This window comes from Cornus florida, unplaced genomic scaffold, assembly GCF_030987335.1.
Source record: "Cornus florida cultivar Cherokee Brave unplaced genomic scaffold, ASM3098733v1 CherokeeBrave_3.0.0_Hap2_Chr03, whole genome shotgun sequence".
In the NCBI taxonomy this organism is placed as follows: domain Eukaryota; kingdom Viridiplantae; phylum Streptophyta; class Magnoliopsida; order Cornales; family Cornaceae; genus Cornus; species Cornus florida.
Genome location: NW_026775573.1, coordinates 7,222,050 through 7,355,023, shown reverse-complemented (window position 1 = coordinate 7,355,023; position 132,974 = coordinate 7,222,050). Strand labels below are relative to the sequence as shown.

The 132,974-nt window shown below is 36.4% G+C and overlaps 14 protein-coding genes and 2 pseudogenes across 19 annotated transcripts; 10 read left to right on the top strand and 6 right to left on the bottom strand.

The window, feature by feature from the left end:
• The first annotated feature begins 21,465 nt into the window (after positions 1–21,465).
• Positions 21,466–33,208, top strand: LOC132301022 (putative disease resistance RPP13-like protein 1). The gene is made up of 6 exons (XM_059798318.1): positions 21,466–21,841; positions 30,547–30,955; positions 31,043–31,142; positions 31,662–32,201; positions 32,334–33,063; positions 33,174–33,208. The coding sequence occupies exons 1-6, from the start codon at positions 21,466–21,468 to the stop codon at positions 33,206–33,208; spliced, it is 2,190 nt and encodes a 729-aa protein (XP_059654301.1).
• Positions 33,209–33,550: 342 nt separating this feature from the next.
• On the top strand, positions 33,551–37,700 carry LOC132301021 (protein PHLOEM PROTEIN 2-LIKE A1-like; annotated as a pseudogene).
• Positions 37,701–39,026: 1,326 nt separating this feature from the next.
• LOC132299264 (chromo domain protein LHP1) lies at positions 39,027–43,490 on the bottom strand. Its single transcript, XM_059795779.1, has 6 exons — positions 42,671–43,490; positions 42,497–42,522; positions 42,196–42,282; positions 41,321–42,073; positions 39,480–39,540; positions 39,027–39,348 (listed from the first exon to the last, which is right to left on the bottom strand). Exons 1-6 carry the CDS (start codon positions 43,193–43,195, stop codon positions 39,304–39,306), a joined length of 1,497 nt encoding a protein of 498 aa, XP_059651762.1. The 5' UTR covers positions 43,196–43,490; the 3' UTR covers positions 39,027–39,303.
• A 2,330-nt stretch (positions 43,491–45,820) lies between these two features.
• Positions 45,821–54,463, bottom strand: LOC132299263 (RNA polymerase sigma factor sigB). The gene is made up of 7 exons (XM_059795778.1): positions 54,160–54,463; positions 51,841–52,031; positions 49,833–50,441; positions 47,062–47,292; positions 46,788–46,928; positions 46,418–46,618; positions 45,821–46,312 (listed from the first exon to the last, which is right to left on the bottom strand). Exons 1-7 carry the CDS (start codon positions 54,245–54,247, stop codon positions 46,031–46,033), a joined length of 1,743 nt encoding a protein of 580 aa, XP_059651761.1. The 5' UTR covers positions 54,248–54,463; the 3' UTR covers positions 45,821–46,030.
• A 4,074-nt stretch (positions 54,464–58,537) lies between these two features.
• LOC132299262 (upstream activation factor subunit spp27-like) lies at positions 58,538–62,326 on the top strand. Its single transcript, XM_059795777.1, has 2 exons — positions 58,538–58,920; positions 61,985–62,326. Exons 1-2 carry the CDS (start codon positions 58,615–58,617, stop codon positions 62,108–62,110), a joined length of 432 nt encoding a protein of 143 aa, XP_059651760.1. The 5' UTR covers positions 58,538–58,614; the 3' UTR covers positions 62,111–62,326.
• A 1,256-nt stretch (positions 62,327–63,582) lies between these two features.
• LOC132299261 (uncharacterized) lies at positions 63,583–72,316 on the bottom strand. The gene is made up of 7 exons (XM_059795776.1): positions 72,044–72,316; positions 71,231–71,403; positions 71,068–71,120; positions 66,195–66,309; positions 65,939–66,061; positions 63,974–64,145; positions 63,583–63,785 (listed from the first exon to the last, which is right to left on the bottom strand). The coding sequence occupies exons 1-7, from the start codon at positions 72,218–72,220 to the stop codon at positions 63,600–63,602; spliced, it is 999 nt and encodes a 332-aa protein (XP_059651759.1). The 5' UTR covers positions 72,221–72,316; the 3' UTR covers positions 63,583–63,599.
• A 5,346-nt stretch (positions 72,317–77,662) lies between these two features.
• Positions 77,663–81,546, top strand: LOC132299260 (glycine-rich protein A3). Its single transcript, XM_059795775.1, has 3 exons — positions 77,663–77,872; positions 79,850–80,242; positions 81,003–81,546. The coding sequence occupies exons 2-3, from the start codon at positions 79,879–79,881 to the stop codon at positions 81,224–81,226; spliced, it is 588 nt and encodes a 195-aa protein (XP_059651758.1). The 5' UTR covers positions 77,663–77,872; positions 79,850–79,878; the 3' UTR covers positions 81,227–81,546.
• A 3,554-nt stretch (positions 81,547–85,100) lies between these two features.
• On the top strand, positions 85,101–89,850 carry LOC132299259 (uncharacterized). Of its 6 annotated transcripts, none has more exons than XM_059795772.1 (5): positions 85,106–85,341; positions 85,434–85,494; positions 85,683–85,764; positions 87,681–88,344; positions 89,000–89,850. In XM_059795772.1, the coding sequence occupies exons 4-5, from the start codon at positions 87,740–87,742 to the stop codon at positions 89,679–89,681; spliced, it is 1,287 nt and encodes a 428-aa protein (XP_059651755.1). In that variant the 5' UTR covers positions 85,106–85,341; positions 85,434–85,494; positions 85,683–85,764; positions 87,681–87,739; the 3' UTR covers positions 89,682–89,850. The 6 variants fall into 6 exon arrangements, 5 of the variants coding, with proteins under 5 accessions (XP_059651755.1, XP_059651753.1, XP_059651754.1 ...); XM_059795770.1 differs by having other exon boundaries at positions 87,547–88,344; XM_059795771.1 differs by having other exon boundaries at positions 85,673–85,764.
• A 3,950-nt stretch (positions 89,851–93,800) lies between these two features.
• On the top strand, positions 93,801–98,358 carry LOC132299257 (protein NUCLEAR FUSION DEFECTIVE 4-like). The gene is made up of 3 exons (XM_059795767.1): positions 93,801–94,312; positions 96,528–97,426; positions 97,562–98,358. The coding sequence occupies exons 1-3, from the start codon at positions 94,001–94,003 to the stop codon at positions 98,034–98,036; spliced, it is 1,686 nt and encodes a 561-aa protein (XP_059651750.1). The 5' UTR covers positions 93,801–94,000; the 3' UTR covers positions 98,037–98,358.
• A 1,221-nt stretch (positions 98,359–99,579) lies between these two features.
• LOC132299258 (xylulose 5-phosphate/phosphate translocator, chloroplastic) lies at positions 99,580–101,172 on the bottom strand. The gene has a single exon (XM_059795768.1). It carries the CDS (start codon positions 101,002–101,004, stop codon positions 99,700–99,702), a length of 1,305 nt encoding a protein of 434 aa, XP_059651751.1. The 5' UTR covers positions 101,005–101,172; the 3' UTR covers positions 99,580–99,699.
• Positions 101,173–103,731: 2,559 nt separating this feature from the next.
• LOC132299256 (AUGMIN subunit 7) lies at positions 103,732–114,254 on the top strand. The gene is made up of 9 exons (XM_059795766.1): positions 103,732–104,028; positions 104,130–104,215; positions 104,777–104,838; positions 105,496–105,587; positions 105,736–105,861; positions 109,885–109,975; positions 112,562–112,669; positions 112,934–113,032; positions 113,792–114,254. Exons 1-9 carry the CDS (start codon positions 103,895–103,897, stop codon positions 113,987–113,989), a joined length of 996 nt encoding a protein of 331 aa, XP_059651749.1. The 5' UTR covers positions 103,732–103,894; the 3' UTR covers positions 113,990–114,254.
• A 1,242-nt stretch (positions 114,255–115,496) lies between these two features.
• On the top strand, positions 115,497–116,822 carry LOC132301020 (aspartic proteinase CDR1-like). The gene has a single exon (XM_059798317.1). It carries the CDS (start codon positions 115,497–115,499, stop codon positions 116,820–116,822), a length of 1,326 nt encoding a protein of 441 aa, XP_059654300.1.
• A 2,588-nt stretch (positions 116,823–119,410) lies between these two features.
• LOC132301019 (aspartic proteinase CDR1-like) lies at positions 119,411–120,715 on the top strand. Its single transcript, XM_059798316.1, has one exon. The coding sequence runs from the start codon at positions 119,411–119,413 to the stop codon at positions 120,713–120,715; it is 1,305 nt and encodes a 434-aa protein (XP_059654299.1).
• Positions 120,716–121,924: 1,209 nt separating this feature from the next.
• LOC132301018 (aspartic proteinase CDR1-like) lies at positions 121,925–123,372 on the top strand. Its single transcript, XM_059798315.1, has 4 exons — positions 121,925–122,095; positions 122,297–122,604; positions 122,691–122,918; positions 123,063–123,372. Exons 1-4 carry the CDS (start codon positions 121,925–121,927, stop codon positions 123,370–123,372), a joined length of 1,017 nt encoding a protein of 338 aa, XP_059654298.1.
• An 828-nt stretch (positions 123,373–124,200) lies between these two features.
• Positions 124,201–124,795, bottom strand: LOC132301017 (probable glutathione S-transferase; annotated as a pseudogene).
• Positions 124,796–126,204: 1,409 nt separating this feature from the next.
• Positions 126,205–127,311, bottom strand: LOC132298630 (glutathione transferase GST 23-like). The gene is made up of 2 exons (XM_059795031.1): positions 126,887–127,311; positions 126,205–126,567 (listed from the first exon to the last, which is right to left on the bottom strand). Exons 1-2 carry the CDS (start codon positions 127,199–127,201, stop codon positions 126,205–126,207), a joined length of 678 nt encoding a protein of 225 aa, XP_059651014.1. The 5' UTR covers positions 127,202–127,311.
• Between the last annotated feature and the right edge of the window lie 5,663 nt (positions 127,312–132,974).

The window sequence follows — 132,974 nt, the reverse complement described above, 5'->3', positions numbered from 1 at the left end:
TCTTTAGACACTCTAAAAAGTCCTTGCTACAAACAAGGCATAAAAGAACCTTACTGGGAGTTCTTACTAGTCTCTCTCCCACACAATCGCCTGAGAGTCAGCCATCGGAAAAAAGGATAGGCTGGTGTTCAATTACATATTTTGGGTATTTTGTACAAATACTCTGGCACGCCCGCGAAGAGTCCATCAACCGGCGTAGGGAACAAAAACCGCGCGAACACGTTTTGGCACGCCCGGTGGGACCACTACTAGAGTGTTATAAAAGAGGCAAATATGCCACGGCCCACAAAAAATTCTAAAGCCGTGGCTACTGATGAAGATTTGGAGGAAGGCGATCAGCTAGTACAGGCTGAGAACTCTGCAGCAGGTCCTACTGATGAGTTAGCCGTACTTCAAGCACAGGTTAGCTCCTTGGTAGATACAATGGGAAGGATGGGAGCACGCTACAACGATTTGCATGAAAATATGTCCCAACTCTCAGCCTTTATTTTGAACAAGCCGACTCAAGCTAGCAGCTCCAACAATCAGGAATTGGCTTCTCAGCCGAATCTATCATAAGCTGCTCGGCCAGAGAGGGCCGTTGAAACATCACAGCCATGGCCGCCAGTAGTGACACTCCAACCAGGTGCAACATCAAGTCAGCCGGTTCATACGCTACTCACCTGGGCAGAAAGCTATCCTCAGCCTACGTTGGCAGGTTCTAATCAGCCACCAATTGCAGGTTCGCGGCCACAGGTAATTCCACCAAACCCTCCTCGGATGCCTTTGAACTCGGGGGGCAATCAGATCAAGTGGAGGCCACCGAACCCACTGTATACTCATGTGCCACCACAGGTAGGGCTCGGGGGGCAGAATATGGCTAATCAGCCACATGATTGGCCGAATTGCTATCAACCAGCGGCTAATCAGCCGCCAGTTTTTAATCAGGTACCACCAATATTAAATCAGCCACCTCAAGTCATGTTAGATAGAAGACAATTAGCTGATTTACTCACAGAAGAATATGGCCTGGAACTTAGAGGTGCCGGCCGACCAATTTATAGAACTCCTTATCCAGAAGTGGTAGACCAAGTTGAGTTCCCTAGAGGATATAAAGTCCCTGACTTTGTAAGCTTTAGTGGAGAGGGGAATCAATCGACCGTGGAACACATTGGCCGATTCACGGTTCAATGTGGAGAGGCCAGTGTTAGCCCGTGGTTGAAATTGAGACTTTTTCCTAACTCTTTGACAAAGGAAGCTTTTTCATGGTATATTCGTCTACCTTCTAACTCTGTTTTTAATTGGCCACAGATGGAGGAATTATTCCACAATCAGTTCTACCGTACGGAGACAGAACCTACTCTGGCCGATTTATCCAGGCTAAGTCAATTGCCTAGTGAATCGGTCGAGACATTCATTGCAAGATTCAGGAGAGCAAGATTAAGATGTCGTGTACCTCTTCCAGAATAGGAGTACATTCGTTTGGCTTTGAACGGCCTTGATTTTGAACTTCGGAAGAGGTTTGAAGGAGTTCCATTTCGTGACATGTATGACCTGGCCGAGAAAGCTACCAGGTATGAGTTGGTTCTCAAAGAGGAGAAAGAACGAAAAAATTCCTCTAAAGGTACGTACTATAGGGACCCCAACTATGAAGTTTATTCAACTGATGTGGTTGAAAAGGAAGATTTTGAAGCTAATTTAGCCGAAGTCATTCTAAAGAAACCTTATGTATGTGACGCTTTAACAAAACCAAATGTATCCATCAGTGGGACTCAGCCATCGACTTCATCAGCCAGGAAGGGTACGGCTGATACTGGTAAGGTTTATACGTTTGATCTGGCCAAAACAGAACAAATTTTTGATCATTTGTTGGCCGACAAACAAATCGTTTTGCCAAAAGGACACAATATACCATCGACCAATGATTTAAAAGGAAGAGAGTTCTGCAAATTTCATAATTCATGGAATCATACTACTAATAATTGTTATGTATTTAGAAATGTATTGCAGAAATCTATCGATGAAGGTGTATTAAAATTCCCTGAAAAGAAGCCAGATGTAATGAGGGTCGATGGCGATCCATTTCCTAATATTGTTAGTACCAATGTAATCAGCCTGGCAACTGAAAAAGCCGTTGATAATGGTAGACAGGAAAGATTACCAAAAGTTCTTGGTAGTTCATCGGCCAGTAATGATGAGCAGAAAGTTAAGGACTTGGAAATTCAGTTAAGAGAAGCTCAAATTGCCCTCATCAACCATGGTTGTTGTCCAAATTGCAAAGGCCGAAGGAATGACTCAGACAAGAGGGGCTATTTCCAATCAACCAGAAAGCGCAGTGTCCATGAAAGGTTAGGCCATCAGCCTAAACAGAATCACGAAGAAATCAATCGATCAATATTTAGAGAAAATGGGCCGAGGGCAGTGAGAATCATTCGGTCATCGGTGGCCGATAGAGTCCTGCCAGAACAACATTTTTATCCTAATTTCAAAAGGAAACCAACAATTCAGTCAGAAATATGGGTTCAAAAAGGAGAAGAATCTAGCCGTGTAAGAACGGTTAGACCTCCTTTGGTTGACCATGGCAGATGGACTCGAGTAAGTCACCCAAAGTTTCCTAAGCAGCCTCCTACACGTACCCAAAAAAAGGAGGATGCAAAGGAAAAATGCAGAACTCAAAAGGAAAGAAGACAAGATCGACCATGATCAACTAGAAAGGAAAAATGAACCAGTGGTGGCTGAAGATATGGAGGTCGCTACATCATTTGAGAATAAGGCATGCTTTTATGAAGAAAAAGATGATCAGCCCGACCAGGATCCAAAGCATGCGGCCAAGTACAGAATTCGTTTTGGTTTTCTCCCGGATAAGGTAAATTGTAACATGGTATTTGTTTTGCCTTCTGTGTTTGAAGCAAGGATAGAACCAACGATAAACAGGGAAACAGGGATGTTGAGTCAGCCAAGCAGGAAGAAAAGGCTGAATCTTCAGAAATTAAGAACGATTCGACAAGTTCATCGGCCGGGATAGGATTGATCTCTCAGGATCAGCCATCTAAGGTCGATAAAATCATTTTCGAAAAACTACCTTTGTCCATGACACAACAGTTGAGGCCGTTGTATGTTAAAGTATAGGTTGAGGGTCAGCCAATCAATAGGGTTTTGGTTGACAATGGTTCGGTGGTGAATGTCATTCCATCAACTACTTTGAAGAAATTGGGTAAAACCATGGACGATGTAGTTCCAACCGACGTGGCCATCAGTGGTTTTAATGGAGGATCTAGTAACACCAAAGGTATTCTACCTTTGGAAATTACTATTGGCGGTAAGACATCCTTTACGGCTTTCTTTATCATTGATTCAACTGCGGCCTATAATCTCCTTTTAGGCCGAGATTGGATTCATCCTAACATGTGCATCCCATCAACCTTGCATCAAATGTTGATTTTTTGGGATGGAAATGAGGTAAAAATTGTTGAGGCCGATAACAAACCCTTTATAGCTAGGGTGTATTCGGTTGAGGCTGCACTTTATGATGAAACTATTGTACCTATCAAATTTGTTGGCATTAACAGGATGGGACGACCAGCAGCGGCAACAATGAAGAAGAATTTAATTAATGCTAATATTAAAGAATTATTGTCAGAAGCAGCTCGGCCGAAAATTGATATTTTCAGGTCGACCATCAAGGACATTGAAGATGTTATTGATGGATCACAAAACCAATGAAGAAAAGAAGCGGCAAGCTTTCAGGGCCGCTTGCATAAGACTGAAAGCATATCTGGCTGAGAAGAGACTGGCTAGAGAAGAACAACTATATGAAGAAGTATCAGCCAGCACGGCCGATATAATTGAAGAAGGTTTCGAAAAACTGGATGCAATCCAACTTGAAGATTTGGAGTCAGCCCCTTCCAGGATGGAAGATAATAAAGCAGAGGTGCAAGATCCTTTATTGGAAATAAATGTTGGTACCAAAAAAGATAATCGGCCATTATTTGTTAGTGCTTTGCTTGAGCCTAAATTTCAGGCCGATTTGATTAAATTATTAAATGAATATAAGGATTGCTTTGCTTGGAGTTATGAAGAGATGCCTGGCCTGTCTAGAAAATTGGTAGAACATAGATTACCGATCAAGAAAGATTTCCAGCCATATAAACAACCACCAAGAAGGATGTCTTCGGAAGTAATGCTCAAAATTAAAGAAGAAATTGAGAGACTTCTTAAGGCAGGATTTATTCGAACAGTTAGGTATGTTGAAAGGCTCTCTAATGTTGTTCCGGTAATGAAGAAGAATGGCAAACTTAGAGTTTGTGTGGATTTTCGCAATTTAAATAATGCCACTCCAAAAGATGAATATCCAATGCCTGTGGCCGATCAACTTATTGATTCGGCCGCTAAGCATGAAATATTGTCTTTTATGGACGGCCATTCAGGTTATAATCAAATCTATTTAGCCGAGGAAGATGTTCATAAAACGGCTTTTAGATATCCTGGGTCAATTGGTACTTTTGAGTGGATTGTGATGCCATTTGGCCTAAAAAATGCTGGGGCTACTTATCAAAGGGCAATGAATTCTATCTTTCATGATATGATTGGCCGATTCATGGAAATTTATATAGATGATGTAGTTGTGAAATCATCGGCCAAGAGACAGCATTTGGAACACTTGAAAAGGGCCTTTGAAAGGATGAGGGTCCACAAATTGAAAATGAACCCATTGAAGTGTGCATTTGGAGTTTCAGCCGGGAATTTCTTGGGGTTCTTGGTACACAAACGAGGTATTGAAGTTGATCAGAGCAAGGTCAAAGCTATTATAAATGCTAGGGCCCCAGCTAATAAAAAAACAAGTGCAAAGGTTCCTCGGCCAGGTAGGTTTTCTTAGAAGATTCATTTCTAACCATGCTGGCCGAGTGCATGTCTTTTCGACTTTAGTAAAATTAAAGTCACATGAGAAATTTCATTGGGACGGATCCCATCAGAAGGCCTTTGACAAAATAAAAGAGTATTTAGCAAACCCCCCGGTTGTAATGCCTCCAAGAAAGAAGTGGTCGTTAAAGCTTTATTTATCGGCCGCAGAAGAATCAATTGGTAGTATGCTCGCACAAGACAATGAACATGGAAAGGAGCAGGCTGTCTATTACCTGAGTAGAGTACTAACTGATGTAGAATGCAGATATTCCTCAATTGAGAAGCTTTGTTTATCTTTGTACTATTCGGCCATAAAGTTGAGAGTATACATGCGACCTGTTGATGTTTACATTCTTTGTCAGACTAACGTGATCAAGTATATGCTATCAAGGCCATTGATCACTGGCCGAATAGGTAAGTGGGCTTTGGCTTTGATGGAATTCAATTTTATCTACGTCCCACAAAAATCAGTAAAAGGAAGGGTTCTGGCTGATTTTTTGGCCGATCATCCTTCAACTGATATTGATCCATGGGTTTATGATGAATTGGAGTCATCAGCTATATTCTTAACTCCTTGGATCTTGATGTTTGATGGATCAAGCACGGTTGATGGAGCAGGAGCAGGTATTGTTATTATTTCGCCAGCTGGCAGAAAGGCTTCATTCTCTTTCTTTTTAGATTTTAAATGTTCGAATAATCAGGCCGAATATGAAGCGCTTATAATCGGCCTGGAGATTTTAATTGAAATGGCTTTTAGAGATGTAAAGATTTTGGGAGATTCAAACTTAGTCCTTAGCCAAATTTCTGAAGATTTTAAGTGCCTAAGTTGGCAATTAAGGCCGTTTCATTCTCTGGCCACTTCATTAATCAATCAATTTGATAATGTTCAACTTAAGTTCTGGCCGAGAGGGCAGAATAAGGAGGCCAACAGCATGGCCCAAGCAGCCTCTGGAATAAGAGTACCAGCCGGAATAGAAGATCAGTTAATAAAGATAACACGAAGATCTTTGCCATCGGCCGAATTGAGAAATACTATGTTGTTTGATACTTGGACAATTGATGTAGAAGATTTGGCCAATGATGACTGGAGGATACCATTTATAATGTTTCTTCGAAATCCAAACATCAAGGCTGATAGAAGTATTAAAAGAAAAGCGATCAACTTTGTGCTTCTAGATGGGGATCTATACAGAAAAGGGTTAGAAGATAGGCTCCTACTACGATGCATAAGCAAGGAGGAATCACTTCAGGTTATGGCCGAGGTACATGAGGGCAGCTGTGGGGCTCACCAAGCTGGGATTAAAATGAGATGGCTGATTCGCAGGTATGGATATTATTGGCCGAGAATGAGAAAAGATTACGTAGATTACTCAAAAGGTTGTCAAGCTTGTCAAAGACACGGGCCGATTCAAAATGTACCAGCAAAAGAATTACAGCCAATAATCAAACTTTGGCCATTCAGAGGTTGGGGCCTTGACCTTATTGGTAAAATTAATCCACCATCAAGCGAAGGCCATCACTGGGTGATTGTTGCCACAGATTATTTTACTAAATGGGTTGAGGCCAAGGCTTGCAAAGCGGTTGATCAGCAAACAGTGATTAATTTCATGGAACAAAACATCATCCACAGATTTGGGATTCCAGAAACATTTGTTTCAGACAATGCAACAGTATTTAGGGCAACTGATGTACTACAATTCGGCCACAACATGAATATTCATATGTCAGCCTCTACGCCATACTATGCTCAAACAAATGGCCAAGCCGAATCTTCAAACAAAATTTTAATAGAGATCATTGAAAAAATGATCAAAGAGAAGCCAAGAAGGTGGCATGAGACTTTGTCTGAAGCTTTATGGGCCTATAGGAACTCAAAAAGAACAGGCACAGGAGTTACACCATACATGTTAACTTATGGTCATGATGCTGTTCTGCCTATGGAGATGAAGGTTAAATCAGCCAGAGTTGCTTTTCAAAATAATCTAACTCCAGCTGATTATACTCAAGCAATGTTGGTAGAATTGGAAAATTTGGATGAAGTTAGAAGGGATGCCTTGGATCATATCATAGCTCTCAAGAAGAAGGTGATGAGGATCTACAACAAGAGGGTAAAACCTAAGTCTTTTGCTGAAGAAGATTTGGTTTGGAAAGTTGTTTTGCCTGTGGGTAAAATCGATAGGAAATATGGGAAGTGGTCCCAAAAATGGGAAGGGCCATACTTAGTCCATCAAGTCTTAAGTGGAGGAGCATATAGGCTGAAGTATTTCAGTGGCCGATTACATGACTACCCCATTAATGGCAAGTACCTCAAGAGGTACGTACCGGCAATTTTTGAAAGGGAAAATTAGTGTTAGCCAGTACTTATGGCTGACCATGTGTACCTTTATGTAATAAAATTCGGCCTATTTTTCTAGGCTGATTTGGCTATTTTAATAAATTTTTTCTTGCTAAAATGTTGATACTTGTTTGGAGTAACAAAAGAGGCCATTTATTCATTAAAGTGTAAAAGATTACATCATTTAAAGATCATACACTAAGATGGCCACAAAAGGAAGCTAATATAAAAAGATTCATATGCTTGCAAATTTTTCCTTGAAATCGGCCCAAATAACTAAGGACCGATTGAAGGCCACCATGGCCTGCCTCTTTGACTCTTCCAATTGAGGTAATTCTCCACGAAGATTTGCATGCTCGTGAGCAAGGTCTTGAGCTTCAAACTACAATGTGGCAGCTTCAGCAGACAAAATGGCCTTACGAGCATGGATCTGGTCGATCTCTTTCTGAAGGACATGTTCTCTTTCTTCAAGGCCGATGAACTCTGTATTCACTCTTTCAAAGGAGGAAGCTTGAATTAACAATTGGTTAGTAAGGGTATCCTTCCTGTTTTTACTCTTGTTGAATTGGTTGATTGCTTCATTGGCCTGGAAAATATCATCGGTCAGAGTTGGTAGTTGGCCTTTAAAGGTAGCAATAGTGGCTTGAAGATCAACCGGAAAGTCTGGGTACTAGCTGAGTGTAGAAAGCACTGCTGTGAGCTCACTTTCAAAATTAGGAAGATCAGCAGCATCTCTTTTCAAGATCTCAAGTAAAGATTTTTTGGTCTCTTCTAAGGATTGTATAGGGATATTGGCTGAAGTGACTGGAGTGGCTCCAGAAGATTCACTTTCTTTCTCTTCGGTCACTGAAGCCACTACATCCTTAAAGAAATTGCTCAAGGCCAGTAGAGATGAAGCAGGAGCTTTTTGTGGAGGAAATAAAGGAACAATTTGAGTTTTCTCATACACAACCTGACAAAATGAGGAAAGATTAAATCTTAAAATTTTTTGGGGATATGAGATAGTCAATACCTTGGATGATTCGGCCATGTCTGTCACTAAGAGTGGCTGATGACTAGTTTCTGGAGGAGGAAATTCTGGCTGAACCGCTGTGCTATCTCCCTGGGATGAAGTTTTAACAGGAGTGACTTGAACATTGAAGGGCACCTCAATGGGATCATGAAAATCCTTCAGAGGGCTGAAATTTCTAACTGGGCTATAGACCAAGTCAAGAAGAGGAGATTGCTGCAAAAGAGAAGAAATTAAGGACCATATTAATTGGAAAGTTTGGAAATTTCAAGTACAGTTATCTTTACCTCTTTTTCATCTGAGGAATGATCAGAAGGATTGTCAGCCACATTAATCACGGGATCATCGGCCACGTCTTCTGTAGGATGAGGGCTTTCTAGATTTTCTTCTACTTCATGTTTCTTACGTTTGCTCAATCTTGTCTTTTTTAAAGTGCCATGAGCAGTTGTTTTCTTTCTTTTTCCCTGGAGATGGAAGCTTTATTAAAGTTTGTCTCGACCAATAATAGTTGTGGCCGAGAATTAGAAATCAATATTGGCCAAATATTTTAACAATTGGGCCGATATGATTATCTTCGTATGTTAATAGATAAAAACTTTTACCTTTGGAGGAATTGGAGGAACATCAGGGATGATGGCTGATTCAGTTATTGAGGGCTGAGGAGGTTGGCTGGATGAAATTTCATCATCTTGGGGCTCAACGTTTTCTGGATTAGGCGAGGCTGATAAAGTTCCACTGTCCGAATCTGCGAAAAAAAAAAAAAAAGGGGGTAAGAGAAATTCAATTAAAAGTTTTTTTTAAAATATATATATATGTAAGAAAAGGAAGATCGTACCTTTGAGAAGGCTGGTAGTGGCTTTGGCCTTAGCTTTTCTCTCTTTATTGGTCCTTGTTGGAGCATCTGCTGGCTGAGAGAAAGGGAGTTTCTTGACCGTTTGTTTTTTACCTTTGGGAGGATCTTTTTGAGGCATCTTCTTTGGGGTAACGGCCCGGGAAATTACGAATGCCCCTTCAAAGGCCACAGATATGAACTTGAAAGATTCCAATATTTTAACAACAAGTGACTGGCTATCAGCCGTCCTTGGAGAAGTAATGTAAGAAGACCACCATTGATCAAAACTAGAATCTGAGGCAGGGTTCTTGATGAAGGGTTGGAATTGGAATCCGGCTTGCAGATTTGAGAACCGGGAGGACACGTTCTTTACATAGGAGTCATCTGGAAATACCATACGCCTATGGAAGTTTTTGTTGAAAGAGAAATAAGGGGGCATGGGGATCATTTGAGTCAGACCAAATTACCTAGCAAGTTGGTTTGGATTGTAGAACTCAACTCCAACTTTTGAGTTTACTGTGCCTAGAGGGCCAGTGTTGAAGTGAAGGTCTCTTGAAAGTAAGAAACTAGCCCACATGGCCGAATGTTTATCAGCTGATTTTTTGGTAAACACTCCTTGAGGAGGAGTCAGCCATCGAGGTGCTTGTGAGCAATGAGAAAATGGAAGGAATTGGCTGATAGTCCTCTGTTCACAACCGGAGTAAAAGAAATTGAAACAATCTCCAAACGAATGGGATTTAGGTACGGCTGATGCGTAACTTACAGAAAGTAATGGGTCATTGGCCGAAGGCCTCACCACAGGTCCGAGCTCAGGAAAGTACACTTGAAGCCAAATTTGAAATAACCAGAGGGGACCACCATAGCGTCCGAAGTTGGAGGTAAGCAAGTCATAAATCCCTCTATATAAATGAGAAAGCACCAAGGGAGCTAGAGCAAGGTGTTTACCTCTTGAAAGGGCAACGGCCACATGAATGAAATCCTTTGTGACTTAAAAGGCCGGTACACATAAAAGAAACTTGTTCAGCCAGGCCAACAAGAAGGCAATATGTTCAGCATCATTCACAGGGACGCGAGGATCCATGGTGGAAGTTAAGTACTTGCCATAAGAGGATTCAGATGACTTGGTTCCAGTTTGCTTTGAAGGGAAGATGAAAGGAGAATCCTCTTCTACCAATAAGGTACTTACATCAATCCCAAAGGGTTTGAGTCCGGTTAGATAACACACGTCTTGAATGGTTGGAGTCATCATGCCACACTTCAAGTGTAAGGAGTTGGCGGTGGTCGACCAATTAAACATGGCTGCTATCATTATGGCTCTGTCTTGGGCGATGTTAGTTTTACTTAGCTGAATGGCATCATATATGCCACAATCCTTCCATACTTCTCCCTTCACAGCTCCAACCCGGTCGACCCAATTGATCCAAGCATCATTTGGACTATGCCATGTTCTAAAATGAAAGTGTGGCAAACTGCCATTTTCATTAGGAGGGAAGGTTTGAAGGAATGGAAGAACGTCGGCCGAAGGATAGAAAGGTGAGATTGATGAAGGAGCTTCGTCAAGGAAAGCAGGACCTAAGCCTTTGGAGTCAGTACGAAGATCGATAAGGGTATTGAGACAGTACTTGTAAGGAGATAGAGTTTTTAGGGATTTTTCTATGATGTTGCCATGAGTTGAAGGATCGGAAGGTTGAGGGATAGAGGTGGAATCAGTTGATTTAGTTTTCTTAGGAGCCATAGAAGACGTCAGGAACGATTTTGCCGAGAAAGAATTTCAGAGATAGAAAGTTTAAGGGAAGAAGAATGATTTTAGGGATTAGAGGACATCAAGCTAAATACTTGCTGGATGTAATAGCGGATTAGTGTAGCCACCGCTTTAATTGGGAAAGATAACCATTAAAGCAGGTGGTTGGAAAAAGAATTTATTTCCAAAATTTGAATTACAATTTTAGGCCGATTTAAATTCCAAACGCTTCGTATCATAAGTGATAAAAGCATTTGAAATTCAGGGGGCATTTGCTGGCACCAAAACTTGGCAGCCACCTCAGTGGTGACATGGACTAGTGATGGGCCGACACTTGTTTAGTATGGTTTCAAGAAAAGTCGGCCAATTGAGAAATAAGAGGAGAAAATCTTGGAATTTAGCCACCTTATCCAATAAGGTTGTTGCTGAAATTTGGTAATTAATATTTGAGTTAATTCAAATATATTATTTCAGTTTGGATAGAAGAGATTTAGTTGGAATGAGATTCCTATGAAATAGGAATTTCGTTGCAAAGGAATATGGAATTAAAAGGAGAGGCCGTCACGTGAGGGATAATTTGGGCAAAAGTTATGAATGGTCTTCCAGCCATTTAAGGGAAGGTTTCAGCCTAACTTAAGGAAAGGAGTTGCTAAAAGTTAGCAACTTTCCAGCAACTTTTCAGCATATTTCTCGACAACTTGCATTTGACTGAATCAATGAGAGATTTCAGCAAGGACTTTCCTATCGAAGCACGAAGAGAAGAGAAGCAAAAGACTACTGGAACGTGTTTTAGTTTGAGTAATAAAGTGAAGAAAATCAAGGAGCAAAGAGATTTTCTAGCAAGTAATTAGGAAAATAAGTTGAGATAGAACTTCTATAAATAGAAGTATTGTATTCCTATTCCAATTCGTCCAGCACCACCACAAAACATGCATTTCATCTAAAAATGTTTTCAATTGACTCTACGTCATTTTCCTATCAATTTCTTTATTTCAATTTAATGGCAATTGATTAGATCCTCGTCAACTATTTCGATTCAGCCATTTACTTTCTTTCAATTTCAATTATGCCAATTTTAATTACGCAATTTTAGTTAGGTTTTCAATTCAATGGCAATTGATTAAATTCTTGCCATTGAATCGTAGTGACAATTGATTAAATTCTTGTCATTACTTGGCTGATGGCAATTGATTAAATTCTTGCTATCACGTTTCAGTGGCGATCGATTAAATTCTTGCCATTGTGTTTGGCTGATGGCGATTGATTAAGTTCTCGCCATCACGTTCGGCCGGCGATCGATTAAGTTCTTGCCGCCTATCTTCACTCGGCCATTCCATCCATTCAAACATTCATCAGCCGTTGCATTTCTTTAGACACTCCAAAAAGTCCTTGCTACAAACAAGGCATAAAAGAACCTTGCTGGGAGTTCTTACTAGTCTCTCTCCCACACAATCGCCTGAGAGTCAGCCATTGGAAAAAGGGATAGGCTGGTGTTCAATTACATATTTTGGGTATTTTGTACAAATACTCTGGCACGCCCGCGAAGAGTCCATCGACCGGCGTAGGGAACAAAAATCTCGCGAACAGAATTTTCGATCAAAATTTTAACTATATAATTCTCATTTAGTTCTCTTTTAAATAATTAAATTCGTACATCAATATTTATATATAATCATGACGAAAAAAAGAGAACCCGTGACATTACTCTTATAATATTTGTGTTATTTATAGGTGTACTAGTATATTTTAATTTAAAGAACAGATAGATCTCAAAATTATTGTAATAGTAAATTATACTTGTATGATCAACAAAACATAAAACTTTTAACTCTTTATAGACTTTCTTAAATAAACATGATTAGAGTGCCTTTAAACTAAGGGACCAATCAATAACAACTGGGATTATTTTATTTATACAAGTTGATAAGTTCAAAAGTTGAAGCGCTCTTTAACCAATTACAAAGGAAACAGAGAAGAAATCTCTGTTTTCACTTTCAGCCGCCCAAATGGAAATTTTCTTACTCACGAAGAAATCAACCAAACCTGTTTGCACCATAAAAATAATTTTTTTAATTTAGACACATGGTGTTGTTTGATTGAAGGAGAAGATATGTACCGCGTTATTAAATAGGGCTCCTATATAAAATTAGAGTCTAAAGTCAATAAATTGCCTGCGTCAATTTTATTCCACAAATACGATTTATTTGGATAAATTTAAGACAAAAGGCAAAAGGTGGATAAGATTAAGACAATTGTAGTTTTTATAATTCAAATGATAATGGATAAGATTAAGACAAGGGTAGTTTTTATAATTCAAATGAGATTTGAATTTAAAAAGAAAACTGCTGCTACAAGGTTTCTCTATAAATAGAGACAGGGGGAGTCTGTGCAAAAGATCCCCGACCAACACAACGCATTTTCTTACAATGAAGTATTTTCTTTATCGATGTTTTTCATTCTGTGCAATTTCATACAGCTCTTTAATTGTATTTTACTTCTGTTCATAGGAGTAGCCTCTAGTGTTAGAATCCCACTTCTTGTACTCTGTATAAGAATTTTACTTATGAAATAAAAGTCGACGCTTGACATTAATCCCCTCTACTTTTATTTTTCTAAGTCTCTTATAATAGATAAATGTTCGTGTAATTTGTTTTACTCCCTTCATCCATTTTACTTATAGTACTGAAAGTCCACTTTATTGAAACATTAAAGAACCTGAAGGAAAGGGTTATCCTTACTTTCCAACAATTGTCTGATTCAGATTTTATATTCGGTCAGTACTAAGGATAGTTTGGCCATCCCCCCTCCCCAGGAAGAGCCAAACACAACCAACCAATGGAAATTTTCTTACTCACGAAGAAACCCAACTAACCAAGAAAATTTCCATTTGGGCGGCTGAAAGTAAAAACAGAGATTTCTTCTCTGTTTCCTTTGTAATTGGTTAAAGACGCGTTTCTATATGTATGTGTATGTATGTTAATTGTGAACCCAATTCATTTCAGCTCCATCTTTATACAATGAAGAACAAGAAGAAGGCAGATCTCAGTCAAAACATCAGCAACAACAAAAATAGTGAAACATTTCTTGAACACAAGAAAAAGGTTCCTCTTTTCAGTCTCTACACATACACAAACACACACATCAAAATTGAGTCTTAGATTCTAATGAATGACTACTGTGTTCTGAACTAGGTTGGGTTATCAGTTGTTTTTTTCGTCATAGCAATAATAGCATGAAGAACTCAAAATATATCATTTCTTATCTTACCATATCATTCTTAACGGTTGCAGTTTGGCAGAAAAGATTAAATTGTTTTTCTTGACGCGGATAAATTATTATTCCACTTGCTTTATCTTTTCAGTTGACCAAAGATCTATAACTTCTTTTTTTTTGTTTTTTGTGTATTGATCAGCAACACAGGTGCAATATGAGTATTAGGACAATGTGACTTAATAAATATGACTAACTGAGATCATTGCTTTCCCTTTTCCCATCTCTATGCAGAAAAAATGGGTAGATAACAAGTCTGGCTGTTATTGCTTCGTGTGCTGTGCTGGCTAGATGTGAGAGGAAAGATTAAGATGACTAATCCATCCCCCGGAGTTGTTTATGAAATAACAGATGAAGTTGTTATGAAATAAAGATCGAATAGGAGTTTATGAGAATAAGAAAAAAATAAATGACAAGAAGATAAATAGGCACATACATAAACGAGATAAAGATTTATACGTAGTTCACTCTCACAAATAGGGTTACGTCCACATGCAATGATGATTTATATCACTATAAAAAAGAAGATTACAAACTTAAGAACGTTTTGGTTCTTCCCCACAAGAATCCCTCCTCACACCACTAGGTTGTTGTGTAACAAGTGCATAATGGCCACTGGAACGTCCATGGATTTTATCATCAACTTGATGAATTCATTTCAAGATATAAGGCATTCCTATTAGAACAGGTTGTTCAAAAGGATCCCCCGTTCTTCCATCAAATATTCTGCTTTTTCCTGGATACTCGGGTTCAAATACCCATGGATTCGCTGTTTGCTTACTGGCTTCATATAATTCAGAAAACACTAGTTTTCTTGAAGCTTCTTGTTCATATCTCTCATCAAAAGGTGCTATTCGATAATGTCTGTCTAGCAGACCCCCCACTAACCCGAGTGAACATTCAAATATCTGCCCTACATTCATGCTCACCAACAAAGAAGATTCATAGATCACTCTCAAAAAATACCCCAAATAGTATATGGTTAATTTACACAAAGAGAAATTCCACCCAAATACAAGCTTCAAGTGTTACTTAAAGATTGCACACACAAAAGAATTTTCTCACACACAAAAAATCGATATACTCTCTTGATTCGAATATTGTCTCTCTGTCTCTCTCTTGTTCGGATGTCTCTCAGATGCTTTTAATCGAATGAGTGCAAGGCTATTTATAGCCAAAAAAATACTTCGTGTCCAAGTATATTACAAAGCTTCCTTTGAAAGCCAAATGGCACTTTTTGCCCAAGAATTTCAAAGGTTCGAAGCTTCACTATCACACTTTTGTAGTCAATAAACTTTTGCCATGTCATAAATAAATTTTAGGCAAATTAATTTCTAACAGAAGTTAAGTTGATGAATGGGGCATTCGGGTGGGAATACCCAATTACACTTGCACTATCCTTCTCAAATGGAAAAGTTCAGGAACGCCCTATGCGCCTTTTCGAGAAGCCCAGAGGACAGTGGATAATGCTTAATGTAGGCAACTTCTTGGCTGAAGAGGGATAGAGAAGTGTGCTTTGATCTTTATTGACACGGAGGACTCTGGTAATCAGGACTTACCATCAAGGCTGCCATTCTCAAGCCAAAAACCTGACTAGCTTTATGATTGACTGAACAGAAGCTCATTGTGCTCTGTAGTGTGTACTTAATATGTCATGTAATGACACTGGGCCTTCTGGGATTTAACTACCTGTATAAGATGATACATTGATATGTATTTTCTCCATTGTTCGGAGCTATTTCCTCCTTATGAAAGTGATTTGCCATTCGTTTTTCACATAATCCAAAATGGTTGTAAAGAATCCTGTAAGAGATGTAATACTGTGTATGTGAATGATGGTTGACTAGTTATTGTCTTAGGATGGATTTCTCAAAATATGATCTTTTCCTAATGATGAGATGAAAATGAACCTGTATTCAGATTCAGGATTCCAACTTTCAAAATTGGGGTGGTAAGGAGTTTACCTGCCGTGTGTTTAGTAATTAAAATATTACATCCACTAATTCACAAAACAAAAAAACTCATATTTGTATACCCTTCATTTGTTGGTCATATGGCATTACCCGGTGCCTAGCTTTTAGAGCATCTATTGCTGTGCTACAAACATTTAATTTATCTACTTTTAAAAATAAAGTGTCACATCAGTTTTATTTTAATAAAAGGTGATAATGTCTAATGTGGTACTCTATTTTTTGTTATCCAATATTATCCATAGTGTGGAACCTAATTATCCCATTTTCTATTTATTACTTTTTTATTATTTTATTAATTTAATTTAAAAATTAAAAAAAAAAATTGAGAGATTGGTTGAAATAGAGTTAAAAGAATGGAGGTGGAAGATCCATGGAGATGAATGTTACAAGAAATATTGAGAGAGAGATTTGTTGAAAATGAGAATTGTTAATAGAGTTGAATTAGTATTTATACAGTGTTTTTTTATAAATAAAAAAAATAAAAGAGCCGTTTGAGTGAAAAAAAAGCTATTGAATGATAAAAGTGCCGTTGAAATAAAATAACCGTTGAGGAATGAAAACGGATCACCGAAAAATTGAAAAACTAGAGAGAGGGTTGTTTAGGCAAAGGGTATAGCGGCAATTGTGCAAAGGGTTGTTTAGGCAAAGGGAAGAGACTAGATAAGAGCACATAAAATATTCTAACAAATGAATAGATAATATCCATGTGATTCTTTAAATATAGAGAATAGATAGATAATAGCATGTGGGGATCACTAATTTCATACTCTAATTTTTGTCCATACCATCCCCTCTCTCTACTTTACAGAAATATTATCTACTTTCATCCGCACCCTAGATGCTCTTAGGGCACCCAACTTCCCAACAAGTGTGTTCGTGTTCGAATCCTCCATCCTCTAGTTTGCCAGGTTAAAAAAAAAAAAAAATTATTGGTCATGTGAATTTAACAATTTTTTTAGTCCTTTCTCAAGTTTTCAAGTGAAAATTTGGACTGATGAGTTGAACTTTTAAGCATTTTTTGATAATTTTCTGAATAATTCTTCACCTAAAATTCCAGCCATGCACCTTCTGTAACCAAAAATCAATTCTTGCATGGATCGCAATGTATGACAAGTATTATATATATATATATATATATATATATATATATATATATATATATATATTCAGATGAAACAAAGGCAAGAATTGTAATGAGTGTCTGTCATAGCTCTCTCTGGATCGATGGATGATATCCCTCCCTTCAAAATTTTTGCATCAATGTTTCTTTCTCTGATGAAACTGGTTGTCTAATTAGGTATACTAGATGTAGTACAAATTAACTGGTAAACTAATTGGCTAATTCGGTCACTTGATGAAGTACAAATTAACAAGTGAAAGTGCACTACGATACTATTGCTACTACTCACGGCGGAGTCACAAAAGCTACATTATTGCAGTGGGCCGGAGCGTGCAGTGACCATAGAATCTCAGCCATGATGGTGGCTTCATCGTCACCGAGGTTGTGGTGAGCAAACTTTTCTTTTTAATTGTTGATCCAAGACGCGAAAAGACAATTTTTTTTGTTTTTAAGGTAATGAAAAATTAATTACCTTGCTTGAACTCTTAAATGATTTACAAAGTCTTAATATATGGAAAAATCTCTATTACGACTTCTCACGCGGAGTTACAAAAGCTACATTATGTCATTATTACAAGGGTAAAGGGCAATAAACCCTCTGAACTTTCAACCAAAAGCACAAAACCTCCCTGAACTAAGTAATGCCCCCTGAACTATTTTAAAAGTATAATTTGAGGACAAAATCTAAATTTGCCGGCGCCTGAGCTAACTGAAAATGTTGAATTACAAAATTGCCCTTTAGTAACAACAAATGATATTGTGACAGCACAAATACCTTATCACCATTATTTTTGGACAAAAATATCCACATCATGTACTGCCACATCATTGATAATAGGGACATTTAAGTAATCTCATAATCCCAATCTCCTAATCTTCTCTCTACCAACCACCGTCTTTCCTTTGAACCAGTCGTGGCGGCACCACCACCATCACCACCAGCGCAGATGCGGAGGTATCATTCCAACTATCCCTATAACCACCACCATCTCTACCTTCATAACGCCAGCGAGAATCACGGCCAACTCTTGATATTTTATCTCGGACTTGACTTGGCAAATTAAACCATAATAATCACGAAATCAACGTCTGCGTGTCTTTTCCTAGCAGCCATAGCAATTGTTGTTGTATGAATCTTCGGAATCCTACGTCGCCATGAAGAGGAGGGATCTCGCAACCCTTTATCACGCTCACTTTCTCTTTCTGTCTGATGCAAAGTATTATTATTATTATTATTATTATTATTTTATGGCATGTGGGTCACAATTGTCTTCAATCACTGAGAAGGCGTGTTCAAAGTATAACCCACAACTTTGGTATATATAGAGAGAGAATGGGAGGGTTTCGACTGGTCGGCGGGGAGACGGCAAGGATTGGCCGGTTATGGAGTAGCGGCAGATGCGGTGATGGACAGTGATGAGCTCTGGTGAGACAGACTTGGGATGATTCGCGGCAGCTCGCGGCACCGGCGAGGAACAGCTGGATGTTTCGACAGTGGGCGGCGGTGAGATAGATTTGGTGACTATTGAAGAGTCGGTGAGACAGAGATGGCGACTGTTGGAGAGCCGGTGAGATAGACTTGGGATGATTCGGCAATGGGTGGCGGCGAGTTTGATGACAGAGGAGAGCAACGGTGTGATGATCGGTGGCAGGGATTGACGATGGTAAAGATGACAGCGGATAGCTGTGGTGGTTGACGATGGTTAAGAAGACAGCTGTGGTGTCCGAAGGCGACGAGACTGAGTTCGGCCGTTGGACTTGCAGCGAGGTTGATGGGGCTCGCGGTCGGTCGGTGGTGTAGCAACGGTGAGCCCAAGGTTGAGGCTGAGTTCGGTGAACTCAGGTTCTGTTGTTGAATACGACTTCCATCTGAGATGGATGGCGACGGCGATCTCGGCAGAGACTTGATTGGTGAGATCGGTGATGGCAGAAGTGGCAGGTGAGATTTCGATGGTGATGGCAGAGATCGGCTTTGGTGTCAAATGGGTGTGGCAGAGGAGATAGCAGGGAACTTCGTCGATCTTGAGGAGGACGACACTAACGCCAGCGAGCTTGAACACGCACTTGACTGGTCGTTGTTGATGGCAATGGCGACTTGTGAAGAAAATTAGGGTTAAACAAAGACGTTTTAATTTGGAATTTTTATTTATTTATTTTCTTAATAGTACTAAGGGTAACTCAATCATTTTGAAATTATATATTGGGTCAGGTAATGAATAGGCGACGGAATAGCGTCACCTGGTGTTTTTTTGTAAAAAAAAGAAATAGTTTAGGAGGTTTATTGTAAAAATAAAATTTTTTGGGATTTCTTGGGAAAGAGGGTAAAGTTGGGGGGGGGGGAGGGTTTGATGGTGAGGGTTTACTGTCCTTTACCCTTATTACAATGAGCCGTAGACCTGACTAGAAATTTTGGGAATTTCTTGGGAGAGTGGGTAAAGTTTTGGGGGGGGGGGTTCTTTCTATTCGGTAGTTTCGGATACGTCCAATCATCCTACTGTTGACTGGGTGAGCAAAACTCTTCTTTTTGACTAATTGATCCAAGAAGCAAATTTTTATTATTATTTATTATTATTATTTTTTGTCGCCACTCCCCAAGAGAAAAACTTTAGTTGTGTCGTGCGGATCATCCGTGAATGATCGATTCATCCATTGTACCATGCAACGGGCGTAACCAAGTTTTTCTCCTCTTTCCATTTCTCTCTCTGGTAGATTAACAAGATGCAAATTCTCCAGTTTGGGGAGAATTTCGGATAGGTTGATACCATCGTCAATCCGAGAACAATTCTTGTAACTATTTAAGTTGTTGAATCAATCATCCCATGCGAGAAAACTTTTGGTACCAGTTCTTGCAATTCATGTTCAGGCCAGACGGAAGCTCCGATATGCCAAAGCGAGGTCATCTCTATCACTTCATCTATCTTGGGATTCATTCTAGGGTTTCCGTTCTTTTTGTTGTTTGTTCGAAATTTAGGGGCGTTTGTTGGTTGTACATTCATAGACACTAATAAAAGATGGAGATTCAGATAGTAGAGATTGATTAGGGTTTCAAAATGAAGGTTGGGCAGAAGAAGAGGCATGGATTTTCTGCTGGAGATTAGAGAGATAATGATGTCAGACATTTTTCTTTTTGAACCGGATTAACCCGTTCAAAATGGATTGATCCAATTTTCTGTATATTTTTAATATAATTCAACTCTGGAGCAGGTATTAAAATTTTGTCACACTACACAAAAAATTCAAACTCTTGTGAAAAAAATATATATATCCAAGTGCTTATACAAAGCAGGAAACACGCACATACAAGAGGGGGTTGACGCGCAAATTGTTTAATTGCCCGCGTTGCACTATTTTTTCCCAGTAATTGTGGTAAAGAGATATTTTCCCGAAAACTGTATTCACGCGTTGCACTTTTTCCCAGTAATTTGTGGAAAGGCGATATCTCCCGGAAGGTGCATTACTTGCATATATGGATTCAAGTCAAGTGTACAAAGCAAGCAGCTCATCACAATTCACGAGCCCTTTGCATTACATTTCATAAAACAAATTTGAGTTTTTTTTCCACTTTGTTATCGTCTTTATCTTACCACATACATAGAGACGCCCCCAGAAAAAGTATTTCTTTCCACTCACATTTGATTTTGCTTTTGTGTTCTTTGTTGATTGACCTTTTCGGGTCTTCCATTTCTGAAGAATCACTCAGTCAAAGAAGCAGTCATGAACGGCCCAGTTTTACTTGTAGTAAGACCGATTGTTAACATGGTTATAGGGGACATAACTACCATGATCAAAGACAAGATACATTTGATCAAAGGCGTTGAGAAAGATATTGAACAGCTAGTATGCTAACCGCAATCCGATCCGTTCTTGAAGATGCAGAGGAAAGGCAGCTGGATTCTAAACCAGTGAGAGATTGGCTTGGAAAGCTGGAAGTTGCTGTTGATGATGCAAAGGACATACTTGACATTTACGAAACTGAAGCCATCCAGAAAAAACAACAGGTACGAAAGGTTCATCTTCCTTTCAATGCAAGCAATGCTTCTAACAACTTAAACACTGCATCCAATATTAAAGATATATTAGCTAGAATTGATAAAATTGATAAGGAAAAAGATGGTCTCCATCTCCATCTCCATCTCAGTAAGGAATCCCAAAATGGAACTTCTAAGAATAGAAGAATCACTACATCTCTTGTGCATGAATCCGATGTAGTTGGTAGGCAGGATGACAAAGATAAGATAATTAATATGTTGTTATCAAAGGAATATGATAAAGAATGAGGCATTACTGTCATTTCCATCATCGGAATGGGAGGTCTGGGCAAGACAACCCTTGCTCAACTCGTTTACAACGACGATAGAGTTAAAAATGATGATAACTTCGAATTTAGGATGTGGGTATGTGTCACTGCGAATTATGACTACAAGAGGATCCTAAAAGAGATGATAGAATATCATACTGAAATGAAGTATGATACCAACACAATATCCCTTGACCTTTTAGAATCCCGCTTTCGGGAATTCTTGGCTAGAAAACGCTTTTTACTTGTTCTAAATGATGTATGGATTGAGAACTACGAGGAATGGGAGGAGCTTAGGACAGTATTCATTCTAGGGGAAAAAGGATCTACAGTTTTGGTTACTAGCCGAAACAGCAGGGTCTCAGATATCATGGGGACACGGAGTCTGTGTAACGACCCAAAACTAATACTTTTTAAACCAAAAAAAAAAAATTCGGCATGACCTCCCCTAAAAATTGGCCTATCGCAACCTGTTTAATTGCATTTTTTAACCTGTCATGGCTAAAATTCCGAATTCACGACAATAGTAGATGATGATACACAATCAAATGACCTCAATAATACTTCAAACTAGTATTACTCTCCCCATTCATCAATAAGGTTTACATGTTATCAAATTCACATCCAAAATATCATCAAATACTTTAATTACATTACATGACAAAGTTTTTGCAAAATATACATATACACCATCACACTTTTAGTGCTTTGCAAAAATAATGGGAGATATACAAAAGACACAAAAGTGAGCTTCTAATATCGCTCAAGCTTGAGGTGGGTTGTCGTCCACCGGTTCTTTTCTAAGACCTAAAAAAAATGCATAAATAGTAGGGTGAGCTATATGCTCAGTAGGTGACACTTAAGACACAAATCTTGTGTCCTTGTGAATTCAAGCAAAGCATAGGCCAATGGGAGATAGGGATCATACAATGTAGGGGATCAAATACAACATACAAGTCAATTCCAAGTATAAACAATGCAATGCAATGAAATGAAATGCAATGCATGTCAATGATACTCCCCATTTTCATTCTCAAAACCATCATTTTCAAACGTTAATACAGCCCGCCCTTTGGTAACCCCGCCGCGATACGAGAGGAGGATTGGCTAGTGTCCCTGACCCTTGGTAACCCCGCGGCGTCATTATGGGGCCCAGCTAGCTCAACCACACTAGGGCGACTCCCTAGTCCCCTCTAGGCTATATTAACCTCCGGCCCGTTGGTAACCCCGCAGCAACTGGGTTTATCAAAACCATTTCACAAAAACTATCATCTCCCAAAAATTCCTCATTTTCATTTCAAGACAAATTCTCCCATTTCATGCATCCCAATAACATGTCCAAGAATGTAGATATAATCTCAATATCATGACAATGTGAAATTTTGGCACAATACAATTAAGCATGGTCTCATACATCACTTTCAGCAAGTTTACACATGGTGGACATAAACTCAACACATAGGCAAGCTTTTCACATAATACATCACATGTGCATAAACATATATTTCTCTAGACAACATTAAAATAATCATTAACACAATTAATCCCCAAGTAAAGCATGTTAGCACATAAAAGAGGTGTAATTCACAAAAAACACCACAAAGCCATCATCTATACATGTTTTTCACATAGACAAGTCATAACCCTAAGACATGAATTTTTTATAAACATCACTTACACCTCATTGAAGCAATTCATTCTCAAATTTAGCATGTCTAGCATAACAAAAGAGCATAACTCACAATGGAACAAGAAGAGAGTGGATTAAGATGCCCCTACCTCATAATCCAAGCAGAAATCCCTAGAATAGGTCCTCCAAATTCGAGCTCCAAGGAAGACTCAAAACTGAAAATTGATAGTATGGATGCGTAGAGCTCGCTACAAGCTTCGTTTTGCCTCAAACGGCACCTCAATTCGACAAAAGATGAAGGAGCAATCAACAATGGAAGTTGAAGTGAAAAGAAAAGAAAAAAGAAAAAAGGAGAAGCCGAGAGCAGTCGGGAGAAAGAGAGAGCAGTAGAGACCAATTTTGGTCTCACAAATCACTTAAAAAGTGATGTGGGTCCCACTTTATTTTATATTTCTTTTCTCTTTTTCTTTTTCATTTAAATCACACACCACACACACACAATTATGTACACAGACTTCACATTCTCCCTAACTTAAAAAAAAAAATTTCGTCCTCGAAATTAAGACATACCTGAAGAAGAAAACAACGCTGGATACTTGGACCGAACCTCCTGTTCGAGCTCCCAAGTAGCCTCCTCGACTCCGTGGTCTCCAAAGGACTTTCACCATTGCTATTGTCTTGTTCCTCAACACCTTCTGCTGTGTGTCGAGAATCTGAATTGGTCCTTCCTCGTAGGAAACATCCTCATCAATATCCACATCTACCCAACTCAAAATGTGAGATGGATCCGATTCGTACTTTCGTAACATCGATACATGGAAAATATTGTGGACCCTATCCAACTGTGGTAGCAAAGCAAGCCTATAGGCAACCTCTCCTACTCGGTCCAAAATCTCAAACGGTCCAATAAATCGTAGCGACAACTTACCACTTTTCCCGAATCTCATCAATCCCTTCCGTGGAGAAACCCGTAGAAAAACGAGGTCTCCCACCTCAAAGGATAACGGTCGTCTCCGCTTATCCGCATAGCTCTTCTGTCGGCTCTGAGCTGTAAGTAACCTCTGTCTTATCAACTTAATCTTCTCAGTAGTCTCGAGTACAATGTCGGGTCCTAAGGCGGCTGTCTCACCTATCTCAGTCCAACAAACAAGAGACCTACAAGGTCTACCATACAACGCCTCAAATGGAGCCATCTGGATGCTCGCCTGATAACTGTTGTTGTAGGCAAACTCAATAAGTGGAAGGTGATCATCCCAACTACCTCCCAAATCAAGTACACATGCCCGAAGCATATCCTCCAAAATCTGGATAGCACGCTCTGACTGACCGTCTGTCTGTGGATGGAATGCCGTACTAAGATGCAGCGTTGAACCAAACGCTGCTTGAAGTCCTTCCCAGAACTTCGAAGTGAACTTAGCATCCCTATCTGAAACAATGGTTACTGGAACTCCATGCAACCTTACAATCTCCTTCACATAAAGAACACCAAGCTTCTCTGCATCATCTGTTGCCTTAATAGGCAAAAAGTGAGCCGTCTTGGTCAATCTGTCAATGATGACCCATACGGCCTCATTGCCCCTCCTTGACCTTGGAAAACCTGTCACAAAATCCATAGCAATATGCTCCCATTTCCATTGGGTAATGGTTGCAACAAACCTGCTGGCCTCTGATGCTCGGCCTTCACCTGCTGACAGGTAAGGCATCTAGCCACAAACTGTGCAACATCATTCTTCATCCCGCTCCACCAATACTGACGTCTCAAATTGTGATACATTTTAGTACCACTTGGATGAACTGCAAAACGGGAAGTGTGAAACTCCCGTAGGACATCCTCATGACATACTGTGGGAACCACCAACAAACCCCTGAACCGTAGACCTTTATCTGCATGCAAGGCCCAATCTTTCACTGTCTCACCACTAGAGATCAAAGCGTGGATGGAATCTAAGTCCGGGTCCTGTCTCTGTGACTCAATCACTCGTACAACAAGAGTAGGCTGAGCCACAAGACTAAATAAGAATGCCGACTCACTGTAACCATCATCATCAAAACACTGTAATCCCATCTCTGCCAGATCTTTAAGCATCTTCCACTTCCGAATAGCTAAACTGGCCAAAGTTCCACTAGATTTTCGGTTTAAGGCATCAGCTACAACATTTGCCTTGCCCGGATGATACTGCAAATCAAAGTTGTAATCTTCCAAGTACTCAACCCATCGTCTCTGTCTGTTGTTCAAGTCCTTTTGGGAAAAAAGGTACTTGAGACTTTTATGATCCGAGTATACCTCGAATCTCTCACCATACAAATAATGTCTCTAACACTTCAAGGCAAACACAACTGCCGCTAACTCCAAATCATGAGTAGAGTAGTTAAGCTCGTGAGTCTTCAACTGTCGAGACCCATAAGCCACTACTCTACCATCCTGCATCAACACACATCCCAACCCGTCACGTGAAGCTCACAATAGATCACATAACCCAAGCCACGCTCAGGTATCACCAACACTAGCGCTGTAGTCAATCTCGTCTTTAACTCCTGAAAAGATAAATCACAGGCCTCATTCCAGACAAACTTGACCCCTTTCCGGGTCAAACGGGTCATAGGAGCTGCTAAACGGGAGAAATCCTTCACAAATCTCCGATAGTAACCCGCTAAACCAAGAAAACTGCGGATCTCAAACACATTCTTGGGTCGCTCCCAAGTCAAAATTGCTTCAACCTTTGATGGATCAACTGATACTCCATCTTCTGAAACAACATGCCCTAAAAACTTCACCTCCTGTAGCCAAAACTCACATTTCTTGTATTTGGCATACAATCGGTGCTCCCGCAAAATCTGTAAAACAATACTCAAATGGACCTCGTGATCTTCCCGAGTCCGTGAGTACACAAGAATGTCATCTACGAAAACTACCACAAACTGGTCCAAGTAATCATGAGAGACGCAGTTCATCAAGTCCATGAATGACGCTGGCGCATTAGTCAAGCCAAAAGGCATAACAAGGAACTCATGGTGTCTATACCGTGTACGGAATGCTGTCTTCGGGATATCTTCATCCCTAACCCGCAACTGATAATAGCCAGACCTCAAGTCAATCTTCGAGAAATAACTGGCTCCCCTCAACTGATCAAATAAATCATCTATCCTTGGCAAAGGATACTTGTTCTTGATGGTGGCATGATTCAACTTCCGGTAATCAATACACAACCTCAAAGATCCATCTTTCTTCTTAGCAAATAAGACCGGTGCGCCCCACGGTGACACACTCGGTCGGATGAAACCTTTCATCATCAAATCATCAAGCTGCCTCTTCAATTCTTCCAATTCAACAGGGGCCATTCGATATGGTGCCATAGAAATCGGCGCAGTACCTGGCATCAAATCAATAGAGAACTCCACCCCTCGGTGTGGAGGCAACTCTATCAAATCCTCCGGAAACACGTCCAGAAAATCACAAACAACCGCAGGATAATCCTCTTTCCCAACATCATCTTCTTCGGCTATAAGGCTAGCTAAGAAGTAATCACCATGACTTCATCCACGAATTCCATAAAATGATGAAATGTGGGAATCACCCCGATCTCCCACAAAAAAGAAACAGTCTCCCTCAGAAGTGCAAACTGTAACCCTTCCTCTATAACAGTCGATCGTGGCATGAAATGAAGCCAACCAATCCATCCAGAGAATGACATCAAAGCTAGTCATCTCCAGGAGGATAAGGTCAAACACGAAAGTCCGCCCGACTATCACAATGGGACACTCCTGCACAATTCAGCTCAAAGACACTGAAACCCCAACTGGCGTATCAACACTCAACGCCCGTTCCAAGAAACTAACTTCCAACCCCGATGCAAGTGCAAATGATGATGAAATGAAAGAATGAGATGCACCAGAGTCAAACAAAACACGAGCCCAACAACCAAACACTGGAAATATACCTCGAAGAACTGACAGTCTAGAAGATGCATCGGTCTGTGCCAGTGCAAAAACACGTCCCTGTGGTACCTTTGCCTGAGGACTGCCAATCTGAACACCTGATTGCTGCACTGACATAGTAGGAGTATCCCTCCTAACTGACCGTGAACCCTGTGAAGACATGGCAGGCTGTGGTGGTGGCGGTCTGAAACCTGACTGAACTGTAGCCGACTGAGACGACCTCTATCGTGACCCCCTGCCACTACCTGTGCCTGCTCCCTGACCTGGACAATCACGAATCAAGTGACCCTGCTGGCCACACCCATAACAAGCCTTCGGAGCTGACGAAACTGAAGACGATCTCATCGGACAACTGAACTTGTAATGCCCAGGCTGCTGACACTGATAACAAACAACTGCACTCCTGTCAGATCCAGCTGGCATAGGAGTGGTAGGAGCAGATCTTGTAGATTGTTGTCCCTGAAACTGAGATGAACCACCCTTGTTCTTCTTCCAAGAAGATCCCTCTGAAGATAGCCCTGCACCCTCTTTTGCTTCCATTGTTCTCTTCTTGCATCTTTCTCTTTATTATCAGCCTCCAACATCAAAGCCTTTTCCACTGCTTCAGAATAAACCTTAATGAACTGTGCCATGATCAACGGCCTCATCCGATCATTTAGACCAGAAACAAACTTCCGAGTCTTATTAGCCTCATCTTTTACCACTTCTGGAGCAAAACGGGAGAGTGAGGTGAACTTGTTCTCATACTCCGCCACTGACATGTTCCCTTGAATAAGATTATGAAACTGGTCTTGTAACTCCCATCTTTTGGAAAGCGGAAAATACTTCTCATAAAATAGCTCCTTGAACCTGTCCCAACTCATCTCTTCAATCTTGTACTGGTTGGTGATCGACTTCCACCAAACCTTGGCATCCATAGCAAACTTGTAAGTTGCTAGGATGATCTTCAAGTGATCCTCTGTCACATCCATTGAAGTTAGTTGGGTTTCAACTTGATCCAAGTAGTCATCTGCTACCATTGGATCCGCACTGCCCTCAAACACTACCGGCATCAACTGAGAAAACCCTTTTATGATCTTGAGACGCTTCTGAGCTGGCGTCTCCTCAACTTGAACTGTAGGTTGTGGTGCCGACTGCGACTGTGCAGCAATCGTTGCCCTCACGACATTTTGCAACAAACGAATAAACTCCAGTGCCACAGAACCTTCACCCACTTTTACGGGTACGGGTGTTTCAACATTCTCTCTTCTTACTTGGGGGAATCAAGTCCCTAAGAAGTATGTTCTCATCATTTAGCTCCTCCGGATTAGAGCTGGAGCTCTCACCAACATCACCCCTTGTTGGCCTAGGGCCAACTTCTCTAGGTTCCTCACGCCGTGACATCGTGCTATAAAACAAGAAAACGATTCAGAAACATGACACTAAGACTGTGGACGACTCAACAAGAATTGATACCGTACAACACTTAGCATGCAAGACTATGCAAGAAACATTTTAACATAAACAAGTAAGCAGTAAGCACATAAGCAGTTAAGCATGCTCATTTAAGTAAAATATCACGTAGCAAGTAGTCAAGTAAGCAACAAACAAACAACATTCCATGTGACCCTAAGTAGGCCTCTACCCGTCGTCCTAAAGGTTTTCGAACCTTTGCTCTGATACCAAATTTGTAACGACCCAAAACTAATACTTTTTAAACAAAAAAAAAAAAAAAAAAAAAAAAAAAAAAAAAAAATCGGCATGACCTCCCCTAAAAATAGGCCTATCGCAACCTGTTTAATTGCATTTTTTAACCTGTCATGGCTCAAATTCCGAATTCACGGCAATAGTAGATGATGATACACAATCAAATGACCTCAATAATACTTCAAACTAGTATTACTCTCCCCATTCATCAATAAGGTTTACATGTTATCAAATTCACATCCAAAATATCATCAAATACCTTAATTACATTACATGACAAAGTTTTTGCAAAATATACATATACACCTTCACACTTTTAGTGCTTTGCAAAAATAATGGGAGATATACAAAAGACAAAAAAGTGAGCTTCTAGTATCGCTCAAGCTTGAGGTGGGTTGTCGTCCACCGGTTCTTTTCCAAGACCTGAAAAAAATGTATAAATAGTAGGGTGAGCTATATGCTCAGTAGGTGACACTTAAGACACAAATCTTGTGTCCTTGTGAATTCAAGCAAAGCATAGGCCAATGGGAGATAGGAATCATACAACGTAGGGGATCAACTACAACATACAAGTCAATTCCAAGTATAAACAATGTAATGCAATGAAATGAAATGCAATGCATGTCAATGACACTCCCCATTTTCATTCTCAAAACCATCACTTTCAAACGTTAATACAGCCCGCCCTTTGGTAACCCCGCCGCGACACGAGAGGAAGATTGGCTAGTGTCCCTGACCCTTGGTAACCCCGCGGCGTCATTATGGGGCCCAGCTAGCTCAACCACACTAAGGCGACTCCCTAGTCCCCTCTAGGCTATATTAACCTCCGGCCCGTTGGTAACCCCGCAGCGACCGGGTTTATCAAAACCATTTCACAAAAACTATCATCTCCCAAAAATTCCTCATTTTCATTTCAAGACAAATTCTCCCATTTCATGCATCCCAATGACATGTCCAAGAATGTACATATAATCTCAATATCATGACAATGTGAAATTTTGGCACAATACAATTAAGCATGGTCTCATACATCACTTTCAGCAAGTTTACACATGGTGGACATAAACTCAACACATAGGCAAGCTTTTCACATAATACATCACATGTGCATAAACATACATTTCTCTAGACAACATTAAAATAATCATTAACATAACTAATCCCTAAGTAAAGCATGTTAGCACATAAAAGAGGTGTAATTCACAAAAAACACCACAAAGCCATCATCTATACATGCTTTTCACATAGACAAGTCATAACCCTAAGACATGAATTTTTTCTAAACATCACTTACACCTCATTGAAGCAATTAATTCTCAAATTTAGCATGTCTAGCACAACAAAAGAGCATAACTCACAATGGAACAAGAAGAGAGTGGATTAAGATGCCCCTACCTCACAATCCAAGCCGAAATCCCTAGAATAGGTCCTCCAAATTCGAGCTCCAAGGAAGACTCAAAACTGGAAATTGATAGTATGGATGCGTAGAGCTCGCTACAAGCTTCGTTTTGCCTCAAACGGCACCTCAATTCGACAAAAGATGAAAGAGCAATCAACAATGGAAGTTGAAGTGAAAAGAAAAGAAAAAAGAAAAAAGCAGAAGCCGAGAGCAGTCGGGAGAAAGAGAGAGCAGCAGAGACCAATTTTGGTCTCACAAATCACTTAAAAAGTGATGTGGGTCCCACTTTATTTTATATTTCTTTTCTCTTTTTCTTTTTCATTTAAATCACACACCACACACACACAATTATGTACACAGACTTCACAGTCTGCATCAATTAGAGTGTCTGCCTGAAGAACAATGTTGGACATTGTTCGAAAAAATTGTGTTTGAAGAACGTAATGTGGCAGACAACGTGCGTGGATCTCTGGTAGATATTGGTAGAGAAATTGTAGGAAAGTGCAAAGGCCTGCCTTTGGCGGTAAAGGCAATGGCAGGTCTCTTACGTGGTAATCATGATATGAACAATTGGAAGAGAATCCTAAAACATGAGATATGGGAGGCTGAGGAACGGAGTACCAACACAGGGAAGCCAATAGTTTTGCCTGCTCTAAAGTTGAGTTATGGCCATCTACCTTCTCATCTGAAACAGTGTTTTGCATACTGTTACATATTTCCCAAGGCCTATGTGTTTGATAAGATGGAATTGGTCAAAGTGTGGAAGGCACAATCTTTTATTCAGTCCAGAAGACGAGATATAATTAATGAAATTGGAAATGATTATTTTGATGAGTTGTTAATGAGGTCATTCTTTCAAGTCTTAAACATTGACAACAAGAAGAGATATAGGATGCATGATCTTATCTATGAGTTGGCATGATTTGTTTCAAGCTCCTATTGCTGCCAAGTCAAGGATAATGAGCCATGCCCTGTCTCTGACAAATCTCGACATGTATCATTGCTTTGTAACAATGCCGAGCAGGCTGCTTTGGTAGTAGTTGGTAAATCTAAGAAGTTACGCACGCTTCTGTGCCCTAATGAGAACTTGAAATCCTTTGGGCAGGCCCTTGACCAAATCTTCCACACAATGAAATTTATATGCGTGTTAGATTTGAGTTCGAGCATAATGCTAGAATTGCCAGAATCAGTTAAAGAGTTGAAGTTGTTACGCTACCTCGACCTCTCTAAAACTGAGATCAGGAAACTTCCCAATTCTATTTGTAGCCTCTACCATTTGTAAACTTTGAAACTCCTAGAGTGCCTTTGGCTTTTTGAATTGCCCAAAGACCTTGGGAACTTAACTAACTTGCAGCATCTTGAGCTAGATGAAATGTTCTGGTACAAGTCATCCAAATTGCCACCAAGAATGGGAAGCCTAACCAATCTACAAAATCTGCATGCATTCCATGTTGGCCAAGAGTGTGGATATGGAATTGATGAACTAAAAGGCTTGATTTATCTCAAGGAAACACTGCATATCTTAAAGCTCGAAAATGCAGTAAATGTTTAGGCGACAAAGTTGAAGGAAAAAGAAGGGCTCAAGAAGGTGGTGTTTGAATGGAGTGATAGAGATAGTGGTCCACAAGATGGAGGAGATGACGAAAAAGTGCTTGAAGACCTTCAACCACACTCAAATCTCAAAGAGCTCCAAATTTTCCACTACAAAGGTACCAGATTTCCATCTTGGATGGGAGATGGGATACTCCAAAATCTCGTTACCATTTCCATAAGTCATTGTTCAAAGTGCAAAGTCCTCTCTCTTGGGGAGCTACCACACCTTGGAGAGCTATACATTAAACGAATGCAGGAGTTGGAGGAATGGCCTGAAGGGCAATATCATTCTCTTTACATACTAAAGGTTGGCAGCTGCCCCAAGCTAAAAAAGTTACCTCAGATCTTTTTTAACTTACAAGTTTTGAAGATCAAAAGGTGCGACTCGTTGAGGGAACTTCCAGTGAGCCCTTCATTAGAGTTCTTAATACTTGTCAATAATCTTGTTCTGGATTGGAATGAAGCAATACTGCATAACAATCCTGTTTTTGACAATCGCGTTCTAGAGGATTTGAATGCAGAATTAATGCAAATGTTGTCCACTAATGATCATAGAGAACATGCAGCGCCACTTTAATTTTCCTACCGTGATCTCTTGAAATTAAAAATCATTAATTGCCCAAAGTTGAAGGCACTTCCAGTACACTTCGGTCCACAGAAACTGGAGATAAGTGGGTGTAAACTATTGAGCACCCTCCCTATCCCTGAGCACTACCGACGTCTTCAGTATCTAGCACTAGATGGCTGTCATGCTGGAACCTTAGTGAGGGCAATTCCTGATTCATGCTCTCTGCATTCCTTGGTGATTTCCAACATCTCAAACCTAACCTCTCTTCCAAAATGGCCAAATCTTCCTGGACTCGAGGCCTTGTACATCCGTAACTGCAAAGATCTTGTGTCTCTGTCTGAAGAAGAAGCATCATTCCAAGGCTTGACCTTTCTCATAATGCTGTCCGTCTGGAACTTCCCCAAGCTCGTGACATTGCCGAACAAAGGACTTCCCGCTTCTGTCTCGTGTCTGAGTATTGGTTCATGCCCTGGTCTCAAGTCCCTAGGCCCTAGAGAAATGTTGAAAAGCCTCACCTCCCTCAGGGATCTTTACATTGAGGACTGCCCTACAGTGGAGACATTTCCTGATGAAGGGCTTCCCAGCTCCTTTAAACATTTGCATGTTGAAGGATGTCTGCTACTCACGAGGCGATGCCAGAAAGACATAGGCCCAGATTGGTCAAATATCAAGGACATCCCTGATCTGGAGTTCAAGTCCATCAAAGTATCTTCAGTTCAAAATTCACTAAAGGAGCACCCGAAAATAAGAGCATCTTCAGGCACTTGGTATCAGCATTTTACATACTGTAAAGGTTAGTACTTGTTTGCTAGTAAATTGTAATTGATCAACAGCATTAACTTTATTAATTAATTAATTAAACAACATTTACATCTTTGACATTTATCATGTTTTTATCAGTAGGAATTGATAATAAAGAAATTGGGCAACCACAATAATGCAACTCACCAGCCTTTGTGCGAAGGGGGAGAGATGAATTACGATACTTAAGAACTCCATTCCCAAACATCGGGGAGGTCTGTATAACTTACCATTTGTATTAATAGCAATTTTTTTGACAGTTGTACAACAAAAGTACTTTTTTTTGAGTTGATATCTATGCGGAGTCATCACTTATATTCTATTTCTATTACAAAGGAAAGAGAGAAGAAATCTCTGCTTTCTCCACTCACTCGCACAGTGTATACTGTATACATGTACTCTCTCTCTATATATATATATATACATATATTTTTCAAAAAATTGGGAACCCCAATTAATTTCAAATCAATTTTTATACAATGAAGGACAAGAAGAAGGCAGATCTTAGTAACAACAGCAACAAGAACAACAACAAAAACGGTGAAACCTTCCTTAAACACAGGAGAAAGGTTCCTCTCTTTACACAAACAAACCTAAATTGTGTCACAGATTCCAATGAATGATTATATATTGTGTTCTGAACTTATATAGTTGTTTGTTTTTGCATGAAAAATGTTCTAAGAATCAAGAAATCAAATACAGGTTAATTGCATGTTTCATTATGTGATTTGTTCACTATATCACTTTATTCCTTTTCTCCCCTGGATAGAAACAAATTAGTTTAATTCTTCTTAACTTTGTTTTGTTCTATGTGCACTGTACTAGTCTTCTCGAAATTAAGTTTGTTTCACTTTAGATTTTTGTTTGAATTACTTTGATCAATAGATGTAACGACCTAAATCCTCATGGATCCGGATCATTAAATGGGTCCTTACCTGACCCAAAATCATCCGAGGGTAAAATGGTCTTTGCACATTAAATTTAAATATCAAAGCCCGAAAAGGGCAAAATGGTAATTTACCACAATTCAATAAATTGAGACTCAAGGGTACAACGGTCATTAACTTGTATCACATAGTAAATAAAATAAGGTTCGGGGCAATATAGTCCTTTCGGGGGTTAAAATATAATTATGGCATTTTATTGGGTCATAAAATAATTACGTGCAACTTCAAATGGATGCCAAAGTGTAATTTGAGAATTTAAAATAGTAATTACATACAAAAGACAGAACCGGTCGACGTATATACACTATACGTCGACTGGTTTAGGCTATGGGAAAACCCACTGCCAAGATACCGGTCGACGTATGGGAAGCCATACGTCGTTGACTGGTTTGGGACATGATACCATACGTCGACTGGTTTGGAACGTGTACAAGATTACCATAAGATACTGGTCGACGTATGGGGAGCCATACGTCGACTGGTTTGGGTCATTCACGTTCAAAATGATTACTGTTAGGATACCAGTCGACGTATAGGAAGCTACACGTCGACTGGTTTGGGTTATCCTCACCCACTATCCAAACACTGTGCCACTACACTCACATACATAAACTAAGATACATTTCAACATTTAATTGCAATAATAACCACCACGTTGATAACGTAATTTACAACACCTTATATGATACACGGGAATTAACACGATACGAATTTAATTACATTACCCAAATGGCCATATACATGATAAATTCAAATGTTTTACATATTGCAAAGAATAATACATTTTGTGTCATGCACTTTACAAGAATAGTTTAAGTCCCACAAAATACATTCAAAAATGCTTTCACATTCCCTTAACCCTGTGGTGGATTATCATCCGCCAAATCCTTGCCATGACCTGAAAAATATTAATTATGTGGGGTGAGCAAATTGCTCAGTAGGTGACACTTAAGACACGTCTCTTGTGTCCCCGTGAATCCAACCAAAGAATAGGACAATAGGGATAGGGATCATACATTGTCGGAATAACACAACGTAACAACAAGTCTCATTATAAACAATAGAATGCTATGGGATGCAATGAATGCCGATGTCGCTCCCCATTTTCAAACCATCACTTCCAAACCGTTAATGTAACCCCCTTTGGTGACTCCGCAGCGCCGAGAGAAGGATTGGCTACTGTCCCTGACCTTTGGTGACTCCGCAGCGTCATTATGGGGCCCAGATAGCTCAACCACGCTAGAGCAATCTCCCTAGTTCTCTCTCGGTTACATTAACCTACCGGCCTGTTGGTGACTCCGCAGCGACCGGGTTTTATCAAAACACTTTCATCAATATATTATTTCCCAAAACTTCCCATTTTCATTTCAAAATCAATTCTTCCCATTTCATGCCCAATGTAAATGCATAGATGCATTTATGTCATGCCAATGTTCATCATCTCACAATTAGCTCAAATTTAATTAGCTAACACGATTCATAAGAATTTTTAAGGAAGCTACAACATGCTTTTACACAATAGAAACAGCATAATGGAATTATAAATTCAACACTTAGGCATGTCCTTCATATATCATTTATAGTATATTAGCAACACAATGAACACATAACTCAACATATGGCATGCTTCTATATACAATCAAGTTAACACATATTCATTCAAATTCACATATTCTCAATTAAGTAATGTTAAACTAAAATCAAAGCAATTAAGCATGCTAAGGCACAATTCAAGTAGATTAATTCACTAAAGAGCAAGAACTTCGTGGATTAAGAGCCCCTACCTCAAATTGACACAAAACCTTTGAAATGGGTCAAGGAATTCGAAAATCAAGGAGGGCACCAAATCTGAAATTGCTCGTATGAATGCGTAGAGCTCTTCGTGCTCTTCGTTTTGCCTCAAACAACTCTCAATTTCCCCAAGTATTGAGTGAGTTATTTTGTTTTTAAGATTGGAGACCAAAATGAAAAAGAAAAACAAGGAGCAAGATGGAGAGAGAGAGAGAGAGACGCACCGGAAAGAGAGAAGTAAGAGACCAAAAATATGGTCTCTAACTCAAATTTGGGATGGTGGTGGGTCCCGCCACTATTTCTTTTCTTTTTCCTTTTTCTTTTTGCTTCAATTTTACACCACATACACACACGAGTGCACCACATGTAAAAAAACTACTCAATCCACATAATTTAAAATGTACACAATGCAAATGGACCTAATCACAATCCCGTACACATAACATGAAAAAACGAAAATGCCCTTGCGGCGACAAAATTCCGGAAAAATTAAAATGGTGAAAATCGGGATCGTCACAGTACAGTTATGTTTCACAACCCTGGTATAGATGTGCAGAGAGGTAGAAATTGCAGCTGTGACCATAATATATAACAAAAACGTTGCATTTAAACCTAATTTACCAAATTGTTGTCCTATTATTAGTCAAACCAAAATTGCATTTTTTGTAAATCTTGAATTGTGATTAGTTCTACGATTCAGTTATATAATTAAATTGGAACATATCTTTGAATCATTTTCTCTGCAAAATTCTACTCAACAAAACAAAGCACTGCCCCAGTTGTTTGAGGCTGGTTATGTGAATCGAATTTCTTCATTTTACTCCATCCAATGATAGTACTTCATCAACCTCATGCCATCATATCTTTTCTTATCTGAAATTTTATTTAATTCTAGTACTTTCTTATCCCTATTATTATCCTTAAAGATGGAAAACTTTATTGTTTTTCCTTGCTTCATGACCAAAAATCTTAGTCAAGTTTTGAAGCTTTATCTCAAACATTTGTTACTTTGATCGTCTCACAAATGATCTGTTCTATTGTTTTATCATTTCTTATCTTGCCCAATCATTCTCAACAATTGCACTTTGTCAGAAAGGATTAAATTGTTTATCTTGATGTGGGTAAATTATTTTTTGATGTGCTTTATGTTTTCAGTTGACCAAAAAATTAACACTTTTTTGTGGATTGAGAAACAAAACACATGCATATTTGTATTAGGACAAAGTTACCAAAAACTTTTTGACTAACAGATCACGGCTTTCCCTTTTCCTATCCCTATGCAGAAAAAATGGGTTGATGAGAAGTCTGGCGGTTATTGCTTCATGTTGTACGCAAGATCTCTCTTTGTTACTTGGGGTCAACATGGACATCATTACTGGGGCTGGAAATGTTTTAAAGAAACAAGGTGAGATAACTTATGCATGGACATACATTGATACATACATACATATATATATATACATACATATATATATATATTTCTTGAAAGAGTATTTGAAATATAAATTTTCAATGAACTCGTAGTGATGAAAACATTGAAGTAGCCACACTTTCAGATGTGTGGTGGCTAGATGTGAGAGGAAAGATTAAGATGTCCGATCTATCCCCAGGAGTTGTTTATGAAATCACATATGAAGTTAAGTTGACGAATGGGGCATTCGGGTGGGAAATCCCAATTACACTTAGACTATCCCTCCCAAATGGATAAGTTAAGGAACGCCAAATAAGCCTTTTCGAGAAGCCCAGAGGACAGTGGATAATGCTCAATGTAGGCAACTTCTTGACTGAAGAGGGAGAAAATAGAGAAGTGTGCTTTGATCTTAATCGACACGGAGGACCCTGGAAATCAGGACTTATCATCAAGGCTGCCATTCTCAAGCCAAAAACCTGACTAGCTTTATGATTGACTGTGGTCTGTAACAGAACAGAAGCTCATTGTGCTCTGTAGTGTGTACTTGTGTTAGTATGTCATGTAATGGTACTGCCCCTTCTGGGATTTAACTTCCCGTATAAGATGATACGTATTTTTTCCATTATTCGGTGCTATTTCCTCATGAAAGTGATTTGCCATTTGTTTTTCTCAGAATCCAATATGGTCGAAAAGAATTCTGTATGACATGTAATATATTATATGGGAATGGTGGTTCACTAGTTATTGCCTTGGGATTGATTGCACGAAATATGATCTTTAGTTTCTGGTTGTCGTCGTCGTCATCATTCTTGCCTTTATCCCATATAGATGGGTTGACACATGAATTCTTTTTTTTCATTTTTTCCTATTATATATACCATGATTCTCTTAGATTTAATTTTTTTTTCAAGTTTTCTTTCTTTATTCATAGTTTTAGTCCACTTGTGTCGCCACTTGCGCAAACAACTTTTCCTCTTTTGATCTTTAATTCCTAGTGATGAGATGAAAATATATGAAAGTATATTCAGATTCAGGATTCCAATTTCCAAAGGGTTTACCTGCTGTGTTTAGGAATAAAAATACTCCATCCACTTTGAATTTTTTTTTGAATAATTCTTCTCCTATTGGCATGCAGCAAGTAAGATTCCAGACATGAATATCAATAAAAAGGTCAATTCTCGAATGTCTACTATCCCCCGATTTTCACATTTAATTGCAAAATTCCCCAATGCCTTGACTATATTTTTCAGTCCTTCACTGGCATTCTCATGTCACGGTAATTTTCATTAAAAAACATAAGAGAACTTTCAGGTTTTCCCACCTTTAGATGACACAGTAACTAGTGACCAATATTAGTATGAGGATTTCACATGTTAATTAGTTTTGATGAACAAACTATGGTCCTTACACAAAATTATTTAACTTTCAGCTTTTAAATCATATATTGATTCGTTATATCTGATTTGTAGGCGATTGAAGCTTGATCATGGTTCAATGGACAATGTTCATCCACCATTTTGCTCAGTAGTGCAGTGCTGAATCATATTGTTCGTGATTATATTAGGTTAATTGTGCTTGTACTTTTAATAAGGCCTGTTGAAACCATTAAAATAATTGGATTGTTATCATATTTGGTTTTACGCAATTATTTTCCTAATAGTTGTAATGAATAAGACTAGTGGTTACTTTAGCTAAAGAATGGGTGTGACAGTAATGTTGTTTTGTGAGTAAAATCTCAATCAAAATCGAACATATGCACAAACACACAAAACAATCAGAAGAAGAATAGCTGGATGTGTACTGCCATACAAGAATATGAACACGACTTCTCTCGTCGTGTCCATGTTATATTTCCGAATAATTTTCATACAAAATGGGTAGGTTAAATAGTATACAACCAAAAATAAACATTTGACTGTTGTTCTACAAGTCAGTTTTGCACTATTTACCACCCAACCTAATAGACTGCCTTGGAGTTAACCAGCACCAGCCTCCAGCTACAAAATTAACCACAATAAGGAGAGGCGAAGATTGCGCCTGATGCAGGTGTATCAACACTCTCCATCAACTAATTATCTACCAATTACTCAGTACTACAGTGAAGGTGCTGTTCGTAGTAGTCGATCAACTGTCATGAGAGGTAAAGTAATATCAATAACGGTGATACAAACATTATAACATGTATTTGCTACAAAAATTAATTTCTGAAGCCGTAACAATGTTGATGGGGGAAGAAAGAGCAATGAAAGAACCATTTACCAGAAGTGGATTAGTAGCCTTGAGAAATTTGTTATCCACCGTCACTTCTGTTCCATCAGACCTGCATGTAGGCAACCACATAAAAATTAGTCTATTCTAACAACCATATCTGATGTAAAAGAGCTAAATGGCTCCATATTTGTTAAAGTCAATGCTTGATGATTTGACTAGATTTTACTAAAGATAATTGGTTAATTCTATGTTACACATTGTCCATTCAATGGGCTAACATACCCTGGCAATTCAAAGACACCGAGAAGTGAGAAGTAGACATCACCAACCAGATTCTAGACCTGCTTGAATTCTTAACATAATTAATGTTATTCAAAAATGAAATTAAAGTTGAGAATTCAAGGTCCAGTTAACTGGGGAAAATAGTATTGTTCTTCAGCCGCGTACTTTATAGTCAAAATCACCTACATAGAGACCACAATTTTTTTGCTGCATACTTTATAGTCAAAATCATCTAGATAGAGACCACAATTTTTTTTCTTTTTCTTTTCTCGGTAAAAGGTGAAATATACAGACCACATTTCTGTTATCTTTTCAAACATAATACCAGTCATTCAATTAGCTAATATTTCATATATTTGGAAGTGAGGTTTTCTCTTCCTTGAATGTACGTATAATGTGCAATAGAAATGATGTCATTTTATCGTAGTACAAATGAACAAAACAAAAACAGATATAATACACAAAAATAAAGATATTAAGAGTAACCAAAAACACTACAAAAAGTCATCTAGAATGACGTAATCATAAATGAGTCATGAGTATTTGTGCACCTCTCTTGCCCTGTTCCCAAGAGGAAATAAGAAACAATGTCTTCATAATCATAATGCTAAATGATATATCAGCTTAATCAGCACAAATAAGTTTTTTGTCCATTGTTATTAGGGTGAGGCAATCGAGTGAGATTTGGGCACAATAGATGGTCAGGAGAGGTGATCTTGAACTACTTTTTTTTCCCTAATATATTCATTCTCCTTGGCTGTGGAAAATAATGTTCAGTTGTAGACCATCATATTGCTTCAGCAAAAGGTGGCTCGGATGTGGCCTTTGAAGAATTCTAAATGATGGGAGGATGAGCAAGTGCTAGGCTTTCGAAATGAAAGGGATGGTTAGTGATGGAGTACGACAGGATGAACTGAGATGCGGAGAGAGGATAATGAGATTAGCACCATATGACATGAAATCATTTCATAAGATGTTAAGTGGGACTATGGACAAAGGCTTCCCACAGAAGGCTATTTGGAGATTGAATACTCCTAATAAGGTGGATTGTTCTTGGTCGACTGCTGGGCACGGGAAATTCTGACAATCGATGAACTCAGAAATAGAAGAAAATGTATTCACAATCGGAACCACTTCAGTTAAATTACATCATGATAGTTATAGCTGCACTCAGCTCTGTAACCCCTCCAGCTTTTCCTTTTTTCTTTTTTTGCTTTTAGTTTATTTTTATTCGTTGTATTTTTTATATGGAGGGAATAAGAATTCCAATTCGCACAGCATGCAATGTGGATAACCTGCTAGAGCCTACATATGCTACTTCCTTTTCATTTCGTTTGAAGGGAAGAAGTCCTCAGAATATAAGAAACACAAGAAGATTCTTGGAGAAGATGTTCATCAACAACTTAAAAAATATAACTGGATATTAAAAGTAAACAAAAAGGAATATTGGTATGATCTAGTGTGCATATGCTCTTCACATATTTCAGGTTTTGGTATACCTAAGAAGAAGCTAACCTTGACTCATTAAGGTATCATGAAAAAGAAATAGAAGCATAAAGTTAATCATGAAAATATGAAGTGGCAGAATTTAAAGTTTGATCACAAACCTCATGGCTATAAAGGTCATGGAAACATCCTGAGCATCATTTGATGCAGAAGTTGAATATTTTATTGGCTTGATGATCTCAGTTACGGTAGACATATTTATGGAATTATCAATCTTTTTCTTGAAACCCAAATCATTTTCTGTGAAATTAGGATTTTGACTCCTTCGCCGTGTAACTCTGCCACAAGGGCCATCACTGGATCTTCCTACTGCATTTTGTGCGTCATTTGATGTACATGTGGCTGGCTCTTGCTTAAACCTCTTAACAGAACCACTTTTCCTCCTTTTAGCTCCCGTGCACTGACCAGATTGCGGTGGTTCCACACTATCAACCTTCAAAAACCCATTCACAAGATCTCTTTGTTCTAAAGCACACGTTTCTTGGACATAAATAGAAAACTTTTCCTCATTGCCCTCATTAGTAGGCATTGTACTTTCAAGATCACTAAGCTTCAAATTCAACACATTATGCTCTTTCCTTTCCTCAATTTGCAGGGAAACCATCACGGGAACAATCTCACTAGCTTGCTTTGCTAGTTCCACATTGTTGACATGCCCTACACTATTTCCTCTCTCATCATCACTAAGAGGAGTAGAGGCCAGTTCATCCATAATCCTGACCTTTACAGCAGGTACATTATAAGTAGCAGCAGCAGGGGAACACTGCTTCGACTTCTTCTTAGGTTGAGAATGATATCCCCCGACAGACTTGCGCCTACGTCTTCGTGAAGAACCATGCTTCCCAGACCTCAAGCTCCAAAAACAGAAGAGAAATGAAAGAACGTTAAGACCAAACATGCACATTACACAAGAATGGCGCCCTAATTGATTTCAGCATGACAATAAAGGGAAAAGTACGAAAAAAGGAGGCAAAACCTTTCTTCAAATACATCAATAACATCAGCACAGGACTGAAGATTCTCCAAGGGTTCCCAAGTGTTAGCTGTCTCCGGCCAGCCTCGCCTTTTCGAAAAAAAAACATTCATAACAAAAAATTAAAAACAAAAATTTGAACTACAATATTTCGAGCATTCTCTCCAACATTAAGAGCGAAGGGGAATACTAAAAGAAAGAAATTTTGATAAAAAGAAATGTAACAGATACATAAATGTATGTGTGCGCATTTAGAGTATTTGAGTGTGTGTGTGTGTATATATATATATGCTAGGGCACCCACCATTTGATGAGATATTGAACTTCACCCTTTTGTTTCCGAAGCAATCAAGAATGTCAATCCACAGATAAACCCACAAAAATCAGAAAAAGGATATGTAGAATCAACACAACATCAAAAGCAAATGTTAAGTATAGAATATAGGAAATATATAGAGAGAGAGAGGGATTAGCTGACCTTGCGAACCCTTTTCTTTCGTACAGCTTCAAGAACATAAAAGCCTTCAGCAAGGTTGGGACGCTCGGTTTCAACCTCAGCCGCTTCGTTTTCATCTTGGATCTGAAGATGCCCAAAATGGTCATAACAAGTGCCCTCCTCTTCCTCCGCCTCCTCCCCTTCTCCGTCTTCGCCGCCGTCTTCTTCCTCTCCCTCCGTTTCCTCCTGATGCTGCGGCGGCGGCGTTTCAGCATTATCCCCCGCCGCTTCCTCTCCGCCATCTTCTCCCTCTCCCTCATCTTCCTGCTGCTGCGGTGGCGGCGGCTCAGCATTATCGTCCTCCACCTCCTCTCCGCTTTCGCTGCTGTCTTCTCCCTCTCCCTCTCCCTCGGCTTCCTCTTGCTGCTGCGGCTCAGCATGGTCCTCCATCGCCGCCTCCGCCGGCGGCATATTGTTGATTTCATCGCCGTCAGCGTTTGAAGTCGGCGGTGGTAATAGAGGTTGTACGGCCTCTCCATCACCGCTTTCTTCTTCTTCGCTCTGCATTCTCTCTCTCAATCTAACCTTGGATTTGAAATTTGAAGGTCTGTCTGTCTCTCTTTCTCTTCTCTTGCAAAGTTGCAAACTCTGGGTTCATAAGATACACAGTGACCAGTGTGTAATGACTAAAGGCAGATGTCAGATACTACTATTTTTTTAATTAATCACTCTTCTTTATTTGCCCTCAACTGCTCCACACCAAACTTATTCCATTTGTAACCTCAAATTCTCCCTGCGTCTGAACTATCTAGTATTTTTATTTTATTATTTTTATTTATTTTTTAATGGTGCAATGTTAGAGAAGAGAGTACGGATCCGTTCGTAGTAATGCATGGACGGATCACATCCGTCGGATGCAATATAACCATCTTGTATTTGTGTCAAAACATCTGGCATCAAAAATTACTTTAGACGAGTCATTTTTGTGAATATAGGGAGTCATGTATTGCCACGGTATAATTGATTACTTTTATTGTTTTTTCATTTCTTTTAATGCACCAAAAAATTAATTTCAAGAATTTACAAAAGTATCCACTCGTTGATTGGTTTCTAGTAAGAAAGATGTAGGAGTGCACCCAGAAAAAGAAGGAAAGGGAGAAAAATGAATAATTGATGCCTTTGCCTTAAGCCAATACCCTTGACTCGCTATGCTCTCCGAATGGCCTTATACTAGAGTTGAAGAGTCAATTAGACCACAATGAGATTCATGTACCAGCATTACAAGTGATGAAATTTGTCAGAGTTAGATGGCACCTTGTTGTACGACAAAGACTAGAGATGAAGAGTCACCGAGCGTGAAATGTGGTAAAAATTATATAATTGAATGCGCAATGCCAACCCGCCTCAGTGTCTTCTCTTTTATCCCTAACAATAATCTACTTTTGAGAATTGGGTAAATCAACAAATGAGGCAAGAATTACAAGTTTTAGGAGGCAAGTGTTCTTCTAAGAGTTTAGTTTTGATTGAAAATAGTGAGACTCAAAATTAAGCTGATCTTCCAAAAATCAAGAATTTAGTTTATTCTACATGTAAATATACAAACTTTAATATAAGAGGTTTTTAAGTGTGACTGTGTTACTCGTGGTAAATTATCGAGTTTTAAGTATCTCCACCCTATGCTTCTAGTGCTTTGAAAAAAGATTAATAAAAGAGGTTTCTGAATTTTTAATAAAATCCAATTTTTGGTTAGAATTACATGCATTTTAATCATCGTGTGGTGTTTAACTAAAATTGATTTAAGAATAAAGTAGATGAACCATAGTAAGAAAATGAAGCCTTCAACTATTTCAATGTTACGCCTTGCATTAAGAAGTTATGTCACGTAAGCACGTCACGCAATCAGATATGACACGACGATTTATATGGATCGAAAACTTTTTGAATTTCTCTATATTGAGTGTGGACCCTTTCGAAATTCTCTAAGATATTGTAGAATTATCTATACTTTTGCAGAACTGTATAGAATTATCTTCATGTATCTAGTGTTACGTACATTATTCTGGGAAGGATTCTCCATCATTCATTATAAGGCACTTGGTTTATATATAATTGTATAGAATTCTCTTCATGTATCTAGTGTTAAATATATTATTCTGTGAAGGATTATCCACAATTCGTTATTCTGTGAAGGATTATCACAATTCATTACAAGGCACTTGGCTTATATAAAGAGTTCATAGTTTATTTACTACTTACCAACTAAACTGAGTTGTAAAGAATTCTCTAGTTTGACTTCAAAAGGGATTTAATTTTCAAATTATGGGATCATAAGATTATTAACACATGCTACTAAATAGGGTGCGCCCCACAACTATTGCTCGAGCCATCTATTCAATAAATTAATATGTAAAATATTAGTAATTTTTTTTTAGAATTTTAAATTTATTCAATAATTGTTATATCATCTTGCTTTATATACTCCTATATTTTGTATTGCTATATATATATCTTGTTTATGCATGTTCCGGAAATGAGGAGTCCAGCTCTGCTACTTGCCTAATTGATCGAGAAAGGATTTTGGAGTCCAATAAATTGTTTATATGCAATGACTTGATACATACATTATCAGTGCCCTTTATGAGGGGATAAATTATCAGTGCCCTTTATTATCTTCGTATTAACAGTGCCACTAGTGGCTTTTCATGAACAAAATCACTAAAAAATCAATATCTCAACTCCAAAAGAGTATGTTTCCTGCAGCATGTGGGCTACAAGGTTCGCTCGAACGGCCCACTAGCCTATAAATCAGTGGGACTGGCCGTAGCCCATGGGCTTTTATATACTCACTAACGCTTGAGGCCCAGCCCATATTCATTGTCTTCTCTCTCAAGTTCATCCTAAATTCAAATCGGTACATTTTTAAGGTTTGTGTTCTTTTTAAATATATATATTTATATTGAATATAAACATTAAAAAAGGATTGTAGCCAAGCTATCAAAAAACTAATTATTCAAAGAATTAGTATAGTAAATTTAAATTTAATGAAAATAATTGAACACATTTATAATTATATATAATATACAATTAAAAATACATATAAACTCAGGTTAGCTCTTCTCGACTCGAGACCGAAGTGATTTCCAGGTGTGATTTTCATCAACCCAAATTGCGAGTACTTTGCTTTCTGTACAATAAAGGGAAAAGTAAGTATCTTTTTAACTCAAAATTTTTGTTGGTTCTATGCACAAAATTTTTCTAATACATGAAAATGATACATTTCAATTACTTGAAATAAATTAAATAAATAACGGTGGAAGGACTAAAAACACATCCTTTCGAGCCTTGAGCAAGTTTGTTGGCTCTAGAGCAAAACTAAATTCTGATTTTTCAATCTGACGAGGCTCATGACATCAAGTACTGCTGCAAATGTTTGGTTCTCCTCTTGTTCTTCAACTTTCGGAATGCACACGACTCGATTTGCCTGATTCTCTCCCTGCTCACACCCATTAACTCTCCAATCTCTTGCAATGTCTTCATTCTTCCATCCTCCATCCCAAACCGCCATCTGATTACCTGTCGTTCCCTAGGATTGAGAGTATCCAGCACCTTGTGCAGGTCCTGCTTCATAAATTGCTTGATCAACAAATCTTCCGATGTTTCTGCTTCAGGATCTGCAATGATTTCCTGTGATAGAAGACAAATGAAAGACGAGCAGAACAGCCAAGATGTGTGACAATGGGTGGGAAAAAAATGGGACCTAATCCAGGAAGACAGAGAAACAGGACAGACCGAAGGTTTGAGATTCTGGTTAATCCCGATCTTTTGGTCAAGTGATCTTGGAGCTTTAGGGGTTAGTAGTACAGCAGTGAGCCTCTTCATTGAGAGCCCTGTCGCCTCAGCAACTTCTTCATTATCAGGGTGCCTTCCATTTTCACTATACAATTGCTTTCTTGCCTCCTTCACTCTATAAGTTGCCTCAACCATGTGAAACTGTAAAGCCAATAATATTGCACTTACAAGAAGAAAATATGATGATAGAAGTTAAAAATTGACCTCATCTGTAAATAATCTCATCCTTTTTCTTTGCATCAACAGGTCAAAAAGGTTATCTATGTGTAGGCATAGATGATATCACTTGAAATGCACATGGAAGACTTACTGGTAAGCGAATTGTCCTGGATTGATCAGAAAGCGACTTCCGAACTGCCTGTTTAATCCACCAGTGAGCATAGGTTGAGAACTTGAACCCTTTCGAAGCATCAAACTTTTCTGCACCTCTTACAAGGCCTCGGCATCCTTCCTGAGAGTCGATTAGCAAGGCAAGTCAATATAAGCATCGAAATCAGCACATTTTATTAAGGTATCACACTTGTAATGAATTTTATTTAAAGAGAAGCCTCAATCTTGCAATTATACACAGGGAAAACTGATACCTGAACGAGATCTTGGAGATTCATCCCAACTCCTTGATAATTTTTTGCAATTGAAATTACAAGCCGTATGTTGCTTTTTATCATTCTATCTTTGCAACGCATACCATAGCTTAAACGTGTCCTTAGGGTTCTCTGATCAATACCAGCTGCCGCAGCCCATTGTGCAATAGTGGGCTGACCGCCGCAACGTTCAACAAGCTCATCTTGGAGTTTTTCCAATTTCAATAGGCCCTGTATTAAATTAATGACAGTGCAGGCATCATCAATCAGATGAGATAAATTACTAAAAGCAAAAAACAAGACAAGGTTGAATCAGAACAACACCCCCTTCCCAAATAATGATGAGAATTTTGATGATCAAAATAAAATAAAAAAGGTATTTTTTTTTAACCATTCTAATAAGGAATTTTCGATCAGCAAGCTTCCTGTGTAACTTTTAACGGTGAACTGTCAATATTATATTTTGTTGACACATTATAAATTGGATTTAGCACGCACATGGACCACAATAATTGAGCCTCAAACCACTGTAGAAAAGGCCATGTGGCACCACAATCATCTAACATTCCCACAAGGGTTGTCTCCTGACCTACGCCACCTGTGTAGTGTGCCTGAACATACCTGTTCACTTTCAGAAGCCACTACTCTCTCATGTGAGAAACTATATGAGAGGCACATTGACACTTAATAGCCTTTCTGAGCTCAGAGCAGAATCCAGGGGACCTTCTGTCATGGAGAGTTCCGGTGCTTCCAAGTAGCATGGTTCTGATATATTTGGCTTTGGGCATCCCAAGGTTCAGAGACTGGCCATCAGAGTTGGGGGCAACCTAAGGTGGCTGGCTCTTCACTCTGGGCCATACCCAGGGTAGCGTAAGCTTTGGCTTGTCTGGAAGGTTAAAAAAAAAAAAAGAATGTACTCAAAGACACTCGGACAACATGCAAATGCATTTGGTCTTACATCGATAGCTCATGCTGGTGCACGCCACAAGGAGATGACACTTTGCAGCATTGTGGTTAGCTATGTTACTGGACTCTTCAAAAATAGTGAAGTACCCGTGTCGGACACATATTGCTTGGACATGGGTATGTGATATATGTGTGACTCTCTTGGTTGCACATGTACTTATAAAACCCATATTCAATCATTCAATTATATTATATTATTACTTTAAAATGAGTTAAATGCCTATATTGAACACTATATTAGATCAAAACATTACTTTATAAAATAAAATGAATATTTAGCAGTGTCAATGTGTCCCCGTGTGTCCTGTTTAGAGATTTGACACGTCCGACACATTGATGCATACACGTACCCAAGTCCATGTAAAAAATAGGTGGTCGCCTTTTGAACTCATATCAATTAAATCAGACGGCTTTTTGATCATTGCTCAGGAACAAGCTGAGTGTGGATACAAGTACTCAAGCTCAGCTTGTTTCTGCTCATCTAGTCATTTCCGAGCTGAATGTTTAATGAGAGAGGGGGATGGGGGGGGGGAAGGGGAAATCAACTACAGGCCCAATCAGACCCTAGAAAAAGAACCATTTTCACAAGCCCTAACAAGCTTGTTAACAATATCCTTACAAGCCTAATGATTTGAACTAAGGTTTGTTTGTGCTCAGCTTGTTTAGTTAACGAACTAGAAATTGTTGTTTGAGTTCGATTCATTTGCTTGACAAATGAACGTGAATTGAACTCGCACTAATCCTAAGTTGTTCATGAAGCTTGGTTCATTTGTAGTTCTAGGTTTGGGCAATGTGTAAATAGTCCACTCTAATGAGCTAGACCTACAACTTTAATGTCCAGAAATCATAATTTAGGGTGGACGTTAGTGCTGGATTTCGTGACCCTTTGGGCTGGACTACTGCTATCACTCTCACTCCACCTCTCTATTTGGCTGCCCCACTCTCGCCCACATTGTATCCCCAGTATTCCAATACACATATCCTACTGCTAGAGCAGAGAAAGTGATCCATCAGCATGTTCCTGCCTTGTGAAATGGCATATAAGTTGAAATAGTTTTCCCAAATGATTTGGAAGCCATTCAGGAGTAATATTTAAACCTTCTTACCCAAAACAAACTGAAGCCTCTCTCTCTCTCTCCCCCGTGCTGTGTGTGTGCACAAATGTCAGGGTTTGATATGGGATGCTGTTAAGCAGAACAGCAAAATTTGTTTCATAAAATTGCTAGGGTAAATAATAGAGAACTCCCAAGAGGATTTCATGAAGGTTATTTTACTTCCCCTCCATTAGAATCCAAATCAGCAACTTACTTGGATTTCAGCCAATATTAGAAACAAAAAGCAGAATAGTCTTTGCAACCATTTGAAGAACCAATTACGTAGAATAGTTAGCTGATGCCTCCGGACTATTCCCAAAAAAAAAAAATGACGTCTCTAACTCTCTGGGGGAGGAATCTAAAATTATCTCAAGTATTCTGATATCATTAGGAAATTTCAGACTTGGGCCATATTAAATTGAGGAGCAACATAAAAAGCTTCATGTCACTATTGTTTACTACGCTTTTTCTTCTACAATACTAGCAGTTTCTACAGTCTCTGTTTACCTCCAAAGAATAGAAATTTTCACCCATATAAAAATGCATTCACCATGACATTTGCTTAATAAAAATCTGCCTAGTGACCAACATTGGACACTAGGTGGATAGCAGTCAAGATGAGAACAAATATTATATTCTAAACAACAAAGCAAATGATAGCAAAGAACCAGTTCTCTTTAAAAAATCAGTACTGCTAAATGTGAAATGCACCTGTATTCCTTCAGACAACTGATGTTCTTCAGTAGCAGTGAGAAGCTTCGAAGAACTAGTAGTTCCTCTCAAGTAACGCAACGGATCAGAGTAGTCTATGTCTTGTACAGAAACACGCTTTCTCCGGCTTGTAGAACCAGGCTTCACGGACACAATACTAGCTGCAGACTTCTCTGCTGCTTTTGCTCTTTTGGCTTTTCGTTCTGTTTGACGATTTGATCTCACAGCAATACTTTTGGAGAGTTGTGCCTGGAGAAGTTCAAGCTCTTCATGCGTTGGCTCCAAATCATCAGCTTCTTTAATTGGGTACTGCAATGAATAGTTTTCCCCAAACTCTGTTTCCGCTTCCTTGGATTCTTCAACTAAACCAACTCGTGCTATTTCTGCAAGCTCAGCCCTTCCAAACTGGAAAGAGTCAGCTTCAGATAGGATAGTTGTAGGTTTGCTATCTGATTTTGTAGAGTTGTTACGGCTGACCATCACGGCCGCATCCTTCGCAACCTTCACTGCTGCTTTTGCTAGGGCAACTGCTTCGGCGGCAGCAGCAGCTATAATAGCCTCATCACTTGTAAGAAGAGTTTCTGTCGCCAAAGTAGCTGCAAAGTTTGCCTGTAGATTAATATGAAAATCAATCAATGCAGGAAGTGACGAGAGATTATTTTATAATCAAGATATTGTTCATGAATAGGGCACATGATTTTGTAATTTTCATCTAGGATCCACTCTAGGGAGTGACCCTAATAGATAATATGAGAATCTATACATAAATTACATATTAACTATCCCAACTCAGCTACCCTATGGGGGTTGATTTGACTGACAATAAGAAATTAAGAGATAGCAAGCTGCCCAGTGCTCTTTGTTCTTGGGATTGATATCATAAAATTATTTTCCATTAATTGAAGAAATGAAATTAGTAGAATTGGATCCCCCACCTGCAAGAGAGAGGAGGGGGGGGTGCACCCCCCAAAATTTTCTCAGAACTCTATTAATGCTACTTATTTATGGCTATTAATGGAGATTTTGTATAGGAAAATCAAAGTTGGCCCCACCAATTTTTTTTTTAATAAAATCATTTTTATGGTTACCTATTTATAATGAAAGAACCTTTCTAGTCTTGCTTTTAAAATTTTAAATCTAGTAAAAAACCTATTAATTATTATTGTAATCCCTGCTAGCTACTACATATATATTAGAACTCTATTCATATATATATATATATATGTATATCTTTTTATATATCTATTCATATACATATACATTATTTGTTATAAATTAAAGGAGAAGAAAAAGCATGATCGACGATTGACAATCTCATTTATCGGCTGCCAACTGTTCTTATCTTCATTTTATTAATAAAATCATTTTTATGGTTACCTATTTATAATGAAAGAACCTTTCTAGTCTTGCTTTTAAAATTTTAAATCTAGTAAAAAACCTGTTAATTATTATTGTAATCCCTGCTAGCTACTACATATATATTAGAACTCTATTCATATATATATATATATATATGTATATCTTTTTATATATCTATTCATATACATATACATTATTTGTTATAAATTAAAGGAGAAGAAAAAGCATGATCGACGATTGACAATCTCATTTATCGGCTGCCAACTGTTCTTATCTTATTTTATTCTTCTCGTATCATTTATAGACAGGCTCTTAAAAATAATCATTAAAAATGCATTGAAAATAAAAAAAAAAAAATCATTACAATTATTTTATTTTATTTTATATTACTAGTTTACCCCCCTGCCCACCGGCAACTTGGCAAAACCCGTTGGATACCACTTTGGCAAAAAAAACTCTCTCCATTTGCTTAAAACTAAGAAAAGATTAAGACACATTCTGTCAGCTGGTTCAAACCAAACACATTATCTTGTAAATCAAGCTAGAAAAAATCAATGCAAAACATGAATATTCCACCTTTCCTGCTTTTTTTTATTTTTTATTTTTTATAACTTCTATCACTATGTAACCAACAAAGATTGATTCTGACCTCTGTGGGCGGACCAGTTGCCCCTATATACATCCAAGGTCTGTTTGCAGTAACAGGATTTGAATGAGCTTCTAAATACGGTAATTTCAGCTTCTCCATATCAAGCACAGTACTTGTTACTGTTGGTAATGGTGGGGATGTAGTGGATAAAATGCATTGCGTCCGGAAGTAAACAGGCTCTCTATTTTTTGCTGCATATTTCAACCAATAATAATAAGATTTGGAACTCTATATACAACGGAAAACAACAAAAACCAATAAACCTCTCACTATTTTTCACTCAAAGAATTGTGATTCTCTCCCAATTTGTTAATAGCTCGGAAAGTTTCTTGATCAAAACAATTTATTTCAAGTGAGAATTTCATGCTATTCACTACGAGTATGGAGAAAAAATTCAGTAAGTTCTATTTAGTAGTCTCTACTCAAGCACCTTAAATGCAGATCATAGAAAAACATGCTTCCATGAGAAGAAAGGGCATACACCGCATTAATTTTCAAGCTAATAAAGACAGGAATTGGATAGGTCACAGAAAAAGCAATGAAAAATAAACTACATAAAGTCAGACATTGCAGCATCGTCTTTGCTTACCAGTTTTTCACAATGAAGAATATAGGGGCAGTTAAATCCTTTATTAGAGCGTTATATAAACAAGTGTTTAGGTGCCAAGGCAATTTTCAGAGAGAGAGAGTTGCCGAGACATAACATAATCAAGTGGTTTACAAGCTACCACATGCTAGCCTAAAAACATTTTTGATCCGCTTGCTAACTTACCAATACACATGACATTACCAAGAGGTTTATAAGCTACCTAGCCTAATATCATTTTTTACTTGTACCAGTAATAATGTCGTTGCCAACAGCCAAGTTTTCCTTTCCATTTTCAGAGTAATCATTTTTATTAATCATTTATTTTCTTCTTGATAAATAGAAAACAAGAACAATAAATTATTATAACATTAAATATATTGCTCGAGTTAGAAACCTATGACATAGACCGCCAATAACAGAGATGTTCTTCTTTCTCATTGTTAAATTCCAAGAAATATAATAGTTTAAGTAGACAAATTATTGTGCTCAGCAACTCATTCATACATACTGATGTGGCCAAATTCATATTGGATCGGTTAATATAACCCCTATGACTCCACCTGATTGCTTAGAAACTGCAGGAGAAAGATGGAAATTAGTATCTTGAATACTAGATTTTTCATTAATTGGGGCCAAAAGAAAGCAAAATCCTTCATTCACTTGTGCATAATACCACTATCTGACTCATTCAAGGCAATATTTACATTTTTTTAAAACCAAAACAACATGGATCAAAAGATTCAACATTTTATTTGGTTCTCTCCCAATTTTCTGAGGAACCAAACAGTGGGCAAAGAGACTTTATTTCCTTATCCGACAAAATAAACCCATACACCATAGAATACGTCACTCATGGAGCTGAGAATAGGTTATAATCGTTTAAATGATTATACACCAAAAAATTAAAAATACCAGACTAAACCAAAACAAATAGCATCTACTAAGGCAGATAAGCATACACTTGTGAAGCAATAAGTGTCTATTACTAAATCAGGCTTATAAACAACAATATTATCAATGAGACTTCCATTAAGTGTGACGTAAAATCAGTAAATTTCACATTGATGTATAAGAATTGTAAAGAACTGCGTTTGCACATTTAACAGGGACAGAATTTAAATTCTTTCGATTTCACAATGCAGAATCAGAAAATTGAAATTAGTTCTTAAACCCAGAAAACTCGAACTTCCCCATTCCCCTTCTGATTAAACTATAAACAATTAATGGTCACATATGTATCATACATTAAATATATATATACATATACACGCACAGAGAATGCCATCACTCATGAGCTGAGAATAGGGTATAATCGCTTAAATTATTATACAAAAAAATAATAATAAAAAAAATTAAAATACCAGCTAAATCAAAACAAATAGCATCTACTAAGGCTATTAAACATACACTTTAAGTGCCAATAACTAAATCAGACATATAAACAACAACTTCATCAATCAATAGAATACATTAAGTGTGAGATAAAATCAGTAAATTTCACATTGGTGTATAAAAATTGAATAGAACTGGATTTGCTCGTTTTATAAGAAAAAAAAAAAAATTAAGTCTCTCGATTGAACAATGTAGAATCAGAAATTTGAAATCAGTTCTGAACCCCAGAAAAATCTAACTTCCCCATTCCCATTCCAATTCCAATTAAAATGTACACAATTAATGGTCACATATACATATATGTATATATATACATATATAAAGAGAGAGAGACTAACGGAGTTGAGTGGTGGCTTGATGGTGAGTCTTGGCATGGATGGAGAAACTGTCTGGAAGGCACTTGAACTGCGGCAGCAAGCACGACATTTTTCTATTATTTTCTCATATATATGTATATATTTATGCATATATATCATATCATATTTGTATACAAGTCTGTGCCGATGAATCGATAGAGTCAAAGCAATAGAGAAGATATTATGCAGAGTGTAGAAAGGAGAAGGGAAGAGAGTAGGGAGAGATGTGCTGAGAATTGAATTGTGTTGATAAATAAATGGATAAGGAAAGAGAGAGCCTGTTTGAGGATGAGAGAGAGACAAGCAGGCTTTTATTTACTTCGATTCATGAATTGTTTTTTGCTATTATGGGCTGCAAATCATGCGGGCTTGGCTTCATAAGTAGGCCCAAATAAGTCTGGGTTCAGGCCTAGACCTGCTCCGACCCAACTGGCTAACTTTTGAATCAAAAGCCGAAACCCAACACAATCATAAAGAATTGTCAACTTATACACTAATTCCTGAGTCACACAATCATTTTCAATAGGTGTCGCTCTTACACTTTACACTTTACATATGGTCTTATGCCATATGCGCGCATTTCCGTTTCTACTCACATTCTGGCTCATTTGTTTGGATGTTAAATAATCTTTAGAAAATATATTTTTTATTTTTTGGTGTTCGGTAAGAAAAAAATATTAAAATCTTACAAAAATAACTTATTCACCAAGTTATTTTATACGCCCCATCCAATGGATTAGACTTCAAACTCCACCTAGACCTTTTGTCAAACACTAAAAAATAAAATTAAAAATTTTCAAGAAACAAACGAAACCCTGTGTGACTTAAATTTAGCTGTTTTCGCTCATTCTTGCTTTGGCTTTGTGTGATTTAACCCTAACCCAATGATGCCACAATCTCTCCAAAAGGAAAGTTGGTTGATAATTCCGGATATGTCAATATATATATATATATATATATATATATATAATTTTAATACTCAAACTTAATAAAAGGAAAATGATTATACCTTCAAACTTGGAGGACCTAATGAAAAGAACAAAAAAAAAAAAAAAAAAAAAAAAAACCCCTAATATCTCAATCAAAAATCAATTGAGTTGCAGTTGGACCGGAGCTTCGTGTTGATAGAAACTTTTGAGTCACACTACATAGGCCCAACATTTGAGCCGAAATCCAGTCATCTCACTCTACTTCATTCCACGATTGTGGGTATTTTGGTAGAGTACTTCAATCAATCATTTTAGTTGAAATGCTTGGCCAAAAAATAATTTCTCAAAACTTTATTTATTAAATTTTTTTTTTTTCAAAACTTTATGTTTCCTAAGGGTAAATGTTACTCAAATCCGTTGGCTTGTATATATTATATGCATATACATACATTTTTTTTCTTGTTGATTCAAAAATTACATTACCAAAAAAAACATTTTTGATTCATCACACATGCACTGAAGTAGAATGTAAAATTTATTTAATTTTTCTACTCAGTAATCAAATGCAAGAGTAATTTGGAAGGGTGGGAATATCAATTTCCTCATTTTTTTTTTGTTTAACAAAAATATACTATTCACCCCTCTGTTTGATAGGAAAAAATAATATTTTTTATTTATATTTTTTTTAGAACACGTGTATTGGTCCCACAATACATGCACCATTCAAGTTAAGAATGAAATTCGAAAACTAGACCTCAATGACTTACCTTCCAGATTCTACCAACGTTGCTATGTCCCCGGAGGCAATAGAAAAAACTAAATTATCCTACACTCTTTGTGTATTCTAGATTTTAATAAGTTTAATATATCATTCCCACATTTAACTAACTTTATTATTTGACTATCACAAAAAAAAAAAAAAAAAAAAAAAAAAAAAAAAAACCTTCATTTTTTTTTTCCTAGTTGGTACTCACACACACTTATCTTTTCTGAAACTTGAACCACTGATATCATTTTGGGAAATAAGAGACTAATATCACTAGGTTACTAGCCCTTAAAAAAAACCTCATTCATTTGCACAAAGTTGGTATTTTAAAAATTTAATTTGCTTTTCACTTAATTAAATAATAAATCAATACAACATTCGTATTTTTATTGTTTGCAGTTTTTTGTTAATTACATTCCTGAGGTTTCCTCTGTTGACAATCAGAAGAAAATTGACTCACTTTTTAACAATAATACCTTTCAGATTTGGCAAAGTTAACAATCACACTCCTACCACCCAATTGCAATCACACAGAACGATAACGAAAAATCTCCTTTGTTTTTTTGCCTCATCGTAATCAACACCATCATTATGAAACAGTCTCTTCTCGGAACACTGATTTGAGTCGCCCAACTTGCAATTTTCTTCAGTGAGCATTCATCGCTCTTGATCTGCCGCACATCTAATTGCAATCCATTACTACCCAAAAGGAAGCAATCGAACAGTGCCTACTCATCTTGTTCTTCCACTAAGACACTCTTTCTCAAACCTCCTACTTCTCTCTCCTTACAAACAAAAATCTACAAATCTGATATGGGTTTCTGTTGGTGGCGATTTACTGTAGTTTAGGTAGTTTTCAGGAGGTTATACGAGTGCTGGAGAGGGCAATTAAGGTTCTTATCGTGCCAAGTTTATTTGGTTATTGCCTTATTAGTCTACGTTAACATGGTGGTGGTCGTGCCGTCGTGGTGGCCCTGGTGTCAAGGTTGGGGGTAAGGGTGACAAATTAATCGCCAATACAATTCGAACATGACACAAGATAAGAGGGTTTGGGTTGTCTTTAAGTGAGTTCGGATCATAAATAGATTGACACAATTAACGCATTTACTTAAGCGTGTCAAATTAGGGTTGATTGGTTTAACCCGTATAACTCGTTTATGACTCGTTTAACTAAACATGTTATAATCGTGAATACAACCTATGTAATATGTTACTTGTTTAAATCCAATTAATATAAATAGTTGAGTCATTTCATTGTAAACCTTGTCTACACCTTATGATTTTTCTTTTTATTTTAAATACTTGGGTTAATTGTGACAAATTTTTTCTATTATTTATTATTTGATTAAATATTAAATGTCTCGTTTTGATAAACAGATCATTAAACGGGTTAACATGTTTACTCGTTTAATAAACAGGTTGAGCTTAGTGTTGAGGGTTCTTAATACGAATATTAAATGATTCGGGTTTGAGTTTACCTGTTTAGTATGATATCCTTACATCGACACGATACGGTTATTACCCACGAACACGAATTGCCATCCCTAGTTGTACTTGGGGGTGGTGGTGGTGTTCGGAGGTTGAGATGAGAAAGAGGGAAAGACAGAGGAAGAAGAGAGGAGAAAGACGTAATAATTATGAAATGGGCATTTTTGTCATTACATATTTTTATTAAAAAAAAAATAGAACAATGAAAGGCAATTTTGACTTTTCACACTGTTTTAGGGTTGTTTGGCTATAATTCCTGCCATGAGTGGCATTGTTCTAAAATAAACTAACTTTCATCTGGGAGATGTGAATGTAATTAATTCTAATTTTTTTAAAGGACAAAGTGCAAAAAATCCCCTCAACTATGTCTAAATTTGTAAATAACCTTTTTGAACTATATTTTGTACATAAAATCTCATAAACTATCACATTTAGTTACAAAATGTCCCATTGTCTTACTTATTTTTCATTAAACGACCATAATACCATTTCTTATTGAATTACACTAGATATATTTTTTCTTGTTAAAATAAATTTTGAAAAAAATTCATACTAATTTGATGAAATATTCTCCATTAAATTTGTATAAGTTTGCCTTTAATTTTTTTAATTAATTATTTAAATAAAAATATTAAATAGAAAATTTTGAAACAATTTAAGTAATTTCTTAATTTTCATGAATATAAGATATTTTTTATTTATGTAATTTATTAATTTTTCATGAATATTGTTTGAAAAAGAAGGTATTTTTTTATACTATTTTTTTTTAAAGTGAGTTTGAAAGTTTTATTATAATAAGTTAATCATTTTAAAAAATGATAACTATACATTTATTTATTTATTTTTCATTTTTATAATTAATTGATACTAATTATAGAATGAAGGTAAATAATATAATTAATATTCAAATAAGAGAAAATATAATAAAAAATAATTTAATAAGAAATGACAAATTTAATAAAAGATAAAATAATCTGTGATGAGTTTATCTTTAATCGCAACAAATCAATAATTTAAATAATTTCTTAATTTTCATGAATATAAGATTTTTTTTATTTATTTACACTGTGCCCTTTTTAAAATTTTATTTTGAAAACATCTTAACCTAACCAATTAATAACAATCGACAATGACACGACCTTAATCGAGTGCTCAAGCTGTCAAGCAGAGTGCGACTTAGTAGTTGTTATACCATCATCACTCATCGGCTAGGTAGAGAGGGAGAGAGTTTCAAAATCAAACAAAGGGGGTGAAATGTCTTCTAGGGTTTTCAAGGGTTGCAGGGCCCTGTTGGCCGCAGCGAAGGCGGAAACCGCCAAATCCACCGCCGCGAAGAAGGGTACCGCCACGAAGAAGGGTACCGCCGCCGCCAAGGCCACCAAGCCACTTTCATCCTCGCCACGACCACCAAAACAACCTTCAACAGTGGCTCGATCCTCAGGCATTCTGAAGGTGTCTCCTATATCACCAGCCCTCAGCGAATTCCTTGGCGTTCCCGAGAGCTCTCGCACCGACGCCGTCAAGAAGATCTGGGCCTACATCAAACTCCAAGACCTTCAGGTCCTTATATATATGCAAATACACATATATATGACTACATATATAGTATATTGACAGTGTATTCTTGTTTTCTCACTCTTTATATAACTCATGACCTTAGGATTTCACACACATATATATTGGCGGTGTATTCTTGTTTTCCCATCTTTGTATATCTCAAGACCTTAGGGTTTCATTTATTGTTACACACACATATAACTACATAAATGGTAATATTGTGTTGGGTATTGTTGTTTGCTCACTCTTTATATATCTCAAAACCTTATGCTCCCATATATTGTTACACACATATAACTACATATATGGTATATTGTATTGTGTATTCTTGTTTGCTCACTCTTTTTTTATCTCAAGACCTCAGGGTTTCATTTATTGTTACACATATATAACTACATATATGGTATATTGTATTGTTGTATTATTATTTGTTCACTCTTTATATATCTCAAGACCTTAGGTTTCATTTCTTGTTATACATGTATATAACCACATATATAGTATATTGTTGTATTCTTGTTTGCTCACTCTTTACATATCTCAAGACCTTAGGGTTTCATTTATTGTTACACGCACATGTATTATGTATTTGCTCAGTTTTCCTTTCTGTGAATAAAGCTAGTTTCTCCTATGATGGACCACATCAAACTCCACAACCCTCAGGTCTATCTCTATGTATGTACATCATTTCATCTTATTTGCTCATTCTTATCTATCTTAAGACCCTAGGGTTTCGTTTCTCGTAACAGACAAGTGTTATTCAACTCAGTTTTAGTCCTGTAAATATCAGTTAATTTCATGTATGTAAATGGTTGGTTTATGGCTGAGCATCTTACGTACAAGAAACCGAGTGATATTCGCGGAAAGGAAAAATGAGCAAATACATTATACATGTGCGTGTAACAAGAAATGAAACCCTAAGGTCTTGAGGGATATAAAGAATGAGCAACAAGAATACAATAAACTCTATATGTTATATATGTGTTATATATGATGCATATATCACTCTTTTCGTCTTGAAAATATCACTCATCTGTTGTATGTAAATGGCTGGTTGATAGCCTTGCTTTCTTTTTTATGGGTTTCTTAAGGATGATCTCTCCATGTGTGTATTATTTGTGCATACATGTTTGTATTTTAATTTTTATTCGAGAATTCATGCTGCTTGTTCTGGTTTTTACAACAGAGGACTTATATTGCTATTGATTTATTTTTCTCTATTGTTTCTAAATTGTGGTGAGGAAGGAGTTTATTGTGGTATTTTGGGGGTCCTAAGCAGAGTACCAGGCTGTTTTGTATGTGTATTGGTTCTCTGAGACTGGTTTTCTAGGGTAGCAATTCGCTTCCTTGCGGTAGTTATGCACAATGGTGGTTCAATTTAGATTGATGTGAATACTTGTACTAGTTTTCATGGTAACTTGAAACGAGACATATACTTAAAAGAACTAAAATGGAACACAAGGAATGCAAATTCAACAAAGACACGGAGAGCTGGGAAAAGGCTTTGTTGGGTTAAGTTGTAGAAATCATATTGGATATAAGACATAGTTCATAATAGAAGAAGATAATTCATGTAGCCGGCCCTATGTAGAGGCAAGGATGACGATGTTATTAATGCCCACTTTAGGAAATCGAACCAGCATCCATTCCCAAGGTTAACAACTAATTTGCAGCACACATATCTTTAGTTTTGAATCAGATTTCTACTTGAATTTATATAAATATTGATTTAATAATTATAGTCATTAATGGGGCTATTTTAGTGTATTATGACATTTGAGCTTTGGTGACCCAGTGCTTCTTCCTTTTGATTTAGTTTGTAGAGTAACTATCTTACAATGGTGGTTTTAGAAAAGGGTAACCAAAAAGACTGTTGCATGATTAAAAACATTTTTAATGAGTTTTTAGGATGAAGCAGAAGTTGTTACCTTCTTACCCTCAAGAACCAGGGAAAAAATAGAATAATTGCTGGTTTACTGGGGTGAGGCTGTTTGTTCTTGTCTGATTCATTTCTTATGAGGCAAAGTATTTGTTAATGTGAGAATAGGAATGTTGAATACAGAATTGTGTGAAGAAGGCCGAAAGCAATAGTCTCTGCTGCATTTCTGTTTCTAATTTTCTCTACCTTCATGTCATTCCTGAATTTCATTCTAATAGTAAATTTGTTGTCAATTCCTAATCTGGATTTTGATTAATATCTCGGGTTGCTATTTCCATCCATAATTCTTAAAAGCTTAAGATTTCTGCCTCCAAACCATTCCTTTCTGTCTGACACTGCCATGGACTGGATTCTGGCAATTTCCCCAGATTGTTTATCCTTACCTGAGGGCACTCTTTAAGTCTTACCACTCTATGCCACCCCACTGTTTCAATTTGGGTTACACTTGTGTGCCAATCTTCCATCCGACCTAAAAGTGAGCCTTGGTCATACTTTTTGATAGTAGCATGAATCCTCTACAAGAACATTCATATAGTGGAAATAGTTGACCTAATGATTGAGTCAACTCTTTAAAGTTTTATGAAAAGGTTGTTGCATGAGTGTTAATTCCAGATCCCTGATTTCTCAAGAAGAGGAATTTATATAAGTAGGCCAACCATCCTTAATTGTTGGAACATGTAGAAAAATCACCTATAAGATATAGAACTGGTACATGAGAAAGAGAATGTAAAGTATTCTCCTACACTTGAATGATTCTCTGCGAAGAAATTTTGTCAAGCTATGCTTGTTTTTTAGTGGAGTCTGTTCATTCATAATGTGAGGTGTAAGCCTTTGTTTATATTTTGATACATGCATGTGTGGCACACAACATGGGACATACATGTAGATGCATTTTATTCCTTTTGTTGTGGTTGTGGTTGTGCTGGCTGGCATTATATCTTCTTTTACTTCCTCTGATGTTTTTATGTACTTGATTTGTTCCATTGGATTTTGATTACATTGGCTGTTGACTTAGGCTCATGGGCATCGCGTTGAACCTTTATTTAATATTATATATAGATATTGATTTTCATGCTGCTATTGAAAAGCTTTGTTTGGGGTAGTTAACTGTGTGCGTTTTTCATGCAGGACCCCGTGGATAGGAAGGTGATTTGTTGTGATACCAAGCTGAAGACGGTGTTTGATGGGAAGGACAGAGTTGGCTTCCTGGAGATTGGAAAGTTGCTGACCCAACATTTTGTGAAGACTGGTTGACTGCTTCTGATGTTTGTTTAGAATTCATTGAGCAAGCTCTCGTTAACCTTTGAATTGTTGATGTTGCTTTTGGTTAGAAGTGAACTCTTGGGTCTGGTTTCTAACTCGGAAGATCTTATTAGCTGGGACACCTTGTAGAAATGGGTAGATATGTAGATTGAAAAACCTCTTCTGTGTTTCTGGTATTGGTCTCTTATCATTTTCATTCATTTTTTAGCTCGTAGCAGCACTAACTGAGGTGTGGGTATACAATGTGGAAAATATCTTTCAGAAATTTTTTTCCAAACTTTTGACGTTGGAAATTTTTTTTCTGTGATTTTCTTTTTGGGCCTTTTCTTCTTTGCTTTTTTTAAAATTGCACTAGAAAATTTGTTGAAACTTAAGAAAAAAAAACAAATTATATTACAGCCGATGGACTCAAAAAAATATTTTACTTTCGTTCTCATTTTTCCAACAAGTTATATTAATGCAGCCAAACATCAATTCATGGGTGAAATTAAAATCCCTGGAACTATATTGTACGAGTATGGTATTTTCTTTCTCTGCAATTGACATAACTCTTCGCCCTGACCAGTGTTCTACCTGAGTAGAGATCATCTAACTCGTCATACAGCCACAATCTACCAGATTTTCAGTTGATGATCACTAATTTGACAGTGAGATGTTTACGAGTAAATCAAATTATGACAATTTCTCTTTTTTTACCTATGATGTTTCGACTACCATTAACTTGTAAAAGTCCAGGAGATGAATATCCAGCCGTTATTATTATTAATTTTTTCTTCTCATTTCAACTTCCTGAAAGTCACCAAAGAAAGCTTACTAATTTTCAATGCACATCCAGATTTTTTTCTTTTTCTTTTTGGGCAAGTATTGTCATCAAAAAAAAAATTGCAATAATACTTTCAATTACACGCTATCAAAGGAAATATTTAGAATACCAAGAAGTTTAATCAATACAATTACAATTCAAAAGAAAATTTGGATCTCCTCGTCCAATGATTTTTGGATTGTTCATCGCGTTTTACAGGTGTTCACACAGATTCAAACACAATAGCACAAGGAAAAATAAACACCATCCGCATTTGAGGAGAGACTAAACATAAAACAGTTGGGACTTTAAGATGCTGAACCAGATTTATTTGCTCAGAAGTTACCGAAGATGAATCCGATGTCCACAAATGAGATATGCCAAAGTTTCTCGAGAAATAGCTCTGATCTTTTTATCTAAGTTCCACGGAGAAACAAGAATGAGACAAAGAAAGAATAATAGAAAAGACATAATTTTTAAAAGAGAGGTTTCAGAAAACTTGAACAGTTGAACATCTAAAAGAGCGGTTTCAGAAAACTTGAACAGTTGAACATTTCACTGATTGGACTAAATGACTTAATTAGATATCGGATTTATAATGTTGTATAATGTGAATTATATTGACAACAAATGAAATAATTCATTCCTCTTCTCTTTTGGGTACCTTATATGTACTTCTTAGTTGAGGAGGTGGTGTATCCATTGCTCTACAACAGCGGGTGAGCCATACCATGGTCTTAATGCATCATCTGAACCAACCGGTGAATGGTATACTCCGTCCAAACTTATGTTCAGTGCACCGTCCAGGTGGGCGGATACTTCTGGCACAACTCCATCACCCCATACGTCTGCCTGCCCACAAACCTGACATATAATACAAAATTAGGACACCAAGCAGCCGTGGAATATGGTCCCAGCTTAGCCAAGAAGATAAAGACAACCCAATTAGAAGTACGTAAAAAAAAAAAAAAAAAATTCTTGAATAATATTACACTTTTCAATTATTTCCCCTTTCTGTTTAGCGTAGGCAAAAGAACCAACAGAACATTTACCTGCTTGTAGCCCTGACCGACAAAACGAGCACGGAAGTTGGTGGCAGTTGATGTAGTTGAGTTCATATCATTTACAATAGCAACCTCAGGGATTAGTTGGTTACCATCAGTTAAAACTGCAGAACTAGAATTTTCATTTGAATTTCCCAAGAAGCGATCCCCTCGTATGTACCTGGAAATTGCTGCATCCATTGAGATTCCACATTTTGCCAGGCTTATAAAGCATCGGATGAAATTGATTCGATTAAGTAGTAGGCTATAGAGCCAAAGATTTCACATTAGTTCATTATATTATGTTTGTTTAGTATTTACTCCGTATTTTATGTACCTGATGCTACTTAAAGGTGAAAGACTTTGTCAGCTAAAAGTGTGCTTTCCTTGCTGTGTCTCTATGGCATCATGTTAACCATGTGTCTAGGAATTTCTTGATTTAGCAAGTTTTCTTCAATATTTGAACAATAGCTATTTGAGCATTCATTTTGTGCGTATGCATTAACTGTCCTATGTGTCTCATGAGTCTAATTGCCTGATCGGCTATATGCTCTGCCCAATCAATAAAGAAGCACTATGACAAAGTGGTGATGTATACCTAAAACAAATAAAACTTCTGAAATGTCATAATCTAAAATTACAATACAACAGATAAACAAAAAAAATTAAATGCTAGAATCAGGTTAAAGTTAGAGCATCCTTGCATCCATTTACCCAAGGTGAGTTTGGCTAGTTTGGGTTAAATTGTGCCAACTCTAAGGTTGACAAATATTAACAAAGAATTCATCTTTGGAAAAAAAAAAAAAAATTCATGTGCTATCGTTGCACATCACTTGGCAGGTTCTGCTCTTGGGAAGAAAAATGATCAGAAAATTAACAATGAATGCTAGCCAAGACACAGTATACATGAAATAGCATGATTTTTATTATATTTAGAAATGGTGGCGGATTAAATGTAATATAAAGCTGTGAGGCAATTTCTACTCCATGAAGAAAACCTAGTAAGAGCCTAAGAGGTGACGTATACCTAAAACAAATAAAGCTTCTGAAATATTATAATTGAAATTAATACTACAACAGAAAAACAACTAAGAGTCATATATAATATAATCGGGTTAAAGTTAGAGCCTCCTTGCATCCATTTACCCAAGGTGAGTTTGGCTAGTTTTGGTTAAATTGTGCCAACTCTAATGCTCCGTTTGGTAGGAAAGAAGAAAATTGGATGGAAGGGAGAGAAGAAGAGATGAATGATACATCCTTGGGGAAAAGATTACGTCATTCCCTCTTTTTGTTTGGTTAGATGGAAGAGAATAGAATGAGATAATACCTTATTTTGTTTGTTAGGGGAGAAGAGAAGAGAGAGTGTTAATTATAAGGTAAGTTTTGTAATTTAAAAATTTATAATAGCCTTGCCTTTTTTTCCTTCATGTCTTCCGTCCATATTTAGAGGGATGAAAATTTGTGATGGAGGAGGATGACTCATCCATCCTATTTTCTCTTCTCTCGTTGCCTCCTCTCTACCAAACGAAGGAAGTTTGTTTTTTCCTTCCTAGCTTCCCTCCACCCCTCTTTCTTAATTCCTACCAAACGGAGCATAAGGTTGACAAATATTAACAAAGCGTTCATCTTTGATCAAAAAAATTCATATGCTATCATGGCATATCACTAGGCAGGTTATGCTCTTGGGAAGAAAAATGATCAGAAAATTAATAATGAATGCTAGCCAAGATACAGTAAACATGGAATAGCATGATTTTTTTATTAAATTTAGAAATAGTGGCGGACTAAATGTAATATAAAGCTGAGGCAATTTCTACTTCATGAAGAAAACCTAATAAGAGTATATCATTTAACTTACCTAAAAATAATTTGCACTTATCAGTAGAAGTTTTTCATAAAGTAGTTTAGTGGAAGAATGAGAAACACGATTTTAGGAGTAAGAACAAGAAAATAGGATTTGACTTTTGAGTTTACCTCCCTGCAATACATACATATCTCAATTCTGGAGTATAAACAGCTTTTGCGCAGTTGTTCTCCACATAATACAAGAGGCCCCTTGTTTGATCAATGACTCCAGGCGAACCTTTCGGAGGTGGCCTGAAAGGAAAAACATCTATTTATAAAATGTAATTCAAATTAGGCTCTTAAGCTAAACAGCTGTCAACAATTTAATCAGACAAAAGCAAGGGGATCAATAGCAAGAACATGCACTAATAAAATTGATACATACAGGTGAGGGGTTCCTAAAGTCAGTAACAAAGAAATATGGGAAAACCCAAATTCTTCCATGTATACACGTGCAAGCCATCCTCCAGCTGAGTGTCCAATTAATGAAAAAGTCCCACCTACAATAAAATATGCATGATTATTGGACCGTCTAACATGCCCTTATTACACAAAGGACAATTCTATTCAAAATCAGTATGTAGATTCAAAATGATTACAGCTGTGGATTTATTTATTTTTGGTAAGTAAGCACACCATCCAACCTACTATTGTCCCATTGGGAACTTGAAACCCTCAACTTCCCATATGGGAGGAGATATACCACTTGAGCTAGAGCCTTGGTGGTGAGTCATGCAACTTCTGCACATGAAACTGTGTCATTTTCAATTTCTTTTTATAAAAAATAATATATATTAAAAATAAATAAATAAGTCAACAGTGTACAGCTTAAGAATTTCTTTTAGTAAGTTCTCTTGCAAATACATTATGGATTCCTTGCACTTCTAAAGTAGTCATTTGCTACTTTTGAAAGAATTACTTCATCAGTGATGTCAAAGCAAAGCGTACATATGGATGGGTTTGGCGGTTAAATGAACAATCACCAAGCGAATTGAAGATCAAACTCTAGTTGCCAGTGAAAGCATGTCTCCTTTATTTAACGTCATGAAGGAGGACTAGACCCATGATTACTCCACTAATTACCAGATGCTTGCCATCTAAAACAACCATTGGAAGCCATTCCTCCTTCCAAACACAACCTGTCTTACTAACTAGAATCAAGACGAGCTCAAGAATTTTAATTGTATCGTCAAATAAAACAGTAGAAACCGCATGAATTGAAACTTGAAATAGTACTATAAACAAGAAAATTAACTCTATTTGATCCTTTATCACTCAAGCATACAGAATTAGCCATCTCTCTGTCATTATTTTACTCCAGTGACAGAAACAGACAGAAAAAACATATAAAGGGAAATTGCACAAACCTGTGTAAATCAGATTGGTAAAGTTAGTGTATAAAGGAAAATGATAGAATGATGGTGGACCTGAGGTAGCTAGGACCACAGAGGTTTTATATCATTTGTCTTACAACTTCAGATTGGAGTTGAGATCAGTAACAGAAGATTAATAAAGTCCTCAACTGCCAAGATTCACAAGACCACTCTCAAATGACGAGCAAGAAACCGTCACAGTATTATTGAAGGTGCTCGAATAGATTTTGTGGAATCGCAATTTGGGATGACACAGTTGTCAGGGCTAGATTTATACTCTAATTAAAAAGAATAATAGAATATTGCTTGTGTTAAGACAAAAAAGCTGAATGACCACAATAAAAAGAAGAGAATACACTGCCTATTGATAGAAAACAGGATCTACTTTGCCATTAATTCCTAGCTCACTGCTGAACCATCTCCAATCAAAAGCATAACAGAATTTGGAGAAGGGCAGGAAAATGGCCAAGGCTATTCTCTTGGTTAATATGCAAAATGAGCTAACACTACTTTTAGAAATTGTGAGAAAACCAATGGTACTCTGGTAAAACTCAATGAAAAGTACAGTGGTAGATTTCAAAACTCACAACACTAAGAACAGTTAAAGTTTGAGCATAGCTGGGGATGCCAATTCATATTAAACACAAAAGAAACATGATGGTATTGGCTGAATTTCTCAAATGACTTATCCATAAAAAGTAATCCATTACAATAATAGAAGTAAAATTTTTAATGGCAAAAAATAACACTATTCCTTTAAAGAAATTCAAGAAGGCACAAGACAGAATCATCAGAGGAAAGAAGAGCAAAGCAAATGGATGGCTAGAAAGACTTGCTTTTATGCACAAGCATGAACATTACAAAACTCAATGCCCAAAACTGAAGGAAAAAACAAAAGTAGAGTTAGATTGCATCAACTGTGTCAGAGACCATGATTATTGGAGCAACAATGAATGACTAGTGCACGCCGAAGCATACAGAGATTTAATTCAAAAATCACTTTCCTAGAGATGGATGGCATTGACTGGGCTTGAGAGAATTTTATCACTTGAAGAGGGAAATGATTCCTATTTTGATGTGCTATAGATAGGTGGTGATAAATTCCATTCATCATGATGGTAAATCTCTGTACTGAGAAACGTGTTAGATTTTAAAAAATATGAAATATCTATATCTATTAATAGAAAATATTAGGGCAAATTTCTTAAAACCCCGGCTACTTTCATTTTTTGATCACAAAACCCCAACCTGTTTCTAAAAACCCCTATACTTTTTGAAAGTGTTCACATTGCCCCAATATTCGTATCCGACCCGTTAATTAGGTTGTGAAATGACAAATTTGACCTTACCATTTAATATTAAATTAAAAACTGAATATTATTTTTTAAAATTACAAAAATACCCTTCAAGTCTTCTTCTTCTTCACCCCTTCTCTCTCTCTAAAACAGACCATCTACCTGTCAATGAACTACTAACCACGCCCGAAACCCTCTCCAATTCTTCAATCTGGGGCCGAATCTTGTGAGACACTGATTCGATGAAGCTATTCGACTACACATCATTCCACGTAGCGAATTAAGCAAATCTAAACACAATGACTCGAAATCACAACGAAAAGTGTAATTAGGTTTGGAAAAATTTCACCTTCTGAAGATCATCGCTGAGAGATAGAAGAGAATCCAATGTTCCAACTCGGCGATTTGGGATATTAAACTGCAAAATTAATGATTTCAAATTAGATCTCATGTGTATATATATATATATATATATATATATATATATATACATGAGTGCCTATATTTATGTGCGTGTGTGTTGCTATCAGTACCCTGTAGAGAGAAGTGTCGAAGGAATGCTTGGAGATGGATTCTCACAAGCGACTCCAAAGAAGAGAATCGGAATGAGAGTTTTGAACGGGAAGAGAGACCACCCAATATCGTGTCGCCATTGTTGGCTCGTCGCAGAGCTCCGAAGATGGGTATGTGAAACAATTATTCTCTCTCTAATAAATACCCAGTTCTAGAGAGAGAATAAATCTTGAATGTTCACCGAAGTTGTTCATGGAGGTCGCCGATCATGGGTCCTTTGAATTTTTAGTTGAAACGAACACACAGAGTACTAGTTAAACCGCCGTCGCCACTAGAAAAGGGTTCACTTGCGATCCTTTTTGCAACAATCCCTAATTCACCACTGTAGAGACCACCACGCACAATTTTTTCTATCGACTTCAACATTTTCCCGATGAACAAATCGTGATAAGGGTATCTCAACACTCTGCTTCTTATCATCCGAAGTTTCAATCTTTATCAAATTCAAACCCGAAAATTGGGATTCTAACCTAGACACCAATTCACTAAGGTTTTTCACCAGCTCTTCGAGCTTCTCCAGCTAAATTTGGTGATGAATTAATACACTTGATTCATCAGAATTAGGTTCGTGATTAGTAGTAGTACTGTGTTCGTGTTCAGTTACAACAGAGAGTGCAAAAACCCTAGAACTACGGGGAAAAGCAAAGAAAAGAAGCAAATAGAGTGCGAAAAACTTGCCTTTGTGAGCGCTTGCCATTGAAGAAGCTGTGAGGGTTTGGGTCTCGAGTTGTTCGACCATCGTTGAAGTTTGATTAGTCACAGATCACTTTTCTTTGGGGATTTTGATCTTGTTTGAAGACGTAGTGTATGAGTGGACTGATCAGGATCGAATTGAAGAGCCCATTTTGCAGAGATTTGGTGGAATTTGTGAAAGCATTTAAGGGTGGCCTATGCTTACTATTTAAGGGTGTTTTTGTAATTTAATAAAAAAAAATTTATTTTTTAATTTAATATTAAATGGTAAGGTCAAATTTTTCATTTCACAGCCCAATTAACGGATCGGATACGGATATTGGGGCAATGTGAACATTTTTTAAAAGTATAGGGGTTTTTAGAAACAGGTTGGGGTTTGATGATCAAAAAATGAAAGTAGCGGGGGTTTTATGAAATTTGCCCAAAATATTATTGAATATCTATAAATATTTACAACTAAACCATATGTGATGATTACCATTGATTTTTGGAAACAATTAACGGGAATTGTAAGAAAAATTCGTGTATTATTAATCAAGAAAAATGCTTCAAGACTCCAAAAAAAGGAAATAAAAAATAAAATAAATAAAATTGACAGAAGCATGCTTCTTGTAAATTTCTGACATTTTTCAAGAGTTGACTAAATGTACTCAATGAATTTTCCTAGAGTTTGCAAGAATTTAACCAACATTTTTATGAAATTTCCCTGACAATTGCTTAAAAGTTTAGTCCCAACAAGTTTCCCGACAACTATGTGAGACACCCAGAGGTTTACTTGCCATCAAACTTCTCCATAATTTAATGTCAAGGATACGTTAGATTGACAATCCAACAACAAAATATTTATCCAACATCTGACTTTTCAAACTGACATAAAACCTCACCTCGCACAATGGCAAGGGCTTTAGAAAGACAAACAAATAACTCATTCTAGATGACGAGGCTCGTTAGAAAGTTCTGGGTTTTAGAGTATATGACATGTTTGAACTCTCAATAACACTCTTCTAGTGAGTTTCAGTCTACTACACATAAGCAACTAAAAAAATAGTATAAGAATGGATTTCTTCAGTTTGTAGGAGACAAAGAAAAAGGCAATGGCATTCATAACCTCTGACATACAGATTACAAGCAATACAAAAAAATCAGAACAAACACAAGTCAATCAAATTACAATGTTTATTTAGGCTCTTTCAGCAGAAAAGTCTGAAAATCAACAACCATAACTTCCATCAAGATCAAATGATATTTCCAATATATCAATAGGTTAAAAAGAAATAAGGTCAAATGATATTTCCAATATATCAATAGGTTAAAAAGAAATAACCTTGAGCAAGTTCTTTGGCCTCAAAAACAGCCTCATCAATCCTTTTCAAATACCTGCTCAAAATCTATTAGCCTAACAATGATAACACAATTTATATTGTCAAGTTATAATAAATTATAAAGGCTATACATTACCATATGCAAAGAGGAGGCAGAAAGAGTACCAATCAAGAACCGGGCGAGGACGGAGAGTGCCACGCCAGTAATTGGGGTCTACCAAACCAGCAGCATTCCTCAGCCAATCAAATCTTGAAACTTTTGCAACCACTGTTGGCACACCATACTCTCTTAAGCTATATTCTAACTTCTGATAATCACCTGTATTGTTCCCTAAACCCTGAAACAAAAATGCCCAATTGCCCATCAACACATTGTCACAAATTCATCACTTACAACTGTATACAAATACAGTTCCAATGCTTTAAAAAACCTATAAAGTTGTAATTGTTTTGCTCTAATTTGCATAATATTGACACAATTAGTAACAACCCTATATTCTAACTTCTGATAATCACCTTATCGTTCCCTAAACCCTGAAACAAAAATGCCCATCAATAGTGTTACAAATTCATGACTTACAACTGTATATAAAGTAGTAGTTTTCTTGCTCTAATTTGCATAATACTGACATAATTAGTAACAACCCACTTCTGGGTATGAAGTATTAAGTGTACTTAGGTCTCCTACTGATAAAATTGCTTAATAAACATACAGAAACAGTGAGATTTTCCCCACTACATGGGGTTAAGGGTTAGTCCAGTGCTCTCGCTATTACGGGGTCGGGAGGGTCAAATGTACACAAGCTGACCTCCAAACGGAGATTATTTCTGGAATCGAACCCTGACCTACAGGTAACAACGGAGCAATCTTACATTTGCATCACTTTTCCCCATCGCATATATAGAGAGAGACATTACATATATATATATATCAGAGAGAGAGAGACAGAAATGAATGAAATTAGAGAAATGCTTAGCTGGAAGAATAATGGCGGGACGATAGTTGTAGGGAGTGGGTTGAGAAGATGATGGGTGTTGTTGAGTTAATGCAGAGCAGCGGCAGGTGAGTGGTGCGAATGATGAGGGAAGTGTTGGTGGTTTTGTTGGTGGTGGTGACGGCGGAAACAGTGGTGCCAACGCCGAAGATACAGCCATCCCCCCACTGGCTAGGGACAACCAGAGCAGTCCTGTGGTAAGTGGTGACGGCTGTTGCTCTTGAAATTGGGATGGCAACGTGGCTACCCGCAAAATCAGACCTTTAAGACAATGGTCGTCCAATAAAATCCACACTAAAAGACGTTTATTGATTTTACATCAAAAGACAAAAATTAAGAAATGTTTTATTTTTTTTTGTAAAAATAATAATAATAAAGAAATACCCAATCGGCTATGCAAATTTAAAATAATTGTTTGGCTCAAAATGTGTTTGATGTGTTCAATTCATTTATAATTCTCTTGCACAGTCTTTGCATTTTCTAATTTAGTTACTGTGGAGAACAGACCTTTCAAAAAAAAAAAATAATAATAATAATAAAAATAAGGATAAATTGCACTGACATCCCAGATTTGCCTAAAAACAGGTAAATACAACTTAAGTTATTTTTGTATCAGAGCATATTACCACACTGGGCGAGTTACAGGTGCACAATCTCATGTCGCTATTCCTGCATCCAGAGGGGAGTACGGGGAGTACGTTCGATAGAATAATTTCTTAGATGTATTACCGCATCCCCAAGGGTTAGAACCACTTTTTACAGGTCAGTGGAATCTTTATGCGCAAAACCTTGGGTGAGGAAAATATGAAGTGTTTATATGTGGTAGTGTTATCTTCAATTGATACTAGGCCTTTGGGTAATACGATGTTGATTGACTCTATTTCGGAGGATAAGTGGCAAAAAATCTGTGAATTATTATTATTATTACTAATATTAGAAATGAAGTGAATTGTAGTTTTACTTCTTTTAACAATTTTTTCTTGATTTGTTTTATTATTGTAAATGTATTTATTAATAATTTTGTTGGTTAATGATGCAAGAAAAAGTTGTGTATTGATTATGGGAATATTAATGATACATAGAAAGATATCCATGGATATCTTTTCAATGAATTTTTTTATAAAATAATCTAATTTACAGAGTAATGGAACATTTCTTTTTTTTAACATTTGTCAAAAATATATATTTTAATTATCTCATAAAATGACCAAACTATCATCTTTTTATTTTTCTCTTTTCAACTCTATTTTTGCCAAACACATATTTTCGTCTCACTCTTTCAACTCTCTCATCTCGATGGCGGAGGCGAAGGTTGTGGGTAAAGATGCGGTGGTCGAGTGATAGTCGCAAAGGTCATGGATCGGAATAAATAAATAAATAAATTATAAACATAAATTTTTTTCATTGAAATTTTCAAACATGTACCATAACGGTGATTCTAAATTCTTCATTAAAGTTTATTAAAATGGAAGAATGATGATTGGAATGGGGTGGGTGTTAATGAGTAATGTTGGACAAATTTTGATATAGTTTCCACGATGAATTTAAAAAAGCTCAAAACCCTTTTTCCATAAATTTTAACATACAGAGAATAATGGAATCAAACTCAAATACTTTTGAGTTGTGATTTGACTGCTAAATATACATACACATCCATTCCCAGATTAAAAATTACATTAGGAAATAATAAATTCATTAAAGATATAGATAATTAAATTTTTATAAAAACTAATAGTAGGATCTTAACAATTAGATCTAAGCTTGGGAATGATAAAGCCAAAAGAGATAATGCCCAAAACATATAGTTAATTAAGATTGCAATGCTCCTGACAACTAAATATAGCAAGGAAAAAAGAAAAAAAAGACGGCAAATGGTGCTTAAACTGTAGTGGAGAATTGAGCAGCTAAACTTAGCCATGTCTTGGTTTCAGCAGGCTTGGAAGGAGCAGCAGACAAATTGCTTGTCTGGTATGGCGCTCGAGCCATAATACTGTAAAAAAACCAACACAGAAATAACAAGATCAATTTATGATCAATTTCGCCGCCACCACCCAACCACTGCATATTCACCCATGACTTTCGCCGCCACCATACCACCTCATCTTCTCCCACAACCTTCGTAGAGGGTTGAAAGAGAGAGACAATAATCTGTGTTTGGTAAAAATAGGATTGAAAAGAGAAAGATAAGGAAATGGTAGTTTGGTTATTTTATGAGAGAATTAAAATATATCTTAGGGTATATTAGACATTTCATGTCAATTAAAGCTATGTTTGGCTTCTTTTTTATAAAATGGGGTGTCATTGTTTAAGCTTACAAATTTGAGAGTGTCGCTGTAATTTATCCATTTTTTTTTTTAAGGCACTTTCTTGTCTCAATCTACGAACAATTTATTAAAGGGCTAAAATCATAAAAATTTCAATACTTTTTATTTTTTATCATAAAATCCTAATATGTTTTTAAAAATCCTTACACTATTACAAAGTTATAGCATGGCCCCAATGTTCCTATTTGACCCGTCAAATAGGTTATGAAATCTCAAATTTAATTTTACTATTTAATGTTAAATTAAAAAATATAATTATTATTTGTTAAATTACAAAAATCCGCCCTTTTTCTTCCTCTCTCTTCACCACCTCTGAAATACCTCCTATTTATATATAATTATACATACACACACCTATAATTGGTACAAATGTCTGTATATAATACACACACACATATTTGTATGTCATATGAAAATTCATATCCAACCAAGAAATTACACTAGCATAATGAACAAACGAAATGATGGGCGAGCATTTCTGATTTCTAAACCATCATGTCTTCATTCCCTGACTCGTTCGACCAACCCGGTGCCGACTCACGACCCGCTGCTTCGACTCGACCGCTCACTGTACCACTTGTAGTACAATCCTCGCATCGCTTCCTAGCGTTTCGACTCGTTCTCTAACCTCGCCGACTCGGAGTTTGTTAAGGACTCGATCGTCGATGACTCATCGATCAATGACGTGTTCGCCTCGCAGATGATACCAGAGACTCCGTCTCCACCGCCGATCAATGTCTTTGGCGGTGGACACTCACCCTATTCGCCGGAATTCTCCTCATTGTCGCCGAAAGCGAATGGAACACCTTTCGACAGTGGTTTTGTGGGGTCTAATGGGCCCATTTTACCCCCTCTGGCAAAGATGGAGCCTGAGGACGGTTTCGCTTGCTGGAATTCTCCTCATATTTGTATGTGCATATTTGATTGGGAAAGGCCAGTTGTAGAGCTTGCGATCCGATGTACTTGTAGACGATGACAGTGAAGCTGAGGAAGATCCAAATGGCAATGTAGGTGTAGGAGAGCAAGATCTTCTTGATTATGCCGTCGGCGCCCATTTTCATGGGGTAGAGAGAGGAAGAGAGAGAAAATAGAGGAGAGATGAGGTAGAAGCCAAGGCTATTTTTATAATTCGACAAATAATGATCAAACTTGACATTTCACAATTTATTTAACAATATAGACACGAATATTAGGGATTGTGATAACTTTATAATAATATAAATTTTTTTAAAAATAAGTTGAAATTTTATGATAAAAAATTAAAAATAATGATGATTTTATGATTTTAGCCCTTTTTAAATAATCTACCAATGCAGATTAGAGATGGTAGTACCACCAGAGACTTGCCACCAAATTTCTTCGCATCCCATGATATCTCTCCTACGCCTTGTCTTATCAATCAGTATGCTTGTACAGTTTCAGCTTCATCTTCCACTTTTTAGGGTTTATCAAGTGCTAGTGGTACCGTATCCTACTTCCGAAAGAAAGTTAGGATTCGAGCCTGGAGGTTTATATGCGAGTGCAAATTAAAAAGAAAAAAAGGGTTAACTTTTTCCTTTTTTATTTGACCTTCTCAAGGCCAGGTTTATATACATATACTGTAGCAGCTTATAGCTACATTTATCCACCTATATACACATAGTATCTCTGGAACTTCTTTTGTCAGTGACTCTCCGGTGTGATCTCAGATCCGGTCCATTTCTCTCTCTCTATATATTTGCTTATGTACACTTTTAACAGTTCAACTGAAATCTTTATCCTATTATTTTAATATATTACACACAAATATCGGTTGAACTCTGAACCTTCTGGAAAATCACATTAGGGTTTACGTATTGTGTGAAATTGGAGCAAATGATTATATCATATTTAATTTGGTAATCAGATTTGTCACATCTAGATCTGGCGATGATGAAGCCATGCTTTCTGAGTAATAATCATTCTAAGTGTTTAATTTAAATTCTAGAACAGAATGAATTTCAAATTGAATTATTTAAAATATCCCTTTAAGCAATAAATAAATTAATTTAACAAAATAATAATTTTGTATAATTTTTTTAAAGAATTGTGGCGGATGGCGAAGAAGATGGTAGTGGAGGTGAAAGGCAGCAATGGTGATGGTGGAAGGCACTAGGCAGTAATGGTATTGGTGGTTGTGGTGGTGTAAGATAGTGGTGCAATAGTGGTGGAAGAGGACAGTGGTGGCAACAATGGCAGCAGTGTATGTGAAAGGCGATAGCAGTGGTGACAATAACGTTGATGGGGTGGTAGCAATGACGATGGTGGGAGGAAATAGAGGTGGAGGTGGCGGTGGTGGTGATGGAAGGCAGTGGATGTGATAGTGGTGGTGGAGGTGAAAGTGAAAGGTGATGGCGGTAGTGAGGTGATGACAGCAGTGGTGATGATTTTTGAATTTGAAATATGAGGATTTTTTGAAAACTTTATTTAAGAAAACAAAAGAAAATCATTTTATAAGTTTAGTTGTAAAATGAATTTTCATTATAATAGAATGAGTATTCTCACTCTAAATTTCCATAATTCCATTCCACACCAAAAGCAACATTATTTCATTAATAGCATCACACTTGTTATTTTTATTAGTGACCTCAAACCATCGGCCTCTCTCTAGTACAAAATTATAGGCACATCAATTCAACTGAATACTTACCAAAAAAAAAAATCTATAATTTGAACATCCCAGAAAACATGGCTTCATCATCACCGACTTTTTGATTTGCCGTATGCCCTTAGAGCAGGGGGACGAGCTAGGGGAACATGGCTTTATCATCATGTAAATGGAGGGTTTTACTTCTTTATTTATGCATAAGTGGACCGATTAAAATAAATAGGTTTAACAATTCATTATAACAAATTACATATAAAAAGAAATGGGATCCTTTGCTTACATGTATGTATAAATAACCAGTTAAAAACATTCGGTGCAATAAATTAGTGCAAATATTATTATTATTATTATTTTTACAAAATAAAAAATATTAGAAGTTAAATTAATAGATGTATGAAAAGCCCTATGGAGACATTTATTCGTTAATCCATGATAGCAGCCACATTAAAAATGACCATACATGCATGTGTGAATCAATACATTGTCATTTACGGAATAAAATAAAAATAAAATAACGAGTACATTGTCGAAATATTAACTTAAGAAGTAAGATTTCTTCCATATTTAATTAATATTTGATATTATATGGTCACGTGTAACACTATTATATATATAGAATATAAATAGTACATACGCTAAAATACCATATAAACATATCGGACGCGTTGAAGCGACGCGTAAAGATTAAGATAAGCAACCGCGTAGCATATTCATAGATATATACACCCCTATATATCCATATATGAGTTAGATTGTAAGTCTTCGAATTGACTTTTTGTTGAAGAATCAGTTCACCAGCATCATAAAACTTGTTGCAACTGTTCAATCCCGAACCTAATTCGAACTCAGAAACGCAAGCGAGGTGAGATCTCATGTATATCTGAATATGCGTATGTATAATTTTTTTGGTAAAGTGTAAACTAAGTTTGTGTTTTTTGGTAAAGTGAATGATTGGTTTCTTGGTTTCTTGTTAAAGTGATTCACGAGTTTTTTCTGTTTATTGCTTGCGTTGTGTTCTAATTTTGATTTTTCTTGATTGTGCAATCTTTTTATTTGAGTGTGTATATACATTTTTAAATCTATATGTATATACATTTTTAAATCTATATGTACATACATGATGCTTGTGTGTGTATGTATGGATTTTGTGTTTGTTTGTATGGTAGTGCTACAAACAAACATGGGTGTTTTGGGTTTGGGTGGGATTGTGGGTTGCAGGGATTTATGTAATGTGTGTATTTGTTTATGGTTAAGTGAATGAATGATCTTCATCACATCTATTTGTTTTTCGGCTTTCTTGGTTTTTCTTATTATAGTAATTTACGAGTTTCTCTCTATTTCTTGTTTGTGTTGTTTAAAGCTTGATTATGTTCTTTGAGATTTTGCAATCTTTTTCTTTGAGCATGTATATATATACCTAAATCTATATCTATACATATAGATCTTGTGTTTGTTTGTATGGTAGACTTGGTAGTGCTAAATCTACTCCATTTGCAGTTGCGTGCCCTTCATCAGTTTTTCGATGTAATAAGTGTTCTTATCTCAAACTTTGGAACAATTAATTAAATAATAGGTAGGGTCCGACAATGTATGGATAGGTCTGTAGTTTCTGGGATGGGTGTTTAGGTGTGGGTATGGGCTTGTGGATTGCAGGGATTTATGTAATTTGTGAATTTGTGATGTGCATATTTATGAATGCCTTTAATTTTTCAATTACCCAGAATTTTTTAAAAAAGAATGAAATATATTCAAAACAGTTCCTTAATTATTGTCACTTTTCTGGGAAATTTTTTCCAAGGGGTTTCTCAAAAATGCCTTGCCAAACACTTTTTCTGTACCGATTTGGTCTTCCCCTTTGAAGAGTGGATTAGGAGAATGTTATTTTGGAATTTCCTTTCTCTTGATTTGTTTTTATATGTTGAAAGCAGTGCACAATGTTATTCACTATCATTTTTGTTAAATGTTTTTTATCAAGCACACATGCCAGCGAGCATTCTTGTTCAGTATTTCACAAACAAAGATATGATTGCCATATGATTTTTTTGCACAGCCAACAACGATTATCTGTCACTATATCTCTGCTTAGAAGGTGCACTTATTACATTTATAGAGATTGCTATATGACTTTTTTGTGCCACACAAATGAGAGTGACAGATATCCCAATGAATAAATGCATGAATTTAAGAAGGCTTTATAATAGGTTTCTTGGTGGCTTGTTTGCCGGGGCTCTTTCCATGTTGCTTTGGGCCAATTTTAGCCCTCCTTTGTTGCTTTCTCAGAGTTCTGTGATATGTTTTCTGTCTTTGGTGTTAGTTTGGTACAACTTCTGAATTAAACGAATTATTTTTATGCCTAACCATTTAATATAGGCTGTGATTGTTTGGAAGGATTATTATCTATTGTTGAACATCCATGGAGCTTTGGATACTATAGTTCCCAATGTTCCCATTTGGTAGTTATTCGTTTTCCCTTTTGCCCAAATAAAAGCAAACCATTTGCAGAGCGTCTCTGATTCGAATAATAAATATCTTAAACTGTTTCTTTTATTAAAAAATAAAATAGGTTAAATGAGATCATTAGGAATAAGAACCTTAACCAAAAATATATAGAGCTTAGGATGCATCTCTCTGATTAGGATAATAAATATCTTAAACTGTTTCTTTTATTAAAAAAATAATAATAAATTGGGAAAATTAGATCATTGGGAACAAGAACCTTAAGCCAAAAATATACAGAGCTTAGGATGCATCTGAACGTACATAGTGATCCTATATGATACTACTTTTACACACACAATTCTTTCTTAGATAATCTTATATGCCTACCCTCCTTTTACAGTTTCGTAGCATCATTCGAGTTGAAGAAAAATGGAAGGTGAAAAGCGCAAGCATGATGGCGAGTCTAGTGACAATAGTGACAAAGGGCTGTTCTCTCATCTTGCTGGATATGCTGCTGGACATTACCCTGGGGCATACCCTCCTCAAGGGTATCCTCCTCAGGCATATCCTCCTCAAGGTGGTTACCCACCTGCTGGATATCCTCCTCAAGGTGGATACCCACCATATGGTTATCCTCCTCAAGGTGGATACCCACCTGCTGGATATCCTCCTCCAGGTGGATACCCACCATCAGGATATCCACCCCCGGGTGGATATCCACCATCTGCATATCCTCCTCCAGGTGGATACCCCCCAGCAGGTTACCTGGGTCCATCTGCTCCGCCTCATCCCGGTATGATTGATGAATTTCTTTTTATTTTGCTATTAGTTCATATAATTTTCTATCACTAAAGTATGTATCTGCTTTGATTTCCATTCCTTCACTTGTGATGGACATTGTGTGGCCTTTCTTCTTTTTGTTGTGTTGTGATCTTTCCTTGAAAGAAAATAATGGCCTGTATGAACACATAAACTATATTTTGGTGAATCCGAACTCAAAATTAGTAACATATAATTAGTTCACAGGGGTTGACCTACTCAGTGATCTTTTCAATATTATAGGAATGTCATTTCCTTTCAATCAAAGAAAAGAGATCTGAAGTTATCTGATATGTAAAAAAGTTTGTGGGGATTTAGCTACCTGTAAGATTTGCTTGAAAAATACTGGTTGGCAGAAACAAACTGGGAGCTCTTATATCTCTGAGGTCATTGTGTTTGTCCACTTAACATGAAAACTGTACTGATTATAATAATCCGCTCGATGGGTCCACCATCGAATTCGAGGCTTTGATGCATAAGCCCAAATCATCATTTTAAGATATTTTTAACAACACAGTTGTAAAATTTTGTTTACAAGCATTCATCTAATTCTTTGTGGACTCCTCGTTTCACACTGTGTGGATGCAGTACTTTTTCCTTGTCAAATTGGATATCTGCCATGTGCTGGTAACCAATTAGATCTCAGTAGCCGTAGTTGGGATAGTGTTTGTTGAATAGTAATTTTACATCATTATTTATATGCTATTTTGTTTTGCCTATGATGATTTCTCTAGGGCATGGACCTAGCATGGGAGCAATGCTAGCTGGGGGTGCTGCTGCTGCAGCTGCTGCTTATGGGGCTCACCATCTGACTCATGGTTCCCATCATTATGGACATGGTGGTTACTATGGACATCATCACGGGAAGTTCAAGCACGGGAAGTTTGGCAAGCGCTTCAAACATGGGAGGTTTGGAAAGCATGGAGGGAAGTTCATGAGGTTCAAGAAATGGAAGTGATTATTGGTGTGTGCCTCATTTGTGCTTGAATTACATTTTCAAGACTCTCAGTGACGTCTTTATATATCTGAGATGCTATTTGGGTGTTAGAGGACAAGCATTCGTACATAATAATCACTTTGTTAGATGGTATGAATGAGCTAGTGTAGTAGTAGTATACAATACAATCATGAGTGCTATTTTGGGTATTGCAACCCTCTGCATGCACTTTATTTACTAACTTGGATTGTGCTTGTGTGTATATATATTGGGTTCTTGACCTTGTTGAATTCAATAATGCGTGTGTTAATGCATTGACATTTTTTTTTGGGTGTATAGAATGATTTTATTATGTGCAAATGCCTCTACACTTGGCATGCAATGCAAAATTTAATATGCAGAGCTTCTTGGTTTGATTCGGCCTGGAGATATATACACAATTGTGGTTGCTAGTAATGCTGTTTGTCCATGCAAGTACTTGCTCATGAACAGTATTGAAGAGGAAAATTAACTGTGATGTTCTCTCAAATGTTTATTTATTTATTATTATCCTGGGAAATTAGGGAGAGGGGGACTTGAATAGGGTACACCTGCTCAGGGAGTTGGGTGCTCTACCAACTAGGCCAAGGTTGTTTTTTTACTCGTGTTTAGGCTCATGTTTAAAGGTCATTACTCGGGGAGGGGAAGGAAAAGAAAGCAGAAGAAATTTATATGTTGAAAATTTATAGAAGATGTGAAATTAAGGAGCTTGTTCCCTTCTTGTTTGGAGGGGATCTGGTGTTGGGTTCCTAACACGTGTCTGTGTACCAAAATGATGCAGTTTAAATGCACAAGACAAGCACGTATTCATCCCCATTCACATAGTCCAGTGGTACATTCGTGGGAACTTCTAACTTGATATTCCAAAGCTGCGCGCTACCCGCTACAAACCTTCTATGGTTTCAAAATTTAAACACAGATTGGGCTTGGATCAGAATGATTGTAATGAAGATCAAGTTGGATTGAAGATACGGGTTGGGTTTGGTGGCTCCTTTTGCACTCCAAGCATCCATAAATCACATGAAAAAACACCAAAATAGTCACCTTTCTTGTGGTTATGCCTCAATCCCACATTTTCTTTTCTTACTTTTCCCCCTTTTATGCTCTCTTCGTTGAGAGAAGAGGGAATATAATGTGATTAAACTTAAATGATGGTGTGTTTCAAAGCTTTACAAAATGTTATTATGGATTATTGGTCTTGAAAGGCTTCAATGAAATCATAGATTTACTACTCTAATGGCCTCAACTATACCTAATTTGAATAAAATGTTACGGTGAGGTTTGAAAACAATCATTTACTCTAAAAAAAACAAAAAAAAAAACAACACAACGTATCAAAGATAATAGAAGTTTAATATTTTGTATCTTCTGACATAAAAAAAGGTTGGCTAATATTCTATCAAAGATCAAGAAGTGCTTTTGTTCTCGGAACAAGTGACATTAAAATAGAACAATAATTGAAAAATATAAAGAAAATACAAATTTCATGGGCCACAAAGTCAGAATTTAGGATATCAATTAAATTAATCAGCTTAAATATCTAACATGTCCACATCGAATATAGGGTAGGCTGTATTTGATTTTGACTGTCACGACAAAACCCCCTCTTTAATTGGATTCGAACATGGGTGAACAAAATGAAGTGAGAGGATCACTATTCAAGTTTAAATGGATAAAATTATCCATGTCTCCAAACAGACAAAAATATTGGCAAAGTTGGTTCTAGAGTTTCCATTACCAACTAATGCAGACATTTTTCCAAACATTTGTCATCAATATCAGAGACCCATATACCAAACGTGAATTCACAGTCCGTTTGATGCATTTATGAGAAATTTACTTTTGGTTTGATTTTTACTGTTTGGTTTGAAATAGCGATATCGATGTTTAATCATTTGCATAAAATAATTGTTTTTACTTGCGCCAAAATTTGATCAAGTAAAAACACTAGATAGAGGTGAAAAGAAGCTCAAAGCATAAAACTTCGCTTGCACATTCATAAATTTGATTTTTAGTTTATCAAAAGATTGAAAATTAGATCATCAAATCTTGTCCGTTTTCTTGGTAACCTCGTGTGTTTGGATCCCCAGAAAATATTTCCTAGGAAGGCACAAGTGGAAAGCCAATTCGACAGGTCAAAGACAGACAAAGCAATAGAATCTGTTCACTTGCATGCATCGGAGGACTTTGTCTGCAACACAAATGGTTTTGTTTGAGAGTGTTAACTGCTATTTTTGGCATCTTCTTCAAGCGTCATGTGATGTTTGGGCCCAGAGTTGTTTAAATGGGACCCACGAGGGCCGCCCCTCACATGCACCTGATTGATCCAAATCCCTTGATTGTTGCCACCCCTGTTGGACCTCTCCATTTGGTTCAATGGATAATTGATTGGTTCAACATTATTTTTTATTATTATTATTATTATTATTATTATTTTTGGTCCTTCTCCAAAATTACTTTTGACTTGGTCTTGTTTCTAACTGAACTTGAACCATTGGATCCTAATAAAAAAAGTTAAAAACAAATTATAATAAAATAATAATAATAACTTTGGATCTTATTGATTGTTGGGAGTTCTCTTTGTAGTTTGGAGTTCAAATTTTCAATTATTTTGAATTTGCATTTTTATGGGACTTGAATCCACGGATTCTATTTAAAAGTAAAAAATGTACCTTTTTTAGACTAATTTTGTTCAAAGTTATGACTTTGACTATAATTTTGTTTGAAATCTCCGTATTCAACTTTCCAATTGTATTGAATTTGTGTTTCTATGGGTTAGTTTTCCTCATGACCTTTCTAAACCAATTTAAGGGTCAGAATGTCACAAATTCAATACACTAAACAAGAAAAAGGAAAAAAAAAAAATTAAAAATTAAAAATGAAATTCGAGACATTCAACACCTAAATTGAAAGCAACGTTCAATTTTCAGCACAAGACTAGTAAATATCGTTTTGAAAAAGTACAATACCAAATTACCAATGTTGTGTTTTATAGCAAGCAATTTACAGTGTTAAAATGGAACAAAACACTTTTATGTTCACAAATGCAGATTCCATGCTACAAAACATAATATTTTTTTTTCTATAAATATATTTGTACAAAACAATTACTATTTATTTTATTAATGGACATTTGTTCAGATGTTATGATATCATAAAATGAGAATATTTATGAGTATATTTTCTTGAATTTAAAAAAATTAATAATAATAAAAATAAATTGGATCTTCATGGCACAGTAGCAGCCCCTTCAAAAACCCACACTTGTGGTCTTTCTATTCCTGTATTTCTTTTGATAAAGACAATAATGTGTGCGTTAGCTTTTGCAATTCTCTCTCTAAACAAACCACTCTCTTTTGTCTTCATATCACATGACAAAAAAGCTCCATTCTCACGAAGATATACTCTAAAAAAACAGAAGCTTGTACACAACAATTTCAAGAATTTCAATTGTTCTCTCTATTCCAAATTCAGCATTAATTTTTTATAAATACATTTGAAAATATTAAATAAATTATAAAACTCCTCATATCATGTTACATATTTCATAGATTATGTCGTGTGTTAACAAAAAAATAACGCGTCCATTTATATGCATGAAATTTGAATCCTCACCTTTTATTTTAAAAATGTAGAATAAATTCTATTATATTATATCCTTTAATTTATTCATATGAGACTTGAATTTAAATTCAAATTATAACAAAATTGTATTATATGCAGTAGTGATAGTAATTTGTTAAAATAAATGATTCGAGACCATGTAATAATTCGCGTTAAAACATTAACGTGTTTAATAATTGGCTTGTCTCAGCGTGACACAGATGTGACCACTTAAGGCATAAAAATGAAGTCACTCTCTTCACCCTTGTGCATGTCTGGAAACAACTCTATGAGTTTGAATAAACGTTGGTTACAGCTGTATCCAATTTCACAGCCTGCATATATTCAACATATTATATACTGTATGAAGTTGCTATTATTAGAAGTATGGGAAAGTGGGACCATTTAGCATAGTCTAATACAGTAATAAAAAAGATTTTATCATACGATGATTCATTCATTATCATCTCATTTTTATAGCATTCAATTTCGAGGTTTATCTTTGTTTCTGTCTTGTTATTTTTTAGTTGTTTTTCTTTAAATAATAATAATAACAATATAAACAATTTTTTTCTTTCAAACGCAGAGTTTCAGAAATATGGGTGGTGTTTTCTCGTGATCCGTGCACAGTCTACGTGATGCTTTAGGTGGGTTTGGTTCAATTATCAACCCAACTCATCTTGGATCATTGTTGACATTGTTATTAGATCAGAGTCAGAGAGAGAAGTCTACTGGTTTTGGGTTTTTGGATGAGAAGTTGATGAATTTAATGCCTGATGTTTTCTGGGAATTTTGTTTCCCTTGTTGAATTGAATGGTATTGAAGATTTTTGCAGGATTTTGGAAGGATTGGAGTTATTTTAGCTTCAAAAGTGGCTTTGTTGGTTGTTTGGAGAAAGAGAAAGATTCATAGTAAAGGTGGGTTTTTTTGGTGCTAATACCTATTTATGCACTTTTCATGTTTGATAGAGTGTTGCAGTGGCCTTTGCTTTATCTGTTTTTTTTGGCTGCAAAAATGGGTATTTTAGTTGGTGGTTTTAGTTCAATTTTAACTTGGAATTTGTTGGTGTTGCCAAATTTTATATTTTTAACTCCATCAATGACTTGAAAATTATAGTTTTTTAGGTCAATTGAAATGTGTGATAAAAATGCAAAACTAAGCAACAGAGAAGCCTGAGAATTCGTTTATGCAATAAGGGATATTAGGGTTTATTAAACCTAGGGTGGCAAAGATTGATGAAGTTGGCAAATTGACTTCAAGTCCAATCCACCCCAAATGAAACCATTTACCATTGTAGAGCTCAAATCATAGAGACCAGGCTAATTTTGAAATTGCAACCACACGAACACACTGCTGTTGGTATTGCTGACCAAACTCTTCTTTAATGGAGGCTAAAGTAGCTGCTATGTGCAATTTTAGTTAATTCTTGTAAAATAATGAGAGAGAAAGAAAGGAAGTCCAGAAAAAAGAAAAAGAAAAAAACAGGGGTTCTTTTATTGGTTTTCTAGTTCTTTTTCATCATTTTTCTCGGGAACCAAAATGAGCCTTAGAAATGAATGGAAGGGGTAAAATAAGACCTTTTTTTAATTTATATTTGCAGTAGTAAACATTTGTGGATTCAGTTGTTTAGACATCTGTAAACTTTTAAAACAGCCAGTGAAGCTAATGTTGGAGCAAGCCTGCTTAAGGTAATGTTTTTGTCATTCATTGTCTTGATATTTCAGTCCGGTTAACCGTTATTTCTGTAGCCATCAGTCCTGTCTGATCTGGGTCTAGCTTGTCCAAATGAGTCATACTAAGCACATGATAATTATTGTTGTTTGGATGATAACTACCCCAAGTTCACAAAAATGGATTTTAGGCCATAGGACTTCACAAGATGTAGACCAAATATTTTAATCTCTTAATGGATGATAGTGCTTGGGATCTTTCATCCTATTGTCGAGGGATAGCATTTTTTCTCCGGGGAGCTTCTTGTATAAGAATCCTGGACAATAGGTTTATCCTAGGTAATAAAAATGATTCTTTGTTGCGGGGGGTAGGACGTTTGGAATGATTGCAAGGCACTCTTAAATCCTGGCCTCCGGAATCATTCTGAACCTTAAAGGTCATGAAAGTTCTTCCTCCAAAGCGAATGGGCTAGAGTTCATCTTAAATCCCCATAAAGAGACGGGTTGGTTTGGAATGATTGCAAGACACTCTCCATCTTGCTTCTCCCAAATGATACCAACCAATCCTCTTTTTCAGTCAACCTAAACCGTGGACCCTCTGCTGCCTCTAATGCCATGTAATGGGATAGTTTGTTTAACAATGAGAGAGTTCATAGGCATAGAGGAGCGGAGACGTTGTCCATTCCCATAAAGCGCACAGTTTGTGCTTGTAGCAATAATGGTACTTGTTGTAATTGTTGATCATTGCAGAAGCTAAATAAGATAGTGATTAGTAGAATGCAATTTTGACACTAGCATTTAAAAACAGCTGAATTGGGACAAAATCCCGTCAATATGAGCCTCTGATGAAGTGAAGAAGTATCTCTTCATATTTGTTTATTAATTTTTTTTTCCTTACTTTTACACAGCCCTATCATTTGACAACATCAATTTAATGTTTCGTTATGAATGGATAACAGCAAAAACTAATGAAGTTTCCCTACGTAAATATATTATATCTTGTCTTCATGAAATATCATGAATATATAGATATAAGCTTGAAACAGGAATCAAACATAAGGTAGAATGAAATCAATTTCAATGTGAAATCCTTACTGGATGCCAAGCTGCACACTTTTCGAATTATACCTTTATGATCGTCCAGCTGCCTACTGATGCAACAGGCTTATTGATCTGTCCAAGATAAAAGATTGTGAACAATGGGGAACGATTTGTGATCAAAATGGATCCTCAGGCTTTTATCAGGTTATCTATAGGTTCACTGGGTTTAAGAGTTCCTGGGACAATTTCAAATGCTACCAAAAACGGAATCCATTCATTCTCTTCTTCATGTTCATGTGAGATCCGTCTTCGAGGTTTCCCTGCGCAGATAACTTCAGTCCCCTTAGTAACCTCTTCTACTACACCAGAATCTCATAGCATTGCCTCGAGTTTTTATCTTGAAGAATCTGATGTGAAAGCAATGTTGGCACCCGGCTGCTTCTATGCTCCTCATGCATGTCTGGAGATAGTTGTTTTCACAGGGCGGAAGGGGACCCATTGTGGTGTTGGCATTAGGAGGCAGCAGATTGGAACATTTAAGTTAGATGTAGGTCCGGAATGGGGTGAAGGGAAGCCAGTGATTCTTTTTAATGGATGGATAGGCATTGGCAAGAACAAGCAGGAGAGTGGAAAACCAGTAGCAGAGCTTCATTTGAGAGTGAAACTGGACCCTGATCCGAGATATGTTTTCCAGTTTGAAGACGAGACCAAATTGAGCCCTCAGATAGTTCAGCTTCAAGGCACCATTAACCAGCCTATTTTCAGTTGCAAGTTTAGTCAGGACAGGTAATCTTAATTATGTGATCTCTTCTGCTTGCATTCATAACTTGTTAGATGTTCTTTTAAGTGCTGCTACCCTCTGTTACTCTTTCCACACTTACCATTCAGAATTGAAAGAAACATCACAGCAGAAGTAATAGGATATTTAATGTTCTTATCTAATTCATCTTGTTTCCATTTTATTCCAGAGTCTGTTCCATAAAAAAATTCCTGGTCAGTGTAGTTTTTGGCTAAATAAATTCCTAGAGCTACTCACCTAGTTGAATTGCACGTTTAAGCGGCGCTCACATACATAAGGTGAAAGCTGCCTAAACATTCTAGCACTGTAAAAGACTTGAAGAACATATATATTTATGTTCTATTAAATTGTCAATAGAAGAGGAATAGAGAAGGTGGGGTGGGGGTGGGGGGTGAATTGGTAACCTTAAATATCCACTCAATCTAAATCTGTTATATGATTCGGAGTTCTTTTTTTCAACTCCTTTAGTCTCATCTTGGCTCTCATCTGCCATAGTGAGCAAGGCATGCGGAAGGGTTTGTGTCATTTTCTTGTACATTGTCGGACTGCCATTTGTCATAAGACTTCAAGTATAACATGTTTCTTGTCTTCCTCTCATTAGTTTCTCTGGTATAATATTTGTTAGTTATAATGAATCCGCAGGGTATCCCAGGGAGATCCTTTGGGTGCTTACTGGTCAAGCTCTGTAGACAGTTCTTACCAAGAGGTAGAGAAAAGAGAGAGGAAGGGATGGAAAGTGAAGATACATGATCTCTCTGGCTCTGCTGTTGCAGCAGCCTTCATAACAACTCCGTTTGTGCCGTCAACAGGTTGTGATTGGGTTGCCAGGTCCAACCCAGGAGCTTGGTTGATCGTTCGCCCTGATGCTTGCAGCTCTGAGAGCTGGCAGCCATGGGGTAAACTAGAGGCATGGCGTGAGCGTGGCATAAGAGACTTCATTTGCTGCCGTTTTCACCTCCTCTCTGAAGCCCAAGTGGGTGGGGAGCTTCTCATGTCAGAGATACTCCTCAATGCTGAAAAGGGTGGGGAGTTTTTCATAGACACTGACAGACAGTTACGGGAAGCAGCAGCGACTCCATTACCGAGCCCACAGAGCAGTGGAGATTTTGCAGCACTAAGTCCAGTCGTAGGAGGGTTTGTCATGAGCTGTAGGGTGCAAGGGGAAGGGAAGAGTAGCAAGCCATTAGTACAACTGGCTATGCGACATGTGACATGCGTTGAGGATGCTGCCATCTTTATGGCACTTGCAGCTGCTGTTGATCTCAGCATCGAGGCCTGCAGACCTTTCCGTAGGAGGACCAGGAGGGGCAACCATTCTTGGTGAAGTATATGTATATTTGGCGGTGAGTGATCTCCATGAACTGAGGAACCACCTCCTCTCCCCTCCCATTTTTTTTTTTAACCCTTCTTGATTGTTGGAATAACATTTGGCATGGTGTACAGGAACTTCCTATTTACCTTTCTCCTTTATAATTCGCGCAAGTTTACTGACCTATTGTTGTTGCCTGCTAATACGAGTAAGTATTCAGTGTGCCTGGTGCACCGTGCATTGGACACATCAGAATCGTCCGTGCATAACACACGTGGGCGCGTGCACACCACCCGTGGGCACGAACGGTTCTGATGGACCGGGCACACCGAATATATTCTCATGCCAATACTTAGTTTCACCACACCCAAGCTGAACCATGTGACCTTTGGGGGTTTGGGCACATTCAAGATTCTAGTTTTAGGGTTTTGCATTGGCTTGGGATTGGCATACACAGACTAAGTGTCTAATCCAGCCTAAAAATGTGCACAAATAGGAACAACACTACTTAAATTGTGCAATTTTTAGGCATTTTTGCTCATACGTGAGAGTGAATACTCATTATCATATTCTTTAGGGGGAAAAAAAAACTATATAATAGGTTTGCATGAATACAAAGATGGTATAAATAAACCAATGAATAAATAAATAAATAAGAAAAAGCGAAGTGGATCATGTTTGAAGCCATATTTAACCTAATTTAGGTTTACAAACCAAATTCAACAAAGGTGTCAAAATTGAACAAGGGGTAACTGCCAATGGAAGAATTAGGATGTTTTTCAAAAAGTAATTATATATATATATATATATTTGAAGTGGTAGCTTGCAATTGGTCCTGTATAGGTTTATGTATCTGGCCATGTCAATTGATACATGTTATATGAGTCTCAGTTCTCACTGTTGTAATTTAGCTCCAATCCTCATAGTCCTTTTCTCAGTAAGCATCCAAAATAAACTCTATTTAGTTGCAGAGAAAGGACCAGTCTGTCAAGATTGGAGAGTGCGGTGGACTGGGGGAGGTAACAGACTTTTGGTTTTTTTAAGCTGTTTCAGGAGACTTTTTCCATTGCATGTGTATAGTTTAACGCATACTCATAATAACATAGGTGTGTGTGGGGTAAGATGCATAGGAAGTTTAGGCAACCTGAAACTGAAGTTGCAATAGCCTAACTACCTAAGTACCTAAATGCTTGAATTGTTGTTGACAGGAATTTCACCATGAAAAATGTTCGCTGCATCCCTCACTGTCCCTCACAAGCTTCAGATAAAACTACCATTTATCTCACACACACTATATGTATTTGTGTGTGTGAGATACATATGAGTTAGTGCAGCGAATATGGATGTCACTGAATTGAGTTCAAACCTTAAAACTGTCGGCTTTTTGAAAATGAAGTAGTTTAGGTCCATGAGGAATTTTTCTTTCTCAGTTGGAACTTGTGTGACGGGATCTGAACTAAATAGCGGATATTATTTCATCTAGTCTGGATCCTTCGCTAGGTTGTAATGTTTTGGCGTTTTCTAATGTGTTTAAATCATGTTTTAATAAATTTGTTCTATTTTTTTAATGGAATTTCAATAGATAGAATAAAAGTATTGAAATACGATTTAAGTAAATTGAGAGTAAAAATAATGGTATTAAAATAAATTTTAACTCACTTAAATCGTGTTTTAATGCATCTTGGGATTGATTATAACAGAGGATCCGGAGACTAGTTCATCATGCATGCCACCAAACCTTGTTTCACAGGGCAATCTTGGCGTGTGAAACACAAAAAAAGCTCTCTTTAAAGACAAAATTGTCCCCACCTGGTCATGCTATATTTGCCATCAAGTCAGCTACTCAGCTTCACCAGTTTTTTTTTTTTTTTTTTTTGGGGGGGGGGGGGGGTTACTTTACCTTTTTTCAATGGTTAAATTAGTTTTGTTGGAAAAAGAAAAACATAAAAAAAACTGAATAATCAGTTGAGCTTTGATTATTAAGATATAATTGAATGGGGAAGTAAAGAGGAGTTGGCTAGAGAAAGCTGAGAGGATCCTGATAGAAGCATCCAAAATCTGAGAAGCTACCATCCCATCAATAAAAATCAAATGACTTAAATCATAAATAAATAACTTTATTTATTTTTTTATATATATTTTTTCTTGTTTAGGCAGTGGCTAGGTGTTAGTGGGTGCATATCTAAATGTGAGCTTGCATAAAAAAAAATTGGCAGTGTCACGACACTTGAACCACTTCACCCACTAATCTTAGAGCCCAACAAATTGCAGATCTAGACCATGACTTTGTTAGTTGACCAAGCATTTTATGCAAAATATATAGGTGTCTAACTACTTTTCATATTGAATTGCCCAAAAATACAAAAATAAATAAAGAGTTGACAATCAAAATTAGGCTGTATGGTAAATTTGAGAATTGCTCTTATTTTCATATGTGTTTTATACTAGTATTCTTTTGCTATTCATATTTAGAAATGTAATGGGTGTGATGGTTGGTTATGAGTTTGGGAATTCGGAGACACATTTTATGATTGAACAGTGCAACATAAGGGTATTTTTGTATGAAAAAGTACAAAAAATATTCTTAAAATATACTCCGCATAGTACTTTTACCCCATATTTGAAAAAGTGAATAAAAAAGACTTCTAATCTTTTCACATTGTGCAAAAATATCATTTCTGACATAAATTAGTATTATAATACCCGTTTTGCCCTTTTGCTCTTTTGAAAATGCCCAATGGAAACATATATGCTACTAATCTCATAATATAGGAGTGGTATGTGCATATTATCTTCTTCTTTTTTTTTTTCTTTTTTTTTTGAAACTTTTTTCTCAATGTATAGTCGTATCTCATAACTTTTTTTTTTGAAAACTTTGAGAATTTGTAGAATAAGGATTTGAATTTGTTTATATTTCAATTTAATGTTTTGTACTAACTTTTTTTTTCTTTATTTTATATTTTTCCCAAACGAAAAGAAAGAAAAAAGGAAAAAAATCACAATATCGGTGTGCACTGGTTTTCGAAGTTTGGAGCAGATTTGTTCTCTTTAGTTTGCACTTTATTTTCGTTTTTTATTTTATATTTTCTTTACTTTTATACTTTTATACTTTTATTTTTATTTTCTATTTTTATCTTTACTTGTCCATTGTCGGCGTCTTCCAATAGTGTCATTTTCAGTCATTTTACAAAATTATTATTTTTTATATATTTTATAAAATAGTTCAATAAGGGTAATTTAGTCATCTTAGGGTTTAAATTTGTCAGAGGGGCCTATTTGCACCAAATTAAAACTTTAGGAGTGTTTCTTGCATGTGAGAGGTATGATTTGTATTGTAAGCATACTTTATGTGTGTTTTCTGCACTTGAACCTATTTTTGTATTCTATTTCCCTATACTTTCAACTAGTGCCTTGAATTAATGAGACCATTACAAAATTCAAATAGATAGAATAATTAATAGGGTCAATCACAAAATTACATGTACCCTTAGGTTTTGAAAGTTAGATATAGTAAAGTCTTAAATTTCTATTAATGAGTAGAGATAGACTTTGCAATATTTGACTAATGGAGTGTTTCGCATAAGATAAGTGAGATTTTCAGCATCTTAGTGGGACACTTGACAGTCCGACGTCATAAAAATTTGAGTTATTTCTTAATGTATAAAGATTAAAGACAAATTTTGTAATACCTGATTAGTTGGGTGTGTCAAGACAACCATCTCTCCAAAGATGAAAGTATGTACTATACGGAATACTTGATACGTGCTGCCTTTTAAAAGAAAATTCTCTATTTTATTTTATAATAAAAACAGGTAGGAGTTTTCAAGAGAAATGCAGAATTTTGTTTCAGAGTGTATAACATGTCAACTTTCCGAGCCATTGACAGCTATCCACGTCACAAAGTTTAATTATTATTTTTTATTTTGTTTAACTTTATCTGCACGATAATGACTGGAATATACTAATATAATAAGAAGGGTGGAGCAAAACATGTACCGTGGCATGGTAAAATTGTCAATCAAAGTGTTTGAATTAGTAATAAGCTTATAGTAACTTTCAATCTTTCATATGATACATGTCACATTGTTGGGTCCCAAAGAGTTTTTCATTTATTACTCTGTTGGGCATCACGTCCTCTCTATATCATACACCAAGAACAGAGGAGATGTAGGAGGAAAAACCATACAAATACCCTGAGAAAAACAAACCATTGCTGGACCTCCTGTCAACATTTCTCAGAGGGTCCCCACGACTTCTTTTCTCTCTCTCTGTATATAAACACACACACAAACACAAACACACACGCGTGTACAGGAAAAGTGAAGGAGAGGAAAATGGCAGGAGGGCAGTCAAGGAAATGGATGATATTGGTGGCAAGTACATGGATACAGGCGTTTACAGGGACCAACTTTGACTTCTCGGCGTACTCGTCGGAGTTGAAATCGGTGTTGGGTATATCTCAGGTGCAGCTCAACTACCTGGCCGTGGCGTCGGATATGGGTAAGGCTTTTGGGTGGTGTTCAGGGGTCTCTCTGCTCTATCTTCCTCTGCTGGTTGTTCTGTTCATGGCAGCTCTCATGGGTTTTTGTGGTTATGGTCTTCAGTGGTTTGTCATTCATAGAATCATCACCTTGCCTTATTACATGGTTAGTTCTCTTCTCTCTCTCTCTCTCTCTATGTTTTTTGGGCTGCTTTTTGATGTGATTTTTTTTTTTTTCTTCCTCTTTTGCATTGATTTGATTTTGATTTATGGTACAGTAATATTTAACAATGTTTCAAAGATGCTCTGTTTTTTCAAATTATTTTCATGGACTATCTTCTCTTCCTCTTATTTTTTATGTTTTTTTTTTTTTAATTTAGAAAAAGGTGGTGTTGTATATGTTTTAGTTTTCTGTTTTCTTTCATTTTGTTTATTTATTTATTTGGGTTCCAGTTTCCCGGGAAAACTAGTGAATTTTCTTGGCGTCCCTCGGGAAACTAGTGCCAATTGTTACAACAACCACAACCACAACCACCCAACTCAATCTTTAAAAAAATTGAAGCTGGTTTGAGGCTTAAGCATGGTGAGGTATTTTTTTGGCTACCTTTGTCAACAAACTTGACACTCAGTTTGTGGTTGGCTGTTAGGTAAATGGAGTGCATATAATGACACAATGTGTTTCACCAAGGTCCATCCAATATAAAGCGATGTGCCATGCCCAGTCGCCACCGAATAAGTTCAGTTTTCAAATTTATGGGTTCCACATTAGGACCCACAATTCAAACCGCAACCATTACACTTAGCATTTCTCTTGAATAAAAATAAATATTTAGGACTTATGATTTAAACATTTACCATTTTGCTATTGTGGAGGCTTTCATTTCCACAGTACTTTCTCAATAGTTATGATATACGAGTTACTATAATAATTTTAATTGTAAATTTAAAAATGTTCCCAAAGAAAAAATATAATAAAATAAAAAAGCTACTATAAGTTGAGGGTGTCCCCTCAGCAGTTCAATTATTCTAAGGTTTGCAATGAAAGTGATAATAATAGACTTGGTTTTTCATGCTCAACTAGAAAAAAAAATTATTTCATAGTAAAAATCGCACTTTGTCAGTTATAGACTTTGTCGAGGCAGTTTGTCACTCATAAATCAGCACAAATTCTTTTTTTTTTAAAAAAAAAAATTGTTTTCAATTGATTTTGATAAGCTCAATACATATTACTCGCGAGGAATTGGAAAGTTAGATATGTTGCAAAAGGCGAAGTATGTTTAAAAAAAAAAATTGTTTTCAATTGATTTTGATAAGCTCAATACATATTACTCGCGAGGAATTGGAAAGTTAGATATGTTGCAAAAGGCGAAGTATGTTCGGTGTTCCTTTTGATTCTCTTTTATTATTCTGACCATCCAATTTTACCTCCGCCACTGAGATTGTGTTTTGAATCTCTTGTCCTCCGAACCACTTGCATCCTCATCTACCATTCATCACTTGACTGGCAGCCAATGGTTCACTTAATGGTTCACTTATAATATAGCAAGACCATCATCATGAACCTGTTACATATCTATATATATATATATATTCTATTAGTATCAAACGATTCATACAGGAATACCCTGTTTCCACCATAAATTGTGCTAGAGCCTGGATCCACTATACTTTCAGACATGATTCAATTTACTGACTGAAGCATATTTTACAATACAGAACTAGAATTAATTTTTTTTTTAATTACTTTTTATGAATGCAGAATGCAGATAGCGATTCAATATAAATTATTATTTTTTAATTATGCTTAATTCAATACAAATTAACATAAAGAAATAACCCCTCATATTCATGAAAGTGTTTGTAGCATTTCCTTTAAAAATAATTTTCTTTTTAAAAAACGATGCAGGATTCAAATTTCAACACATAAATGGAGTGGGGGTTTATAAAGACTCTCCTCCTTCAGTCCTTGTGTACCCTTTCCATTAGGCATTAACCTACATATATACATACACATGCATAAATTTACACATACAAACACACACAGTATCTCAAAGAAGGGCTGGGGCCTAGGAGTTTTGGTGGGACCCTATAACTGGGAGCCATCCGCATTGTTGTTCTGCTATTAATGCTAAGTCTTTCTTGAAGTGAACATTTCAAGTCTGCCTTCAAATAAATAAAAAAAACTTTAATTCCTGTCTACAAGCTGCCTTTTCATGGCAAAGTTTCATGTAAAGTGTTATGCAGCCTCCTATTTAAAGTCGCATCCAAACACATCCTTATGACCTCAGTTTTAGCTATATGAACCAAGAAAGTAGCAGCATATATCAACTTGTTTGCAATGTTTTTCCTGCTAAATATGGTGCAACTTTAATCCTTGGCAGGTATTTTTTCTGTGTTTGTTGGCTGGTTGTAGCATCTGCTGGTTCAACACGGTATGTTACGTTTTATGCATCAAAAACTTCCCAGCAAATCGGCCACTGGCATTGTCACTCAGCATCAGTTTCAATGGCGTAAGTGCAGCATTATACACACTCATTGCCAATGCCATAAACTCCACCAATTACACCCTGTATCTTCTTCTAAATGGCCTCGTCCCCCTTATCACATCAGTGGTGGCCTTAGTCCCGATCCTCGGCCAACCCAAACTACAAGTCCTTCCAGCTGATACTGTTCGTCATGACACTGTCATATTCCTCTTTCTCAATGTCATAGCTGTATTTACAGGTCTATATCTCCTCCTCCTCGATTCAGTATCATCCAATGCATCAATAGCGCGCATTCTCTTAGCTGGAGCCATAATTCTACTAGTTCTCCCCTTGGTTACGCCTGGCATTGTCTGTGCCCGGGAATGGGCATTTCGAACCATTTACTCAAAATTTTGCCTTGACGACGGCATTTTCAAATTAGTTGACGTTGATGATCTTGAGATACATAAAGAACTTATCGGAAATGAGACTTCAATCACAGAAGGTATCTTGAATGGTAATTCAAACAGTTCAAGAGAGGAGGAAGGGTGTTTTCACGCATTGTTAGGGAAGAATCAGTTGGCAGTGCTCGGAGAGGAACACACAGCTCGGATGCTTGTGCGTCGCTGGGATTTCTGGCTCTATTACATTGCATATTTCTGTGGGGGAACAATTGGGCTGGTTTATAGTAATAATCTAGGGCAGATTTCAGAATCTCTTGGATACGGTACACGGACTAGCACGATTGTTACACTCTACTCAGCATGCTCCTTTTTTGGTCGTTTGTTTTCGTCTGCCCCAGTCTTCCTACAAGAGTAAGTATTCACGAACAAAAATGATAATTTCTTCAGTGTTTATCAAGAAATTTCATTGAAGAATGACTATCTAACTCCTTTGAAAACGGAACCTATTATCCTATGTGCAGTCACTAAAAGTGTTTACTGATGCAGCAAGCTGTACTTTGCGAGGACTGGGTGGTTTGCCATTGCACTTGTACCGATGCCAATCGCCTTCCTTTGGCTTGCTTTATCAGGCAGTGAGACAGCACTAACTGCTGGCACAAGCTTGATTGGACTTAGCTCCGGGTTCTTGTTTTCAGCAGCTGTGTCAATCACATCGGAGCTATTCGGACCAAACAGTGCCGGGGTCAACCACAACATACTCATAACCAACATTCCGCTCGGCTCACTCCTCTACGGTCTTATGGCAGCCATAGTCTATGATGGGAACGCAAAAAGCTCAAACCAAGTGGCTTTAACGGAGGTCTCAATTTGCATGGGTAGGAAATGTTACTTTGAGACATTTGTGTGGTGGGGGTGCTTCTCCTTGTTGGGCTTAGCTTCTAGCTTTTTGCTTTTCCTAAGAACAAAGGGTGCCTATGACCGGTCCGAGAGGAACCGGAATCGGATGCAATTCTCTGAGTAGATGACCTCGATCCATCTTGATGGGAACTAAATTTTGTAATTAAGCTCAGTGATGTATTAGGATTTCACTGAGAAACTAACAAGTCTCAAAAATAGTTCATATAGTTAGATGAAGGAGATACTTATCAAAAAAAAAAAAAAATAGTTAGATGAAGGAGACACATACTAATTGTTATATACTAAAGAAGTTGAGAGAATAAGGCATCAGCTTAACTTCTTGGCAAAGTTCTTAGGTAGTTGTCCTAAAGTTGGAATCAAATCCCTCAATTTAAGCAAGTATTTATAGAGGAGAAAGAATAATATTTAGTGTGTCTTTGGCTGCATGGAATTGGAGCATTGGAATTGGAATTGGTGGAATTTGAGAAAATCTTGGTTCAATTTTCTTAGTTGTTTCTGATGTTAATAACAAAGCATAAAAAATTTATCGATCCAAGTCCCAGAAAGAGTTACTCAATCACTAGGTACTATAATGTTCCAAAAGAAAACAAAATTAAAGAGAAAACAATTCTTAAATAGCACAGAATAATATTGGAACAGACATATTCTTGAAGACATGAACAGCAGTAGACAAGCATTAATTGCAATTGAGATAAACACAAGATAGATTCAAATCGAAAACAACTTGCAAATCCTGCAACACGTATCAGTAGAGCTGCAAAATCTAATATGGATCTGTAAACAAAAGCATAAAACCCACCCAAACAAGACCACAACAATTGGATCCATTTAAAAAAATAAAAAAACAAACAGCTCAAATTTAGGTAACTTGATTGGCAAATGCTAATTGATTATTTTTGGCAGTTCACTCTCAAAATCTTCTTGACGTTTTTAAATTTTTTTAAAAAAAGTTTCACACGTATCTGGATTGGGCAGGTTTCAGCTAACACCTTATAGAAATGATTATTTGTAGCTAAGTTCTTCCAATTGCTACTTAACAAGAGCCATTCAAATTAGACACTATTAGACCCAACCCAATTCAACAGGTCAACATTCATTCACCAACCATAATTCAGCAGCCACAGAAATTTGTTTCAGATATATATAATTATATATATTCTTAAATTTTTAGCCAAGGGCAACATATGCAAGAACCTAAAGTGCAGACATAGGAATACTCGGAACTAACGGATTGAAGAAAACTAATGCATCCCTTCTTTTCATGTTTAACCCTCCCAAAAGGGGGCACAATGATGACAGAACACAAAATGATTTCTGAACACATCAAAAAAAAAAAAAAAAATTTGGTGCTGCTGGAAGAACCTGTGAAAAAATTTTAGGCACTCGCAAGTGATATAAGTGGGCAAATCGTGGTTAAGTTGGAAAGATGTCAAATTGATAACTCTATAATGGATAAGCCTCCCTTTGGTCTTTTAACCAAATCTCACACTAATTTGTGGAATCTTCCACTAAGCAAATACACTAGTCCCTTGGAATTGCAGTTAGAACCTAGGTCAGTTTTAACAACTTTTTTTAGATTCTTTTTGCTTTTAGTAGAGACAACAAACAAAAAGAAGCAGCATTATGATGAACAAAGAGAGCATATATCAGGACAAGAAATTTCTGAAACCCATTGAATTCATAGCTTAAAATAAGAAAACCAGATAAATTTCAATGTTATCAAATCAAATAAATCCGAAAATGAAATTAGATCAACAAAATTATCATTAGCTCTTCTTTTCACCTCCACTTTTCTTCGATGTTGCCTGCGAGTACAAGAAAGTGCCGAAGATTGCAATGGCAGATCCAAGCGCATTCAAAGGCCTCACCGGATTCCTGAACACCAAAATAGTAGACACAATCACCACCACCCTCTTCATTGTGTTCCCAACCGAGAAAGTCAACGGACTAATCTCGTCAAGTGCTTCGTAAGATGACTGATTATAGAGATGGTAAAACACCCCAGACAACATCACCCATAGATAAAATGTGGATGGCTTTCCCACAGTTTGGATTGCAATTCGATACCCTTCAATCCATTGAGACCCTTCAACAAACACTGCGACTGGGAACAAATAGAACAATGAAATTATAGTAATCCAACCATATAAATTCAACCCATTTACTTCCTTGAAGCTCTGCAAACTCCGTTTCGAATAAATGTTTCGAAGAACAAACCCAACATTACTAATCAAAGCCCCCCACAAGCCTTGGAAATTGAATGACACTTCAGTGACTGCAGCTAGAGAACAACCCATAACAATGGGGAGGATTGAAAGCCAGACCTTTATAGGGTAAGTATCACCTAGAAATGATGAGAAAACAACGGAGAAAACGGGTTCCGAAGATTTGATGACATGAGTGAAAGAAACAGCCACTTTAGAGAATGAGACGCAAGCTGAGATGTGGCCAATTGTGTGGAACAGAGCAGGTCCAAGAAGGGCAACAATGAATGGCTTGGTGATTTTGGGGCAAGGTTGGAGCTTGGATGACCAGAGAAAGAGCATCCAAACAGACCCCACAAAGAGTTGGAAAGAGGCCAGAAACCAAGGGAAAGGGAAAACATTCAAGGCCTTCTTGTTATAGATGTTGAACACAATGTTCTGGAAGTACCAGAACCCAAATACAAGAACGAGTTTTAGGGTTTTGTTTGGCTTTGAAACCTCAGTTTCTCCATCTGGGTTGGCTTCCTGTGGGGTATCAGATGCTGCTCTGACGATTTGAGATGTGGGTTTTGGAGAAAACCCAATTGGGTGTTCATAGATTTTAGTGAAATCTCTGATTGAAAGAGAGATCTGAGAAGTGGGTTTTGAGGAAAATCCAAGTAAGTGACCATGGTTGGAAATTTTGAAGCAAGATTCAGTAAAATGAGAGGTGGGTTTTTTGAATGGAAGAGATGGACAGCTTGGGTTTCTTTGATTTTGAGACCTGTTAACAAGATTTGGATCCAAAAGCGAAGTCTTTATGGGACATTTATGGTTTGATTTGGAGAAAGTGACCCCTGAGGATGGAAGAAGATTTAAAGCGACCATCTTGAGAGACAGAGAGAATCACAGATTAAGGAGGAGTAAAAGGTGGAAGAATGATGATTGAGGAGGATATTTATTGGGTGGCTGAGAGCTCCTCACTAAGTGAACAGTACATAAAACCCTGCTGTGAGTTTAATTTTGTGTCTCCGCTTCTCTTTCCTTCTTCTCTGGTCTAGTATAAAGGTAACATGACAACACTATAAAGTCCAATTTTCATGCGTTAAAGAGCACAAATGCCATTGGATTTCTTGTCATTTTCTGGAACAAGTGGCATCTACCTACTGGACCACTAGTAGGTCCACTGATGTACTTCCTCCATCCAATTATATATCCAAGCATCCACCAACATACGCATGCTAGGCACGTGCGTTTTTTTCTCCTTTTTTCCCTCTCTTTTTCTCTTTTTTTAATAGGATTGATTTTTGAGATCGTAAAATTGCTCCATTGTGACTGAAAACATGGTTCATGGTTATAGTGTAATAGACTCGGACGAATATCGATGTAAATAGGTCGAACCGAGCGATTCATAGAGGAGTGTAACGGTATCGGATCACTGAAAAACATTACAAATTGGTCGATACGCAACGTATCAACCGATACGACGAACCATGACCGGAAGATGATGGGTTAAAAACAAAGAACCAACATCCTTGCATGCAAAGATAAGCTACGTTCCTCCCTAGAACCCGATAATGATGAGAGCCTAATGCACTAGGTAATAGCCTCCCTGTATGTGAAGGGATGATTGCAAACATCTAACCTTCTGTGCATCTCGCAATGTGAGAACCTCGTGTGGTGAGTTTGCCCCTTAATGATATTAACTACTGGGAAACCAACATTTCAAAGGCCCATGGGTCAGAATTTTTTAGCCAAAAATAATGGTGATTTCTTGGAGGAATTTGCTCTAATCTTATATAACCAATGAAGAGCTAGCATAGATCCTATCACTCCTTTAGAAATTATTGGATAGTCTTGGATTATGAATCCAGATCTTCTCTTGTGTTATTTTCGTTGTGTGCCTAATGTAACAACTTATATTAAGAACGCAATAATTTTAAATCATTAATTCAATAATTTTAAATCAACAATGCAATAATTATGTAAATGTGCTAGGTTTTCGATTTGTGATGTTATAATGTTGCAACACTATGTCATATATTGTGTGCCTCGTAGGTATTGTATATTCAATATAAATGTGTTACATAAATGTTAGATTGTTGTTGAAATTTGCATTTTGTGATATAGTTGTTGTGTTGCATTGTGATGCAAGTGTGTCATACCATGACACATGATGATGAGTGCACAAAATTCCCTAAACGAGAGAGGACCCAGTTTCTTAGAATATAGATTATTTGATGATTCAGTCCAAACAAATTCATGATCAAATTTATTTAAAAGGTCTTATTACAATTTTATCATGTTTGATTTTTCTTAATTTGGGAGTTCTAATTAGATTGAACTATATATTATAGGACCATCTAATAATTTCTCATAATACGTTCATGACAATAACCAAGTCATATCTTATCAAATCTTACATTTTAAATACTTTAAATTCGTTGGTTAATCCTTCTCTCATTTTAGCTCGTGATTCCCTCCTCATCATGTTATTCCAAGTAAAAGGGAATTTCTGTTACTAACATATATGTGCATTATGTGAATTGTTTGCCATATATTCTTCCTCCATTTTAGTCCCCCAATGGATTAGGCATGCTCCCAATCCAGCTCTTATTTTTGGAGATGTAGGCTTCACCACTAGGCCATTAAAGTCATTTTCACTAGACCATATTTTATGATTTTTAAAACATGTCTAAACAGGTGGGAGACGTTATGTGAGGCATAAGACTATATAAAAAAAAAAGCATCCCATCACTAATTGATTTTTCTTTTTGGGTAAAATTATCACATTTAAAAAAAGAAGTTGTTTTTTAGAAGTTTGTTGCAAGTTAATAAGTGACACTCAAAAGAAGCATCTATCAGCTGGGTTGATGAAGGTTTAGAGTTTACTTCTCTTTTACATCTACTTTTGTTGTTACGTGTCTTACTCCATCGGACATGTGGTTTCTCACATGAAAAAAATAAAAATAAAAATAAAAATAAAAAAAATAATTCAATTTTTGTAAGGTGGCTCCTTAGGATCAAGTCCCCACCCCAAAGTCGAAGCTCTCATGATAGTTTTCGATGATGTCTCATTTCTTCTCAAGGAATGCATGGGTTCATCCTTGGTGTGGGCTCTGCGCAGAGGAAAGTATTGGCTCTGAGTAAGAAGGTTCTTATAATCGAATGTGATAACGTTGAGTGAAGCATTTGACTCCAGTAATTGTTGAATGCTCTATTTCCTAGTTGTATCTTCTTTTCGGTTGAATGATATTGTTTTTTCTCGGTGTGTAAAAAAAATGAAAAAACGAGAACTTTTTCGAGTAGACTTTTTGGCCTTAGAAATAGGTAAGGATGGCCACGGATCAGATTGGATCGGATTAGGCATTAATCCTATTCCAATCAGTTCCCAACGAATTAAAAAATTTTTAAGTCGTTACCGAGTTATCAACGAATTAAAAAACTACATGTCGAATCGAATCGGATCGAATCTGATGATTTACGATAGTTTGTGGGTTCTCTCCATTAACTAGAATGCAAAATAGAGCCCAAAGGCCCAGTGAGTTTGGGCTTTTACTTCAGTCTAATGGACCAAGTGACTTTATAATGTATTTCTTGTTTTTGTATAAAACAAAATTCAAATTCGCAAATAAAGAGATCAAGAAATTCTCTCTCTTCCCTCTGCTAAAGTAAAAATTTGATCAATTCCTCAAAAACAATTCGACGCAGAGAACACAATTGTAGTAATATAAGGCTCAATCAAGAGAGAGAGAGTGTGTGTGAGAGAGTGAATCAAATGGCGGCGAAGCAAATGGAAGAGATACAGAGGAAATTAGGAATGTTGAATTACCCGAGAGCCAATGCTCCTGCTCAGTCTCTCCTCTTCGCCGGCATGGAGCGTTACGCCCTTCTGGAATGGCTCTTCTTCAGGTCCCCCCTCTCTCTGTGCAACTTTCTCTCTCTAAAACACACACGAACACACACTTTGTGATTATATTGTTTTTCGTCTTATTTTATAACCTGAATTGCAGGCTATTAGGCGATAAGTCCCCCTTCTCTCAACAAAACCTACAAGGAGACGCCATGGATCGCGACGAAGAAACCGCTCGCATCCAATGTAAACCCTTTTTTCTTAGTTCCCTATATGATTCTTAGACTGTTAAAGTTGCAAATTTTAGTTTGTGCTTTTAGATTTTGGAGTATAATTTATAATACTGGCTTTTGGGTCAATTGGGTTCGCTAATGGTTTATGATCTCATAATTCTTTCTAGCATATTTGATTGTATGCTGTCTTCCAGTTTTAATACACTACTTGAAAGAAAACACCCATTTCTGAGCTCATTATTATTTTTAAAGGGGCTAATTTGTTAAGTCTGTTTAGCAATATATAAGTCTTAGACTGTTAAAGTTGAAAATTTTAGTTTATGCTTTGAGATATTTGAGTATAATTCCCTTTTGGGTCAATTGGGTTTGCTAATGGATCTGCGATCTTATAAATCTTACTAGCATCTTTGATTTGCTGTCTTTCAGTTTTAATATACTAGTTGAAAGAAAATCCCCATTTCTGAGCTGATTATTACTTTTAAAGGGGCTAATTTGTTAAGTTTGTAAGGTGCTAATTTGTTAAGTCTGTTTAGCATTTTTTTTTTCCATTACAAATAATGACCTGCTTTTGCAGATTTAGCAGAGATTGCAAAGTTTTTGGGTATAACAACTACTATTGATACAGAGGCCATCCAAGTGAGTCATTTAGATCCCTTGTATATTTTGTTTTGTTAATGTTAGTTGCTTTTGGGTATGTTATATGCATTTTGGTAAATTTGTAGTGAATATGTGACTATAATTCTTTCTCTCTCACATATGATAGAGCTATATACTACTGGACATATATCTTTGGTTATAAATTAGTATTCTCATTTGTATCAACAAGTAATAGCTGCTTTCGAGTTATCCTTATGATAGTGGGATGTGAATATTTGTATCAACTGCACATACATCTTAATTTGGGCTCAAAGGGGGGAACTTTTGAGTAAAAATAAGTCTCCTTCTTGGCATCTCTATTTTCGATCCTTTGAGAGCTCTGATTATTAAATTTTGATTCTTTTGTTGGTCAATTTGATAGGTCTGAGTTCAAAAATGCATTTTTAGTAGATTTGGAGGAAACTCTGGCAAAAAGAATTGTAAAATCGGGCTTAAAAGATTTCTTCTTCACATGCTGAAAGTGGTTGTAGTGGGCCTAGTGGCTGTAACAGTTGCAAGCTATGGTGGCTGCTTGATATGTTATTGCAGTCTTACTGCAACCACAGCCCAAGAATGTTATGCTGAGGCTTGTGACAATTTTGTTGATAGTGCATTGTGCTTGTTCATTCCTTAAGGTATGCTACTTGTGTGTTGCAGGGACGAGGAAGCTATGAAGATCGTACTGAAATGCTTCGTCTCATTGTAGATCTTGTAGAGGCGAGTATCTACGCTGATAATCCAGATTGGAGGTTAGATAACTTGTTCTTGATTTCCATTGCCATTGTAATTGTTGGTTTCTCTATGATCAGATTTATTTTCTACACTTCTTGCTACCTTAGTTCCTTTGGTTTCCAAGAGTACTCTCAACCTGTTTTTGGTTTGTTTCTGTTTATGTAGTGTTGATGAACAAGTAACAAAGGACATACAATTAATTGATTCTATTGCTGAGAAACAAGCTCAAATTTTCTCCGAGGAGTGCAAGTTGTTCCCTGCAGATGTGCAGATTCAAAACATATATCCACTGTAAGGAATCCTTTCTATCTTTACGTCTTTCATGGTCTTAGTTTACAGTTGAGTGCACTGTATCATTTACATATATGCAATTTATAACTTGTCATGTTGGTAATTTGGAGATACCAAGCTGCACCATACAATTGAAGATATTTGGCTTATCCAAGTTACTTGAGGGCATGTTATTTTAGGGTGGTTCAATGTTCTTATGTGACGGGACTATGTATTTGATGTACAGTCGCATTAATTGAACATTTATATATGCCAGTGGGTTGGCACAGAACTAGTTTGCACTGAAATTGATGGTAATTTAATTGCATGGAGAAGTGAAGAGCAATTAGTTATTTCAAGATCACATGCAAAAGAAAACATGTGATTTGGCTCATAGTCTTTTAAATTGTCACAGTTGAGGTTATGTTACATGAATTCAGGGGTGGAGCCAGAAATTTTGTCTTGGGGGGCCAAACTATAACTATGTAATTATTATTATTATTTTTATAATATTAGTCTTGGTATATTTGTTAAGGAAAATATAATCCAAAAAATGAGAAAAATGAAACTAAAATAAATAGAGATGGAAAATTGATACGAAAAATAAAATACATAGAGAAGAGGAATCGATAAGTTATATGTAAAAAGAGGAGTGGTAAAGAAAAAACATTTATCAACAATTGTTTCAATTTTCTAAATATTGATTTTTTGAAAACAAAAAAAAAATCAATGTACTTTGATTTCACTCTGGGAAAGATGTATCATTATTACCTTGAGGAATTGTTTAAAAAAGAGAAATGTACCATTTTAAGTAAATAAAATCTCGCAAGCTTAAATAAAACACGATTATTAGGAACAAAATAGAGAAGTAGTTTAATAACTTATAGAGTGAGAGTGAGTAGTTATAGAATTTGTCATTTAACAAGTGACAACTATAAATGTTAACATATATTTTATCCTTATTATTGGCATTTTTGCTATCTTGGTATCATAACACTTTAGTTTTTCCTTTTTTTTAGTGCTCTAAAAACTCGCTGATAAAGATTAGCATATATTTTAAGATAATTTTTGTTTTTGGTAAACATTATCTAACAAAATTGTCTAAAAAGGAAGGTTCATGTATCTTTATTAAACATGTGAGGACTTTAGAGTAATTTTCTCTTTTTCTCTCTTGAATTTATATAATCGATATTGTGATGTTATGGCCCGAATTTGGTACCGGGTCATGTTGCGACCCGACAACCTGTTGGATGAGCTTTGACCCAATGAAAAATTTTGACCAGTTTTTTTTTCTTTCTTGTGGGTCGTGGACCCTAATTAGTACTCTCTTGTAACTTGATATGTAAGGGCATTTAGGGCTTGGAATGCGGGAGGTCGAGACACTAAAAATCGCAGAGAAAGAGAGTGAAGGGCTAAAACTAGTAATCTCTAGAATTTCGCATGATGAAAACTTTCGTTAGATCTCCACCGTGGATGTAGGCTTTGCCGAACCACGCTAAATCTTTGTGTAGAGTGTTTATTTTTGTCGTGATTCTTGGTTTTATCTTGGGTTTGTGTAATAGATATTATATATGTGTGTATATTTGTAAATTTAAATGTAATAATGATATGTTATAGTGAGGTCTACCATAAAAATGAACCTAAATTTTTGTTTCACAAAATTGGACTTCAAAAGTAAGGCTAAAAGAGTTCAAGTTAAAATTTCTATGAATTTAAAAAATACAAGTCATATTTATTTCCAAACTCACTCTTTTTGGGCTAATAAATAAGTAAAATATATATATATATATTTTTTGGTGGGGGGGGGGTTGAAATTTTTTGTGGGGTATAAAAAAATTTTGGGGGGCCAGGGGCAGAGGTAGGCACCCCCCCCCCCCCCCCAAAAAATTTTTTTTTTTTTTTTTTTTTTCAAATTCTATTACTACCCCTAAATAATAATTAATTTATAAATAGTATTCCTAAAATTCATTTAAACTTTCAGTTGGCCCCCCATTTTTTTTTCCAAAACACTTAACATTGGTTCCAAAATAGAGAGTTTGAAAATAAATTTAGCTATTGTCCCATTGAAACATATAGAAATTTTAACTTATACCCTTTTAGCTATACTTTTGAAAGCTCAAATAGTGTGAAATAGAAATTTAAGTTCATTATTATTATAGTCCTAACCGCAGCACATCGTTATTTCATTTACATATACATATGTACAATATCCATTATATTAATTTAAGAGTGTAAAAATGAGAAAAATCACTAATTTTCTCTCAAGTTTAATAAAAATACATGAACCTTTTTTTGTCAAACATTTTTGTAAAATGGTGTTTACAAGAAAAATATCTTGAATTATATACCAATCTCCATTGACAGGTCCTACAAGTATTGGGAAGAAGGATAAACTAAAGTATTGTGAGACCAACAACAACAACATCATATATGCTAGTACTTTTAATTGTCACTTGCTAAATGAAAAATTCTATAACTATGTATATAAGTTACTAAAGTAATAATTTTGTTTAGTTTAAACTTGAGAGATTTTGTTTAGTTAAAAATCATTAGTATTTTTAAAATCTTTCATCTAGGTAATAATGATATATCTTTCGCAAAGTGGAATCAAAGTACTCAATTTTTTATTTATTTTTTAATTTTCCAAAAATTAGATTTTTGAAAAACTGAAACAATTGATGAAGTATCTCCTCTTTTTAACTGTAATTTATCGTATTTTCTTCTATATATTTATCATCTCATATCAGTTTTTCAGATTTTTTCAAGGTATCTAAACTATCAGTTTTTCACATTTTTTGAAAATTTTCAAGGTATGTATACTATGACTAATATTTAAACAAAATTATATTACAATTGATTTATAATTTTTAAATATACTATGTGCTTGTATTATGATGACAAACCAGTGTCCAGATCATCCATAATGAAGTTCTTCAGTATGTCACGGGGGACACATGTATGTTCATAAATTCTAAAGTCTAGTTATGAATTCCCTAAATTGCTGCTCAGCATCAGTTTTTCTTTTTCGTGTAAAATAATATTCTTATTGGAATTTACATGCAATTAGGAAATACTAGAATCTGGCTAAACTTGAGGGGAACAATATGAAAGTGACTCATTTGTGGACAGCCGTCATAACAACCACACCTTATTGAGCAAGCAACAAAGCCTGCCAAGAAATGATCTCTGGAAGTCGGTCAAACATCAAATGCATTTTCACGTCAACTTGATCCAGAACTTTTAATCTTTTCCTACCAAAGGGTTAAAATCTTCATGCTGTTTTTCTCCTCAAAAGCTTGAAGATCATTAAGCCAGATCACTTTTCTACAGCTTTTCCTTGTTATTTCGGGTCCACAAGATGTGAAGTTTCCTGCGAAATTTGATGAAAATTTTAAATATGGCTGGAGTTTGGGCAAACTACTTGTTCAAGGATGTTAAGTAGGTTTTGTCCACTGGTGAGGTTGTGTTTTGACGGTAGGTAAAGGCACTTCTGCTTTCAAGGTCTTTAAAGATTAGGCATTTGGCACATCAGTGGATTCTGAAGAAGATGCTATGAGCAAATTTGCTTGAAAATTTATAATATAACAAGAAATTAAGAAAACACATAAATATAGCATGAATTGAAAGAAAACAAGAAATATATATATATATATTAATTATTTTTTATAATTTTGAAAAGTGGAGTATATAGTATATTATTAGACTGATGTTAATATGTGTTTATAAGTATGCACTTTAACTTGAAACCTTACAGTCAGAAATTATGAAACGCCAGGGCTGTAACAGACACCGAGTGCTGTCACCTCCACTCCTCCCCCTCTCCCAAATGTATATTTTAATTTGGTTATTTTGTGCTTAATTTGTGGTTTATGCTTGGTTCATCAGCTGAGATCAATACACAAAGTAGGTTTCTCCCATTTTCAATTTGTTTTCATGTTGCGGAAATCGAGTTTGTGTTTACATGCAAAACACCACATAATACTTAATTTCATTTTTCACCAGATGTAGTAACTTTCTGTCCCTTTAATCGAAGTTCATTTGCAGGCCAGACATTTCTGATTTGGAAAAACAGCTTTCAGATCAATCAAATAGGCTCTTGAATCTCCAAGAGATGGTTGATGATTTGGCATCAAAGGTAAGTCCCAACTCCTCAACCCACCGTCTGCTTGCCTTCATAATTATCTTTGGAATGGAGCTACTTCTAGGTTAAATTTTGATATTAAATTAATCTGCATATTGCTATATCACATTTTCATTTTTTTTCCCCTGATATGTTATTATCACATTTACTTTAAAAAGGGGCTGTCCTACATCTTTTGCATTCCAATTGACTTAGATCCATATTACACAATTCCCATGCGATTCAATTTTTATCTCCCACTCCAGAAAAATTTTCACCCCGAAGGCCACTTTTGAAAAATTTGTTCACCTAAGTGCAATTAAGGACAATTGTTGATGACAATTTTGCAGTCAATTTATTTCACACTTTCACAAAGTGCCCGCACATTGATGGGCATTCTTAACATTACCAAATGTTGGAAAGTCCACAATAATACTTGAAATTTTCACTTAGCATACATAATCTTCTCCTTTTTCACCTAAGGTGCTTTATCGATGGTAGCATACATAATCTTGTTGTAATATTCCTCAATTAGGGGCATAATTATTGATTTCCATAAAATGTTGTTTTCCTCATTTATATTTTGTTATCTATGTTTTCCTTATTTTGTGAACTTGAGAACATTATATATTTTCACTGCAAAATAGAAAAGTCTATTCTTCTCTTTCTCTCTCTAAGATTAATTTCTCAACTAGCTTATATTTCCACACTTGCTTTATCTTAGTGTATGCTTTCAGGAAAGCCCTCTGATGACAAGAGTTATGTCCTCTCGTTGACAATTGGATTGAGAGATTTATTAAAATATTCATTTGATTTTTCACAGATTTCATAAAATTCCTCAGCCCAATTATTTTATTTTTTATTTTTTCTTTCCCCAGAAGGTACAGTCCAATGATTAAAAAAGAGAACTAGTGGCTCTTGTCATCAGAGGACTCTCTTGATAATCTTACACTTATATTATGGGAAATGATATTCACACTCTAATTTTATAATTTTACACTCACTTTTTTTTAAGTACTCTTGCACTCGACTTTTGAGGGGTAATTTTGCTATTTCCTTTACTGAAAAAATCAAGTAGATTGTAAGGGTACAAAAGTGGGGTGCAAATATCACATCCCTATCTTCTATGCTTAAACATCCTTCGATTATTAGTATTAAAAATGTTTTACAAACCTAATGACAACATTTTATTCACTAATCGTCAAGTTTCATTCTCGAAATTCCACATCTTATTCACAGAAGTATATAGTTTGGTTGATAACTTGGAACTTGAGAATATGTTATACTTATTGTATAATTGCTAACATTCTTCACACTTCTTGATGTGTTGCATCATAGGAAGCACAAACACGGCTAAATGGGCAAAGCATCCGTGTTGGACACCGACACGCATTGAACACACCCTTACACGGGTCGGACACGCCAAAAAACATGTTTATTTATTTACTTACTTATTTTAAATATTTGGACAAGCCGTGGACGTACCTTCAACATGCTATGGATATGTGTCCGACTCGCGTGTCACATTCTTGGGGATTTTTAAGAAAGTTTTATAAAGAAAGCTGAGTTGAAGTGTAAATATGAGGAGTTGTTTAATAACTTTCAATAATATGGTGTCCATTACACAATTATTTAAAAGTTGATATTTTATAAAACAAGTTTATATTAAAATAATTAGATATTTAGGCTTATATTTTAGTTCAGATTAAGGTTCAAACTCTTGCACGATCAACTTTGGCTCTCTCTTGGTCTCCCATCGGCCAAGCTTCGCTGTTGGTGGATCGTCGCTCTATCTCCTTTTTTCTTTCTTCTTCTTCTTCTTCACAAACCCTAGATACTTCTTTTTTTCCTTTCACAACAAAATTCTCTCCTTTTTTTTTTTTTTTTTTTTTTTTTTTGTCTCTTTTCTTTTTCCTTTTCCCTCTTGTTTCCATGAACTTTTTCTCTTTTATATATTCTTACCTTTATTTTTAAGTAAGGCCTAATTTTTTTTTTGAACAAAACCCTAATTCTCTTTGTTTTTTTCTCTTTCTTAGCCATCTTTCTTTTTTCCCAGCAAAACACATTTTTTTTTTCAATATTAGGTTGATAAAAAATAATATTACTCTTAATTTGTTAAAGTATAACATCACACACACACATATATATAACATATTTATTATTCACCATGCCCCGCTGTATCGGTGTCCTAATTTTTTAGGATTTTCTGGGTTGCCGCGTCCCCGCGATATCCATGTCCCATATTGGGTGGCTGTTTTCCTTCCCTTCAACCACTCTCCCCTTCAGGCCACCAGAGAGAAAAGAACAAAGGCAAAAAAGAATAAAAGAAAAAGGAGTTGGGGGGTGGGAGGAACCGGATCTTCAGCTATACCTACTGCATGCCCACTTGTAGTTACTCGGCTTGAAATTTTGTTTTTGTTTTTGTTTTTGTTTTGTTTTTTTTTTTTTTTTGTTCCCTCTTTCTTTTTTTCTTTTCTTTTCTTCATCAAATAAAAGGAAAATATCTGTATCTTTCTCTATATCTCTCTTTGCTTATTTTATATTCTTCTTAATTGCTTTGGTTAATTGTCCTTTCCTATTATAATTGTTTTTTGCATTTAGCATGCTTACAACCCAGATGAGGAATACACTGAGGTGGAACTGAAACTGCGAGCGCATTTGGAATCCTTTCTAGAAACTGCAAGATCCTTCAATATGATTTACACAAAGGTGAGACTTGATCTAGTCAGAATTCCTGCTAGTCATGTTGTTTTTTGAAAATTACCTCGATTTTAAAGAATCTCTGGGACTAGTACTATCTCATAAAGCAGTGTGTCTATCTGCGTCTTCTTTTTCTTCTTCTTTGTTTGTTTGGGTTTGGGCAGTATGCTCATGTATATACATGAGATTACCAGCATGTACTGCATAGTGCATATGTGCATGTGTATGTATTAAGTAATTACAAACAAGGCATCATGTTTTTCTGTTTTGTAGGAAATTCGTCCCTGGACGCACATGATGGAGGTACCGCAACTTCATGGGTTCGGGCCTGCTGCTAATCGCTTGTTGGAGGCATACAAAATGCTTTTGAAGGTAACACTGCAAAACTTGGATGTATTTTTTTGTTTTCCTGCTAGGCAATGTTAGACATTAGCTGATGATGAAATGTCATCAATCGCTGACTTTACCCACTCTTGAGACGATTCCATCGCAGCCTCTTAGATTGATATTGGGTGATATGCAGTAATACGGTAGATATAAGGCTCAAAAGATTCGACCAATTTAATAAAAAGATTTGAAAAATAAGAACAATAAAACCATCTTAAATATATAACTTCTTATATGTCATCACCTACCAAATATAACACGGTCTAGTTTATTGCATTACTACTTTACTGCTATATTACATAATATTTGAATTATAATCCATGGAATTTGTTTCCCAACATTTTTTTAGTTAAGCTTATCTTGAATTTACAATGATCTAATTAAGTTTGCCTATTTTAAGCACTTTTTTTTTAAAAAAAAAATATAAAATATTAAACCCGCATGGACACTCATAGATTTAGTATAGAACATCTGGTTATAACATTTCTGCAAATATATGCACAATCATATTTAAGTGATTTGAAAACAAGTGAAATCCATGCCTATTTTCTTTTGTTGAAGAAACCAAAGTATAAAGTGTAAAAAACTTACAATTATTTGGTAAATGATTTGTGGCAGCTAAAAGTTGGCATAATGTAATACCATGTTTAGTAGTTCTACACCATAGACTGCTAACTTTGGTATTTTCAAGAGGGGTAAGCTTCGCCATGAATAAGTAAAAAGACATTCTTTGTTTTGTCACAGTTCTTAGGGAACTTGAGGAATCTTCGAGATTCGCATGCTGCAGTGGCTGTTGGTTCATCCGAAACAATAGCTGGTGAGCCCTCTTCGATCACAAGAATAATTTCTGAATGTGAGTCTGCACTAACATTCTTAAATCGCGATCTTGGAATTCTTTCGGCTTCTATTGCTCGTGAGCAAGGTGAGGAGTTCAGTCTGTGATGAAATGTATAAAGTGGAGGGAAATATATTCTCTTCTTTTGTGGACGTATATGAAATCAAAATCTCTGTCCATTTATTCAATGATAATTGAAAGTGTAATAGAAGCCAAAGTTTATTGGGTTATTTTTCTCTTAAACTGCACTAAATTTTGTATTCTTTTTGTGCAAACCTTGGATCTAACTGATTGGTTCTAGGAACTTTAAGGGTTTTCATTTCTTGACATGAAATGCTCTTTTTCAGGGCATTGTTTTTTGTCCTTCAACAAGATCTTTATATATATATATATATTATAATTGTATTATAAAACTCTCTTAATGTCCTTGGAATCCTTTATCATTTTTTTCCTAGTCATCCAAATGAAAGGAGGTTAATTTTCCGTCCTTTTACCAAGAGTAATTATTTCCTTTCCTGTTACCTTTCATTTCTTCTCTCTCTCATACTAAACAGAGCATCAGATTCCATGTATTTTCCTTTATTCCCAAGCCAACAAACACCATCATGAAATACAAATATTTCCTATATATGGTTTTTAAATTTGTAATGAAGTTTCCATTTGAACAGGATGCTCAACTGAGAAAGGGAATTTACATATATAACTTCTTTAAGTTTGTAGAATATTTGGCCAAAAAAGGTAAAATCATTACACAAAATTAAAAATTCAAGCATTCTGAGTTGTCATTTGGATGAATCTTAAAAAAAATTAAAGAATAAAAACTAATTTTTTGGAAAGAAATTTATAGACTCATAATACACAACTCATATGCATAATGATATCCTCTCCATATATATATATATATATAAAGACAGTAAATAATTTTCGGTGTTGTAATAGAGCACCTCATATCTCCTGATTTTAATGCGTGTAATGCATATGCATAATGATATCATCTCCATATATATAGAAAGACATTACATAATTTGCTGTATGGTAATACAACACTTTCATATCTCATGATTTTAATACATAACTCATATGCATAATGATACCTCTCCATATATATAGAAAGACAGTATATAATTTACCGTATAGGAATACAGCACCTTCATATCTGAGGAGTGTCCCTCAAAGAACCAAGAACATGTTGGTGCATTTACTTCACCATACCAAAAACAAAAAAACATTTACGTGCATTATCATGTTCTATCTATGAGCAATTAAGAATCTTTTGCTTTTATTATTAATTATTATGAAAATCGATTCATTAAGTGAATACATAATCAACAAGTTCTGGAAAAGACGATCACAACAATGTGTCAAGCTAATTTAGCACAAGTGAATAAAAAATGTGGCCCATTGAAGTAACCACAGATGATATTCATTTGTTTAATCATTAATATATTCTATTGCTCTTGTTAATAATAATAATAATAACAAATCTAGCATTGGCTTCCCAATATGCCAACCACATAATGCTGTAAAACCTATCTATTCTCCCTATAAATATTCTTTACAGTCTCTTTCTTTACATGCCAACTTAACTACTTATTGCTCATCTCTCAACGAGTTATGGGTACTTCTATAACATCCCATTTTCTTTTCTCCACTGCATTGGCAATCACAGTATCCATCATCTCTCTCTCAACATTCTCTCTCATAGAAGCTTCCAATGGCGGTTTTAGTGTGGATCTCATCCACCGAGACTCGCCAAAATCTCCATTCTACAATCCTTCCTTGACTGCTTCACAACGAATAGCCAATGCTTTGCAACGCTCAATGAACCGTGTCAGTCATTTCATGTCAACTTCAGCCCCTCCAGAAGCACCCTCAATGGTGTTAATCCCTGGTACTGGGGAATACCTAATGAAAATATCAATTGGGACACCACCTGTTGAAACACTAGTCCTTATTGACACTGGCAGCGATCTTATATGGACACAATGTCAGCCTTGTAAACGTTGTTTCAAGCAAAAATATCCTCGCTATAATCCCAAGAACTCTTCAACATTCAAAGAGGTTTCTTGTCGGTCAAATTTATGCCAATATATTGAAAGAAGGTCTTGTCCAGCAGATAACGGAAGTTGCCAGTATTTACAGACTTATGTCGACACGTCCTACACCAGTGGTTTTATTGCCACCGATACTGTCACCTTAGGTTCCACCACTGGCCGGTCTGTGTCTCTCCCCAAAATAGTTTTTGGGTGTGGACTTGACAATGTTGGTGTATTCCCTGGTGGAGGCATAATTGGCCTTGGAGGTGGAGAACTTTCCCTTATTTCTCAATTGGGTTACTCTATTGGTGGCAAATTTTCTTACTGCTTGGTTCCTTCCAATCCTAAATCCTCTGGAAAATTAAATTTTGGTGACAATGGGGTGGTTTCAGGTGCTGGGGTGGTTTCTACTCCAATAGTTCTGAAACCCCCAGTCACCTACTACCACTTAACGTTGGAAGGAATTTCAGTGGGAAGTGAAAGGTTGGACTTCTACAATTCTTCATTGTCATCGAAAGCTTCTGGCTTTTCTGAGGAGGGTAACATTGTCATAGACTCGGGAACAACGTACACATTTCTTCCACCTGATCTTTACCTTCGGTTAGAATTTGCGGTGAAAAAGGCAATTCCTCTAAAACCTCTCGAAAACCCTCAGCAATTCAACTTCAACTTGTGTTACATGACTGAGGAAGATTTCAATGCCCCCATTATCACAGCACATTTCAAAGGTGCAGATGTGAAGTTGAAGCAAATAAACACTTTTGTTGTAATTAACGAACATGTTGTGTGCTTTGGTTTTTTCCCGACCCCAATCAGCGTTGCCTTTTTTGGTAATGTGGCACAGAAAAATTTCTTGGTAGGCTATGACCTCCAAAAGAAGACTGTGTCCTTTAAGCCCTGCTAGTTGTGACCAACAGTTTCTTGTACTTCCCGCCCCCCCACGCCACTCTTGTTTGCCGCACATAATAATTCTGATCTACAATCCACATTCTCTTTCTTTTATGTTAATGATCATGTCTGCATATGAATTTTATTATCTTTAGAGTTGTACACCTTTTCTGTTAACAGAGGCAATCAAAATTTTAAATTTTGATTCAAGAAAATGCTTTCTTGATGCTTATTCAATTGTTAAAAATAAAATAAAAAGCTACTATACACAGACAAAAAATAAAATAAAAAGCTACTATACACAAACAAAAAATAAAAATCTCTATATAAAAAATCCACAACTCTTGTTTACCGCACATAGTAATTCTGATCTACAATCCACACTCTCTTTCTTTTATGTTAATGATCATGTCTGCAAAAAATAAAAAATCTCGATATTGTAACTCTTCCATTTAACCATTGTATGGTGTGGATATAAGATTGTCCTGATTCGATACTCTGGGACTTCGAAGGAAAAACTGCTGGACTAGTGAAAGTGTCCGTGTGCTTGGCTATTGCCCAAGCTCAAAACGTTCCATTTTCTCTTGGTACAGATGAATTTCATGGTAGCTATTTGAAACTATAAAAGGTAAATTTTTGTGATGTGTATAGAAGGAAGAAAAGAAAAGATGGTTATGATCCTCTATAGGACAGTAACAGAAGTGGCAGGGCATAGAGGAAATAATACCATGTCTGATCAAGTGATCTTGAGTGTTGAGCTTAAAGAGAATAGCCAACCACAGACTGAAACTAAATCTTGGAATATGTGGCTAGAAAACCATAAAAGATGAGACCAACCTACCCTGTATTGAGAAGGATTAAGAAGCTTCCAAGCAGAAGAAGTAGAGAACCATTTAACTGAATCAGAGCTTAGGGAATTAAAATTTGAAGGTTTAGGAAGATTCTTTAGCGAAGATAGAAGTTGAATGGATCTTGGAAGAGTTATGTTCCATATCCATTGCCCATTGTGGAGGATATCTTTCACTTTACCAGTCCTAGGTAACCCAGATTAGGTCCAAAGTTGCCAATAGTCGAACCATAAGAAAGTTTCACTGCCATCCCCAACTTCATGCTGAATACAGGGTCTGAAGGCACTCTTAATTTGAAGAACTTTTCGCCAAGTCCAGGAACAATCTCGAGGAATATTGATATCCCAAGTACTCCTTCCTTTTAGAATATTAACTCTAATCCAATTAACCCAGCTATAAGAGTATTTAGGGTCACAAATTCTCCAAAGGTGTTTTACACATAGTAGCCTTATTCCCACTGCTCAGCTCCTTAAGCAATAATGGGTTCAAAGGCCTAGTACTAACCCTGACACATTTGATAATTTAGCCAGCTTTGATTTTATCACATCCTTTTAGAACAAAATTTAAAATTTAAAATTTGGGATGAGATTTGTTGATGATAAAGTCATGTAAAGCAGAATCCCTCTGTTCTAATGATTCCAAATACAACTATTCAAAAACAATGCACACATAAAAACATCACTCCTTGTTCTGAGGTGCTCCATTTGATCTTTATTGACAAGATTGTATGAGTTTTGAAAGTTCATCACACACAAGCCTTCGCAAAATGGTTCATTTTGGCGCAGCCGCTGCTAGGTACGCCTCACGAATGGATTGGAGCTTGGTGATTAGCTTGTCACAAGGAGGCCAATTGAATGAAAGGGAATTTACATATATAACTTCCCTATTTTGTTGAATATTTGGCCAAAATATGTAAAATCATTACACAAATTTGATAATTCAACCATTTTGAGTTCTCATTTGGCTGAATGTAAAAAATAAAAAAAAAAGAAAAGAAAAAGAAAACACTAATTTTTTTGGAAAGAAAGTCATAATACGTAATTCTTATGCATACTGATATCCTTTCCATATATATAGAAAGTCAATACAAAATTTGCTGTGTTGTAATACAACACCTTCATATCTCATGATCTTAATACATATAATTCATATGCATAATGATTTCCTCTCCATCTATATAGAAAGACAGTACATAATTTACAGTATGGTAATACAGCACCTTCATGTCTCATGACTTTAAGTAATGCACCTTTGCTTTATTTATATATATTTATTGGCCAATATATATATATAATAATAATAATATTAGTACAGAGATTGTCCCTCAAAGAACCATACCAAGAACATGTATATGCATTTACTTCACCTTACCCAAAAAATAAAAAATAAAAAAACATTTACGTAAATTATCATGTTCTATCTATGAGCAATTATTCTGCCCCTTGAGTGAATAAATAAGAGAGAGATTTTGGAAAAAGTCAATCACAAAAATGTGTCAAGCTATTCTAGCATAAGTGAATAAAAAATGTGGCCCATTGATGTAAACAGATGATTTTCATCTGTTGAATCATTAATATATTCTATTGCTCTTCTGTTAAAATAATAATAATATTAATAATAAAGTCTAGCATTGACTTGTCAATATGCCATTACATTACGCTGTAAAATTTATCTATTCTCCCTATATATACTCTCTACAATCTCTTTCTTTACCTACCAACCTTATATCTACTTCTTGTTCATCTCTAAGAGAGATATGGGCATTTCTATAACATCGCATTCTCTTTTCCCCACTGCATTGGCAATCATAGTATCCATGATCTCTCTCATAGAAGCTTCCAGTGGCGGTTTTAGCGTGGATCTCATCCACCGAGACTCGCCAAAATCTCCATTCTACAATTCTTCCTTGACTCATTCACAACGAATAGCTGATGCTTTGCAACGTTCAATGAACCGTGTCAGCCATTTAATGTCAACTTCAGCCCCTCCAAAAGCAGCCTCAACGGCGATTATCCCTGGTATTGGAGAATACCTGGTGAAAATATCAATTGGGACACCACCTGTTGAAGCAATAGCCATTATTGACACTGGCAGCGATCTTATATGGACACAATGTGAGCCTTGTGACTATTGTTACAAGCAAAAATATCCTCTCTTTAATCCTAAGAACTCTTCAACATTCAAAAATGTTTCTTGTCATTCAAATTTATGCCAATCTCTTCAAAGGTGGTCCTGCCAAGCAGATAATGGAATTTGCCGGTATTTAATGATTTATGCCGATATGTCCATCAGTCTTGGTTTTATTGCCAATGATACTGTCACCTTAGGTTCCACCACTCGCTGGCCTCTATCTCTCCCCAAAATAGTTTTTGGGTGTGGACTTGACAATTATGGTATATTCAGTAAGTATGGTTCAGGTATAGTTGGCCTTGGAGGTGGACCACTTTCCCTTATTTCTCAGTTGGGTTCCTCTATTGGTGGCAAATTTTCTTACCATTTTGTTCCTCCCACTTCTCAACACTCTGGCAAATTGAATTTTGGTGAGGTGGTGTCCGGTACTGGGGTTGTTTCGACTCCAATAGTTCTGAAACCCCCCCTCTCCTTCTACCACTTGACATTGGAAGGAATTTCTGTGGGAAATGAAAGGTTGGACTTTTACAATTCTTCATTGTCATCGAATGCTTCTGGTTTTTCTGAGGGTAACATCATCATAGACTCGGGAACAACATTGACAATGCTTCCATCCGATCTTTACCTTCGGTTGGAATCATCAGTGAAAAAGGCAATTCCACTGGAACCTGTCAGTGGCCCTCAGCAACTCAACCTGTTGTGCTACAATGCTAAGGAAAATATCAATGCCCCCATTATCACAGCACATTTCAAAGGTGCAGATGTGAAGTTGAAACAACTGAACACTTTTGTTAAATTGAGCAAAAGTGCTGTGTGCTTTGCTTTTGCCCCGTCCACAAATGACTTTGGAGTTTTTGGTAATTTGGCACAGATTAATTACTTGGTAGGCTATGACCTCCAAAAGAAAACTGTGTCCTTCAAGCCCTGCTAGTTGTGACCAACGGTGATATCACTATTCCCTTTGTTTATGGCTCTCTGTATTGCTGTTCACAACATAGTATCAATTTGCTATATTTTTCTTGCAATATCTACAAGTCCAATTCTCTCTCCTCCAAAGAACTTCTTTCCCTTCAGTTCTTCTTCTACAAGTCCAATACTCTCTCCGCCATATATATCTTCTTTAAGTTTGTAGAACATTTGGCCAAAAAAGGTCAAATCACTACACAAATTTGAAAATTCAACCATTTTGAGTTCTCATTTGTTTGAAGATTTAAAAAAAAAAACTAATTTTTTTAAAGGAAGTCATGATACCTAATCGGCTAATCCATAGGCATAATAATATCCTCTCCTTGCATATATATAGAAAAACAGAGCAGATAATGTGAAGTGTAGTAATTATACAGCACTTGTATGTCTCATGATTTTAAGTTTTGTCCCTTTGCTTTATATATATATATATATATACTATTAATATAACCTCAAATGAGGAACTATCCTGAGAACATGTATGTGCATTTACTTTACCTTACCAAAAAAAGAAACATGTACTTGCATTATCATTTACTATTTATGAACAATTATTCAGCCTCTCAAGGTTCCTTTGCTTTTGGTATTAAATATTTATAGTGGCATGATCAAGATTATGTTTAGACAACCTGATTGAAAAAACGATTATGTTTTGACAGGATTTATGATTTGGGAAAAGGATATTGTCTATAAATATTTGGCTAAATGTTTGAACAAAACATTATGACTTTGGGAAAATTTGAATTAATTATCAAAACTAATATTTGGTTTACGCCAGATATAGTACTCATGTCAAATCTGACAAAGTAATTTAAGAACCAAAATTGTGGAATACATAAACCTAAAAATGGAGAAAAAGTATATCAAAGTGGAGTTAATAGCAAAAGTGAGCATAAAGAAGGATTTCCCGTAGTTTACATTAGGTTGGAAATTTCCAAATCTTTGCATTAGCTACTGCAACTTATGCACATTTCCTCGTAAAAAATTTCACTGATTTTTCATATCAATGAAAATCCATTCATCAAGTGAATAGATAAGAAATAAATTCTGCAAAAGACAATCACGAAAATGTGTCATGGGATCACATAATGCTGCAAAAACAACCTATTATACCTATAAATACTCTCTAGTCTCTTTCTTTACACACCAACCTTACTTGTTCATCTCTCAACTCATGGCCACTTCTGTAACATCCCATTCACTTTCCTCCATTGCATTAGTAAGCACAGTATCGATCATCTCTCTCTCAACATTCTCTCTCATAGAAGCTTCCAATTGCTTGTGGCCTAGCGGTACCAAGCCCTTACTTCCCAAAGGGAGGTCAGTGGTTCAAACCTCACTGGAGGTATGTGTGTGTGAGTACCAACTAGGGGAAAAAAAAAAAAAAAAATGTTTCCAATGGCGGTTTTAGCATGCACCAAAATCTCCATTCTACAATCCTTCCTTGACTTATTCACAACGCATAGCCTATGCTTTGCAACACTCAATGAACTGTCTCAGTCATTTCTTTACAACTTCAGTCCCTCCAAACGGAGCCTCAACCTAGATAATCACTGCTAACGGGGAATACCTGATGAAAATATCAAGTGGGACACCACCTGTTGAAGCATTAGCCATTGCTGATAGTGGCAGTGATCTTATATGGATACAATGTGAGCCTTGTAACGATTATTACATGCAAAAGGCTCCTCTCTTTAATCCTAAGAACTCTTTCACATTCAAAGAGGTTTCTTGTCATTCAAATCAATGCCATCCCTTGAAAGAACCTCTTGCCAAGCAGGTCATGGAAGTTGACAGTAGTCAATGTCACATGGCAATATGTCCTACAGTCATGGCGTTCTTGCCACCGATACTGTCACTTTAGGTTCCACCAAAGGCCGCCCTGTGTCCCTCCCCAAAATAGTTTTTGGGTGTGGACATGACAATGATGGTACATTCAGTATGAATGGTTCAGGCATTGCTGGCCTTGGTGGTGGACATGTTTCCCTTATTTCTCAATTGCGCTCTTCTATTGGCGGCAAATTTTCTTATTGTTTGGTTCCTTCCATTCCTCAGTTGTCAAAGTCTAGCAAATTGAATTTTGGTGACAATGGGGTGGTTTCAGGTGCTGGGGTTGTTTCTAATCCACTTGTTCCAAAACCCCCAGTCACCTTCTACTACTTAACATTGTAAGGAATTTCAATTGGGAATGAAAGGATGGACTTCTACAATTCTTCATTCCTATCAAATGCTTCCGGTTCTTCCGAGGAGGGTAACATCATCATAGACTCGGGAACAACATTGACAATTCTTCCACCTGATCTTTACCTTAGGTTAGAATCAGCAGTGAAAAAGGCAATTCCTCTAGAACATGTCGATGGCCCTGAGCAACTCAACTTGTGCTATATGACTGAGGAAGATATCGATCTTCCCATTATCACAGCACATTTCAAAGGTGCAGATGTGAAGTTGAATCCATTGAACACCTTTGTTAGAACTAGCGAAAGTGGTGTGTGCTTTGCTTTTGCCCAGTCTGAAAATGTTGCCATTTTTGGAAACTTGGCACAGATGAATTTCTTGGTAGGCGATGACCTCCAAAAGAAGACCGTGTCCTTTAAGCCTACTAGTTGTGGCCAACAGTGATATTGTTGCAATCTTTTTCTTTTCTTTTTGACCCCTCATACTCCTGTTTACTGCACAAAGTACTTCTTCTGATCTATATATTCTCCTACTTGTATGCTAATGATCATTTCTGCATATGAATTTTGTTTTCTTCATATATGTACACCTATTTCTATTTACACAGACAATCAAAATTTTAAAACTTAATTCAAGAAAATGTCTTTTCTTGATGCATACTGAATTGTATAGACAAAAAAATCTCAATATTGTAACTTCTCCATCCAACTGTTGGATGGTGTGGATGTAAGATTGTCCCCAGTTTCAAAACTTTGGGACTCGGAACAAAACCTGTTGGACTAGTGAAAGTGTGTCTGTGTGCTTGGCTTTTGCCCCAGGTCGAAATATTGGTATAGATGGATTTCATGGTAACTATTGCAAAGTACGCAAGGTTAAAAAAAATATTGATGAAAATAAGCTATATATATCATATGGTTAAAAAAAAGGGTAAATAGTACAAAATAAGCCAGATATTAAGCAATAGTGGGTTCAAAGGCCTGTTGCTAAGCCAACACATTTGAATATTTGTAATTATCCAAATTTGATTTGGTCACATTTTTTTAGAACAAAATTGAGTTTAAATTCAAATTTGGGATGAGATTTGTGCAAGTTTTGTTTGTTAATACTACGAAAGCAAAATCCCTCTGTTCTAATGATTCCAAGTACAATTATTCAAAAAAACTGCACGCACAGAAAACCTCACTTCTTGTTGTGAAGTGCTTCATTTGATCTTTATTGACAAGATTCTATGAACTTTGGAAGTTGATCACATACAAAGCTTCGCGAACTGGTTCATTTTGGTGCAGCCACTGCTTGGTACGCCTCAGGAATGGATTGGGGCTTGGTGATTAGCTTGTCATGAGGAGGCCAGTTTTCCTTGATAATTGGAAGGTCTGAAAAGTTGTGCATCCATGCTGATAATAATGGAAATTTCTCTTCATCTATCAATTTTAGACCAGTTACCTCTTCTACTGCACTTACTAAATTAGGCATGTAACCCATTGCAATATCTACAAGTCCACTACTCTCCCCTCCGAAGAACTTCTTTCCCTTCAGCACTTCTTCTATGAATTTTAGGTTCTCCGTGGCCGGTGCAATACCTTCCTCTTGCTCTTTCCCATAAGGATCTTCTGGCAACAAGGTGGGAGTTTGCTTCCATGTCTCCTCTATGTATTCAAGAATCACGAGCGATTCTGAGATGGGTTTTTCATTGTGTACAAGCACAGGCACCTTCTTTTAAACAGGGTTGTACTGGAGGAGTAAAGGTCTTGTTGGCAATATCTTCAAATATGGTTTCATATTCAATGCCCTTAAGTCTCAGTGCCAAAACAATCCTCAAAGCAAATGGACTTGACCATGTCGTGAAAAGTTTTACTTCTTCTGCCATTTTGGTTTGATAGGTAAAGTGTGATAGCTAAAGTCTTTTATAAGCACAATTTTCTTTTTCAATTTCCTTCTATTTATTTTTCCTTGGAATATGTTGCACCATTTTCTTCTTCTACTGCTAGTTGATTAAAGCTCTTGGCTTTAGCCAAGGTTCTTATTTTGACTAGTTGATTATAACATTTAGTCTGTCCAAAATGTTAGTTCATATGTTTCATTTGTTGATTATAACATACAGTATGTCCAACATGTTAGTTCATGTATGTTTCATTCCAACAAGTATTTAATTAAAGAGAGTGCAGGCCTCGACATAAACTTATTAGAGTTTGCATTTGGTATCTAATTATAATAGAGGAAGGCCATGAAATTATGCTCTGATTAACACTCGAAATTTGGATGTTAGCTGTTGTTTGTAGTCCTTGGAGAGATGCTCTTTAGACTCTCCCGTTGGCTGAGGACATCATTTGAATAGTTTTGCTCAGTTGTTGTTGTGTCTAGTGTCTTATCCTCACACAAACGGTCTTAAATTCATGAAAATGTGGGTTGTGTTAGATAGCTCAAAACTAACATAGAACACGTGTTTTACTCCCATAAACAAGAATAAAATCACAAGACAAAATTATAGTCTATTATGAATACTCGTAGTCTATTATGAAAACTCGCGACAAAGTCTCGTTGAATTGATTTGATTTTACGGCTGTGTTATTTTTGTGTTAAAAACAACTCTGATTCAAGAGAATGCTTTTTCTTGATGCATTCTTGGAACAGATGAATCTCTCGGTAGTCTTGGAACAGATGAAAGCATTCCTATAAACATGAATAAAATCACGAAGCAAAATTGTAGTCGATCCTAAATAGTTGCGACATAGTCTTGTTGATTTGATTTGATTTTGCAATTATGGTACCTAACAACCATGAGTGTGTTATTAAGATTTTGCTGGACTAGTGAAAGTGTCTGTTTGAAGCATTGCCTTTTATGATAACTTGGAACAGATGAATCTCTATTCAAAAGTACTGAAAGGTTACAAAGGAGAATGAAAATAACATATTTCTAGCATATGGGTTAAAGAATTAGTGCTAATATTACAAAAATAAGTCAGATATTAAGCAATGGTGGGTTCAAAGGCCTAGTGTTAACCAGATACATTTGAATATTTGATCATTTAGCCAGCTTTGATATGATCACATTTTTTGAGAACAAAATAAACTTTAAATACAAAATTGGGATGAGATTTGTTGATGATAGACTCATGCAAGTTTTGTTCATTATTCCCTGTGTTCTGATGATTCCAAATACAATTCTTCAAAACTGCACACACAGAAAAACATCACTTGGTGTTCTCCATTTGATCTCTTTTTAACAAGATTGTATAAACTTTGAAGGTTGATCACACTAGGGTTTTGTAAACTGGTTCATTTAGGAGCAGCCGCTGCTAGGTACGCCTCGCGAATGGCTTGGAACTTGGTGACTAGCTTGTCATGAGGAGGCCAGTTCTCCTCAATGATTGGATGGTCAGAAAAATTTTCCATCCATGCTGATAGCAATGGAAAGTTTTCTTCATCTATCAATTTTAGACCAGTTACCTCTTCTAGTACACTTACTAAGTTAGCCATCCAACCCAGTGTAAGATCTAAAAACCCGATACTCTCTCCTCCAAAGAACTTCTTTCCCTTCAGCTCTTCTTCTAGGAATTTCAGGTTCTCTATAGCAGGTGCAATAGCTTCCTCTTGCTCTTTCCCTTGCTTAAGAAATACTTGCCACACTGATGGCATAAGCTGCATTGGAGGTTTAAAAAACCAGTAAATGTTTGTATAATAGATGTTTTTAGCTATATCACTAAGCTATGAAACATGCGTATTTTTAATATATGAATGAAAGTAAATTGTTTGGATGAAAGTAAAATTAGAATAGAAACAGTGAAACATTACTGCTATTTTGATCGAAGGGCAGTCAATCAAGACATGAGTGGATCAAGTGCAGTATTGCATTTGACAGTCCACAAGCCTCAGTGTGATTCCGCACGTGAGGCTTGTGAGCTTTCAAATGTGGTGCAATACTGGTGTTGTAGACGTGTATGAGACAGTAATTAGTTACCTTATCGTCGGCAAATTTAGCCCAAAAACGCGCCATGGCTTTCTCATAAGGATCTTCTGGCAATAAGCTGGGAGTTTGCTTCCATGTCTCCTCTATGTATTCGAGAATTACGAGCGATTCTGAGATGGGTTTTTCATTGTGTATAAGCACAGGCACCTTCTTGTAAACAGGATTGTACTGGAGGAGTAAAGGGGTCTTATTGGCAATATCTTCAAATATGGTCTCATATTCTATGCCCTTAAGTTTCAGTGCCCAAACAATTCTCAAAGCAAATGGACTTGACCATGTCCTGAAAAGCTTCACTTCTTCTTCCATTTATGGTTTGATACCCTAACTTTGATAGCTAAAGTCCTTTATAAACACAATATTTTTTTTTTTCAATTTTCTTTTATTTATTTTTTCTTGGAATATGTTGCACAATGTGTTATTTCATATATGCTTAATTATAACAATTTTTTTTATTAGGCACCAAGGGAGAACAAGGACAAATATGAAAAGATACCAAATGAAAGAGTTTATGTGGAAATATATGAAGAGATTGCAGGTAGGGATGTCAATTTTTACCGCCCCGCCGGGGCTCCACCCCGTCCCGCCCCATTAATAATGGATATGGGAACACTTTTTATACCGTTGGGGTGGACATGGACACAAATTTTGTACCCGTTGTGGGTCACGGGGCGGGTAAGGGTTTAGTACACATATCATAGGGGCCTCGCCCCGCCCCACCCCGCTAAGCATATAACTATATTATATATATATATATATAATATTAATAACTTATTTTAGCAGCTTACCGAGTTGCTCATCTCTTACATCCTAATTTGGGATGTAAACTTGGTATTAAATTTGTTTTTGTTTTGGTTATGGTGAAAGTTGAAGTTTAGAACTTTTTGTGATTTGGTTTTTATTTTTGTTAGGATACATAATTTCATTTATGTTGTGCCATTCCCAGGCTTTCCACATTTAAATAGCACGAGCTTAAGTTCCAAAACGTGGGAGAAAAAAATTTGTTAACGGGGCGGGCACGGGGCACAGTATTTTCCAACGGAGCGGGGCTGGACATGAAAATCTAACCCGTCGCGGGTCTCGGGGCGGGCATGGACTTGACAAAAATTAAAAAAGGCGGGGCGGGATTTAGGAAAACCCGCTCCAAATCCGCCCCGTTGCCATCCCTAATTGCAGGCCTAAACATTAGTTTAAACGTCAGTATCTGCATTTGGTATCTAATAGCAATAGAAGAATGCCATGAAATTATGCTCTGAGCTAAAGACAAAATCTCGAATGGTAGGTGTTGTTTGTAGTCCTTGGACAGATTCTCTTTACTCTCTCACGGTAGCTTAGTGCCGAAGGGTTCCCAAGATTTACGTGAAAAGTGGCCAAATGGATAAGGAGCCTCTTAGAACACATCGTAAAATTGAATATTCTAATTTTAATTTTCACAGGGTTTAAAACACTAGAATTTGAATGATATGTGTAGTTTGTGAATAATTGTCAAATTTGATGCAAATCATCTGAGAATTCAAGATGACTAACGAGTGGGTCGATTCTTTATTAAAACTCAAGTGAAAATTAGACTATGCAGTCTGTACTCAATCTTCATCAATCCCTGACCTTTTCTAGTTTGGATAGAAATATTGTTACTTGCTAAACTTGTAATTCTGCTATCTCTTCTCTTCTTTTGCCTCCTCATTGAAGCTACATATCTTTTCCCATCTAAACTCAGCATTAATGCTTTAGTTATCCTTCAATCATACAGATTTCAATATCTAATCTCTTTTATCAAATGATCAATTTAAGTTGTTAATTAGCCCTTATTAGCACGAGAATATAACTTCTTTTTCTTTTTTCAAACCGGTCACATAAATTAAAAGGAAATACCTATTTAATTGGATTACTCTCATTTTAGAATAATTTTAAAATATTTAGCTACTTAATCTATACCTTCAATTTCAATATATGTAACCATTGGATGGGAGTTGAATTCTGTTGATGGAGGGACTTTTTATGAAATTCAATATGATGTAACATTTCTTTAAATTCATTATTACTTTGACAAGTTTAAATAGTCACAATATGATATTTGTGATATGTATCACGAAATTCAGCATTTATTAATAATTTCACTGATACTCGTGATATTTGACCAATTATCAATCTTAAATATTTTTTGTAAATAACTATTACTTGTATTATAAACATTTGTTCCATTTTTCATCCTGTTGCTGCAAGTCTTCAAGCATACCTGAGGCTGGACGGTGGTGACTTATTGCTAAGCTTGCAAGCCAAAATCATTCAAAAAAAACTTGTCTCTACCAATAATCTTCATAATACCCACCAAAACAACAGGAACAGTGAAGCTAAAAACCAAACAAGGAAGTCTGCATTTAACATATGTACATGGAGGAGATTTAGGCTTGTAGCCTGTTTAGTCCTCGTCTCAAAACTTGTTTATTGTTTTTCTAATTTAATAATTTTTTATTCATATGTCACGACCCAGGCTTCTTGGATATGAATTGATCATAAATTTTCAAAAATTATCTTTAACAACTTGGTATACCAAAGTAAAATTTTACTACTAATTGTATTATCTGTGAGTTTTTAATTTCTATTGATCTTTCTAATTATAGAAATTTAAAAGTATCACGATATTCTTGCTATAATTCCTTTAATTTAGATTATATTCTATACGTTAGCTAGCTTGATAATAACTAAAGTGTAAGTTTTAACGAAGAAATTAATCCAAATAGAACTAGGAGATTGCAGGTCCATTAATGTCTTTTGACTTTTCCAAGTTTCTCACAAACCCATCTCTCCATCTGCACCAAGCTCAACAGGTCGATTCTCTTCTTGTTCGGCGAGGGCTGGAACGGGCTTGGCTTATTCAGGCAAGGGTTTGCTTGGGCTGACAGATCCCAAGTTGGTGATGTGGGTGATTGATGGAGCGAACGGAGATGGCGTCGTGACAGCCGGAATGACACCGAACCCAACCACCACAACAACAACAAACACCCAACCAACTTAACCACCCATTTTGGATCACTTAAACAAACCCACAGAAAGCACAACAACCCACAAATTCAAGAACAAGCACAACCTCACTGGCCGCAAACCTCCGCACCGACCCAAGCAACCAAAGTCGGCAACCCCAAACAACCCAATCGGCAACACCAACCAGCCCAACCTACCTGTGACTGCAACTCACAACCATAGTCGGCACAAGATGGTGTCCACTTCCCCGGAGAAGAAAACAGCACCCGAAATTGACGTAAAATAGTGACCCAACAAACCGTGGCAGTAGGAGAACACGACCCGCCGTCCCACACCCACAATCCACACACAACGGCCACGCAAACCACCGGCGAGAAGACCGTTACCCGCGACGCATGACAGCGACCCACAGTCGACGGCGCAGCAACCTCTGGTTAGGCGTCTTCCTTCCCACCAAACCACCACCGTCCGGCAACCTCCCGCAATATCTGGTTTGGCCATCGCTGCAGTGCCCAACCGATCTTGATGCCTTCGCCGTCATCGCCTCTGTGACTAACCGGATGTCTCCGCGACCGGATTGTTACATATATATACCTGTGATATATATATATATATATATATTAGGGTATAATGGCCGTTTAAGTAGCTTGATAATCGGGAATAAATAAAATTAAAAAATTAAGGATAGAGTTGTCTTTTAATTTTTTTGAAAAATATTTGACCAAATTTAAGAAGCTGTGAGTGAGTGAAATTAAGCCTATGAATTTTGCATGGTGCGTGCATGACATGAGTAGAAATTACGTAGTATTGTAAAGAGTGGAAATATTTTAGAATGTTAAAAGATTATAAAATCTCAGTAGAATGGATTTTATAGGATTGTAGAAGATATTTTGTCAGAAAAGATTACAGAGTATTGTAGAGAGTCGAAATATTCTAGAATGTTTTAAGATTATAAAAACTCAGTAGAATGAATTTTATAGGACTGTAGAAGATATTTTATGAGAAAAATTTTAAAGAATAAATAATTTGTCTATACATAGTAAATGTGTAATTTGTAACCAACAACTTCATGAGAGAGCTAGGAGGCAAAATTTCTCTACATGCTTTAGATCGTTTGAAAAAAATTTATTTAAGAAAAATTTATTAAAACTTAATAAAAATAACTTACTTATTAAAGTTTGCAAATTATTTTACAAGTCCCATTGAATTTGATTAACTTACATAAATATTAGTTGGTGTAGCAATCAGCTTCTAGTTAAGAAAGATATACATTTATGAAATTTTGCAATTCAAATGTATTAGATCGGGAATAACTATCATTATTGTAAGATCCATATATCTGATGAGACTCTCGATGCGGTAGCTGCAAGATATACCAGGTTTGTAACTTTGTGTATATATGTGGTAAGAATATGGTTTACTTCAAACTTGATGGAATTTGTAGCATGAATGAAAGTCTGAATTTTATATAATGACAATTGTAATAACAAAATAGTTTTTTTTTTTTTTTTTTTTTTTTTTTTTTTTTTTTTGTGCAATGAAATCCAAATTTTTTTAGGACAAATTTTATTATTATTATTATTATTTCTATTTTTAATTATGCATGTGCAGGTAAGAGACATAAGATATCTCAATCTTCTTTTTTGTCGAAATCTTTGTCGGACTGTTACTCTGTAGCAATTCTGGATGATGAAAAATTCGGATCTATCATTCATAGCGTGCACAAGTTTTTTTGATCATGAAAGTTTTTAAAGTAGTCGTCGATTATGGTTTACCTTAAGGTTTAAGGGGTTGATCTGTAAATTATGACAGTTGAAAATTAAATAAAGAGTTGCTGAAAATTAGATTACAATGAAAATTGGATCGCCAGTGTTGTAATAATTTTTATTACTTATCCAAAAAAAAAAAAAATTATTAGATGACCAAGTGCAAGGAGACGTGAAATATATCTCAAACATGATTCTCATAGCGGACATCGATCAAATGATTCAAATTACTAAAATGAAGAAGTTTATTTGGTAAATTATTTTATTTATAAATGATTTGAGACATCTTGATTAAATTTTAATTAAACAATTATTTATTTAATTTTAATTGGTAATTTATTTTATTAAATAATTACTTATTTTATTTTAATTCTAACTTGTTTTAGTTATTTTAATAGTTTAATAGAAACTATTTTATTTTAATTCCTTATATCAATTAATAAATGTCTTTTATATTAATAAATAACTACTGAAACATTGAACTAATAATAGTATAGATATAAATAATTCTATAAATGATATGTGAATAAAAAAGTTACGTTGTGCTTTAACCCAAGTTACGTTGTGCTTTAACCCATTATCATTTATGTTGGACCTCCGAAGCCAGACAAAAGTACCAATCAGCCCAACATCACCGCTGTTGGAGTTTTGATCCATCAGTCAAGTCACTTACACCAAATCGCATCCGGCCCAAGTATAGTTAAATATGGCTCAGTCCTAATTAACAAAGGAGTCAACTCGGATGGAAAGTTGTTATACAAAGCAAATTCTACATAGGAAATATTATACAATAGAAAGAACTCTATTTGTAAAGAAAGTCATGTATGGGAAGAATTGGAGGACAAGCAATGCGAGTCCTACCTTAATTCTACCAATTCGTGTGTATAAATAGAGGCTCAGACCTCCAATAAAGGGATCCAAGCAATTCTACGCTTCTCGATACATCGTTCTTATTTATTTTTACTGTTCTTGAGTGTGTTGTATTATTTTTCTCAATTATTATTAGTTGAGCGGAATTTTGCACCTACACTTTGGTGCCGTCTGTGGGAATCGTGTGTAAATATATTCTCACTCTTGTTTTTGTTTCACAGGTGAATCTTGCAACTACCATCCATAATGTCGAACGGAGGATCTTCAACGGATCAACAGACGGAGTTGATGCAGAAGATGCGTGAAGAGTTTCTACACCAGTTTGACGTACTTCGTCAGGCAAATGAAGCAAGCGTGGCTCAGATTGCCTTGCTTCAACAACAGAATAACACTCTGCAAACGGCGCTGGCTCAGTTGGCACCACCGCCACCAGTGGGTGACATAACAGCACCCCTTAATCAGAA

Coding starts and splice junctions, on each gene's coding strand:
- LOC132299262 (XM_059795777.1), top strand. CDS start 58,615: ATGTCTTCTAGGGTTTTCAAGGGTTGCAGGGCCCTGTTGGCCGCAGCG. Junction 58,921..61,984: donor TCAAACTCCAAGACCTTCAG/GTCCTTATATAT, acceptor TTTTTCATGCAG/GACCCCGTGGATAGGAAGGT.
- LOC132299257 (XM_059795767.1), top strand. CDS start 94,001: ATGGCAGGAGGGCAGTCAAGGAAATGGATGATATTGGTGGCAAGTACA. Junction 94,313..96,527: donor TCACCTTGCCTTATTACATG/GTTAGTTCTCTT, acceptor AATCCTTGGCAG/GTATTTTTTCTGTGTTTGTT. Junction 97,427..97,561: donor GCCCCAGTCTTCCTACAAGA/GTAAGTATTCAC, acceptor TTACTGATGCAG/CAAGCTGTACTTTGCGAGGA.
- LOC132299263 (XM_059795778.1), bottom strand. CDS start 54,247: ATGTCGTGCTTGCTGCCGCAGTTCAAGTGCCTTCCAGACAGTTTCTCC. Junction 52,032..54,159: donor TCAAGCCACCACTCAACTCC/GTTAGTCTCTCT, acceptor TGAAATATGCAG/CAAAAAATAGAGAGCCTGTT. Junction 50,442..51,840: donor CAACTGGTCCGCCCACAGAG/GTCAGAATCAAT, acceptor ATTAATCTACAG/GCAAACTTTGCAGCTACTTT.
- LOC132299256 (XM_059795766.1), top strand. CDS start 103,895: ATGGCGGCGAAGCAAATGGAAGAGATACAGAGGAAATTAGGAATGTTG. Junction 105,588..105,735: donor GCTGATAATCCAGATTGGAG/GTTAGATAACTT, acceptor CTGTTTATGTAG/TGTTGATGAACAAGTAACAA. Junction 105,862..109,884: donor ATTCAAAACATATATCCACT/GTAAGGAATCCT, acceptor GTTCATTTGCAG/GCCAGACATTTCTGATTTGG.
- LOC132301022 (XM_059798318.1), top strand. CDS start 21,466: ATGGGAGGTCTGGGCAAGACAACCCTTGCTCAACTCGTTTACAACGAC. Junction 21,842..30,546: donor AGATATCATGGGGACACGGA/GTCTGTGTAACG, acceptor TTGTGTTTGAAG/AACGTAATGTGGCAGACAAC. Junction 30,956..31,042: donor TTTGATGAGTTGTTAATGAG/GTCATTCTTTCA, acceptor ATTTGTTTCAAG/CTCCTATTGCTGCCAAGTCA.
- LOC132299258 (XM_059795768.1), bottom strand. CDS start 101,004: ATGGTCGCTTTAAATCTTCTTCCATCCTCAGGGGTCACTTTCTCCAAA.
- LOC132299264 (XM_059795779.1), bottom strand. CDS start 43,195: ATGCAGAGCGAAGAAGAAGAAAGCGGTGATGGAGAGGCCGTACAACCT. Junction 42,074..42,195: donor ATTGATGTATTTGAAGAAAG/GTTTTGCCTCCT, acceptor CTGTTTTTGGAG/CTTGAGGTCTGGGAAGCATG. Junction 39,541..41,320: donor ATGACCTTTATAGCCATGAG/GTTTGTGATCAA, acceptor GCCTACATGCAG/GTCTGATGGAACAGAAGTGA.
- LOC132299259 (XM_059795772.1), top strand. CDS start 87,740: ATGGATCCTCAGGCTTTTATCAGGTTATCTATAGGTTCACTGGGTTTA. Junction 88,345..88,999: donor TGCAAGTTTAGTCAGGACAG/GTAATCTTAATT, acceptor ATGAATCCGCAG/GGTATCCCAGGGAGATCCTT.
- LOC132299261 (XM_059795776.1), bottom strand. CDS start 72,220: ATGGCTGTATCTTCGGCGTTGGCACCACTGTTTCCGCCGTCACCACCA. Junction 71,404..72,043: donor GTCCCGCCATTATTCTTCCA/GCTAAGCATTTC, acceptor TTTTTGTTTCAG/GGTTTAGGGAACAATACAGG. Junction 66,310..71,067: donor GGCCAAAGAACTTGCTCAAG/GTTATTTCTTTT, acceptor ATTTTATTGTAG/GTGGGACTTTTTCATTAATT.
- LOC132301019 (XM_059798316.1), top strand. CDS start 119,411: ATGGGCATTTCTATAACATCGCATTCTCTTTTCCCCACTGCATTGGCA.
- LOC132299260 (XM_059795775.1), top strand. CDS start 79,879: ATGGAAGGTGAAAAGCGCAAGCATGATGGCGAGTCTAGTGACAATAGT. Junction 80,243..81,002: donor ATCTGCTCCGCCTCATCCCG/GTATGATTGATG, acceptor TGATTTCTCTAG/GGCATGGACCTAGCATGGGA.
- LOC132301020 (XM_059798317.1), top strand. CDS start 115,497: ATGGGTACTTCTATAACATCCCATTTTCTTTTCTCCACTGCATTGGCA.
- LOC132301018 (XM_059798315.1), top strand. CDS start 121,925: ATGGCCACTTCTGTAACATCCCATTCACTTTCCTCCATTGCATTAGTA. Junction 122,096..122,296: donor TGGTTCAAACCTCACTGGAG/GTATGTGTGTGT, acceptor GCCTCAACCTAG/ATAATCACTGCTAACGGGGA. Junction 122,605..122,690: donor GCGTTCTTGCCACCGATACT/GTCACTTTAGGT, acceptor TGGTACATTCAG/TATGAATGGTTCAGGCATTG.
- LOC132298630 (XM_059795031.1), bottom strand. CDS start 127,201: ATGGAAGAAGAAGTGAAGCTTTTCAGGACATGGTCAAGTCCATTTGCT. Junction 126,568..126,886: donor CTAAATTTGCCGACGATAAG/GTAACTAATTAC, acceptor CCTCCAATGCAG/CTTATGCCATCAGTGTGGCA.